This window comes from Protopterus annectens, chromosome 5.part0 (genome assembly GCF_019279795.1).
Source record: "Protopterus annectens isolate FY-2018-M chromosome 5.part0, PAN1.0, whole genome shotgun sequence".
NCBI classification, from domain to species: Eukaryota; Metazoa; Chordata; order Ceratodontiformes; family Protopteridae; genus Protopterus; species Protopterus annectens.
In genome coordinates this window covers 423688181-423832359 of record NC_056735.1, presented here as the reverse complement: position 1 = coordinate 423832359, position 144179 = coordinate 423688181, and positions in this window count along the sequence as shown.

The window sequence follows — 144179 nt, the reverse complement described above, 5'->3', positions numbered from 1 at the left end:
AATTACAGGACGCACTACAGAGATTAGAGGGTTACAACCTTTCCAGAGGTGTATTTCTAGGTGGTTGATATCAACAGCTTTGCCAAAGCTGAGTATATGAATTGCAAGGAGTGTGAGTACCCTAAGAAGCATTGCTTTCTACACAGACAGGGTCAGACAGACAGACACACACACACACACACACACACACACACACACACACACACACACACACACACACACACACACACTTACCATATCTGGGATTAGAACACCTACTTAACTACTTTATCACAAAACACAGTACGCAGTCACAGGATGTGCTACAGAGATTACTGGGCTACAACCTTCCCATAGGTGTATTTCTAGGTGGGTGACACAAGCAGCCTTGCCACAGTTAAGTATATGAATTGTAGGGAGGGTGAGTACCCTAAAAAGAATTGCTCTCTACGCAGTCAGACACACACATAAACACACACAGTTGCCAAGTCTGTGGTTAGAACTCCTACCTAATTAGTTTATCACACTACAGCAGTATGCAGTTATGGGATACACCATGGATATTACTAGGCTACAATTCTCCCAAAGGTGTATTCCACATTGGATGACCTCAGTAGGCTTGTCATAGTAGGGCTATGGGGAGGGCAGTGTGTGTGCATGGGCCAAACCCATTCATCTAGGGGTTGACACGCCACATGCGGGCACACACGGGGGTCATATTTCACAGGTACATCTATACAGCTGCTAGATGACTACTTCCTTATACAGTCATGTTGCACAGCTGGCATGTGCGCCCCATAGTCTGTAATGCTGACAGATACTGGTGGCTAGTATCTACAGTGAGTGACATTTGCACCTCATGTGTTTGGGGCCCTTTGGTTGTGTGCTGAGTGGGACAGGCTTGGATGGCTCCATGTCATAGTATCCCTCATCCACACATCTATGTATGCATACCTTTGGCTTATTATAGTGTGTTGTCCTAAAATATATGTCTGTATTCCTATCTACTGTGTGTGAAAGGCATGAGTGGTGCATACTGATTAGTGTCTGCACTAACAACTGCAACTGACAGATATGTCTGGTCCACTGGTGTTTGCAGACATGGCCTTGTGTGAGCATGCCCAGCATGACTTTTCAGTATGTTGTTGATTGACATTGCCTTCATTTCTCTAAGTGTGTGAGCATGCCTAGTATGGCCGTCTGTATCGAATGTGTGGATCGTATCCAGGTAGTTTGTGCTGCAGTGCTTACCTTTGTGTTGTGCACCGACAGGTAGCAAGCTAACTCTGCAGGGTATTCATCGATCATTTGGCTTTGACTGTTACAACATTTCTGCATAGCAGGGGGGCACACCTGACTGTTCCTATATTTCTACATAGGAGTGGGGAGGCACACCTGACTGTTATTTCATTACTATGCAGGATGGGGGGCACACCTGACTATTACTACATTTCTACACAGGATTGGGGGGGCACACCAGACTGTTATTACATTACTATGTAGGATGGGGGGCACACCTATCTATTTCTACATTTCTACACACTTGTACACATTTGCTATGACTGTACTGGTATGTCAGGTACTACATTTCATTCTGCATTGCAAACTATCATGCTGACTAAAGGCATACCAGTGTACTACAGATAATGGCTTTGGTTGCCCTACAGATTATTGTCTAACTTCCTACCCTTCAGAACTAACATCCCACTGCCTGCCCTGCTGTGGTCTTTCTGTGTAGGCCTGGGGAGAGAGGTTAACCATAGCCATCATTCAGGGGCCATTGCACAAGCTCTGTTTGGGTTTGTCTACACCTGTCCTGCTGGCTGAGACTATTGTTGGTTATGTGAACCATCCTGACTGGCATGTGTGGGTCATATGGACACACACATGTCACTCAGCACATTTCCTGTAGTGGGTTTTGTCACCCTGTGTAGTACTGGCTACTATGGTGACTCCAGTATGTGTTACAGATGTCATGGTGCCACTATATGTGTCTACTGTCTGCTGCCATAACATTCAGCTACCCAATTCCCTTACATGCTCACAAGCATACCATAGCTACAGGTAACGACACATTCTACTCCATTTGGCAATTGGTAGGTTGATTGACTAACCTTGAGGGTGTGCCAGACTTGCAGATGTTGCTGGAGGGCTGCCTATGTTGGATGCACATAGTAAACTCCCTATACATGGTTGAGCTCAGGTACTGTCATGTTTGGCATCCCTTTTACTGTATGTGCGATTCAGAGAGAGGTGTCATTCCCTGGGTTCCTACTGTGTCAGTGCATGTGCTATGAAGTGCCTCTTTGCTAAGGCCAGGGCATACTGGGCATGCCTCCTTCTGCCTACTGTGGCAGGATCAGGTTGTTCCACCTCTAGGTCACTCTGTGCCTGTGCAGGCCTTGGCATTGGTGGGGGGCTGTGTGGCCCTGCCCCATGCTGTTCCTGCTGCAGCTGTTTCTCCAGGATCATATTGTGTAGCATAGCACATACGATAAGAATTTGGGTATATGTAGCTGGTGAATACTGCAAGGCTCCACCGGATGTGTCCAGACACCTAAACCATGACCTGAGCATCCCAAACACATGCTCTATTAGATGTCTGGCCTGTGAGTCTGCCTCATTATGGCATTGCTGTTCAGGTGTGTGTGCATTTCTGATGGGTGTCATCAGGCATGGCTCCAGTGTGTACCCAGCCTCCCCCACTAGGTGACCGTAGGGGATGTCCCCATTGGCAAATCTCTCATACAGCTGTGTCAGATGCCATATATGGGAATCATCATAACTTTCAGGGCAGCCAGCACACACATTCATTATAATGCCCTGGGCATCACATACGACCTGGCAGTTAATGGAGGGGATGCCCCTGTTGTTGATGTAGACCCTACTCTGCTCACCAGGTGGTGCTTTGATGCATATGTGTGTGCAGTCTATAGCACCCACTACCCCAGGGTATTCTGCTATTTGGTGGAAGAGATGCATATTGCTGGTCAACACCTCATGGGTGTTGAAAAAATATACGTGCTCACTGGCATGTGCTGACATGGCATCCAGGAACTAGTGAAAAACTCTGGTCGCTGATGCCTGTGAGATCCCCATGATATCCCCAGTTGTGCTTTGGGAGGGACCTGTGGCTAGTATACCTAGGCCTACACATACCTTGGTATCCACTGGGATGGGTTCCCCTCGGTCAGTTTGGTGTGTCAGGTGTGACTGGCACATCTCAACAATTTGTTGTAGGAGGTCTTTGTCCACCCTATAGCACTCCACTATCTCCAGATCATGTAGCCCCTGGTAGGTTACCCTGGGTCTGTACACTCTTCTCCGTCTCCTCACTGTGGGTTATTCGGCAGCATTCACATCCTCACCACCCTCAGCCTCTTGCACATGTTGTTCTATGTTGCCTGCTCTAGCCCTTCTCATTTTGTAGGTTTGTTTGTTAAAATTTCCCCGCTTGTATATACCGGTGGTGTAGAATGTTTGAAAAAACAGAGGGGAAGGTGTTTGCATAGTTTAGAGTAGTGTTCTGGGCTGGGCTGGTCTGCTGCTTGTGTAATTGGCTGATTCTGATACATTTCACCTGCCAGCTAAGCTAGTTATCCTTGATTACCTTCCTACTGCTGTTTTCCCTTCCCATTGCTTCCTCGTTTAAGCCCTTGTGTGCGCCACACTAACTGAGTGCTCAGATGTGCATACTGCTGCTATTTCCTGGTTTAACTTCTTTTTTTCTTCCTGTAAAACCCAGTGTGCGGTGCGTACACCTGCTTAGGCTTTGTAAAGAGTGCTAGGCACGCTTAGACACACCCATTAGCTTAGCTCTACTAAGCTAGGAGTAAACCCAAGCCACAGGGCTCCAATCTGCTTACAGAATGCCTGACACCCCCCATAATGTCACCTACCTCCTAGGCTTGCACCAAGCTATTCCTGCTATTACACTGTTGGGACCTGACTCACATGCTGGGAAAAACTGGGATTCACTATCCTTCCCCTCATTTGCATAGGATTGCCTGCTAATGCATAGTTACATGTCTCACAGTGAGCCTCCCCCCTTAGCAACCACTACTCACTGGCTAATTTGTCTTCTGCCTGCCATTGACTTGCATGGCAGAATACTGATTTTAGTTAGAATGCTTATTTTAGGTTTATTTTATTATTTTCCCCCTGATCCCGTTTGCACGCCGCTGCCCTATGCTTAAACAGCCAAGTTCGGCTAAAAAAACATTAGTTTTTTTTTTTTTTTTTTTTTTTGTTTGCAATGCCAATGGCCTTATACTTGGCCATTGGCATGCTTACTACTTGATATGCAGCTTTTACTCGGAGCTGTCATAGCTCCATTTTGGATTTTGCAGAAATGTACTCTGTTACTAACCGAGTACATTTCTGTAGATAGCACTAGTCTTGCACGGACTATTGCAAGCTTCCTGGATTGCAAAATCACCACATTTGCATGGATTTCACCTTAGTCCATGCAAAATTAGTGCAGGAGTGCTCGTGCACACCCCTGCAGGCTGTTCCTGAATCGCACGGCAGACATACTGCCTGCTTGAGCTCCTGCACTGATCTTGCACTCCATGCAAGCTTTTGAGAATCCGGGGGTTTATTTCAATCTCTATGGCCATTACTTCATCCCATTTCATATCCTGTCCATTCTTATTCTTTCTTTTACATCTTCTATCCATTTAGAATCGTTATCATGTTCTACAGGACCTTCATAGATATTTCTGTAAAATGTATCTATTTCTTCTTTTTTTGGTGTTTCAGTTCCTTTTGTCTTGCTTCCCAATTCTCTATAAAACTTTTTTGGGCCATCAATAAATTGCTTATTTTGTACTTTTCCTTTATTATTTACCTACAGACAATGCTGCCCCCACATGTCTCTGTCCCACCCATTCTCTCCCAAACAGAACTAGCACTGGCCAATGCCACTATTCCTGCTCAGGAAGGTGTTTGCAATAACACCCTGGTGAAAACCGTGACAGTGCAGCTGACAAGTATGTGACTCGACATCAGCTGGAGGAGATACTGGAGGGTATTATTATTGAGGAGTGGCTAGATGCCCAAATCAGCCAGCCTGACACACTTCTCGGGTGACTTGTGGAGTAGTATCCTTGCCCTATACTGGCATTAACATCAGTGCCAAGGCCCAGTAGTAAGGAAGCCCAGGATTGGAAATAATCCCCAAATGGGTTATGGCTGGCAGGGAGTACAGCTGCACAACCCATTATATCCTCCATCCCAGTGTTGCCATCCCTTTTCTTTCTAGGCATGCCCCTGTTTGTTATTCAGCCCTCCAAATCATCATTGTCTATCTTTGTGTCCAATGCCTCCTTCTCCATTGTGGTCCCCATCCTTGATTGTGTCAACACCTCCCATTTCAGTCTTGTCTGTCTTTTATGTTTGTTCACATGTCCGTCCAACTATATATAGCTATATATATATATATATATATATATATATATATATATATATATATATATATATATATATAGGTCTAGGACATTTCACTGAAACTCAAATGACTGAACACAAATCACTGAAAGCACAATTCACTGAAAACACAATTCACTGAAACACATTTCACTGAAAGTTATATAAGGGCCTTTTCCCCACTGTAGTGCGACCCTGGAGTTAGTATATATAGTAAGGGGGGTTTGGGGGCACCACCCCCTACATGGGGGGGCATATTTTAAGTATATATTATGTTCGGAAAAGAGTAATATATTGGAATTGCAAGTATCCATGTATATAGTTGAAAATATTTAAAATATGTGGGGGGCTATGCCTACCACCCCCCCCCCTTACTATATATACTAACTCCAGGATCAGACTACAGTGGGGAAAAGGCCATATATAACTTTCAGTGAAATGTGTTTCAGTGAATTGAGTTTTCAGTGAATTGAGCTTTCAGTGAAAAGTGCACACTAATTTGACTTTCAGTGAAATGTGCATTCATATATATATATATATATATATATATATATATATATATATATATATATATATATATATATATATATATATATATATAGATAGATAGATATAGATATATATATAAAATAGGCACCTAAATAAAGTCCCTCTTTCACCACCACAATCATTCCTGCTCATTTGTTAATTCTTTGCTTTATGTTCTACCCTCTGCTTGCTTCTCCATTTTCATCACTTTCCTATCTTCCCATTTCCAATATTTAATTTGGTCAAGAAATATATCAGCACAGAAGCTTCATGGCCTTTAAGTCTGCCATATAACTTTTCCTTATTGCCTGTGTGTGGGAGAACAGTTTTGTAATGTATCCACTTTAAGACCTGTAGTCTTTCAAAACTGGGTATTATACAATTCTGTATCAGTGACACTGAACAGGGACCCTGTGAGCAAGCTGTATTGATCTGATCTAGTTCTAACTGCCCATTCGTATATGTTTGTATTTATACTTGCTCACTTTGTCCCCACACACACACTTCTGATCCACTTAATGACAGTACCTTGGGCAGTGACACATCTTGGAGGGTCACAGCTGCCTTTGATATGCTCACAGCAGTACCTTGCATTATACTTTGTTATATATGTTACGGCAATATCAATAGCATTCATATACTGCCATAGTATGCCAAACTGACATAACACAAGTCATTGTGTTGGACTATATGCCAGTACAGTTCACATGTGTAGATCCATGCCTTTCCATATCAACCCACTCCATTTTGTTGTCATTTCCATCAGCATATCACATGTAAAACAGAAACAGGCTGTCTATATCCTATCCTGGTCCACATCTAAAAAATTTTGGTGGTCACATATTATTAGACAGAATATATGAAGAGTATGGCATAAGACTATATTCTGAGGATGAAGATTCACAGATGATGCAATGTTGCTGCACATAACAGGTACCCAAAACTGTTGGTGTATGCATGAATGATAATGTGATTGCCTGCTCTGTCTACAGCACTGTGATGTCCACAGATCTCTGTGAGTACCATCCCTGCTATCCACTTATACAGTTCTATGCTATGCGTACAGTTTTATATATATATATATATATATATATATATATATATATATATATATATATATATATATATATATATATATATATATATATATATATATATATATATATATAATGTATATATATATATATATATATATATATATATATATATATACATATATATATATATATATATATATATATATATATACATACATACATATATATGAAACAGATAGTTACATGATTAGAGGGCACATATACAATCAAGCAATTACAAGTCATAGTAATTACTCAATAGTCATCAAAGGCATACCACCAATAGGTTTTATACATAAAATAAATTTGCAACAATCATGCAAAATGTTTAGGCAATACATTTCTTATAATACTCGACACTCTGCTTTAAAACAGAAATCCCATGTATGTGGTATTTACCATCTGGCTGTGGTTGCAGTATGGTCACATTTCAAAGGAATTATATACATGTTCTGTATTCCAGACATATCAGTAGTTTATTCACACAGTTGTTTCCACTTTCAGTACTTTTTCACATTGATAAAATAACATGTATCATCCAAGAAAAATGAGACATTAAAACTGATAGATTGGCATATCTGTACACAAAATTTACAAAACTCTTTAAAAATAAAACAAAAGTGCTAATTTTGTAGTCTAAAAATAAAGGCTAATGACTGAAAAAGATTTAAGTCATAGCCACAATAAGCATTTTAATTTGTTACTCTTTTAAGTTTCAGCAATGTACCTTAGTGCTCTTTAAAGCAGCAATCATCCCTTTAACTTAAACATCAGTCTGAATGAATGATTATTGCCTTCCTTCATTGCATTTGCTAAAGCCTTTTAAACCTTGCTTCTCTGAATGTTGAAAACATGCTCCCAGATTCTTTCTTTTAAAGGGTGAATTCATTCTGACTGAATCTTTTTATGTTACCTTACTGCATTTAATCTTACTATATTTTGAATTTTGCTATGTACACATTTTGTATATAATATTGTTGATTGAACAAACGTGATGTATTTATTGCTATTTGTACTTGGATCATGGCTGTAAAGGGTCAATAGGCCTGTCTACTTAACTAATGAATCAATAGTAAATAAATAAATAATTGAACCTATAAGAAAATTGTGGGTAAGTGATAACTTGGGTGAGTGACACATCACCTTCTAAACTATATGAATGGTTTCTAACAACATTCTGAGTGTACCTACAAATGGGTTATATGTTATTGCTATTCTTGTAGAATTAATAGGCTGGAGAACTTTGTGGTCAAAAGATTTCAAAATATTTTGCATGTTGATGACAGCTGTGCTACTGATGCAAGTTATTAAATCTGCCATATCTTAGCTTTTGCAACAAGCACATCCTTTCAGTTTTACGGTAGCATTCGAGAAGCATGTCTGTCACAAATCATTCTGCTTTCACCTGAAGAATCACTCTAGTGAATGTCTCTAAAATATGTCTTAGATGAAAAACTAAAACATTATCTTGAAAAAGGTATAATGTTAATATGCTAATTTTCACTAATGTTCACATATATACAGTATATATATAAGGTTTCTTCTGAATTAGCTGCTGACCTGCCTGTGAGACATTTTCTCATGTTGTAATCGTATCAGACTCACCTTTGCAAAAAGTACCTGACAGACCAGCAGGGTATCATCTGTGACAAGTGTGCTCACCACACTCTTACTATACTTATTGCTAATATTAAAAGTATCTGTCACAATCCTAAAGTAAATTTGCAATGAGTTTGCATTGGTGTGTGAGCTGTGGGAAAACATGAAAGTCACAAAACTGAAGATAGATGAAAGGAAGTGTTGTAAATATTTTTTGTAGTAAAAAACACAATGCAAACAACCTGTAGCAGAAAATAGCACTGTGAATACTTTCAGATGCAGCAACCACAACATTATTTAGGAAATTAATGTGAGAAGCAAGTTATTGGCAGGTGATAGCACATACCCGCAAAACAATAAAGTTGTACACACACAATATTCACAAAGTACATATATAGCAGAAGGAGGGAAATGCAAACATAGAGCAATAAAGTACTGCAAATGATTGATTTCTACTGTGTGTGAGGTACATTTTTTCTAGAAACCATTGGAAATTGGGAGAGCAGTAGAAATTAAATAAAATGCAGTGGTGCAGATACAAACATGGTCACCTATGCAAAGATGGCAATGCTAATGAAACTATTCTAATGCAGAGAAGACAACAGCTGGTCATAGATGGTTTCCTATACCATCAAGAATGTGTGAGCCACAATAAATGATACTATTCTTGGATCCACATGCTGACTGAAGGCTAGAAAGAAACCGCCACTACATCCTATCACTGTTAGCAGCTGCATGCATGCACTTTCACATGTGCACATCATTACTCAGAGTTCATATGACACAAAGACATTCCAGTTCCATGGCTGTTGTGTACACACATACCTCACATGCATTAAAGATTACAGGACACATCTTATACTTAATGCAGTTCTACATAGCCTGTGCTGCAACATAAGCACGTTTAATAAAGCATGACCCACATATTGTGTCATCTAATTGAACGTTTACACCATAAAATGTTTTCACTGCAGGACATAGAAACAGCAGACGCTGTGATGCATTACAAGAAACTTAGGCTCTGTACACACCTGGTACACGTGTATAACCATTTAGCATTTGTGAATGTGCATTTGATAACAGCAATCAATTCGGTAGATAAAGCAAACATGTACTGAAATGGTGGTGGTAACTGACAGTCAGATAAGCAGCAATAAGTTGAAATGAGGCTATTTGCTGATATGCAAATAATCCAGAAAAGCATTAAGTTAAAGTTAAAGTCTATTTGTGTGCTTATAAATATAATTAAAACATGCAAATATCAAATATAAAATGCTCATCAAAGAACTCACTAAATAATATAAATGTTATCAATGAGCTCAGATAAAATGTAACAGCTTAGTTAAATATAATCAGGGCTAGTTGAAGACCTACCAAAATAAATGTGTTTTGAGGGATATCTCTAAACTACCAAATCAGGTGGAGTCATTCGACCATGGCTTGAGTTTGCATTCTTTAGATGGTGCATGATAATTTAACTTTGGCTGGCACCTGGTCGTTTAGGACAACATAAAGATTTTTCACTTTGCTTACAACATCCAGCCTCTTACCTTTATCTAAAGGAATTGAGGATAAATTCTGGAAAGCTGAAGCTCATTAAGGTGGTGTCTATTGCCAAGACCACAGTCTTTAGAGTTGTTAAGCTTCAAGTAATCATTCCTTATCTAGTTTTGGACTTTTTACAAATCACCATCAAGAGAATTCACAAAAGGCATATGTTCCTAAGGAAAGGGGATGTATAGTTTTATGCTGTCTACATAGTAATGGCATTCAGTGTCTCTTGTAGAATGATCTCTCCCCAGGGAAGCATGTACATGTTAAAGAGCAACCAAGCAAGAAGGGAGCCTTATGGAACACTACAGGTCACAGGAGAAGAAATGGAGAATTAATCCTGATATTATGCATCTGGAGCGTTTCTCCCCGAGCCTCCACTGAAAAATGTATTTCTTCCAAGTCGGACTTTCACAGTCAACAAATGTTGAATGAATAAATAAATAAATAAATTACTGCAGTGCATGTCTTAAAAGGTAGGAGGCAAACCAGTTCAGAACAGTATCAGAAATCCAAAAGTAAGGTAAAGGGCAATCTAAAATGAAGTGGTCACTAGCAGTGTTAGATTTCATTAAAAGGCGAAATAGGACAGGACTTGAATAGCAGCACTAACCTTTTGACATCAGGAGGTCAATTATTTTCTTTGTTAAGGACAATCTCAGTACTATGGCTGGCATAAAACCTTCAATGGAAAGTATTAACTATTATTCCTTTAACATGGAATCAAGTTGTCAGAATACAAGCTAGTCCACAACCCATCCAGTAAATGGAAGGTTACAGATAAGGCAACTAAATTATTGGGCTCTGATGTTAACATTTCAAAACTGGTGTTATTAAGCCCTCCTTTAATATAAAAATAAAAAAGACCTGGTCTTGAGCTATTTTAACCTATTTCACCTAGTGAGACCCACCCCCCCCATCCACAGATTGGCCAGCATAAGAATGTTTATCATATATATAAAGGTTTTCCAGCCTCTGCTCCCCTCCTCAATATGTTCTAAAAGGTGAAATTAAATGATTTTCATTTACACTTTGTTAAAATCTAACTGTTTCTTTGTTTTAGGCAATTCAGCTATACATTGCTGTAAAATAAAACCAGTAAATCCTTTATCTGAAATGCCACTTGAGAATGAAAAGCCAATTATAGCTGTATTGGCTGTTTCTTTCATTCTGAAACAGCAGCAATGCTATCAATAGCTCCTTTGTGAAGATGTGCAGTTGTCCGTTTTGTGCTTCTGTAACAAAAAACACAAGTAAGAGTCATTAATGTTGCCATTTAAGTAAATAAATATATTTAAGCTTTAGGTCCTGTCATTTTGATCTTTAAAAGACATAATAATAATAATAATAATAATAATAATAATAATAATAATTATTATTATTATTATTATTATTATTATGACAAATAACTGGAGTTATATCGACATCCAGTGCAGAAGCCATCTGCAATTTCTAATCAATTTAAATATAAAAGTGAGCTTGCAATAAAACAAGGTAGGCCAAAATCATAAAAGCTACCACAAGTTATTCATATATACCCCACAATAATGTTTGTGAATACATAGACATGCCTACTACAGTGGATTTGCATTAAGATGTCAAGCACCATGCTGAACATTCTCCCTGTTTGTGCTGCATGCTAATGAAGCAGTCTGTGTGAGATGTGTGTTTTAATTAGCTCTCCCCATTACTCCAGTAATGCATTCACATGTCCAAGTGATTCAGAGAATTGTTCAGCTGCATACAGTAGCATGCCCAGTCCTGTTTGATTGTGGTAATTCCATGTAAATCCATCTCAGAAGAGGTAAATGCTGAGGAGTTTAGTGGTGAGGGGGTGTATGCATAATTGTATGTGAGGGTCTGCATGTGTGAGTATATGTGTGAGAGAATGTATGTGTGTGAATGATATGTGTGCCTGTGAGGGTAACTGAGTGGGGAGATGGCTGTTTGTGTGTGTGTGTGTGTGTGTGTGTGTGTGTGTGTGTGTGTGTGTGTGTGTGTGTGTGTGTGTGTGTGTGTGTGTGTGTGTGTGTGTGTGTGTGTCTGATAGCGTGGTTATGGTTATCATAGTTTGACAGCTCAAGCCTAATGAATAGAGCCTGTGACACTGAGTCAGAGGAGTCAGGGGGAATCATTAGCCACAGGGATGTCCTTAGCTACATGCCTTAATGCACACAGGGTCAGGGAAACACTACACAGTTGGGATTACTCTGCAAAATGAAGTCTTTTACATCCTATACCTTACCAGCAAGTAAACATATCAGGGATGGACGTAACCACTAGACATCAGGCAAAACTCCAAAGACATGGTTCAGGAAACAGTAGACATAGGGGATAGATACTCTATTGCATGCCTTAAAGGCATATATAAAAAAAGGTGTGTGCATCGAAGCAGTAGACACCAAGGATAGGTAGCATGCCTTAAAAGGTCTTAAAATGGATTTCAGTCCCGTAAGCTCCCACTTCCCACAAAGGATATGAGTACTTTGTACCACATCAGGTTTATTATATTAAAAATAAATAAGTGATGAAAAAAAAACATCAAATTCAAAGTTGGGAAGGGATTTGAACCCTTCAACCTTGGCCCATGAAACCAAGCATTAACCATCTATGCAGGTGTTTTTTTAAACATTATTTATTCATTCATTCACTCACTCATGCATTTATTTATCTATCGTTGTTGACTGGGAAAGTCTGTGTGGGAATGAACCCTTTTTCAGTAATGTTAGATAAGTTGGATAATGTAGTGGAGATTGCATTATAGAATATATTTAAGAATAACTTTGATTTTGTAGGCGTGATTATACAGAGAAGTAAAAATGCCCAATGTAAGCACAAGTGGCAAATTTACAATATATCATGATATACAAAAACACAGTATAAAAACAAATAGATGCAGTTATTAAGTTGGGGAGTCAGAGATTGCATCCTCTACTGAGAGAGTTTCCTTGTTTGGAATGCCAACTGTATACCAGATGGCCTGGCCCAGCATTTTCAGGGCTATAGGCATTTTGTCCAAAAGTTGGAATACAACATCAGGAGTGTTTATGGGAATCTCAGCTGTTGCTACTCACATGGCATTCTTGTATTATATTAACATTCATGACTGGAAAAGCTCACCAGATTTCGCCACAACTTGCTGTGAGTGAAATGTTAGTTTGCTTTTGTTTCATTAAATTTTGTATTGTTTCATTGCCTCCTTTTATTTTGTTTATTTTGATTTAATTTTGTTACACTGTGTTTCACTTGTATTCTGCTTTTAACTGCATATTTAAACTAGGAAACAGGCCACAGCTGTATCTCTTGAGAGTCACATAGAAATTAGAATAGGTCTTTTAAGGTTAATTGCCAGTGAACTGGGGGTGAAGCCTGGAACAAAACATTCTACTTAAGGGGTAAAACAACACATTTCAAGGCTTTACTGCCAAAGCTCACACAGACTTTGCTACAACTTGCTTTGAGGGAAAGGTTAGTTTGTTTTTCCTTTCTTGAATTTTGTATTGTATCATTGCCTTCTTCTGTTTTGTATAATACTTGTATTCAACTTTTAACTGCATATTTCAACTAGAAAAGAGACCACAGCTTTGTCTCTTGTGAATCACACAGAAATTGTGTTTCTCCACCATCCTACCCTGATGGTGTTTTGTTTTAAAACTTGACTGTCTTTCTAGTTGCTTGCTCCTTGTGTTAATTGGAACACACATCTCCCTCCCTCTCATCTTTCATTGGTAATTGTGAGTAAGCACAAAATTATCAGTTTGTGAAATCACTCCTCTTCAAGTACTTAAATTTATTGGCCAGTTCACTGTATTCCATAGAGCCAGAATACAAAATGCCCACTGCTCCAATAAGGACCGGCCTTAGGTCAACTAGTGCCCTAGGCAAAAGTGCTCCACAGTGCTCCCACCACACTACCCAGTGCTCCCATCCTGGTCTACCTACATCAAATAAATACTGGAAAAGCATCCTTCATAGATAGGCACGATTGGCGGCCGCCTAGTTGGCCTATGCCTAAGGCCGGCTATGGCTCCAATCTATCTTGCTGTTTTAAAATTAGTGTCTCTCCACTTAGACAGCTAAAGTTTAAGTTACAACCTGTTTCATATGTAACTGTTTGATGCACACTGCAGCTGTTAGGATATTAAACCATTTTTTCCATCTTACCTTTAAAATTTGCAACACCTAGTCCAAGATCACCAATTTTTGGAGAGCCCACATTCTGGCTCTCAGCAGTCATCTTGGGATTAGTGCTTCTGTTTTGCTCCTTGTGAAAGAAGTAGCATAGGGACATTTCCTCTGACATACATGACTGTTAAGGGAGGCCCGGCAGCAGTACATCTGGCAAGTATCTGCACATGACATCTCACTGGGTATGTACACTAAGCTGCTAGGCATGTAACAATGCATTGTGCAGGCTAAAGGCAGACTGGCTCAACACTGGCCTACATCTCCTATGGGGAATGCACATGTACCTGCATAAATAGCAAGTTCTACAGGCATGTCACAGCAGAGGGTAAGATACACCTGTGTGAAAGTGCATACCTACAACCAATGTGAACACAGTCACAGATACATATGTTAAGCTAGCATAATATTACAGTATATGGACTATCTGTTCTACACCATCCCCATAAGTGCCACTCACAGACTGACCCTACATATACTGGGCTGCTACACAGTTTGGTCTGATGGCTGTCTGTGGTATGGGACATGTGGGTGTATGGCTCTACAAACATGTACGCCAATACAGTACCATATAGTGGAGCAGCAAGTAACATCAGATAGGATGGGACCTAGAACAATGACATCTATCACAGTCTGTACACAAGCTAAAGTACATATTAACAATACACACACTGTGGACATTCAGCATAAGGACAAAGACCTTAGTACTGTACAAACATCCACAGAATGTCCAGGTTATGTCATCAAATATAACCCCTACTGTACATAACATGTGTAGCAGTCTGATATCTCACTGGCTTGTTATCAGATATGATGACACTAATTATGGTGTACAGCACATATGCACCACTTCACGCACGACATATGCACACAAGTTGACAGAGTTGCAGCTGGAAGCACATACACAGGGCCAATAATGACATGTTGCTGTGATAACCTTATACATTTACTGTTGTAACAGGGTTTGTTGCAGCATATGTCCTATGAGGGATATGAAGCCAGTAACTGTCACGGCTTTCACCATCTACAGACTGCAATCCTCACACTACCTTCTGCAGTCCACAGATAGATGTTCTGTGGGTAACACATGAAACCAAAGGCACAACACACTGCCCTGTCTGCAGATGGGGATTCCTCATAAACGTGGAACTGACATGGCATGTATTGAGACATGTAGGACAGTCATATCCATGCACACACTGTTAAACCAACAGTACTCCAAATGCAGTATAGCAGCACTTACAGTCTTTAGTCAGGTCAAGCACATCCCCCTCCTGTGTGTTGCCCTGTTTCCAGAGTGTATGTTGTTAGAGGTAAATCCCCAGTCTATCTGAGATGCTGTTTGCCAAACAACAGATCTAGATCTTGCTCACAGTGAATGAAAAGGGCCAACACCAACATGATGTCCCTAGATATTGAAGTGTGTTTCCATGCAATTGGCTATGGGAATGTTACCACAGCTGTTCCACATGCAATCAGCTACGGAAAGACTGCAATTTGTGCAGAGGCCATCAGCTGATCATCAGCATCACTTAACATACACATGCTGCTGCCAAACAAAGCAGGTGTAGGTCACCACATCCACCAGAGTGGGAGTGGGAGAGGCAGACAGAGGCAAAGACAAGTCAGGGAGGGGTGGGAGAGTAAAACCTAAGCATGTTTGAGTCACACACCTGCCAGCACAGGGCATCAAACTCTGATGACTTTGTAGTGCTATCACAGTTCTATGCAATAACTGGATGTGCCACATAGGTTATTGGTTTTGGAGCCCTCAGAACATATATGTGATGGTGACTGACATCTGCAACAGGGATACGGTTGCTATACAGTAGGTGACATACACATGCCTGTCCACATGAACAGGTGCCAGAATCAACACAGCCACACTCTCACAGGAATGCACACACATTGACACACTTGGCAGGGCCAGGATTACAACTAATCAATAGTGGGATTGCCACAACACATCACTGTGCAGGTATTACATGCACCACACGGGTCATATGGTGGTTGTATGGGCAAAGGGTATGGGGAGGTGTCTGTCATCAGACAGCATGCTTCAGTATGCACATGGGGGTTGTAGGGAGTGTGTATGTGAACATACACACCATACAACACACACACAAACACACAGGATGCCAGTACTGATATGCATGAGTGCATGTCTGCACGGGTGTGTGGTGGTCAACTGTGCCAGACAGCTGTACAAGGCTAGGCAATGGGTATACCTTGGCATCAGGCCACATGACAATGGTCTGCATTGTAGTTCAGGGCTGTAGTGTCTGCATTTGCCCACACAGGTGGGTATTGTATCCCCCATCCAGTCACCTGGGTGACTATTGTGTGTGGCCAATGCTGTGCATCGCTTGCCATGTACGTGTTCCTTAGACCATGACATGGATGGTGTCTGGGATGTGCACACCTCCCACATGCATGTAAACTGACATGTGGAACTGTACCTGGGGTGTCTGGCCCATGTTGTGAACACACATTATCATCAGATGTGCCAGTCTTGCCCACATGTGGCATTAACTGGTAATGGGCAGCAGGTTTACCCTGCACATACATTGATAGCATGCTAATGGCATTCCCTGGTGTCAGTGGCATTTGTCAATACAGGGCATGTTGTCGGGCATGGTATGTCCTTTGTGGGTCACATGTAATGGCACCACAGGTGTTTTAGGTGTCCATTGGGGAACATGGGGATGGTGCACTGTCTGCATGTACATGGGTATTGGACAGATGGACAGGGTGCCATGCCCTCTGTAGCCCACTGCTATCACCCCATAGTTACTATCAGTGGCCAATATGCAGTGTACTACCCGCATATTGGCTGTTGACTAGGCAAGTGTGTGTGCATATGAGACATGGGTTGAGAGTGTGCTCTGGGTAATACTGGTGTTGCTAACTGTGATTGCCTGACCTTGATGTCACATGTATGGGTATGGCTTTGCACCCCAGCCTCTCAGCTATTTCACATCTATTATCCCTGTATGGTGGACATTGTGATATATAGTAGGGCCACCATATAAGAAATATGCAAAACCTGCTACACATTGGCCACAGGTGTTACACACTCACACCAACCTCCACACAGGATACGAGTTACAAAAATACACATGCACACACACCTGTCATGTCTGGGAGTAGAATACCTACCTAACTAGTTTATTACACTACAGCACTATGCAGTTATAGTACACACCACAGACATTACTGGAGTACTCTTTCCCCAAAGGTGTATATCACATTGCATGACATCAGCAGGATCGCCAAAGTAGGCCATTTGAATTGTAGTGAGTGTAACTAGCCTAAAATGCATTGCTCCCTACACAGACAGTGACACACACACAAAACATCCACAACCGACATGTGGGGCTATAGAACTCCTAACAGAGGTCTATATCACACTATAACATGGAGCTGGTATAGCATGCAGTACTGGGATTATTGGAAAACTCCTTCCCCAAAGGTGTATACACAATGAATGACATCAGCTGTATTGCCAAAGTAGGCCATTTGAAATGTACTGCGTGTGACTAGCCTAAATTCCACTGTTCCCTACACAGAGAGTGACACACACACAAAACATTCACAACCGACATGGGTGGGTACAGAACCCCTAACAGAGGTCTACATCACAGAGCTGATATGGGACGCACCACGTGGATTACTGGAAAACTCCTTCCCCAAAGGTGTATACACAATGAATGACATCGGCAGGATTGCCAAAGTAGGCCATTTGAAATGTACTGCATGTGACTAGCCTAAAATGCATTGGTCCCTACATAGACAGTGACACACACACAAAACATTCACAACCAACATGGGTGGGTACAGAACCCCTCACAGAGGTCTATATCACACTACAGCATGGAGCTATTATAGGATGCACTGTGGGGATTACTAGAGAACTTTTTCCCCAAAGGTGTATTTCACAATGAATGACATCAGCAGGATTGCCAAAGTAGGCCATTTGAAATGTACTGAGTGTGACTAGCATATAATGCATTGCTCTATACACAAAGCATCCAGAAATGCCATGGGTGGGGATGGAACCCTTCCACAATTCTAAATCACACTGCAGCAGTATGTAGTTATGGCACAGGTTACAGAGATTACTGCGCTACAATCTTCCCAGAGGTGTATTTCTAGGTGGATGTCATAATCAGCCTTGCCAAAGTTGAGTATATGAATTGTAAGGAATGTGAGTACCCTAAAAAGCATTGTTCTCTACACATATAGACACACACACTCTTGCCATGTCTGGGATTAAAACACCTACCTAACTACTTTATCACGCTACAGCAGTATGCAGTCACAGGACTTGCTACAGAGATTACTGGGCTACAACCTTCCCAGAGGTGAATTTCTAGGTGGGTGACATCAGCAGCCTCGCCACAGCTAAGTATATGAATTGTAGGGAGGGTGAGCACCCTAAAAAGAATTGCTCTCTATGCAGTCAGACACACATGCAAACACACAGAGTCGCCAAGTCTGAGGTTAGAACTCCTACCTAATTAGTTTATCACACTACAGCAGTACGCAGTTATGGAATGCACCATAGAGATTACTAGGCTACAATTCTCCCAAAGGTATATTCCACATTGGATGACCTCAGCAAGCTTGTCATATAAGGCTATGGGGAGGGCAGTGTGTGTGCATGGGCCATAACCCATTCATCTAGGGGTTGACACGCCACCTGCAGGCACACACGGGGTAATATTTCACAGGTACATGTATACAGCTGCTAGATGACTACTTCCTTGTACAGTCATGTTGCACAGCTGGCACGTGCACCACATAGTCTGTAATGCTGACAGATACTGGTGGCTAGTATCTGCTAGTATCTGCAGTGAGTGACATCTGCACCTCATGTGTTTGGGGCCCTTTGGTTTTGTGCTGGGTAGGACAGGCCTGGATGGATCTTTGTCACTGTCACCCTCTTCCACACATCTATGTACGTCTACCTCTGGCTTATTATAGTGTGTTGTCCTGAAATATATGTCTGTATTCCTATCCACTGTGTGTGCAAGGCATGAGTGGTGCATACTGATGAGTGTCTGCACTAACAACTGCAACTGCCAGATATGTCTGGTCCACTGGTGTTTGCAGACATGGCCTTCATGTGTTTAAGTGTGTGAGCATGCCCAGTATGACCTTTCAGTATGTTGTTGATTGACATTGCCTTCATTTCTCTAAGTGTGTGCATGCCCAGCATGGCCGTTTGTACTGAATGTGTGGATCGTATCCAGGTAGTTTGTGCTGCAGTGCCGACCTTTGTGTTGTACACCGACAGGTAGCAAGCTGTCTCTGCAGGGTATCCATCGATCATTTGGCTTTGACTGTTACTACATTTCTGCATAGCAGGGGGTGCACAGCTGACTGTTCCTACATTTCTACATAGGAGTGGGGGAGCATACCTGACTTTTATTACATTACTATGTAGGATGGGGAGCCCACCAGACTATTACAACATTCCTGCACAGGATTGGGGGGCACACCGGACTGTTATTACATTACTATGTAGGATGGGGGGGGCACACATGACCATTTCTACATTTCTACACAGGATTGGGGGGGTGCACACCTGACTGTTATTACATTACTATGTAGGATGGGGGGCACACCTATCTATTTCTACATTTCTACACAGGGTTGGGGGGCACACCTGACTGTTATTACATTACTATGTAGGATGTGGGGGGCACACGTGACACTTGTACACATTTGTTATGACTGTACTGGTATGTCAGCTACTCCATTTCATTCTGCATTGCTAACTATCATGCTGACTAGAGGCATACCAGTGTACTACAGATCATGGCTTTGGTTGCCCTACATATTATTGTCTGAGTTCCTACCCTTCAGAACTAACATCCCACTGTCTGCCCTGCTGTGGTCTGTCTGTGTAGGCCTGGGGGGAGAGGTTTACCATAGCCATCAATCAGGGGCCATTGCACAGGCTCTGTTTGGGTTTGTCTACACCTGTCCTGCTGGCTGAGACTATTGTTGGGTATGTGAACCATTCTGACTGGCATGTGTGGGTCATATGGACACACATGTCACTCAGCACATTTCCTGTAGTGAGTTTTGTCACCCTGTGTAGTACTAGCTAATATGGTGACTCCATTATGTGTTACAGATGTCATGGTGCCACTATACGTGTCTACTGTCTGCTTCCATAACATTCAGCCACCCAATTCCCTTGCATGCTCACAAGCATACCATAGCTACAGGTAATGACACATTCTACTCCATTTGGCAATTGGTAGGTTGAATGACTTACCTTGAGGGTGTGCTAGACTTGCAGATGGTGTTGGAGGGCTGCCTATGTTGGATGCACATAGTACACTCCCTATTTTTTTTATTTATTTTACATTTGTTAACCGGGGGTGTCTGACTGAGCCGTAAAGGCCCTTTTTCAGCAGAGGCCCGGGGAGAAAAGCTCCACAAAGAAAAATTACAGACACATTTAGTTATTTAGACATGATCAGTATACACACAAATTACAAGAGACATGTTTTTACAGTGGTATGCGGCACAAACAGTTACAGTGGAAAGAACAATCAAAAAAATATTAATTTTAAAAATAAAGGTAAGTAATAGATTTGTGGTGTACGGCTGAACTTTGGAACGTAGGTAGAATACATACATAGTACACAGGTACAGTACATACATTGTAGATTAGCCAGTGTTTGTGAGTAAGATTGAAAAACTATTATCAATTGCTCTAGATTTAGTATGTATATGTTATTCGCTTTCACTAGCCTGGGGAGCAATCATGGCACTGCCAACTTTGCTTGAGATGTTGCCTGATGAGGTCTTTAAAGGAGACTTTGGATGATGTGTTTTGAATGCTAGTAGGGACAGAGTTCCATTTTTTAGCCACCAAACTACTATATAGTGCATCTACAAAGCTATTGTAGCTGTTGGTGACTTCTAGTAGTAGTTTGATTGATGATCTAAGAGGCCTTTTGGCTGAGTGATGTTGTACTAGGTTTTTGAGGGCAGGACACTTATTGGGGAGGTAATAGATAGAATGACAGAGGCAGAGCTGATTGTAGGTTAGGAGGTTGGGCAGTTCAAGCCAGTGGAGCTGTCTCAAAGCAGTACAGTGATGAGTTCTATATGAGCAATTTGCAGCAAAGCGGGCAATTCTGTTATAGCAAGCTTTCATTTTGCTTAGTTCAGTTTTGTTGAGATTAGTCAGAATGGGAGATGCATAGAGTAGGGTGGATAGAAGTTGGGAGTGAGCAATGGTTGATCTTGTGTTGTTGGTAAGAAATGGTTTGATACGGTAGAGTGACCCCAGTTTGGCATGTACTTTTTTAATAGTTAAGTTCAGATGACTATCAAATTTTAGGTGGGAGTCTATGGTTATTCCCAATAGCTTAGCCTGTGCCACTGGAGCAATTGGAGTAGCATTTGTGGAGTAGATAGTGAATTGACTGTTAGTGTTTTTGATAGAACTGGTTATAATCATAAGCTGAGTTTTCTTTGGATTGAGGATAAGTTGGGCTTTGGTAAGGTAGTTTTCAACATCAGAGAATTCTAGTTGAGTTGTTTGCAGGAGGGTGGGAATGTTTTGTGCAGCACAGATTAAGGCAGCGTCATCTGCATACTGAATTATAGATGCATGCTGTGTGGAGGTGTGGAGGTCATTTGTGAAGACTGTGAATAGTAGTGGTCCTAAGACAGAACCCTGTGGGACTCCTATAGTTATGGGCAGCTGAGGAGAGAGATAATTTTCCCATTTCACAGCTTGGTACCTGTCAGTTAAGTAGCTTTGGAACCAGGTAAGAGTGGAATTAGATAGATTATATTGGTTTAGTTTGTTTAGCAGGATTTGGTGTGAGACGGCGTCAAATGCTTTGGACATATCCAAAAAAAGAGTTGACACTTGCAGGCCTTCATTTTTGAGACGGTTTACTGTGTCTGTGAAGCAGAGGAGAGCTGTAGTGGTACTATGGGCAGGTCTGAAACCATGCTGAGTAGGTGACAGGATGTTGCAGTCTAGGAGATAGTTTAGCATCTGGGTATGGATGCATTTTTCAAGGATTTTGGCCAGGGGGGAGAGTAAAGCAATCGGTCTGTAGTTATTAGGTTCAGTGGAGGTCCCACCTTTATGTATGGGTGTAACATAGGATATTTTCCAGAGTTTGGGCACATAGTTTTCAACAATTGATCTGTTTATGAGAGTGGAGACTGGGATAGCAATAGCATCTACTGTGAGTTTCAAGAAATAGCTGGGGAGTAGGTTGGCTGCTGTTGATGAGGTTTTTAGTTTGGAGAGCATGCTTTTGATTGAAGTGGTGGAAACTGTTTTGAGGGTAAAGCTTGTATTAGTGTTATTTGAGTTGGGGAGGATAGTGAGGAAGGAACTGTCCTGTGATACTAAGGATAGAATTGAGTTCACAAAGTGGGAGTTGAATTGTGTTTCGATGGGAACTTTAGTGTCAGGGGTAGTTGGTTTGGGGGTAGCCTTTTGGGTGGATTTTAGTAGCTGGTTTACATTTTTCCAAAATTTTTGCGGGTTGTGTTGGTATTTAGTTTGTAATGTTGTGTAGTAGGATTTTTTGTCTAGCCTAATGCATTTTTTTGCACGGTTGCGCAGTTCATGGTACTTAGTTAGGCTTTGTGTTTCTTTGGTTTTTTATAGTAACGCCAGGCAGTGTCTCGGGACTTGAGGATTTGTTTGGTTTCTTCACTGAGCCAGGGGTTTGTAGAGGTTCTAACCTTGATTTTGCGCAATGGCGTGACAGTGTCTAGGTGTTGTAGAAATGTTTTGTTGAAATATGCTACAGCCTGGTCAAGTGGGAGGGTTTTTAGGGGGGGTCCAGTCACAGTTACACAGTAAAGTGTTGAGGACCTCAGGAGAGAATTTTTTTGTGTTTCTAGTGGATATATAGTTAGTGGTTTTGCATATGCTTGTTCTACTACGTATAAAGTATATTATGTTGTGGTCACTTAAGGTGTCTGGGAGACTGCCTGTGTGAGGGTACAATGTGGGGTTGCTAGTTAGGACCCAGTCAAGGATGGATTCCTTTTTAGATTTTTTATCACACCTAGTTGGAATTTGGACTAGCTGCTGGTAGCCATGGAGATTTATTAGATTACTTGGTGGTTCTGATATACAGGTGACCCAATCTAGGTTGAAGTCCCCCAGAATAAGGGTTTCTTGTGAGTATGTGGAAGAACACCAGGATAAGAAGTCTTCAAGGCTAGCAGGTGTATTACCAGGTGGAATATAGATCACAATTGTGGTGATGACCTTTTAGGGTGAAGTTGAAGTTGTGAGATAAGTATGTCCCAATTATTGGGGAGGGTAGGAGTTTGGTAATTGATGGACAGTTAAGTTGGACTTGTAGATTAAGGCAGTTCCACCCCTTTACGAAGTGGTCTGTCTTGTCTAATGATATTGTAGCCGGTAGGGAGAACTTCTGAGTTAGCTATGTTTTTATTTAGCCAGGTTTCTGTTAAAGCAACTATGTCTGGGGAGTAGTGTGCTATTGTGGCCTGGAGTTCAGGTATTTTATTTTTGATACTTCTAATATTAATATTTAGCATTAAAAGATGGTTGGTTTTGCTGCTGTTGTTGATTTGCCCAGGGATGAAGAAAGTGGGGGTGTTATGTTCTGACATTTGTGTTGGAGCAGTTTGTGTTGGACAGGATGGATTTGGGCCTGGGTTGTGGTGGATATCCCCACTTATGGTGAGCCTGGAGTTAAAATGGTTATACAGATGTTGGAGTTTGGTGAGGAGTGTGAGAAAGTATTGTGTTTTTGGAGTAGGAATGAGAGCATATGTGTTTAGTTCTGAATTGGTCTGTTATGTAGTTCTTGAATAAGTGTGGGCAGATATTATTATAATGTGTGGTGTCTGTGTATGAGAGTGCATAATGCAGTGTTGTGCTACTAAGTTTAGGGATATTGCTAGAGTGATAACTTGTGGTGTTGTAAAAAAATATTAGAAGACAGCCTAGATTTAGTTGTGTGATAGTCATGGTTATAAAGTTTATGTTGTTTCTAGGTGGGGGGTCTGAATAGGAATTATAGGGTTGCACTATATGTGGATGGGGAAGTAGTGTGGGTGATTCAAAAAATGCCTAGTGGGAATGAGAGTGATTGGGAGTATTTTGTGTGGAGCAATTTGGTGTGGTTTAATGTGATATGACTTGAGGAGCTGTGATTGGTGGAGGTGATGTGAGGGTGAGCTGTGGGTGTGGCTATGATTACTATAAATGTAGAGGTAGTAGGGGCGGGAGAAAATAGGGGGCAGGGCAGGGGAGTGGAGAGAGGCCGAGTGTTAGCGAGGGCGAAACGAGCGGGGCAGAGCCAGAGCCAACCAAGGCAAGAGAAAAAAGTAAGTATTACTTTACAAATCTGAACACTTTTAAAACAAATTCCTGAGGTCTAATGGCTTACCGGCTAGCAGAATGTAATTGCTGAAGAGCACTTGTGTCCTGGTGGGAGACTAGAAATTTAAAGATGGCTCTATACATTGTTGAGCTCAGGTAGTGTCATGTTTGGCATTCCTTTTACTGTATGTGCGAGTCAGAGAGAGGCGTCATTCCCTGGGTCCCTACCGTGTCAGAGCATGTGCTATGCATTGCCTCTTTGCCAAGGCCAGGGCATACTGGGCATGCCTCCTTCTGCCTACTGGGGTAGGCTGAGGTTGTTCCACCTCTGGTTCACTCTGTGCCTGTGCAGGCCTTGGCATTGGTGGGGGGGGGCTATGTGGCCCTGTCCCATGCTGTTCCTGCTGCATCTGTTCCTCCAGGATCATATTGTATAGCATAGCACATACCATAACAATTTGGGTGCATGTAGCTGGTGAATACTGCAAGGCTCCACCAGATGTGTCCAGACATCTAAACCATGACCTGAGCATCCCAAACACATGCTCTATTAGATGTCTGGCCTGTGCGTGTGTCTCATTATGGCATAGTTGTTCAGGTGTGTGTGCATTTCTGATGGGTGTCATCAGCCATGGCTCCAGTGTGTACCCAGCCTCCCCCATTATGTGACCATAGTGGATGTCCCCATTGGCAAATCTCTGGTACAGCTGCGTCAGATGCCATATGTGGGAATCATCATAGCTTCCAGGGCAGCCAGCACACACATTCATTATAATGTCTTGGGCATCACATACGACCTGGCAGTTAATGGAGGGGATGTCCCTGCTGTTGATGTAGGCCCTTCCCTGCTCACCGGGTGGTGCTTTGATGCATATGTGTGTGCAGTCCATAGCAACCACTACCCCAGGGTATTCTGCTATTTGGTGGAAGAGATGCATATTGCTGGTCAACACCTCACGGGTGTTGAGGAAATATACATGTTCACTGGCATGTGCTGACATGGCTTCCAGGAACTGGTGGAAATTTCTGGATGCTGATGCCTGTGAGATCCCCATGATATCCCCAGTTGTGCTCTGGGAGGGGCCTGTGGCTAATATACCTAGGCCTACACATACCTTGGTATCCACTGGGATGGGTTCCCCTTGGTCAGTTTGGTGTGTCTGGTGTGGCCTTCACAGCTAAACAATTTGCTGTAGTAGGTCTTTGTCACCCCTATAGCAATCCACTATCTCCAGCTCATGTAGCCCCTGGTAGGTTACACTGGGTCTGAACACTCTTCTCCGTCTCCTCACTATGGGTTGTTCGGCAGCATTCACATCCTCACCACCCTCAGCCTCTTGCACATGTTGTTCTATGTTGCCTGCTGTAGCCCTTCTCATTTTGTAGGTTTGTTTGTTAAAATGTCCCCGCTTGTATACACCATTGGTGTAGAGTGTTTGAAAAAACAGAGGGGAAGGTGTTTGCATAGTTTAGAGTAGTGTTCTGTGCTGGGCTGGTCTGCTGCCTGTGCAATTGGCTGATTCTGATACATTTCACCTGTCAGCTAAACTAGTTCTCCTTGATTACCTTCCTACTGCTGTTTTCCCTTCCCATTGCCTCCCTGTTTAAGCCCATGTGTGCGCTGCACTAACTGAGTGCTCAGATGTGCACACTGCTGCTATTTCCTGGTTTAACTTCTTTTTTCTTCCTGTAAAACCTGATGCGCAGCACACACACCTGCTTAGGCTTTGTAAAGAGTGTTAGGCAGGTTTAGACACACCCACTAGCTTAGCTGTGCTAAGCTAGGAGCAAACCCAAGCCACGGGGCTCCAATCTGCTTACAGTATGCCTGACACCCCCCCATGATGTCACCTACCTCTTAAGCTTGCACCAAGCTATTCCTACTCTTACACTGTTGGGACCTGACTCACATGCTGGGGAAAACTGGGATTCACTATCCTTCTCCTCATTTGCATAGGATTGTCTGCTAATGCATAGTTACATGTCTCACACTGATCCTCCCTGGCTCAGTTGTCTTCCTGTCATTAACTTGCATTGCAGAATATTGATTTTAGTTAGAATGCTTATTATAGGTTTATTTTATTATTTTCCCACCGATCCCATTTGCACGCTGCTGCCCTATGCTTAAACAGCCAAGGTCGGCTAAAAAAATAAAAATAAAAGTTTTTTTTTTTGCAATGCCAATGGCCTTATACTTGGCCATTGGCATGCTTACTACTTGATATGCAGCCTTTATTCGGAGCTGTCATAGCTCCATTTTGGATTTTGCAGAAATGTACTCAGTTACTAACAGAGTACATTTCTGTAGATAGCACGAGTCTTGGACGGACTGTTGCAAGCTTCCTGGATTGCAAAATCACATCATTTGCATGGATTTCACCTGCAAATGGGGTGATTAGCATACCAGGGCTTAGTCCGTGCAAGATTAGTGCAGGAGTGCTCATGCATGCCCCTGCAGGCTGTTCCTGGATCGCATGGCAGACATATTGCCTGCTTGAGCTTCTGCACTGATCTTGTACTCTGTGCAAGCTTTTGAGAATCTGGGGGTTTGTTTCAATCTCTCTGGCCATTTCTTCATCCCATTTCATATCTTGTCCATTTTAACTTCTTATTCTTTCTTTTACATCTTCTATCCATTTAGCATCCTTGTCATGTTCTACAGGACCTTCATAGATATTTCTGTAAAATGTATCTATTTCTTCTTTTTTTGGTGTTTCAGTTCCTTTTGTCTTGCTTCCCAATTCTCTATAAAACTTTTTTGGGCCATCAATAAATTGCATATTTTGTACTTTTCCTTTATTTTTATCTGCATATCTTCTAAATTTTTTTGATTGTGCTTTTATTTTTAGTTTAGTATTTATGATAGCGCACAATAGATCCTGATCTGTTCTGATATTGCACATTACTTTTATCATGTCAATCTTTCTTAGTATTTTTGTTGATATGTTCCCTCTTCTATATTCTTCTAACAATGACACTTCTGGTCTTAATTGTTTTATAATTTTCACTATTTTGTTATTTCCATGGTGGCAATCAATTTCTTTCCTTCCTTTCCCTTATTTCCCTGTGTTTTTGTGGTATAACTTCATCTGCTATTAATTTAGCTGCAAAGTAATATATCAGATTTACTTCTATTATATCACATGAATCTCTATGGGCAGTCCTAATTACTGTGTTCATTTTTTTATCAAACTTTTAACTTTTTGGGTTTTATTAACTTTTTGTAGTCTATTTCTTTCATGAAGATACTTTGGAACCTTTCTCAGGAAACTAGTGCAAGCATTCAGTTGAAGTTGCGCAACATTTCTATTAAACCAAGCAACTTTTCTCTTAGATCATAGGTTCATAGGTAAGTACTAGGCTATCTGCCTGAGGGCGTCTATAAACCTAGCCAGAATGTGCTGGCTTTCGCCGCCCCCTTAGATTAGTTCCCTTTGCCTCGGTCCAGCAGAGCCATTAGTTCTCTGGGCCTCTGTCCAGCACAGCCACTGCAGTGATCCCCGGGGTAAATTTTCTGTTTCCTATACACTCTCAAAGTTTCTCTTGAAGAGTGTTATGAGGGGCTCTGCCTAATGCAGATTGGAATCCTGTTCCAATGCATGGGGAGTCTCTGGGACAGGGATCTATCCCTCCAGCACGTCCTATTTATCATTGTGGTGAGGTGTAGATCCCTAGAACATGTGGCTCTTGGGGATTTGTTTTTTTTTAGGTCGAGCATGTCCATCAATTCTGGGTTGGACATGGCCGTGTATGTCAGGCAGAGATCACCTCTGAGTAAGCGGTATGCAACCAAGTACAGCTGGAGTTTCTTCAGTCAGGCTGTATAGGGCATATGTTTGAGGCCAGTAATCCTCTTGGTGAGGTACTTCTGTGGTCTTTCCAGCTGTTGCAGGTGTCTTGTAAGGTACATCCCAAATGAGGCATTGTACTCTATGATGGGTCTGATGAGTGATGAGTAGAGGGGCACAATAGCCTCTTTTCTTCTAGATGTGAACCCTTTTGTGATTAGGTGGGCCACATAGAAGGATTTTCTAACCACGTTTATTCTAAACTCAGGGCACAGTCATTACTCTCCATTTCCTTTGGGCATTCTATAGAAAGTTCCAGAGAATCTTTCTTTGCCACAGTCTCTTCAGTTTCATTCTGTCATCCATTGCTCTTTTATGTGGGAGGTTACTGACCTATCACAGAACAACATTGACTGCATCAGTGTTGCCGCAGTTTCCTGTTCGTTGTCTTGTTGTGCAACTTCAACTGAATGCTTGTACTAGTTTCCTGAGAAAGGTTCCAGAGTATCTTCATATGGCAGCTGAGCAGATGTTTCCTGCTCCATTGGTTTCAACTTAATTTGAGGATCCATTCCTCTAGCCTGCTGTAATGTTATCTGAGTTAGATTTTCTACATTAAATCCTTCACTTCACAGATTATCCATAATCTCAGTTTCTATTTCTTTAATTTCACTTTTACTAATCCTTTTTTCTCCTTTCCCACTTTGTTTTCTTATTTTTTATATTGTAAAATTCTCCATGTCCGGATGCCTTTGCCTGAACTTCTCTTCAAATATCTCCTTTGCATAAATATTGCATCATATTAAAACTCTTTTTCTTTCACTTGTCCATATTTCTTCTTCAGATGTCTCCTGCTCCTCCTGTTTCTCATTAGTCTGGGGACTCACCATTTCATCATGTTGTGATGTCACCTGCGTTAGACTTTCTGCACTAAATCCTTCACTTCGCAAGTATGGCATAACTTCATCTGCTATTTTTGAACTTCTACTTTTCTATTCTCTGTTTTCTCTTTGTGATCTTATTTTTTATTTTGAATATTTCCATATCTGGATGTCTTTGCTTGTATTTCTCTTCAAATATCTTTGGGACTGCTTTTTTGTGTTGATTAATTTACCTTTCTCCTTTGCATAAATATTGCACTATATCGGATCTCTATTTCTTTTCCATGTCCATATTTCTTTTTTATACCTTTCAAAAGTATCTAGATTTTTTCTTAATATTTTCACATTTCCTGAGTCTCTTCTTTTTCCAAATGGCCCAAGGTTTCTTGATCTATATAATGTTTTTCATAAATCAGTTGCATTAATGAACACACATTTTTGTTTGAAGCTTCTTGTGGAAGTATTTTTCTTTCCTCTAATTTCTATGTTAATCTTAATTCTGGGCTTCTTGCATAATAGTAACTGTGATGATGTGAGGTATTGCCAGCTATGCCAGGGAGAAGTAGAGTAGTGGATGTGCAACATATGCCATCATAGCAAGCTGGAGTTTTGTAATGAATCATATGTCATTTATATAGCAAACTGATTTGTACAGATGCTTGTGTTGAAAATGTATTTGTAAAGTTGCTTGTGTCAAAAATGTACCAACACTGGGTCCTGCTGGACAGAAAGAAAAATGCAGCTGTTTGCCAGACTGTATGGTAACTGTTGAAATTAATATTGTAACAGAACATACTGGAAGAGAAGAGGATAATCTCAGTCCAGCTAACTTTGAAAAATAGTTTGAAATTAAATTGCCTGGTAGGCCGTAAAGACTGTATCTTATAGTTCTGATTGTAGCCAGGAGAAAAAAAAAGAACTAGGAATTCTTGTTGTATTCTCCATAGCAATGGCAGGGTGGAAGCATTGAAAATGTTTTGTGACTTCCAAACTCTGCAATAGATGTTAGCAAAGCTCTAGGTGTGTAAGATCACACATTTGTGTTAAATTCTGGTAACCTCTAGTGAAGGGGGTAGTATGAGAACCAGAAGTCACCTGACCAGATGTATGTGATGTCATTCTGTAATCCATCACTGAAATTATGTTTTAATACTAGATAAGGCTGAAGTCTCATGGCAGTCTGGTTTTGAAACCTGACAAAGAAGGACACCTCACCTACTTCATCTCTTTGCTCTAGTAGGTGATAGTAATTCTTTAGATCAGTCAGGAAAATATAGTGAGATTAGTTAAGTACTGTTTTTCTGTATCTGTATGAATCTATTCATCTATGTTATTTTAATATATCCTGTGATTGAAACTCTGGTCTTTATTGTAAATAGATATTCTATATGTTGTGTTCTTTTATTCTTTGTTATTAAATATATTTAAACTTTTCATTGCAGTTGGTCATTTACAGAATATTTTAATCTTTGAGAGTACTTATTACTACTTGGTGAATTTTTGGCCACTCCTGAAAGCCTTACTGCATTGGTCAAATACTATCACTTGTATTGATATTAATTTCACTCAGTATAATTGGGTACCCTTGTAAGAGCCTTAGAGTAGCTGGCTTTGAAGTGTCTGGTGGCAGTGTAACTACCTTATAGTCTAGGCAGAAGGAGGAATAGCTAGTAAATAAGTGCCACCCTTTCTTTCCCAGGTGTGTGTGTGTGTGTGTGTGTGTGTGTGTGTGTGTGTGTGTGTGTGTGTGTGTGTGTGTGTGTGTGTGTGTGTGTGTGTGTGTGTGTGTGTGTGTGTGTGTGTGTGTGTGTGTGTGTGTGTGTGTGTGCGCGCGCGTGTCTGTACATGTGTGTGTTAAAATGAAATGTCAAAGAGTGTGTGTGTCAGCTGCTTGCAGCAGGGACACAAAGCACTGCTTTCACAGAGAGGGTGCTTGAGGACTTGGCCTGGACTCTCAGATGAGGATTTAGCTCTACAGCTGTGCCAGTGGGGAGTCTTATCGGGGGCCTGAAGAAAGAGAGAGAGAAGACCCAGCTCCCAAAATGAATGTTTTCCCTTTGTACTCTTAAGGTAAATTGTGCTTGTAGAGAGCTGCATCTGGAAATACTGTGTGCATCCATTTTTGTTCCAAGTGAATGTCCCTCTCCAGTGTCAGTGGTGAGGATTCAGGCTTTTGATTATTGGTGCAGAGAGGTGACGTCACAGAAAGAATACATAATTTCTTTCTTATCCTTGACACTCTGTTGTTTTTATGGCTCTTTTTGGCATATCAGTTTTGTGATGTTTGTTAACTGCTGAATGTTTCCATGTCTTGAGGATTCTACACTGTCATTTTTTTCCAGTGCTGACACCATTGCACCTACCAGTATTGGACACTTTTTTATCCTGGGTCATGTACGTCCAGCTATCTTTTTTTAACCTACTTCTGTACATGATATATGCTGTATAAAATACAAGTCTATATATCACTGTTCTCTTGGTGAGATTTTGTGAAAAACTGGGTCTACCTTGAGAAGGAACTCACCAAGACTTGAGGATGAATTCAGTTCCAGCAATACTACCCTGCTTTGCTTGCTGACTTATCATCTCTCCATTTGGTCCTGATGTGCATTGATGACCAATGTGCATCCTACCATGGAGGAAGAGGTTGTATTGTGAGCTAGTGTGCCAGACATAGGAATAATGTACACTACCAGGATACTGGGCACAGACATCAATGATACATCTCTATGCATCACACTACCTTGCAATTGATGGAATGAAAACCTTTCCTATTGTGATACCACTCACCCCATGGATCAGAAGGGGCCCTAATTGCAACATAGATGCAATCTATTGCACCGAGTACCTCAGGGATATATGACACCCCATGAAAGTCACACACAGTCCTGGCTCAATCCTCTGGCATGGGAAAAATAGATGTACTGATCCACATGTGGCAAGAGTGCATCTAGGAACTGCTGCAGTATCCTCATGGTGGAAACCTGTGAGATCCCCAGCATGTCCCTAGTCTGTCTCTGAAAGGTCCCTGGGGCAAGTAGAGTGAGGGCTATATATGCCTTAGTATTCACAGGGATAGGTAGTCCACCCATTCCTCCATTATGCCTATAGGGGTCATACATATTCACTAAAACTCTTATAATACCCCTGTCCACTGTGAGCCTATCAGGTATTTCCTGATTATCAAAGTTATAGTGAATTATCCTCCACTTATATTTCTGCCTTCTTGTTCAGTGAGCCGTGCTGCATGCAAGTGGTTTGAGCTTAGCCAAGGCAAGTAGCTCCCACCTGGAAAAAGCAAGACTCACACAAGTCTTTGCATTTTTGTGGATTGCAAAATAAATAGGACTGGTGAGACTCTTCTTTAAATATCATACCTCTGGATAGCAGAGAAAAGTGGCAAAAATTCACTATGAATTGCAAATAGGTGTGAAAGAGAGAATGCTTCATTAGCATACACCAAGTTACACCTTTCCTCAGCTCATTATCTGTTCATTTGTTTAGACTTAGTACACTAGAGTAAGTGGGCTCTTTGAACTGTGACTTCGATGGGCTCATTTGCAGACAGTGTGGGTAGTCTTAATGTGTTACTGTATTGAATACAAATACTACCCATAATTCATAAAATGGTTTCTTGGAAAGCAGAACGAATTATGGCTCATTGAAGCTATAATGACCTATTGCTTATACTTTTAAATGCACTCTCATTGAGATAATACATGAAACAGATTGTAGAAACTCTGAGATGAGTTGTGGAGGCTATGAATAGATGAAAACTCCATTGCCAACTTTGGGGCTATTGAATTAACTACTGTACTATAAGAGACTAGGGTACTTTAACTATAGGAAGGTTTATGTTAATAATCTAGAAGTTAAGTCATGTACACTGTTATAATAAATATTGTAAAGGACACAGTAAATGCCATTTATCCCCTTTCAGTAAACCTGTTTACTAGCTGTCTTGACGACAAAAGCATGGAATGAAGAAATGTCTCAGTATCACTCTGCCTCATCCGGTGTTGATGAAGGATCAGTTCTAGCTAGGTTCACTGGCATAAAGGGATAAAACCCTGACTGTGACCCAGATGGCCTAAGTTTGTCTAGTGGCTCAAGCACTGGGCTATTTGGCTAAGGATGGAGAGAGGAGTTTTGTGGGAGGGGGTGGAGGGTTGTGGAGGACATATCTACAGTGCAAACTCTGGGAAAAGTGCCTTTTGAAGACTGGAGATCATCAGAGGTGTTTGCTTTTCAAGTGGACATGGCCATTGGTGGGGTAAGCTTTCACAAACATTAGAGACACACTCAACACATGCACCCATTGCACATCAGCTCTTGGGGATATTACAGGCATATGAAGTGAAAATGCTTACGGCTTTAGTCGAATAATCATGGCACCCTACTGTGGATGGCAGCACCACTCCTATGACTTGATCTTCACTCCCAGTGAGGAACAATTAAGGTATACAACTATTGTCTCCAGATGAATTGCTGGAAATGTCAGGTGAAGTAGGAGGGAGGATTTACAGCCAACAGCAATCAGATATCAAATCAGAAAATCAGATAAACAAGCTAAAAAGGTTCACTAATTATTCCCATTGCAGTTGTATCATTTGTATACATAAAATGCCTTTTCATTTTGGATCAGCTAAGCTTGTTAGAAATGTTAACTACATCACCCTAAGTTTGCTACTAAAATATTGCTAATGATCACAGGAATATTTAAAAAAATTGCCCCTCATTTCATGCTGATAATACCACACAAATCTCACTGCTAAAACATTACCAGCAATCAGAGGAGAGCTTCAAACATCTACACCTCAGTTTAAAACTCAAGGAAGGAACCTTGTCCTGAATTTCTCCAAACCAAAACTTACAAAACTCAGACTGAATAATTCCAGTGCAAGCAATGATTCTACCTTTCAGATATTGCCAAAAAGCAAGAAATCCTTAGAATACACAGGTGAGCATTTAATAGTAACAATAGACAATGGCTTAAAGTATATCCATGATATAAACAAAATAGTGTGAAGAACAAATCAAAAATGATAAACAAAATAGTGTTAAGGACAAATAAAAAATAGTCAATGCCCTCTAGACCAATGCTCTTTCAGACAGACAATATCTCCTTAACCATTGTGAGTACTATATCTTTCCTAATCCTGTTTAGGCAGTCAATGCTGTTATAAGCTAATGTCCTCCAAACATAGGCAAGCACATGACCTAACTGCTAAATTTAATTCTAAACATCCTGCCTAAACCAATTAATGCATTTACAAAACTGAAATAAACTTGATACAATATGAAAGCCGCCTATGTTCTTCCAAATTACGTATCTCCTATACCATTCTGTATATACAAGAAAAATGTTGAGCCGCTAATTTGTTTTTTAGCAGGATTTCCCAGTTTCTGCATCTTAACCGGTAACAATAAAAATAAAAATTAAAAAAAAAATTAAAAACTAACAATTCTGGTAAAATTAGCCTTTTCTAAAGTGGTGTATCATCATCATCATCATCATCATCATCATCTTCTTTCGGCTGTTCCCATTAGGGGTCATCACAGAGTATCACCTGTTTCCATTTCTACCTGTCCTCTGCATCTTGCTCTGTCACACCAACCACCTGCATGTCCTGTCTCACCACATCCATAAACCTTATCTTAGGCCTTCCTCTTTTCCTGTTACCTGGTAGCTTCATCCTTAGCATCTTTTTCCCAATATACTCAGCATCCCTCCTCAGCACATGTCCAAACCAACGTAGTCGTGCCTCTCTGGCTTTGTCTCCAAACCTTCCAACCTGGGCTGACCCTCTAATATACTTATTCCTAATCCTGTCCACCCTCATCACACCCAGTGCAAATCTTAACATCTTTAATTCTGCCACATCCAGCTCAAACTCATGCCTTTTTGTCAATGCCACTGTCTCCAACTCATATAACATAGCTGGTCTCACTACCCTCTTGTAGACCTTCCCTTTCACTCTTACAGGTACTTGTCTGTCACAAATCACTCCTGACACTCTTCTACACCCACTCCATCCTGCCGGTTCTCTCTTCTTCACCTCTCTTCTGCATTCACTATTACTCTGAACTATTGACCCCAAGTATTTAAACTAATCCACCTTCACCACCTCTACTCCTTGCATCCTTACCATTCCTCTATCCTCCCTTTCATTCACACACATATATTTTGTCTTAGTCCTGCTGACCTTCATTCCTCTTCTCTCTAGAGCATATCTCCATCTCTCCAGGGTCTCCTCCACCTGTTCCCTACTCTCACTACAGATCACAATGTCATCTGCAAACATCATAGTCCATGGGGACTCCTGCTTATGTTTATGCTTATGCTTATACTCCTGTTTATGGTGCATAAACCATGTAAAAATTGCTCTTTAAAATTAGAGACCAGATTCAGAAAACTTTCCCACATTGTACTGAGTAAATTTCCCTGTCAGATGGCCTCACAGAAGGTGTATACAATTCAGAACCACATGTACCACTAGAAGGGATTGCTAAAAAGCAGTATTGGGCATGGTATATGCTAGTGGTCATTAAATGACATGGTAATGAGCAACATTATTAAAATGAGTGGCTCAGGGTATGCAAATAAGGCAAAACAAGATGGCAGAGTGATTCATAAATGTATAAAAGCTGCACAGTGAAGCTGCATCTACAGTATAATTGAACATGGGTGAATGTATATGTTAATGCAAAAAATAATTACTAAATAATGGTTGCCACTGCATTAGTAAATGTGTATCTACCAGGGTCTATATTATATTTTCGAAAGTTTCAAACATCGAACACCATATGGTCGACACCATATGAGCGATGTTTGAAATTTCGAAAATATAATAAAAAAATAAAAATAAAAAGCTATACTTACCTAAACAGTGTAGACAGGGGGCAAGCACTGCACCCCCACTACCTAAATATTCCTACTCCAAGATTGCACTGCATTGAAGTAAAGGGAAAGTATTCCCTACAGTGATTTCCGTGTTATGCGTGTGACATTTCAACGTTTCGACCAATCGGGTTTGCTCAATACGCGTTTGCCATTTATAATTTTTGATCATGCAATAGGAACCCTATCTACCAGAGGCCATCATAGCCACTGCCAAGCATGGTGGTGCACACCATCCCCCTAGAGGTGCTGCATCATCTGGTTACACTTAACATTTCAAGGACTTCATGTCATGGACATTCTGGACCACTACTGAGTGGATATGGGCACTATGCTCATCTCCAGCCCTGTGGGACTCATGGAATACCTATCCTAGCTGGTTTTATATACATTAGCAACAGGGACCTTTCAGTGACCTACTGGGGATACATTGGTGGTATGACAGGTATCTGTCCTGAGAATATCTCATTAGTTTCTCAATACCATTCTTCAGCATCTGGCAACCATATGTGGTTCTCACATACCAAAGATGGGAAGTGGAACACCATGCAGGATTTCTGTGATATAACAGATTTTCCTGAATAACTGAGGGACATGGACTGTACCCACATTGAAATAAAGGTCCCCACCTTGTGAACTGAGAAGAAGGTATGTGAACTATAAAGGGTATTACTCAATTAACTGCCAGGTAATCTGCAATGCACAGGGTATAATCTACAATGTCTGCAGGCAGTCCGGTCAGTAATCATGACTCCCACATATGACACACCTGTGACCTATACCAGCGTTTTTGAGGGGAGACTTCTCCCTTCTGGCATCTTGTTGGTGATGCTGGATATGTCCTGGAACCTGGGATGACGACACTCATCAGAAACCCACAAATTTAAATAGACTTACAACCCTGCCCAGTCACAAACAAAAAAAATTACTGAGCACATTTCTGCTGAATGCATGCTTTTGCTATCTTTATTCATCCAGTGGTGCCCTGCAACATGACCCTGGTATGTGTACAAATGTATTTTCACAGTGTACATTGCTACATAATATCATATTTGGAGGCAGTTACAGCAGTTTGTGCACTTACAGGAGCAGTGGTCCCTAACACACTAGCCAGTAGAAGCTGAAACAAAGAGTCTATTGAGCCAATAGCAAGGTATGATCATGCTTGATGGAGACAGGCACACTATACCATGGCACTGGCAAAGAGCCATTAACTTGGACATAATTTCAGGACATAGTAGACCAGAGTAAAGCCGATAAACTAAAGTAAAAGTGATGCATGCAAAATCAAGACCAGGCTGTGCTCAGCCATGCATGCATGGGCTGGTCATGCTGCCCATTCAGATATAGGCAGCCGAGGTAACAATGCAGAAAGGGCAAGGCAGAGTTTTCTTCATTTGCACAGGTGAAGAAGAATAGATCACATGTGTGGTTGTCTTTCAGAAGAAAATCTGTGAGTGCTGAGGATTATTAAAGTAAAATATTCTGTTGTGTATGGCCTTTCAGAGTGTGGAGGTGGTGCTTAACATATAAAGTGCCAGTGGCAGTGTGTGTGTGTGTGTGGGGGGGGGGGGGTAGGAGCATATGGTTGGTGGGACTCAGTCTCAGCAGTAGTTGTTTAATATAATGGACAATACCAGGGCATGCATTGTAAAGGTCTGAGCATCCCATGCCTCCACCTTCCCATGCGTGTTGGTTCTACCAAGAATTACAATGGTTAAGCCATGCTGCATGACTGTGAGCAATGTCTGCTATGAGATGTACCACTACTGTAATTGCCATAACCACTGGGACATCTTCTCCTGATTGCAGACACCTCTACAGTAGATATAGTTGCGGAAGAGCTAGCACTACAGGAGCATAATCTAGGTCATCCATGACCTGAAGGCTACCACCTGTGGAATTAGCAGCAGAATGGCTTTGTTGATGGTGCCTCACCGTTGGCGGGTGAACTTGAGAGGACATGGTATATTCAAGTATGTGATTAAGTCTATCAAGATTATATCAAAGATATAAAACATGCATTTACATAGGTCGCCTCACATACTCTGAGTTGGCTGTGTTGGTACCAGCCTGCACCTCCATGATGGCTTTGCACTTACACTTGGTTGTGGACACTGACACATCATCCTCAGAGGAAGAGCAGTAACCATTTCTCCAGTGAGCACTGTTGCACACCACTTGGGTGTACCTTTCTGCCCATGGTTGCTAGGGATAGATTCTGACATATGTCTACTAGAGGAGAACTGTAATTCCCTACTAAGTGGTACTACAATTCTCCAATAACTTGTCCGTTCAGGCCAATATGTGTATGATAACTGCCCCAGAGACTGTGTCCATAGTGTGTGTAAGGTGATGCAGTGCTCACATTCTCTGTGTCCATAACACACACTGTTCTCCCTGACTGTGTCTGCTCATCCCTGACGTCATCCAAGTGGTGGTGCCAGATAGAGAGTCACCTGTGATTACATCAACAATATCCTGTCTAAGTATGACCATGCCAAAGAAGTAGACATGAAACTGAGATGGCAAATAGTTACATTAAAAAGAATAATAATTTAATTTCATACCCAGTGCAGATGGCCATGCAGGGAGAATCCCAGATGCTTGTGTATACCATAATTCAGATAACATTAAGAGGTTGAGCAGTGATTAAGGGGCCCATAGGACTTACACATAGTCTTACACAGAAGAAAGTCTGCATACCTGGGCCATAGTTAGTTGGCTGCTCAAGTTCTGCCCCAATGTCCAGCATCACACTGTGGGACTATGTGAAGGTGTCACTGTCTGTGACAGAGGCTACATATTCCTCTTTCTCATTGTGAAATGGGTCACCCAGTAGCATAGCTAGGGTGGGGAGAAGGGGAAACTGCCTTGGGTGCAAAGAGTTATGGGGTGCAATTGGCTGATCCCAATCACTCATTAGTGCATACCAGCTTTTAAAAGCCAGTGTTGTATTTGTGGTCAAACTTGAGCCCTTTAGCACTCCTTGTGTGGTCTAAAATGTAGCAACACCTTGCTACATTTGTAGCAAGCAGTTTGCTACAGTTGAAAAGAAAAAAAAAAGATCTTTTTTTTGTTTGTTTTGTTTAATTAGAATTTGAGCACTCTATCATGTGGTTTACCACATTAAAAGAAAATATTTGTGTATTTCTTCTTTTTTATGTTTTACTAAGTAAAACTTAAGTGCTATAGCACTCTGTGTAGGGTATAAACTTTAGCAACTGCTTCTTACAGTTGTAGCAAGCAGTTTGCTCCAGTTTATAAGTAAAAAAAATACTTGTTTCCTTCATTTTTTCCTAGTAAATTCTAAGGAATGAGGGTTGGGGTCAAGGTGCACAAACAAGACCTGATTCGGTCTTGCCTTTCAGGACCCTAAGGTACCTGACCGAGAATTTTATGTTTTTGTTACTCTACCATTAAAGAGCTGGGGCATGGGGGAGGGACCTGTATCTGGCTAACTGGTGCCAGTACAGGGAGTGAAGGAGCGGATGTTTTTTTTTTTTTTTTTGTTGCTCTTCAAATGAAGAGCTGGATAGCTGATGCACAGGTGCAATGATCATCCCCAGGTCCTAAATAATCCAGCTGGGGTCACTTATGGTCCATCACCCATCGACCTGCCTTCCTGTGCCAGGTGGACAGTACTTAGTTCAGCAGCACATGTTATGTCAGTGGTTCTGTTGCACACCATTTCAAATCTATAGCCCTGTCCACTAACTGCATTAATGTCCATCACCAGATCTTACCAAGTTCAGTCCCAGTAGGCCCTGTCAGCAGCATCCATGCCAAAAGACCCATTGGTCATGTAGACAAAGGGCCAGAAGTAGCACACCAAGAAAATATTAATCTGAGACATGAATGTGATATAAAAGAACTTGAGCAGTAGAGAAGGAATATAAATATTTGGAAATATATGAAGGATTGGGAATAAAACATGAATAAATAAAAATAAAACTCAGTAAAGGATACGTCAGAAGACAAAAACTAAAACTGGGTATTGCATTATCTAGGAATAAAGTCCAAGCTATAAATCAGTCTACTCTTCCTGTTCTAACTTACAGTTTTGGGGGAATGACTGGCTACAAAAAGTATTGGATCAGTTGGACAGGATAAGAACACAAATGCTATGTGCTTATCAAATAATATATAAAAATCAATGTATACCAAATGATGTAATTCTCATTCTACAGGCGGTATGGGGCTCTTAAAATTGATTACATGTATAAATGTGCAATCATGGGTCTGCATACACAGATGCTGACCTCACCAAATCCAAACATAGTGAAAGTTTTAAAATATGGAAAAAAAAAACAAAAGCATATTCATGAGCAACTTTAATTACCCCACTGTTAACTGGGAATATATGACAGTAAGCATACAAGCACAGAGATTCCTGTATTTTGTAAACACAAACTCCCTGGACCAGATTGTCAATACACCAACCAGGGGTGCATCCATATCGGATCTGGTCCTCACTGATATGGGAGAGAACTGCACAACCCCTTGTGAAATGCCATCAAATATAATTCCCCCTGCTATCACTAGAGAAGAGGCCAAGAACATTTCATCAATTGGCCCAAACAACATCCCAGGATGCCTTCTAAATAGCATGAACCATGGCTTATCTCTTCTTCCGTTACTACTAGTACACCCTCCCTTTTATCTTAAGTACTATCTCTACTGCTTCATATCTTTCTTATGACTACCCCAATAAATTATGCCATGACTAGCATAGTCTCTAAATGTAAAATACTATGTAACTATCCTATGCATATCCACAAAACAAACAGCATTAGAATTACTCTTTCTAAAGACTTAAACCTTGCCTGTGATAGAAATGGTACCTGCTGGAAAAACAGGTATGTATACCAGAGACTACTACTTCTTTGGAACAGACTCTCCATCCATGTGAAGTTGAGTTCCTCCCTAATCAAATTCAACTATAAGTTGGACAGTCAGATGGGGAACAGGAAATTCATCCTTGGTTTGGCACCTATGCCTCTAATGGACAGAGGCAGCCTATAAATAGCTCATCTCTCAGGGCCCTGGTTATAATTATTTCACATCCCAATCCCCTGCTTACACTTATCAAGGGTACCAGAACTTGCCAGATTTGGGATGCATTGTTAGGCTTAAAAAGACCCTTGTGGTCATTAGCCTGGTAGACACATGAGCCTGTGAATCTTTGCTTAATTTAGCAGAAGCATTTTGATATAGTGTGAATACAAATCCAACCAGAAGAAGGCAAAAATCAGACAGCAACTCAGCAACTAAATGTGCAAAAAAAAAAGAAAAGAAATAATATAAAAAATGTATCAAATGAGAAGGAAATAAAACTGGAAAATCAATAAATGTAGTGGCAAGTACAGAGATTTTCTGGAACAACCTCATGTTGACCAAGATTTGATGCAGGAATGCTTAAGGAGAGAAGAAATGAAGCCAAAAGATAAAAGGCTAACAATGGCAGCTAAGGGTCGTTGACTCATACATGTTGGTTTACAAAGTCCATTGAGCATGTGGGAGAAACAGTCAAATGCATTGTCTGTAAAAAGGAACTGAAAACAGTGACACATCTTGTTACTGGCTGTGATACACTTATGGCAGAGAGCCTGTATACTGAAAGGTACAATAATGTGACAAGATTGTTGCACTGGCAATTGTGCAAAGACTACAATATAGAAGCAGTCGAGAAGTATTGGAAACATCAACCACAAAACATTATGGGGAATGATGAAGTGTATATCACATGGGATCACCCATTGCCAACAGTTCAAAAAACACATATAGCAGTCTATGAAAAAGACAAAAGTAGCATTGATTATTGAAATTGCTACACCCATTGATCACAGTGTCTTGTATACAGAGAGACACAAAGTCATAAAATATCAGAATTTGCAAGCAGAAATGAGAGCAATGTGGAAGAAAGATATTCAGACAGTTCAATAGTAGTAGGAGGAATGAATCTAACAAAAAAGAATTTACAGTTGCACTTAGTTATGATACCAATACATGTAACCCTAAATGAATTACAGAAGAAGGCAATTCTGGGCACATCACAGGTTTGGCAAAGAGTACTTTTGGCTAACATTAAAGACTGAAATGTTAGTATTTTATGAACTCTAATCATACTCTGAATTAGGAATGGAGTTCATTCCCATAAAGGTATTAGAAACAAAAAAGATTTGAAGAAATTAAACCAAGAGATGTCTAGTTTTCATGTTTCCATGTTGTCTTTTCAGCAGAATCTAGTTTGTCTCTGTTTTTTTTTTTTTGTTCAGGCATTGCTCTATAGTTATTGAAAACAGTGATATTAACATCTCATTTGTGAGTAACCCTGAAAAATCTTTATATGGCCAGTTTCTTCCTTGCCCATGTACCATGTTGTTGTGTGCCTGGCAGTTATAACTGTCTATCCACACTGTTTGACTACTGTCATGCACATAGGTGATCACCTGATGAAGCTATATGCGAAAGCGCTTGTGTGTTTTATTAAAGCTGAGCTGCTTAAGGAAATTTGGATTCAGTGGATTATTAACACATTTTTAGAATCTGGAGCCTTACCTTTGCAGTATTTTTGTTTTTATCTTTGGAAGTCTTGTTTCTTTCTGTGAAGGTATTTGGTGTATATTAGGTGTTTATCTTTTTCTTGAAGCTAAATACATTAAGGTGTTTCTGTTCTACTATAATGCTGACAATGGGTTCAGTTCCACTTTTGACAGAGTTTTCTTTTCCCAAGTGTGTGACATGCACCATTAGTGTTTCATTGCAGGGTTGTCGTTCAATACTGAAATAGCTCAGCAAGCAAATACTCCATCTTTGAGCTTGCAGGTAATGAAGGTTGTGGGTTCAAGTCTTAGAGATTGAATAGTGACATGTCATAATTCTGCTGGTGTGATTATTTCATAAACTTTGCATTATTGTAGAGGTAAAGTAGTCAGACTCATTTTTTCACTGCATTGATTTTTTTCCCTCCACTACCCTCTTTTTCACTATGCTTTCCATTATATACATTTATTTATTTATTGTTTTGTTTCCCTCCATTTATTTTACATTTCTAAACATCAACATCCATATCAGCAACCCTGAAACTATATAGAGCTATTGCCCTGTCCCCAGTGTTTACTACAGCACTGTCATCAATACCACATGCACTCACTCGAAGCACTCCTTAAAATGGAGAACACTGACATTTGAGGCTGTAACAGAGATCTGGTTCAAGGCAACAGAAAGCATCCCTGCACTACCAGGCTAAAACTCATTTCACACCTTTCAGCCCCAGAACTTCGACCAAAGCTCCAATGGTGGTGGTGTTTCCATATTCATAATGGATGTGCACACCTCCAGACTGGTAGCCCAATATAACGCATCTGAGATACTTCAGGTGTAGCTAACATTGGGTAAGACAGCGATTCAGGTCATAGCCTGCTATAGATCCCCAATTATATCCCAAGACTCACTCTCCACAATCCTAAGCACCCTGGAGAATATTAGGGTCCATCCTAACACTCTCATGCTGAGAGACTTCAACTACCCCTCCATTAACTGTGAAAACTACTCATGTACTAATACACTTGCCCAACATTTCCTGGAATTCATTAATTCCATTGCCCTAGACCAGCTTATTCTTACCCCCATTAGATGTAACAACATCCTTGACCTGGTCATTACTAACATGAGCGACCATTGCTCTTCACCAATAGTCAACTCATCCCTGGTTAGATCCGACCACAAACTAATCACCTTGGAAATCCACATCCCCCCCCCCCCCACACACACACAAAGATAACCACCATGAAAAACTTCTCCAAAGCTAATTTGGGCTCCTAAAAAACAGAGGTGGCTAATTTCATGGCACCCATGCAAATGGAGATCAGTTGCATTACTGCTGAATCATATACCAATGCACTGTACAAACACTTACAGAAATGCATGGAGCTCGACATACCCAACAGAACCAAGACGCTCTCCTCCAAAAAAAGGAAGCAATGTAGTGGTCCCCTGCCATAAACAAATTCTATAACAGAAGGAGGAAACTGATGCAGAGTAAGATGAAGTCCCAAGACTGGAAAAACTCCCTTATCAGCCTCAACAAAAAGTTGAGATCCCTCATCAAATCCTCTAAAGCTAGCTATGAAAACAGAATTGCAGCAGATAGTAAAGACAACCACAAGGCCTCCTATAGTTATGAAAAGAATATCCATGGCAATACCCAGATTTGCTCAAAGCTACTCCACAATGGTACCTCCTATACGGAGCCAACAGATATTGCCAATATACTGGCCGACAGCATCAGTGCCAGTTTTACCTCTCTCTCCCCACCCAAGGGACTTGTCACAATACCAGTAGATTTCCAGACACCCAGTATTACCGCTGCACAGGTTAAAACAGCACTGTCCAAGGCCAAGAATACAGCTTTTATGGGACCTGACAATATCCCTGGCTGTGTTCTACATGAACTATAGATCAAACTGGCACCTCACCTGTGTGCCCTGTTCAATCACAGCCTTCCCTCAGGCTTTGTCCCTACCAAATGGTGCACTGCTACAGTCATCCCTCTCCACAAAGGAGGAGTGACTACAGATCCTGGGAACTATTGCCCCATTAGCCTGAAGAGTCTGATATGCAAATCTATGGAATGCGTCATCATGGACCTAATAAACAAAGATATAGGGAGTCTCCATATTCTGGATCCCATACAGTTTGGTAGGGTAGATCATGCCTGCTCAAATTGGTCAACTTCTTTGAGTCAGTCACCAGAGCTGTGGATGAAGGCAAGGTGGTTTATAGAGCCTACCTTGATCTGGCCAAAGCCTTTAATACAATTCCCCACTCAGGAATCATAGAAAAACTCACTAAGCTAGGCATCAACCCCTATATCACTAGGTGGGTTGCAAACTCGCTCACTGGTAGAACCCACAGTGTGAAAGACGCTGACTCCAAGTCAGACTGCTGACAAGTCATGAGTGGAGTCTCATAGGGTTCGGTCCTGGGTCCTCTCCTGTTTTGCATCTACTTCTCTGAAGTCCAGGCCAACACAAAGGGACTCTGGCTGACAAAGTTCACAGACTATTGTAAGTTGGGAGCTATTATTAACTCCCCGAGTGATGCTGACATCCTACAGAAAGGCCTCAATCAGACCAATGACTGGTGTCAGAACCATGGCCTTAAGCTCAATGCCAAAAAATGTGTTATCAGCCCCTTTGGGAAAAACCTGTTTCCCATGAATTACCACATCGATGGTAGTCCACTGAACACAGAAGGTGTTATAAGAGATCTGGGAACACAGGTTGACAGCAATCTCTCTTTTGACCACCACATTGCCACTGTGGTCAGAAAGGTCTTCTATCTGGCACATCTCATTACTAAAGGTTTTACATCCAGGATGAAAGAGGTCATTGTCTCCCTCTACTTTTCCCTCATTAGTTCAATCATTAAGTACAATGCCCCATTTGGCATGCACCTCACTAAACACCTGCAACAACTGGAGAGGCCGCAAAAGTACCTCACAAAGAGGACCCTAGTCCTTAAAAATTTGTCGTATATGGACAGACTAAAAAAACTCCAACTATTCTCTGTCTCATATCGCCTACCTAGAGGTGATCTCTGCTTGACTTAGAAAGCCATGTCTGACCCAGCTCTGTTAGAAATGCTACATCTAAAGAAATCCCAAATGCCTCTGCACCACATGCTCCAGAGACCACAACCTCATTACCCCAATCAACAGAACATGCTGGAGGGACAGGTTCATAATCCAGAGACTGCCCATGCTGTGGAATAGACTTTCCATACATGCCAAGCAGAGGATCTCACTGGCCCTCAAGAGAAATCTTGATGAGTGGATGGGAAAGAGAAAATTCACCCAGGGGATAACTCCAGTGGCTTTACTCGACAGAGGCACTGGGAACTAAGGTTGGGTGGCACGATGCCAGGGTAATCAAATGGGTTAGGCTTGTAAAGGCTCCAGGGCCATTAGCCTAGTACACACCTATGAACCTATGAACCTGTGAACCTACAGCCAGTGCTGCCCCCACAGATCTCTGTCACCCCCATTCTCTCCCCAACAGAACTAGCACTGGCCAATGCCACTAATCCTGCTCAGGAAGGTGTTTGCAATAATACCTGGTGAAAACAGTGACAGTGCAGCTAAAAAGTATGTGACTTGACATCAACTGGAGGAGATACTGGAGGGCATTATTGAGGAGTGGCTAGATGCCCAAATCAGCCAGCCTGACACACTCCTCGGGTGACTTGTGGAGTAGTATCCTTGCCCTATACTGGCATTAACATCAATACCAAGGCCCAGTAGTAAGGAAGCCCAGGATGGGAAATAATCCCCAATTGGGTTATGGCTGGCAGGGAGTACAGCTGCACAACCCATTATATCCTCCATCCCAGTGTTGCCATCCCTTTTCTTTCTAGGCATGCCCCTGTTTGTTGTTCAGCCCTCCAAATCATCATTTTCTTTCTTTGTGTCCAATGCCTCCTTCTTTATTGTCTTCCCCATCCTTGATTGTGTCAACACCTCCCCTTTCAGTCTTGTCTGCCTTCTATGTTTATTCACATATCCCTCCAACCCTAACCTTCTTACCTTTCTCTTACTTCCCTTACTACCTTCCCCGACTTACCTTCTCTTCAGATATATATATATATATATATATATTCAACAGGTGTGTGTCTTTAGCAACAAAACAACGCTTGCTAATGCAGAGGGTGTGTAGAACTTCCTTATATATGCATACAAATTTCAGTGAAAAGTATATTAGAACACTGTTAAATGAATGCATTCATCATTTTATTACAATTCATCATTTTATTATAATTCTTCATTATATCACAGCATAATATTAGGGAATATTACATAGTTTAAATGCAGCTTATATGAAAATGGGCACCTAAATAAAGTCCCTCTTTTGCCACCACAATCATTCCTGCTCATTTGTTAATTCTTTGCTTTATGTTCTACCCTCTGCTGCTTCTCCATTTTCTTCACTATCCTATCTCCCCATTTCCAATATTTAATTTGGTCAAGAAACAGATCAGCACAGAAGCTTCATGGCCTTTAGGTCTGCCATATAACTTTTCCTTATTGCCTGTGTGTGGGAGATCAGTTTAGTAATGTATCCACTTTAAGACCTGTAGTCTTTCAAAACTGGGTATTATACAATTCTGTATCAGTGACACTGAACAGGGACCCTGTGAGCAAGCTGTATTGATCTGATCTAGTTCTAACTGCCCATTCGTATAAGTTTGTATTTATATTTGCTCACTTTGTCCCCACACACAACTACTGCTCCACTTAATGACAGTACTTTGGGCAGTGACACATATTGGAAGGTCACAGCTGCCCTTGATATGCTCACAGCAGTACCTTGCATTATACTTTGTTATTTATGTTACAGCAATATCAGTAGCATTCATATACTGCCATAGTAAGCCAAACTGACATAACACAAGTCATTGTGTTGGACTGTATGCCAGTACAGTTCACATATATAGATCCATGCCTTTCCACACCAACCCACTCCATTTTGTTGTGATTTCCATCAGCATATCACATATAAAACAGACACAGGCTATCAACATCCTATCCTGGTCCACATCTAAAAATCTCTGGTGGTCACATATTATTAGACAGAACATATGAAGAGTATGGCATAAGACTATATTCTGAAGATGAAAGTTCACTGATGATGCAATGTTGCTGCACATAACAGGTGCCCAAAACATATGAAACAGATAGTTACTAGATTAGAGGGCACATATACAATCAAGCAATTACAAGTCATATCAATTACTCAACAGTCATCAAAGGCATACCACCAATAGGCTTTATACATACAACATATTTGTAACAATCATGCAAAATGTTTAGTAATACATTTCTTACAATACTTGACACTCGGCTTACAAACAGACATCCCATGTATGTGGTATTTACCATCTGGCTGTGATTGCAGTATGGTTACATTCCAAAGGAATGATATACACGTTCTGTATTCCAGACATATCAGTAGTTTATTCACACAGTTGTTTCCACTTTCAGTACTTTTTCACATAAATAAAATAACATGTGTCATCCATGAAAAATGAGACATTAAAACTGATAGATTGGCATACCTGTACACAAATTTTTACTAAACACCTTAAAAATAAAACAAAACTGCTAATTTTATAGTCTAAAAATAAAGGCTGATGACTGAAAAAGACAAGCCATAGCCACAATAAGCATTTTAATTTGTTACTCTCTTTTAAGTTTCAGCAATGTGCCTTAGTGCTCTTTAAAGCAGCAATCATCCCTTTAACTTAAACATCAAGTCTGAACGAATGATTATTGCCTTCCTTCATTGCATTTGCTAAAGCCTTTTAAACTTTGCTTCTCTGAATGTTGAAAACATGCTCCCAGATTCTTTCTTTTAAAGGGTGAATTCATTCTGACTGAATCTTTTTGTTACCTTACTGCATTTAATCTTACTATATTTTGAATTTTGCTATGTACTCATTTTATATATAATATTGTTGATTGAACAAACATGATGTATTTATTGCTATTTGTACTTGTGTCACGGCTGTAAAGGGTCAATAGGCCTGTCCACTTAACTGATGAATAAATAGTGAATAAATAAATAATTGAACCTATAAGAAAATTGTGGGTAAGTGGTATTAACTTGGGTGAGTGCCATATCACCTTCTAAACTATATGAATGGCTTCTAACAACATTCTGAGTGTTCCTACAAATGGGTTATATGTTATTGCTATTCTTGTAGAATTAATAGGCTGGAGAACTTTGTGGTCAAAAGATTTCAAAATATTTTGCATGTTGATGACAGCTGTGCTACTGATGCAAGCTATTAAATCTGCCATATCTTAGCTTTTGCAACAAGCACGTCCTTTCAGTTTTATGGTAGCATTCGAGAAGCATGTCTGTCACAAATCATTCTGCTTTAACCTGAAGAATCACTCTGGTGAATGGCTCTAAAATATGTCTTAGATGAAAAACTAAAACATTCTCTTGATAAGGTATAATGTTAATATGCTAATTTTAACTAATGTTCACATATATGCAGTATATATGTAAGGTTTCTTCTGAATTAGCTGCTGACCTGCCTGTGAGACATTTTCTCATGTTGTAATCGTATCAGACTCACCTTTGCAAAAAGTACCTGACAGACCAGCAGGGTATCATCTGTGAAAAGTGTGCTCACCACACTCTTACCATACTTATTGCTAATATTAAAAGTATCTGTCACAATCCTAAAGTAGATTTGCAATGAGTTTGCATTGATGTGTGAGCTGAGGGAAAACATGAAAGTCACAAAACTGAAGATAGATGAAAGGCTGTGTTATAAATATTTTTTGTAGTAAAAAACACAATGCAAACAACCTGTAGCAGAAAATAGCACTGTGAATACTTTCTGATGCAGCAACCACAACATTATTTAGGAAATTAATGTGAGAAGCAAGTTACTGATAGGTGATAGCACATACCCACAAAACAATAAAGTTGTACACACACAATATTCACAAAGTACATATATAGCAGAAGGAAGGAAATGCAAACATAGTGCAATAAAGTACTGCAAATGATTGATTTCTACTGTGTGTGAGGTACATTTTTTCTAGAAACCATTGAAAAGTGGGAGAGCAGTAGAAATTAAATAAAATGCAGTGGTGCAGATACAAACATGGTCACCTATGCAAAGATGGCAATGCTAATGAAACTACTCTAATGTGGAGAAGACAACAGCTGGTCATAGATGGTTTCCTATACCATCAAGAATATGTGAGCCACAATAAATGATACTATTCTTGCATCCACATGCTGACTGAAGGTTAGAAAGGAACCGCCACTACATCCAATCACTGTTAGCAGCTGCAAGCATGCACTTTCACATGTGCACATCATTACTCAGAGTTCATATGACATAAAGACATTCCAGTTCCATGGCTGTTGTGTACACACACAGCTCACATGCATTAAAGATTACAGGACACATCTTATACTTAATGCAGTTCTACATGGCCTGTGCTGCAACATAAGCACGTTTAAGAAAGCATGACCCACATACTGTGTCATCTAATTGAACGTTTACACCATAAAATGTTTTCACTGCAGGACATAGAAACAGCAGACCCTGTGATGTATTACAAGCCACTTAGGCTCTGTATACACCTGGTACACGTGCATAACCATTTAGCATTTGTGAATGTGCATTTGATAACAGCAATCAATTCGGTAGATAAAGAAAACGTACTGAAATGGTGGTGGTAATTGACAGTCAGATAAGCAGCAATAAGTTGAAATGAGGCTATTTGCTGATATGCAAATAATCCAGAAAAGCATTAAGTTCAAGTTAAAGTCTTATTTGTGTGCTTATAAATATAATTAAAACATGCAAATATCAAATATAAAATGCTCATCAAAGAACTCACTAAATAATATAAATGTTATCAAAGAGCTCAGATAAAATGTAACAGCTTAGTTAAATATAATCAGGGCTAGTTGAAGACCCACCAAAATAAATGTGTTTTGAGGAATATCTCTAAACTACCAAATCTGGTGGAGTCATTCAACCACCGCTTGAGTTTGCATTCTTTAGATGGTGCATGATAATTTAACTATGGCTGGCACCTGGTCGTTTAGGACAACATAAAGATTTTTCACTTTGCTCACAACATCCAGCCTCTTACCCTTATCTAAAGGTATTGAGGATAAATTCTGGAAAGCTGAAGCTCATTAAGGTGCTGTCTATTGCCAAGACCACAGTCTTTAGAGTTGTTCAGCTTCAAGTAATTGCTCCTTGTCTAGTTTTGGACTTTTTACAAATCACCATCAAGAGAATTCACAAAACGCATATGTTCCTAAGGAAAGTGGATGTATAGTTTTATGCTGTCTACAATATTAATGGCATTCAGTGTCTCTTGTAGAATGATCTTGTAGCAATTATTGTAGTACACAAAAGTGCTACAAGCACTAAACAGTCTACAAGGAAACAGCTCCAGTACTTATTCATGCCCACCCCTCCAGGCATGTCTAAAGTTCAGTTCCCTGTGCTTTCTCCTAGTAACCTGGTGAACTTGGGCATCCTGAGGCAATGAGGAAACTGCCTCATACACACTGACAGCCCTCTCCTCTTACCCCCAACACTCAGACTTGTGAGAGATGCACTTATTTATCCAAATTGGAAGCCACACACTCTCCAGCTAAGACCGGAATAGCTGGTCAAGAGGAGAAGGTCACCACTTGCACCACACCGCATGGAACACACAGCCCTCCAGAACATACACCAGCATTGCCTTTACATAAAAACACAAACCACACACCCACCTTTGTGGAGGCTCTCAATAAAAATCTAACCAAACAGCAGAGACCTCCAAGGCAGAAACGCACTTGACCACCACAACACAACACTAATCACGAGACACATAACTCTCCTAAACAGTGTGCCACTCAAACAAAGCCCCTAAGGCAAAACAGTATGCCTAACACACTAGTCATAGGTGACTCGATAGTGACACACACTGATTGTTCCACTCACTAGGTTGAATAAGGAGAAAGTAACAGTCAGCTGCCTGTCAGGTGCCAGGATCTGCAACATAATGCATGCACTCAGGTTCCTCAACAACAGGTATAAATATGACTCTGTCATTGTACATGTGGGTGTGAATGACCTGAGATGCACCTTCCTGGACTACATGAAAAGAGACATGGAGGAGCTCTTGGATTATGTAGCCCAGGTGGGTATGACCCTAGCCCTGAGCAGCATCCTACTGTCAACCAGAATGATACCACAGTACAAGCAGAAAATTATTGATTTCAACAATTGGCTAAGTTTCTGGTGTCATTCTAAGGAGATCCAGTATCTATCTGCCTGGGATGACATGACTGAGAGACCTCGATGCTTTGCCAGAGATGGCCTGCATATGTCATCCTTGGGCTTCCAGATACTGGCCAAGGCTCTTGCCACCGCTATAGTGCCTTTTTTAGGCAGTGTTCCAAAGAACAAATTACCAACATAACAGCTATAAACAAATTCAATTTAAGGGTCATGCTGCTCAATGCTAGAAGGTTAAATCTCAAAATGCACTCACTCGAAGTACTCCTTAAAATGGAGAACATCGACATTTGTGCTGTATCAGAGACCTGGTTCAAGGCAGCAGAAAGCACCTCTGCATTACCAGGCTACAACTCATTCCACACCTTTTGGTCCCAGAACTTGGACCAAAGCTCCAAAGGCAGTGGTGTTTCCATATTCATAAAGGATGCGCACACCTCCAGACTGGTAGCCCAACATAATGCATCTGAGATACTTCAGGTGCAGCCAACATTGGGTAAGACAGTGATTCAGGTCATAGCCTGCTATAGGTCCCCAACCATGTCCCAAGATTCACACTCCACATTCCTAAGCACCCTGGAGAATATTAGGGTCTAACCTAACACTCTCATACTGGGCGACTTCAACTACCCTTCCATTAGCTGGGAAAACTACTCATGTACCAATACACCAATACCCTTGCTCAATGCTTTCTGGAATTCATTAGCTCCAATGCCCTGGACCAGCTCATTCTTACCCTCACTAGAGGTAGCAACATCCTTGACCTGGTCATTAATAACATGGGCATCCGTTGCCCTACACCAATAGTCAACTCCTCCCTGGTTAGATCCGATCACAAGCTAATCATCTTGGAAATCCACAACCCTCCCACTCCCCCAACAAAGGAAACCACCATGAAAAACTTCTCCAAAGCTAACTTTGGGCTTCTAAAAACAGAAGTGGCTAACTTCACGGCACCCATGCAAATGGAGAATAGTTGCATGACCACCAAATCACACACCAATGCACTGTATGAACACATACACAAATGCATGGATCTCGCCATAGAACCAAGATGCTCTCCTCCAAAAAAAGGAAGCCAGTCTGATGGTCTCCTGCCATAAACAAACTCTACAACAGAAGGAGGAAACTGATGTGGAATAAGGTGAAGTCCCAAGACTGGAAAAACTCCCTTATCAGCCATAACAAAAGGTTGAGATTCCTCATCAAATTCTCTAAAGCTAGCTATGAAAACAGAATTGCAGCAGATAGTAAAGACAACCACAAGCCCTTTTATAGTTATGTAAAGAATCTCCATGGCAATACCCAGATTTTCTCTGAGCTACTGCACAATGGTACCTCCTATACCGAGACAACAGATATTGCAAATATACTTGCGGACAGATTCAGTGCTAACTTTACCCCCCCCCCAAAGGACCAATCACTATATCAGTAGATTGTCAGGCATCCAGTATTACTGCTGCACAGGTTAAAACAGCACTGTCCAAGGCCAAGAATACAGCTTCTATGGGACCTGACAGTATCCCTGGCTGTGTTCTACATGAACTACAGAGTGAACTGGCACCTCACCTGTGTGCCCTGTTCAATCACAGCCTCACCTCAGGCTTTGTCCCTATTGAATGATGCACTGTTACAGTCATCCCTCCCCACAAAGGAGGAGTGACTGCAGACCATGGGAACTATCGCCCCATTAGCCTGATGAGTCTGATATGCAAAGATATGGAACATATCATCATGGACATAATAAACAAGGATAAAGGGAATCTCCAAACTCTGGATCCTACACAGTTTGGTTTGGTGAATGGTAAATCATGCCTGCTCAAATTGGTCTACTTCTTTGAGTCAGTCACCAGAGCTGTGGATGAAGGTAAGGTGGATCATACAGCCTACCTTGATCTGGCCAAGGCCTTTGATACCATTCCCCACTCAGGAATCATAGAAAAACTTACTAAGCTAGGCATAAACCCCTATAGCACTAGGTGGATTGCAAACTGGCTTATAGATAGAACCCACATTGTGAAAGTAATTGACTCCAAGTCAGACTGCCGACCAGTCATGAGTGAAGTCCCACAGGGTTCAGTCCTGGGTCCTCTCCTGTTTGGTATCTACTTCTCTGAAGTCCAGGCCAACACGAAGGGGCTCTGGCTGACAACGTTCACAGATAATTGCAAGTTGGGAGCTGTTATTAACTCCCCAAGTGATGTTGACATCCTATAGAAAGGCCTCAATGAGACCAACGACTGGTGTCAGAACCATGGCCTTAAGCTCAATGCCAAAAAATGTGTCTTCATCTCCTTTGGGAAAAACCCAGTTCCCTTGAATTACCACATTGGTGGTAGTCCACTGAACACAGAAGATGTTATAAGAGATCTGGGAACACAGGTTGACAGCAACCTCTCTTTTGACCACCACATTGCCACTGTGGTCAGAAAGTCCTTCTATGTGGTACATCTCATTACTAAAAGTTTTGCATCCAGGAAGAAAGAGGTCATTGTCTCCCTCTACTCTTCCCTCATTAGGCCAGTCATCAAGTACAATGCTCCATTTGGCATTGTACCTCACTAGACACCTGCAACAACTGGAGAGGTTGCAAAAGTACCTCACAAAGAGGATCCTATGCCTTAAACACTTGTCCTATATGGACAGTCTCAAAAAACTCCAACTATTCTCTGTCTCATATCGCCTACTTAAAGGTGATCTCTGCTTGACTTAAAAAGCCATGTTTGACCCAGCTCTGTTAGAAATGCTACATCTAAAGAAATCCCAATCCCTCCACACCACATGCTCCACAGACCTCAACCTCATTACCACAATCAACAGAACATGCTGGAGTGATTGGGTTCATAACCCAGAGACTGCCCATGCTATGGAATAGATTTCCCATACATGTCAAGCAGAGCACCTCACTGGCCCTCTTCAAGAGAAATCTTGATGAGTGGATGGGAAATAGAAAATTCACCCCAGGGATCACTCCAGTGGCTCTACTCGACAGAGGCACTAGGAACTAAGGTCGGGTGGCACAATGCCAGGGTAATCCTATGGGCTAGGCTTGTAAAGGTTCCAGGGCCATTACCCTAGTACACACCTATGAGCCTATGAACCTATGGACATGCTTGAGAGACAGGTATGTATCCCAGAGACTGCCCTGTCTCTGGAACAGGCCCCCCCATCCATTTGATGCAGAGTTCCTCCCTAACTCAATTCAAGAGTAATTTGGACAATTGGATGGGGAGCAGGAAAGTCATCTCTGGTTTGATACCTATCTCTAATGGACACAGGAAGCCTATAATTGGTTCATCTTCCAGGCCCCTAATTGTAAATATGTTGTCTCCCAAGCCCCTACTTACAGTTATCAAGGGCACTAGAACTTGTCAGAGATTTGGGATGCATGGCTAGGCTTAAAAAGGCCCTTGTGGTCATTAGCCTAGTAAACACCTATGAACCTGTGAACCTACAAACAGGTATGGGTAGGTGTTGCTTCCTTTAGGGCTATAGGGAGTATAATAGCTTTGAGCGTGAGTTCTTGACTGGTTTCCCTATGGGGCGTGTCCAAAATGGAACTAAAAGAGTGTCAACCATATCAGTGCAAGAAGTCAAGCCCAGGGGTGGAAACAACCATAGATATTGTGAACAGTGAAGCATTTTCTGGAATGGTGTCTTCCTTCTCTATAAGCCTGACAAGTGATTAGCATGATCACACTTGCCAATTGCCCACATTTTCATGGATGCCCCAGTAAGTGCCACCTGGGATGTCAGTGTTCTTACGCAGAGTGTCTGCTGTAGATCCCTTTTAACTTGTAACTCTTCATATATTGCAGAATGTCATATGACCCATGTAGATGTAGCAGTTTCTCATGTTGGCTAGGCAACACACTCGACTTCTCCGTAATAGTGATTCATATCTATCTGTGTAGATCAATAACTGGAATATCTGCTGATTGATGCCAAGATTAACATCCAGATGTGGGCATGTCCTTGAGACAATGTAGTTATGCCACCTGCTTGACTCTCTTCTGTGCTTAGTGCATGCCACTCAGAAATAGTGCCTGCACTTGAGAAATGGTACAGCCCATTGATATGATCTGTGGTGGTGATGTTTGTGTAACAGGGTTGGATCTGACATGAATGGGATGGCCTTTGTTGAACACGTGATGCCAGAGGTTCAATCTGTCCCTTGACCATCACCTCAGCTGTATTAAAATGTGTATGCCCTCTGCTATTATCATTACTAACAGTGTAAGTGTGTCATCTGAAGGTGCCATGTACATGGTGTCATCATTATCAGCCACCACTAACCCACTGACATCACCCTTGTTCTGACCTGTTGAGCTCATTCATCTCCCACTGGAATCTGTGAATGCATACAGATTACATAACTGTAGCAATGCTGCATCATATTTGCAACTCTCATCACCATGTTACACAAAGACTGCAGTGCTGCATATTAATTGTGTACAAACACTATGAACATGTATGCATTTTATGGTATGGGTTGTTGTTGCCATAGCCCCAATGTCCCTGTAAGATATGCATATGCATTTGTCTGATTAAACCATTTGCAGTTTCAACTCACTGTCCAGCAGGTATTACATGTATTACTACATATCTGGTGCATCCACTATGGACACTTGGGTAATTATCACTAGCCAGGTTCACACATTCATGCCACCAGCAAGTATGAAGGCTCACTCACTTTTTCAAGTGAAGGATACCAGGAAATACTTAATTTTAATGAGATGTCGCTGCATTACTGATTCACATCCAGTGGTCAGCCTATCTCTGACAGTTTTGTGTGCCTTGGTCTTGTCATGCAGTAACATGAAATGAACCTGCAGTTCACATCTACTTTTGTTCTATTATGGTCACTAACTAAATTGATGGCCTGCACCAATCCCTGCAACACATGGTTATATAAAGGGTGTGTCTGCTTTGCCCTTCTCAAGGATATGCATGCCATGTGTGCATGGGGTCTGAAGTAGGACCCTTCATCTCTTGTGTGATCAACTTTTCCAGCCCTACCATTATCCATATGCCAAGAGGGTGTGTGTGTGTGTGTGTGTGTGTGTGTGTGTGTGTGTGTGTGTGTGTGTGTGTGTGTGTGTGTGTGTGTGTGTATGTAAGAATGTTCATGCCAGCTGGAAAGTGACTCAGTACTGTCCCATACCTCATATAATGACCACAGCACTTTGCATACTATAGTGTAACCATTCCAATAATATGCCATTGGGTGGCACAGTGGAGCACAGTGCGGAACTTGTGAACATGTTAGCCATATTTTTTTTCCCATTAGACCTAGACAAATCATGCAGGTTGTGTCTGCTGTACTGGAATCCTCATATTCCCTCTAGCATGTCATGCTATATACTTGTACTATATGATCTCAGAAAACATGTGATGCAGGAAGAATGCTTTACATCACTGGAATACTGATATTTTAGTCACATCTGACATGTACACAATCATCCATTGACATTGTATTAACAAAATTCCAGAATCTGTCACTAAATGTATGATAGTCCCTAACATAAATAAATTTGACCATATGGGTGTAGAATGACAATCTATATGGAACGCAGATGCAGCTAAAGGGTAAATTAGTAAACACAACACGAAACCAAACTAGTGAAAAAGTAAAAAGTGGCAATAATAGAGTAAAATGCAACAAATTTACACAAAATGAAATAAAAAAAAAATAAAATGAAATAATGTAATATAATATATTGTTAACCAACGGGATCACCTTGCGGCCGGTTAGTATTAGAGATGGATCTCGTCTGACGCTGACTGCCGTTGTCAGCTTGAAATAGTCGCCTGCGTGTCAAGCTCTTCGTTAATGAACCTGGAACTTAAATTCTGCACAAAAACTTCAAAAAACCCGATGGATAGATAAGCGCTTTCGGTGAAAATCTCTCCCCACCTTCATCAGATCACAGGAAGTGTAGCATCGATCAGTTGATAGCCTTTTAATATACATATATTTATTACATAATAGCATGCTGTTCCAATGTATAGACTGTTCATTGATTTTTGTTCATTGTATTTTTAGACTTTTACAGATGTTATAGTATACATGTTATACATGATGATTTCTAACATCTCTGTTCTTACTTCTTTGCAATTTGAGAATCAAGTGGTTCATTTTAGTTGGGTTTATTTATTTTAATTATCTATCTAGTTAACTTTTTAAACTATTACATTATTTCATTTTTTTTGGTTTTATTTCATTATTGTATTAAATTTGTTAAACTTGTTAATTATATATATATATATGTATATATGGGCGTGATGCTATACACTTGATCTGATGATGAAGGGAGGAGGTTGCTCTCTAAAAGCGCTTTATCCACAATAAATCGTTTTTAAAGGGTAAATTAGTCAGCGTCATATCTCTCAACTGTCCATATTTTGTAGAATTTCCAGAGTTTTGTTTCATATTTTTGGTCTGTTTCCTCATAAAAGTGTGATTTTCTGGCAAATCACTAAGGACTGAAGTCAGAAAATAATGAAAGACATTTGAGTTTCAGACTCCATACCCTTCAGAACATTCATGCTATTGAAAAACCTGTTATTCTATCAACTTTCTAAGTTTATAATAGCAATATTAAAAAATTGTCCTAATTTTTGGAACTCCTCCCTTCCACACACACACACACACACACACACACACACACACACACACACACACACACACACACACATTGTTTATGGTTTTGTCCAGATTTCTTGCTCTGAGGCTTAGAAGTATGGTCAGCATACAATAAATTTCTGTCAGGTAGATTACAACGGCTGGTGCAGTGGTGCAGTGGTAGTGATGTCACCTCACAGCAAGAGGTTGTCCAGATCGATTCTTGGCTGAGGTGCCTTCTGTGTGGAGTCTGCATGTCTTCTTTGTGTTTGTGTGGGTTTTCTCTGGCTGCTCTAGTTTCCTCCCATGTTACAAAGAAATGTGGCTGGAGTGCTTCTCACTGGGTCTCTGCTGAAAATTGGCTTCATTCTTAGTTGGACTTTCCTGGTAAACAAATGTTAAATAAATAAGGATATAACTAACTGGAGCTGGGCAGCATTAATAAATGGAAAAGGAATATCTGAAAAATAGAATATAATTTATAAATATTTGGACTGCTTAGCTGCTAGGTTTATCCTTCTCAATGTAGCGAATACAAAAATAAATATTATCGCTCTCAAGGTATTGAATGCAAATACACCTTTTCTCTGCCTTGCTGGTCTTATTCATTTCAAAGGCACCTTCAGTAAGAGAATACATTTAGAAAAATTTAAGAGTGCACCCACGCAGTTTATCAAATAAAAGATGAAGAAGGTAACAAGAGAGTTAAGAAAAATAGTTAATATGTAAAGGGCTCACTATGCAGACACTTGCAGTTCACTCTTTTTCAAGGTCTTCTGCAAACACAGACATCAGAAAGGGAAATCAGTTGAGATATACAAATCTCTATGACTAATTCTGAAACAACAGGTTCTACTTTAAAAGCATTGTTTTTTATATGTATAGTCTGTTCTTTGACTGCGCACATATACCAGGTACTTGTGTAGCAATGGAAAACAAAGATATTTTCCCTGTCCTACTATTTCAGCAGAGGGAGTTGATGTGGCAGTGAAGGCAATAAAACACACTCCTTCAGCATGTCCAGGAGGACTAAGCAGATATTTTCATTCATGAATATTATTTAAAATGATACAGGGTATAGCTAATCTCTTTCAGGCAACATTACGTAGTGGACTCACACCTGAAATATATGCAAGAAGGCATCTGTCATTTCTACATCCAAGGGTAACAATTTGAACTTTGCTGCAAGTTTTCATCTAATAGGCCTAACTAGTATTATTGGCAAAGTGGATATAAGAACTATTCTTTCACTATTCTCCACTATAGCCAGACTATTTTTAATCTAATGCAACATGGGTTAAGATCTGCTAGATCATATTTAAGTAATCAAATTGAGTTATCTTCCAGTACAAAACTTGTTATAATATAATCTTACCAATATACATTATTTACTTAGGTTTTTTCTTAAGGTTTTTGTGTCCTGCCATGCTAAAAGATTCTAGAAGTGATTGACATCTCTGAACTTCAAAAAACAAATTATTAATAGGATGATGGTTAATGTACAATATTCTGAGGAACATGTGTTGAATGTTGGATGCTAGAGGGTTCATGTTTGACCCCTTTTTCAGTCTGTTAATGTCTACCTCTTCATAATCCAATAATATGTAGATAGCAAAATATTCAGATGATAATAAGCTTGGGTCTATGATAAGGAACTTGGATGATTGCATTAATTCACAGAAATATGTAGACAATTTATATAGGTGGTTAGCTAACAAGTTTGTGTTTAATCCCAAGAAATGTGTAGTAAAATTCATTTTGGCAAGCCCAACTCTAGGTAACCTTGTGTTATAGACTATAAGATTATTAATGCAGTATCTTCTGTTAGGGATCTAGATATTGTGTGGATAACAAGTTCTGGTCACCTCTGCTAAAGAATCATGAAAGATATTCTGGGAACAATCAATCAATCTCAGAGATGAGGTATTGATTTCTCTGTCTGTTGCTTTTATTATATCCCAAATTGAATACTGGGCTCCTGTATGTACAGCAAGACTACTAAGCAAAAGGTGTTGAGAATTCAGTGGATTTTCACAAGGCAGATTTCTGGACTTTGTGGGTTTTAACTACAAAGAGAGATTAAGGATCATGAAGTTTTTCTCTGTAATGCATATACTATTATAGTATTTAAATGCTGAAATGATGATAACTTTCATCAGTTTAATGGATTACATTCACGGAACACAATGTAAACATAAGGAATGCAAATCTTGTGGTTATGTAGCCCATAGCATCTTCTTCATTCATACCAAGGAAAATGAACTGTGGAATTCACTGCCATTAAATATAAGGCTTTCAAAATTGTTGCTTACCATTAAGATGGAATTAGATAGTTAGGTAAGTAAACTGGTCTTTGAGATTACACATGGCAAACTTCTTGTGATCAGATTTTATAGTTTTTGAGTTACTGTAACTACAATATTGAACAGTGAAATGCATGGCTATAATTGTTGGGTGGGGGTTGGTTGTATGTCTGTCAATCAGTATACCATATAATTTTGACAGCTGCTTATTTCTGACAACCTTTAACTTGACTTTTCAGTACTAATGTGGATTTGTGTGACATAAAGTTGAACTATATTACTGTGGCTACATTGTTTAGTGTGTGTTTACAGTGAGAGCTCTACAACATGCCATGACGCTGCTCCATGCTGTTCCTGAAACAAGGAACAGACTGTAGTACAGTAAAAAAATATACCAGCACCACAGACTGAGGAATAAGTATTAATTTATTAACAGATGGTCATATGCTGCTTATGACCATCAATGACTCAGGATGCCCACTCCATCTATTTAGACGTACTTGAATCCATATAGATTCAACCCTCTACCCTGATCCAGGGTGACTTTAACTACCCAACCATACAGTGGAAGACCTATTCTACCCAAACATAAACACCTATAGATTCCTCAACTTCGTCAATGCCAAAGCATTGGATCAGCTGGTTGGCACCCTCATGAGAGGTGAAAATATCCTGGACCTAGCACTAACCAACATGAGCAGCCACTGTAGCACCCCTACAGTGTCATCCTTCTTGGTATGATCCGACCATAAAGCAATCACTTTCAAAGTCACCATCTCCCCGACACCCTCCCCTTTTCAGGGTCAAACAAAAAAACTTTTCCAAAGCTGACTACAATCTTCTGAGGGCAGGTATAACCAACTTGACAGCCACTTTCTTTCAGTTGGAATTAGTACTAGTGTCCAAGCTTATACCAAAAAACTCTATGAGCACCTACATAGCTGCATGAATTTAGCAGTACCTGACAAGACCAAATCATCTTCCTCAAGGAAGAGTAAACCTGCTTGGTGGACAGCAGCAATAAACAAACTCTATAATAAAAGGAAAAAATTGCTGTCAAGGACCAAGAAGGAGTGGGTGCCAAGTTGGAAGTAATCGCTCCTTTATCTGAACAAGCAAATAAGGTCACTGGCAAAATCCTCTAAGGCTAACTTTGAGTCCAAATAGGCCACATCTACTAAGGACAATCACAAAGTCTTCTTCACATACATCTGCAATCCCAAAGGTAACACCCAAATCTGCTCTGAACTGGTGGTCAAGAACACCACATACACAAATGCATACACAGATGCCATAGATATAGCCAACCTGCTGGCAGATAGATTCAGTGAAAACTTCACCCCCCTGTCCCCCATTAGTAAACCAGAACATTCCCCGCACCTGCCCACCTTCCCTCAACACCAGGGATCAGGTCCTTAATGTCCTCTCAAATGCAAAAAAATGCAGTCTCCATGGGACTTGACAACATCCCTGGCTGCATCCTACATGAACTCAGCTCTCAGCACCATTAGGCACCCTATTCAACCAAAGTTTGAGCACCGGCTTTGTCCCAGCCGAATGGAGAACAACCACTCTCATCCCTCTACACAAAAGTGAAGCATTCACTGACCCAGGCAGTTGTACACCCATCAGCCTAACTAGCCTGATCTGCAATGTCATGGAATGCATTATCATGGACCTTATAAACAAGGACATTGGCAACCTCCAAACGCTTGACCCTACACAGTTTGGTTTTGTCAAAGGGAGATAATGCCTGTTAAACATGGTCAACTTTTTGACCTACCCAAAGCCTTTGACACTATTCCCCACTTGGGCATAATAGATAAACTCTCCCAGCTAGGCATCAACCTGAATGATACCAGATGGGTAGCTAACAGGCTCACTGGTAGAACCCACTCAATCAAAATAGGGGAAGCCACCACTAGTTGCATACTCATAATGAGCAGCATACCTCAAGGAGAGGGGCCTCTACTGTTTGTGATATACTTTTCTGAGGTGCAAGCCAAAACCAGTGGTCTGTGGCTGACCAAGTTTGGAGATGACTACAAGCTGGGTGCTGTCTTAAATTCCCCTAGTGATGTGAACATCCTCCAAGAAGGCTTACCCAAAATAATGACTGGTGCCAGAAGCATGGCCTGAAACTGCATGCCCAAAAATGCATAATTATTCCCTTTGTGGAAAATGGCATCCCCATTAATTATCACATTAATAACAATGTACTAAGCATGCAATCAGTTAACAGGGAGTTGGGAACCCAGGTTGATAGCAACCTGACTTTTGACCACCACATTCCATCCATTGTACATAAGGCTTTCTTCATGGCCCACCTCATAAGTAAAGGTATTTCATCTAGGAACAAAGCGGTCATAACATCTCTGTACTCCTTCCTTATTAGACCCATTACTGAGTACAATGTCTTCTTTGGCATGTACCTTGCCAAGCACATGGAGCAACTGGAGAGACCACAGAGGTTCCTAACCAGGAAAATCCAGGGTCTCAAACACCTTTCCTGTACAGATAGGCTAAAAGCCCTGTCCATCTACTTAGTCTCATACAGACTGCTCACAGGTGACCTTTGTCTGGCATACAAGGCCATCTCAGACCCGGCCTTGATGGAGTTGCTGCATATTCATAAGTCAAACTCTGCTCACGCAACCCACACACAAGGTCTCAACTTGGTCTGTGACATTAATAGAACTTGTTGGTGGGATAGATTTGGTCCCAAAGACTCCCCCATCTGTGGAATAGACTCCCTCTCCATGTCAAGCAGAGTACCATTCTAGCCATCTTTAAGAGGAACTTGGATGACTGGATGGAAAACAGAAAATACACCCCTGGAATCCCACCTGTTCTCCTGCTGGACCAGGAAAACAGGTGTTGACTTTATGGGAACATGGGCAAAATTCTTGGCTAGGCTTATAAGGGCCTCCGGGCCAACAGCCTAGTATCATCCTATGGACCTATCAATTAATAAAGTAACACTTCTTTAACTCAATCCATGATGCTGGTATAATTGTTTGCTGAAATACATTACTGTGGCTATTATTTTTTATCACATATAACTGATGTACTTAGCTAACAAATTGGCTATGACTGGTAGGTTTTTTGCAGAGGCTGTCCATAGATAAAAGCAATATATCCTCTTGTCATCTGCTCATTTTAAACCTGCTTTAATCTGGCTTTGGGGGGCTAGTCTGCATTTGTGTGAAGCAAAATGGCATACTTTACTATGGCTGCTGTGTGTTTATGTGAAACAAACATGAATTACATTACTGTTCCCATTATTTATTACCACAGTCTTCTGAGGTACACACTGTCAGCAATGTGGCTTTGATTTCTCAGTATTATAGATATCTTTGGAAGAAATGACTCACACTGAGTTTTATCATAATAGCTGTTCACATTTTTACTGATTTTCTAATAATCTAGCTAGAAGTTCCTTTGGCTTATACTATAGTGATAGGGGATAACTAATTTAGCCATTTTTAGGACTCTGACTAATGTAGAACCTTGAAGATTATCATTTTACTATTGGCCAGTGGGCTTGTATGAATAGTTTTTAGCTTTTTTTTCTTGTTATAAATTGCCTGAATTTGTGTAGCCATGCTTATCGTGTAGCCAGTTTGAACCATGCAATATATAGACAGAGGTATTCCGAGCCATATTTTTCACTATGCTACCTAGCCTTTCCAAATTACTATTGTTTAGTGTGATTAATAATTTGGTGTAACAAGCTGTGATGTGCACAAGTCTGCATAGTAGCATCCAACAGCCCATAGCTGCCCTACTTTAGAAAAATGAGTACGATCCTCATTCCACTTAGTAATTAACAGTTGCTCTTCATAGTGCATTTTCAATAGCTACTTAGCACAACTAGTTGTTTCATCCACAGTAAAGTCCAACAATAACCTCATTTAACTTAATATAGTATTATGTACTTCAAAAACATTTTTCAAATCCCCTGGACTAATATGGAATGTCAGCCTGCTTGTCTTTCTTTTTTTGCCATTCTCATAGCACTCAGTTTCGTTACACAGTATAACAACTGCCTGATATTCATAGACAATGAACATTTTCTTAGTACAAAACATTCAATTTTTGAGAGATACAAGTATTTAACAAATATGGAGGCCTCACTCTCATGAAAAAAAAACACAGAGACTGCGAGCATCACTTACTTTCACAGTTATCTACATCAGTCCATTCTAAAGCATCTTACAATGAGGTAGTAAAAATGTCCATGCCAAGGCTGACTAGATCCATGAAGACTAGGACCCAGTGAACCACATTATCTCTGGCATGTGACCAAAAAAGAGTCACCAGGAGTTAGTTAATCTCAGATCCAGTACAATAGACTACTCTACAAACAAAAATGTTTTAGCGATTGATGACTAGGCTGAACAAACACAGGGCAGCAGTGAGTTGTCTTTCAGGGGCCAGGATCTCTGGTATTTCAAACACCCTCAAGGTCTTTTCACCTGTCAAACATGACTATAACATGGTGTTGATCTATGTGGGGGTGAATGACGTGACATAACACCTTGATGGATATGCCTATGTCAAAACTGTCCATATATGTTACAAATGCAGACAAGACTCTGGTTCTGAGCAGAATCCTTCCTTCCTTTTTTCTCGAAGAATAATGCATAGCTAAAATAAAAAAAATAATTGGTTTTAACAAATTGATGAATAACATCTTTCCAGGAGGATCCAGTATGTGTCAACATGCAACGAGATGCTCAACAGTCTTACTTGCTTTTTAAGGATGGTCTGCACTTCCTGTTCCAAGACTTTCACACACTGGCTATTGCCTTTGCTGCTTTCATAGTCCCTTTTGTATAAAGGGTCTAGCTGATGGACATCCCAACATAACTAACATATCAAATTTAAATCAAGATTGCATTAAGGTGGGTCTGCTCAATGTTAGAAGTCTCAACACCAAAATGCTCAAATGTTGTTAGATTTTTACCAACAAAAACTCTCTGGAACAGTTAATAAACCCAGTAGAGGGTATACTATTTTTACACATAATCCTTATGAATATGTCTTTTTATTGTACTGTTCCACTGGTATATCCTTCCCCTGTTAATTCAGATCATAAACTAGTGACCTTAGAACATCTAAACATGAAAATACCAATAACTGAAGTTAATGATTTCAAATTTAGAAATGTCATCAAATTCTATGATGAAAATTCAGGATTCACTTATTTCAACCATCTCACATACTGCCTCAGCAGGGAGCTACACAAAAGACTGCTGTGCCCACATAGCTAAATGAATGATATGGACAGTAACTATCAGATCTAAAAATAATAGACGTTTAAAAGCAAACCACCCAGGTGGTCCACCAGCATAAATAAACACTTCAATAAAAGAAAAACATCCTTAACACATACAGCAGGTCTAAAATCCCCCAAGTCAGAGATAACATTATAATGTTGAACAAAAAATGTAAAAAAAGTTATTAGAACAGTGATGTCCCCACTCTAGGCCAGTAATCAAGGAGCCTGAATCCTTACCACTGACACTGGAGAGGGACATTCACTTGGCATACAAATGGATACACTCAGTATTTCCAAATGCAGACCTTTCTGCATCAAGCACAATTTTCTTTAAGAGCACGCAGGGAACACACTCAGCCCAGGGTCTGGGTTTCTCTACCTGATTCCCTCCAGGTTACCAGTAAGACTCCCCACTGGCATAGATGTACAATTTGGTCCTCAACCAAATGTCCAAGTCAAGTCCTCCAGCACCCTCTCTGTGAAACCAGTGCTACGTGTCCCTAGTCCAAGTAACTAACACACACATTCTTTGATATTTAATTTTCACAAACAAACACACCTGGGGAAGACTGGCACAGATTACCTGCTCTACCAACTTTGCCCAGACTATTAGGTAGATTCACTGCCACCAGTCAGTTACTATAAGTCTCTTAAAAGGGTATCCAATTCTACTGATTGAAATTAATATTAATACAAATGGTAATGTTGACCAAACTGCAAGGCTTTCAGGAGTGGCCGGAGTTATCACCAAATAAATATATGCAAATGCTCTCAAAGCTTAAACATTTTCTAAAAGGATCAGCCACAATATACCTATGTGCTACAATGCACACTAGACCTTTAGCTAAGTTTTATTAAAGCATCTGGAAGCCATAAAACAATAAAAGCATTCCACTCTTGCTATAGGAGCTACAAACTATTTCTTGTAGTCATAGTATTGTTTAGGTTCTGGGTCTCAAACAGGATTTTATAAGTCAAAGTAAATACAGTAACCATTAAGTTTGTAATATTTTGCATACAGCTTATGCTATCTCAGCAACCCCTCAAGTTACACACATACTGTCAGTAGCATTTTGTTCATCCATCTGAGAGCTTCATATCAGGCTAAGCAGTTCAATCTGTATTACTTGCTTGTCAAGATATTTGCAAAGACATGAAATCTGTGACAATATAAATAAATATTATATGAACAACAATATTTCTGTACCTGCACTAGACAGAGGTCAAATGTCAGTATAATTATGTTTGTCATTTTGCAAGCTTTAAGATAAAATCTTGAAATGCCTTCTATGTTGCATGGTTTTGGAACTATTAATGCAAATATGAACAAGCAATATTTGATGACTAAAAGTGTCAAAATATAACTGCAGAACCACCCGAAAATGTCACTCAGCTGTAATGAGTTAAAGCAGAGCATTTAGAGGGTCTATATTATATCCTCAAACGCTTAAAAAAGTGAACACTGATTGATCTAAATTATTTTTGCGAAACTGCAAAATATCTAAGCAGCAGAAACTCGAATTTTTTCCTAGGGAAAGAATTTGGCTGTCCATTTCTGTTGCTTCAGTATTTTCAGTGTTATGGTGGAAAGTTACCGGTCGGATTCAGGTAAGTGTGCGATTGTGTGGATGTGAGTGTTAGGGTGATTTAGGTGAGTTAGGGTTAGGGCTCAGGTTAGGTGTGTGTGCGATTGAGTGGACACGAGGGTTAGGGCAGATTTAAGTGAGTTAGGGTTAGGGAGCAGGTGAGGTGAGTGTGCGATAGTGACGGACCTTAGGGTTAGGGTTTGGGTTAAGGTAAGTGGGTAGGTAGTTAGTGGTGTGTGCATAGTTTAGTGTAGGGTTAGGTATCAGATTTTAGGTGTATGTGTGTGGATTTCTGTTTGTTTGGTGTGCTTGTGTTGTGTGTATGTGTTTTGGATCAGCGGTTTCGAGATTGTAAGCTTTTGCTTAAATTAGGTCGATCAATCAGCGTTCACTTTTTTAAGTATTCAATGATATAATATAGACCCCATTTAGATGGCAGAGTTATGCCACTATATTTTATCATTGAGTAAGAACATCCTAAATCATTCAAAAAGAATCCCTTGAAGGTCTTTCCTGTTGTTCTAAAATCTCTCCGCAAATCCGGAAAAGTGGAATTCACGGTTATGGTGTTCCGGTATTTGTCGCAAGATGTAGTGTGCAGCATGTATGGTTTAGTGTGTGGATTTGGCTGGTATGTAAGGTAAGTGAGTATTTTGTTAAGGTTTTAGGTATTTGAGTGTATGTGAGTGTGTTTTGAAGTTTTATGTGTTTAAGTGCTGAAAAAGGTGGTGTTTGTATATTTGTGATGTGTGTGCGAGGTTACTGTAGAGTAACTACTGGTGAGTTTGCTGTCTTTTTCTGTTTGGTGCGATCTCGGAGTTATTTCACATATAAGTAGGGGGGGATGCAGGGGGGCTTGCCCTCCTGCTTATATGTAGTGTAGATTTGTTGATATGTGTTTTTGTGTTTGTGTATGTTTTGTTTGTTTATTTGTTGTAGTGTGGGTAGGATGGTATATGTGTTGTGTGATGTATAGTGTGTTTATGTTTGTAATTTTGTGTTTCGCGGTTTTGGAGTTTCGGGAATTCAAGCGTTTAACTTTATGCTCTCGAGATATGCAAAATTCGAGATTTCAGTATTTCGAGATTATAAAGTGGAACTATATATATATATATATATATATATATATATGGGTATACACACACACACACACACACACACACACACACACACACGCAAGCACACACACACACACACACACACACACACACACACACACACACACACACACACACACACACACACACACACACACACACACACACACACACACACACATATATATATATATATATATATATATATATATATATATGTATATAGGTTTATTATCAAACTGATGAACGGGGATGTTCAATTTTCTGTGTTGCTGAACATCTCCGTGTTCAAAAGTTCATTTTGCTGATATGAACTCGAAGTACTACACAGAGGTCGCGGTATATTGTGGTTTGGAACATTCATCCCTTTTCTCACTGCAGTGTGATCCCGGAGTTGGAATATATAGTTAGCAGGGTATGTGGGAGGGGATGCAAGGGGTTTGCCCCCCCTGCAAAAATGTGATGTGAGGTGTAGGAGTTTCATTTACCTGAGCTCCAGTACGGACATCACATGATCTGTTCAGCGATAATGTTGACTCTGCTTAATTCGTTCAACAGATTCGACACTGTAACCTGATCTATATTTTTACTTTCTACTTTCACTTTTTTTTGTTGGTCTTATGAATGGGATTTTTTTTACTGGCAACATTTTGATATTAAACTATATATATATATATATATATATATATATATATATATATATATATATATATATCTATATAAAAAAAAAATGAGGGCCAGTCTGAAGGAGAGTGGAGACTGTAAAGTGGTGACAGGGGAAAGTGTAGTTAAACAGCATAGAATGGTGGTCTGTAGGATGACGTTGGTGATCATGAAGAGGAGGAGGAGTGTGAAAGCAGTGCCAAGGATTAAATGGTGGAAGTTAAAAAAGGGTGATTGTGAGGTGGAGTTCAGGGAAGAGTTAAGACAGGCACTAGGAGGCAGTGAAGAGTTACCGAATAGCTGGGTAACTACAGCAGAGCTAATAAGGGAGACTGCTAGAAAGGTGCTTGGTGTGACATCTGGACAGAGGAAGGAGGACAAGGAAACCTGGTGGTGGAATGAAGAAGTACAGGAGAGTATACAGAGGAAGAGGCTGGTGAAGAAGTGGGATTGTCAAAGAGATGAAGAAAGTAGACATGAGTATAAGGAGTATAAGGAGATGAGGCGCATGGCAAAGAGAGAGGTGGCGAAGGATAAGGATAAGGCATATGGAGAGTTGTTTGAGAGATTGGACACTAAAGAGGGAGAAAAGGACCTGTACCGATTGGCTAGACAGAGGGACAGAGGGACAGAGGGAAAGATGTGCAGCAGGTAAGGGTGATAAAGGATAGTGAGGGAAACATACTCACAAGTGAGGAGAGTGTGTTGAGTAGATGGAAAGAGTACTTTGAAGGGCTAATGAATGAAGAGAATGAGAGAGAGAGAAGGTTGGATGGTGTGGGGATAGTGAATCAGAAAGTGAAACAAATTAGCAAGGAGGAAGTAAGGACAGCTATGAAGAGGATGAAGAATGGAAAGGCTGTTGGCCCAGATGACATACCAGTGGAAGCATGGAGGTGCTTAGGAGAAATGGCAGTGGAATTTTTAGCCAGATTGTTTAATGAAATTTTGGAAAGTCAGAGGATGCCTGAGGAGTGGAGAAAAAGTGTTTTGGTACCTATCTTTAAGAATAAGGGTGATGTGCAGAGCTGCAGTAACTACAGAGGGATAAAACTGATCAGTCACAGCTTGAAGTTATGGGAAAGAGTAGCGGAAGCTAGGTTAAGAAGGGAGGTGATGATTAGTGATCAGCAGTATGGTTTCATGCCAGGAAAGAGCACTACATATGCAATATTTGCTCTGAGAGTGTTGTTGGAGAAATACAGAGAAGGTCAGAAGGAGTTGTATTGTGTCTTTGTGGACTTAGAGAAAGCATATGACAGGTTGCCTAGAGAGGAGTTATGGTATTGTATGAGGAAGTTGGGAGTGGCAGAGAAGTATGTAAGAGTGGTACAGGATATGTACGAGGGTAGTGTGACATTGGTGAGGACTGCGGTGGGAGTGACAGATAAGTTTAAGGTGGAGGTGGGATTATATCAAGGATCAGCTCTTAGCCCTTTCTTATTTGCAGTGGTGATGGACAGGTTGACAGATGAGATCAGACAGGTGGCCCCATGGACTATGATGTTTGCAGATGACATTGTGATAGGTAGTGAGAGTAGAGACCAGGTTGAGGAGACCATGGATAGGTGGAGATATGCTTTAGAAAGGAGAGGAATGAAGGCCAGCAGGGCTAAAACAGAATATATGTGTGTAAATGAGAGGGAGGGTAGAGGAATGGTGAGGATGCAGGGAGCAGAGTTGGTAAAGGTGGATGAGTTTAAGTACTTGGGATCAACAGTTCAGAGTAATGGTGAGTGTAGAAGAGAGATAAAGAAGAGAGTACAAACAGGGTGAAATGGGTGGAAAAGAGTGTCAAGAGTGATTTGTGACAGACGGGTACCAGTAAGAGTGAAAGGGAAGGTCTACAAGAGGGTAGTGAGACCAGCTATGTTATATGGGTTGGAGACGGTGGCATTGACGAAAAGGCAGGAGTCAGAGCTGGATGTGGCAGAGTTAAAGATGTTAAGATTTGCACTGGGTGTGACTAGGATGGACAGGATTAGGAATTACTTGCAACACAGAAACAGATAGACACACAGTTGCTTCGCCACAAAATGAAAACCACAACCGCCACTGGAAAAAGTTTATTTCTCTAGCGCCTTGGCCACAATCAAGGAGTAACTTATCAAATTTAAAAAACAGTATATATAACCCCAGCTCCAATTCAATTAACAATTAAACAGTTAAACAATTAAACAATCATAAAATTAATAAAAAAATTTTTTAAAGTAACACACATCACTTCATATAATACTTTTCCAACAACATTCTGTATTCAAACCCTTAGGCACTAATGTACCATATTTTAAAATAAAAACAGTTTCCTTTCTTAAAAGCATAATCTTATATCTTTCTTTCTCATAATTTTCCATTTTAATTTGTTCCAAAATAGTAGCTTTTAAACCCAAAGAATTTCCACCATGACATTCATTAAAATGCTGCGCCAAAGGGCTCTCCATCTTGTTTATCCTAATGTCCCTCAGGTGTTCTAACAATCTTATTTTAAACATTCTTTTAGTTTGTCCGATGTAGAACATATTACAATTACATTTAATAGCTTAAATAACCCTCTCTGTCCTACAATCATAGGCTCCATTAACTATAAAACGAATGTTATTAATATATAAGAAAGAATTTACTATATAAGAACATCCACTACATATGCCACAGGGTTTCGTTCCTTTAACATAAATTTGTTGGTTTAATCTAATCTCAGGTCTCTGAAATCTAGTGTGTACTATCATATCTTTGATATTTCTCCCCCTCTTATATGAGAACATTAATCTTCTATTTACTAAACCACCAGGTTCAGCAAAACTCTTAAGAAATTCCCAAAAGTGTAGTATATGTTGTTTAATACTGTCACTCAGAACATTATATATGGACACTACAAATAAACTATCTACATTTATATCATTATTAATTTTACTTTTAAAAGTATTTACTTTTTGACTGATATTATATCTAATATTTAATACCTTTTGAATATCTTTATCAATTAATTTAACATCAAATTTTCTATTCTTGAACATCATCCTTGTTTGTTCCAATTCTTTCATAAACACCTGTTCTTCATTACAGAGCCTAGAGAATCTCAAAAATTCACCAAAAGGCAAATATTCCATAGTATGTTTTGGATGGCAACTGGTGCCCATGAAAAACTTATTTATTACTTCAAACTTTCTATGAATACTAGTACTAATATACTTTCCTACTTTTCCACATAAATTAATATCCAAAAAGGAAACCTGATGTCCAACTTGTAGACCATCAAAAGATATTTGAAATCTATTTGACTGAATTTCTTCTGCAAAGTTTGATACCAAATTACTACCACCCTCACATAAAAAAATTAAATCATCTATGTACCTAAAATAAAATTTCACATATTTCTTAAAAAAAAGATTTATTACAAATACACTGTCTTTCTACCAAACCCATGAAAATATTGGCATACCTGGGTGCAAACGGAGCACCCATGGCAGTACCCTGTATTTGATGATAAACTTGATTATCAAAATAAAAAAAAATTATTCTCTAAACAAAATTGTACTAAATCCAAAATATAAAGTGTAAATGGGTTGTTTCCAATCTGACAAAGTAATGCTTCTAATCCAAAAACATGTTTGATATTTGTGTAAAGACTCCTTACATCTAATGTTATACATGTTATTTTTCCACATAACATTCTTGATCTTGCTTAAAAAAATCAAAGGAATCTTTAAAGTATGAAGGGAGTTGCTTAGCTTCTTTCAGTAACACTCCATGTAAAATAACACCCAAGTTATGTAAGAAGTCTTTGCTGGCTGAAACTATGGGACAGCCCGGTGGGTTAATACTATCCTTATGAATTTTAGGTAAGCAATAAAAGTAAGCTGGACCTGTTTCTTCACCCATTAATTTTTTCTTAACATCATTCTCGGACCAATAGCCCAGTCTCAAACCCATCTGAATTAGTAATGCATAATTTTTCTTAGTTTGTTCAATAACAATTTTATTCACTACTTGATACACTGTCTTGTCCTCTAATAATTCAAGACACATTCTTAAATATTGTGTATAATGCATTATTAGTATTTTATTACCTTTGTCCGAAGGTTTAATAATGAGTTATTTTTGTTTAGAAAAATCAGACAAAGCTAACCATTCTTGGTTAGACAAATTGTACTCAATTTGCTTTAAACTAAAACTTTTAAATAACAATTCAAGTTCAAATTCAATCATAGAATGAAACTTCTTAATTCCTTCATGCATAAAAGATGGCATAAATTTACTGTTAATAACCACGGCAGAAGTGTCTATTGGACAATAAGCATTTAGATCACTATTGCAAGATATATAAGAATCGAATGAATCCCTATCCGACATATAATCATCAGTACTATAGGTATCATCATGACCCATATCATCCAAAACACTACAAGGAGAATGTTGTTCAAAATAATACCATAAATGCAATTTCCTCACTAGTTTATACACTTCCATCTTACATTCATACAGCTGTGGTCTAACAGTTGGTACATACTTCAACCCATGGTTAAAACATTAATGAAACAGTCATTAATAGAAAAGCCAGAAAAATTGACTATATTACTACTAGGAATTAGTATATTAGAGGGTCAGCTCAGGTTGGACAGTTTGGAGACAAAGCAAGAGAGGCAAGATTGCATTGGTTTGAACATGTGCTGATGAGGGATGCTGGGTATATTGGGAAAACGATGCTAAGGATGGAGCTGCCAGGTAAGAGGAAAAGAGGAAGGCGTAAGATACGGTTTATGGATGTAGTGAGAGAGGACATGCAGGCAGTTGGTGTGAAAGAGCATGATGCAGAGGACAGGAAGAAATGAAAACAGATGAGCCGCTGTGGCGACCCCTAACGGGAACAGCTGAAAGAAGATGATGATTTTATATATATATATATATATATATATATATATATATATATATATATATATATATATATATATATATATATATATATATATATATATATATATATATATATATATATATATATATATATATATATATAATTCCCCTTCACAAGATCGAATGGATGGAAGCTCGAAATTCATAATCTCGAGATCAGAATCTTTAACTTCCATTCAATAAAAATTGTGAATGGGAGCCTTAGATTTAAAAAAATAAAAAGTTAAATTACCTTATTGCAGGGGGCCAGGTCCCCTGTACCCTAGCAGTTTAAATGTGAATGTTCCGTGACCGCACTATAGTGGAGGAATGGAAAATCTTCCATTTTGCGCTTACGCGTATAGCGCGGAATGGGAGATTTCCCTTTCCTTCACTATAGTGTGATCTCAGAGTAGGTATATTTAAGTAGGGGGGGTCTGAGCCCCCCATGTGGTGTATGCAGGGGGGCAAAGCCCCCCCTGCAAAAACATTTGAAAGGCGTTAATTTTTTTTTTTGTCCCTTTCATATGTTCGAGTTTCTCTAAATTCGAGATTCTGGTTTCGAGTTTATGACTTTCAAGTTTAGAGCAATTTGATCATATGAAGGGGAGCCAGATATATATATATATATATATATATATATGTATATATATATATATATATATATATATATATATATATATATATATATATATATATATATATATATATATATATATATATATATGTATATATATATATATAGTTTGCTATCAAAATTCTGAAATGCATTCAGTCAAGTAATGACTTACTCGAAAAATAACAATGAAAATAAAAACATCATCTATGCAAAATAATGAATATGCAAATTTGGTACTAGCCTATTGGGAATCCATGTACATTTTGGCACATGATGTATGCTCTGAACATATTAAGTTTAAGAAAAGGTTTGTAGATGACCTTTTGTTTAGTTTGGAGAGGGAACCCCAAAACTTTAGATGAGTTTCTGGTTTATATTAATAGCACTACCACATTCTTGAGACTATCAGGAGAGAGATCATGTGATAAGATTCACTTTCTAGATGTTACATTAAAGAAACATGATGGGATACTGGATACTGATATTTATAGGAAACCATGTAGGAAGAATGCTTTCCTACACTGTGACAGCATGCACCTACCCCATGTGCATAAGAACATAGTAAAAAATCAAGCTACACGTTGCTCTCGTTTAGTGAGCGATGACTTGATTTTTCATGCGACTATAGCTGATTTACATAAGGATTTGAGTTCTAGAGGGTACAAGGGAATAGATCTCTCAGCCCTGCAACAAGTCGAACGCAGTGATGTGGCTCTTCCTTATATCAAGAGGAATAGAGAGGAGTGCTTTAAACAAGAGAGGTCAATGGACAATTGTAAGAGGATGGTTATGACCTATACTAATAGGAACAGAACCATTACAGATGTTATTAGGAAGAATTGGAGTATTTTACAGATAGATGATAGACTTAAGGCATTAGTGGGTCCCAACCCTAGATTCAGTTATAAGAACACCAAATCTCTAAAGAGAATGCTCTGTTATGAGAGACGGGCAAAAGAAGGGACCTTATCCATCAGGAGAGGTACCTTTCCCTGTCGTAGTTGCAATCAATGTCCATTTATTTCAAGTAAGGACAGCTTTAAACATCCTGACACTAGTGTGATTACTAATTTTAACCACTCTGCAGACTGCAGAACACGTAATCTGGTATATATTGCAGTCTGCCATAAATGTAATAGATTCTACGTAGGTAAGACCAACAGGACACTTAGGGAAAGAATAAGAGAACACCTATATGCCATAAATAGCGAAAATGACACTAATGCCTTAGCTAAGCATGTACTATTGTATGATACTACACATACTTTTGAATTTTCAGCCTTGGAACTCATCCATACTACAATGAGGCTAGGTAACATTGGTAATTTTACAGAGAAGGAAGAAAGTAAATGGATTATTAGATTGCAAGCTGACACAGGTCACGGTCTAAATGACAGGGTTAGTATTAGACCCTTTCTATTAGACCGAGCTCTGAAGCACTAACTTGATTTTTTTAAATTTTTTTAAAAATGTTTAATTTTTCTTTATACTAATATGTTTCTTATATGTTATTGAATTGTATATGACTTTAAATACTTTAATTAAGAATGTGTTTTTATTGGCTGATGAAATCATTAGTTTGAGTATTTAAGTGACCTGAAGTTTTTATGTTTTAGTTAAGTCTGAAGGAGTGTCCTGTGTAGACGTGAAAGTGCTTACTACTTTCTTTACTGAATAAAGATGTTCATTTTATTCTGAGACTGGTTGGCTTCGATTGTTGTGGGGTACCTGCACCTATTGTTCAGCAGTTGAAACTTTCTTTGGGTCTTTGCAGGTACTTTATCCCTAGAGAACTCTTTTTTGGATAATGAAAGTGGTAATGTCCACACATCCATATTCAACATTGTCGACATTACCCAGTGTACCTTCCCTTCTAGTCATTTCCATCTACTGTTTTGCAAGGGGCTGCACATCCCTGCACCCCCTTCTAATTATATATACAAATTCCAAAATCACACTACAGTGAGGAAATGGGTACATTTCCTGATCCCAACTGTACTGTGATCTCGAAGCAGAACATCAACCTCACAACAGCGAATGCACACTAGCATTCACTGTTGTGAGGTCCACCATTTTTGGTTCGGCTTTCCATGAACTGGAAAATAGCCTTTTGACCATCCGAGTTTGCATGAATGCCATCTGAAATTTTGATAGTACACACACACACACACACACGTATAAATATATATATATATATATATATATATATACATATATATATATATATATATGTGTGTGTGTGTGTGTGTGTGTGTGTGTGTGTGTTGTGTATGTGTGTGCTTATGTCACCTTTTCAGTGTCAATTATCCCCATAATAGTTAACCTTAAGGGTTTTCTATATTATTTCTTTCTGAACATAGGAATAAATAATGGCTTTCAATTATCAGCTATTATTTCATTACATTTATTTTTCTGGTGATATATAAAGTTCTTTGTAGGTGTACTTCAAGTTATGTCTATTCGTTTTGCATAAAATATGAATGTAGGTTTCATGTAGAACTAGTAGAACTGTGGTTTATTTCAATGGCATGAGTAGATATTATAACTTGAAAATGACACATCATTTATTTGAAATTAAAGTTAAGAAAATATTTGATTATATCTCAGTTAAGTTGAATCATGACATATAGTGCAGTGTTATTTCATCCACAAAATCTTCATAAATATGTTTCTAAAGCAATACCTGGGTACATTTTATGAAAATATTTAGTAATATAAGAAAGAATATAATTTTACATAGTATCATAATACATTTCATTGATCATCATGAAAAAGTATTTTAAAGGTTTCTTACAAAAAGAATATAAGGCATAGCAAACCTGCTTTATGCAGATTACCTTAAAGCCTTTTCCCTCTGTAACGATCCCTACTCTGGGCCAGCAGTGAAGGAGACCCAATCCTCACCAATGACACTGGTGATGGATGGCCACTAGGAGCAAAGATGGATACACACAGTATTTTCAGATGTAGCTCTCTGTACAAAGCACAATTTCCCTTAAGAACATACAGGGAGCACACTCCAGACTTGAGGTTGGACTCTCTTGTCTATCTCCAGGCCCTAGACAAGACTCCACACTGACCACTTTAGAGCTCTGTGTCCCTGTTCCAAGTAGCTGACACACACACACATCGATATTTGATTTCTACACAAACATACACACACATGCGCACACGTGTGCACACACACGCATACACACACACACACACACACACACACACACACACACACATGGGAAAGGCTGGCATAGATTTACCAGCTGTGGCCCCTCTGCCCAGACTATAATGTAATTTCGCTGCCACCAGTCAGCTACCTTAAGGCTCTTACAAGGGTACCTAATTACACTGAGTAAAATTAATACTACTACAAATGGTAGAGTTTGACCAATGCTGCAAGGCTTTCAGGAGTGGCCACAGCATCACTAAAATAAGCATAAGTACTCTCAAGATGTTAAAAGTATTCTCTTAAAAAGCAGCCACAATGAAAGGTATAAAATATTTAATAATAATTAATAAAATAGAAAACATGACAATACTGAATATCTAGTTACAATAAACAACAGTTTCAATCACAGAAGATATAAAAAAATAACACAGATACACAAAGATGCAAAAAAAAAAAACACTTAACGAATCTCACTGTAATTTCCTGACTGACTAAAGAATTACTGTTCCCTAGTTAAGTTACTTACTACAACAAGGCAAGACGAGGTGTGTGGTTGTGTAAGATATCTGTGAGAGATCTTTCCTGTCAGGTTCCAAAAAATAAAGTGCTGCTGTGAGAGTTCTGAAATATCTGTCACTAATATCTAGAAAACCATTTCAGTGCTGGTTATAGAATGGCATCGCCTCTGGTCACCTGATTCTGGTACAATACACAGATAGAGCTTTGCTTAGATCTGTTCCAGCATCTGAAAGCTATAAAACAATTTTAAAAACCTTTTCCCTTTCAAGGTAGTAATTAGTTCACCCTTAAGGACAATGCAGTAAGACTCCTAATCCTGGTTTTCCCAGACAGTTTTGTCTCTGGCTGCAATCAAACCTGTAAGATGAAATCTTTATGGCATAAAAAACGACCCATTTAATTTTCAATCTATTTTTTCAAAATTAGCTGGACTGGTTAACCTCTTCCCTTCCATAATTCTGCGTTAAAACATGCATTTAATTAGTTATCACAATACTGACTGACATACATGTATATCTCTTTTCTGTCCAGCAGGACCCACTGTTGATGCATTTTTTACCACAACCAACTTTACAAATACATTTTAACACAAGCATCTGTACAAATCAGTGTGATAGACAAATGACATAAAATTCTTTACAAAACTCCAGCTAGCTATGCTGGCATATGTTACACATGCACTGCCCTACTGTCCCTGGCACAGATGGCACTACCTCATATCATCACACCTTCTACTTAGCCTCCTATAGTGTGCTGAAGGGTGATATATGCCTTGCTTACAAGGCATCCACAAACCCCACACTTATGAAATTCCTACATATTTGTAAGTCAAAAACACCAGAAATACAATATCTAGGGACATGAATTTTGTCTGTGACTTAAACAGAACATGATGGAGAGACAGATATGTGTCCCAGAGATTATCCCAACTATGGAACAGGCTTCCCATTAATGTGAAGCTGAGTTCATCTATTACCCAGTTTAAATGCAACATAGACCAGTAGATAGGGAATAGGAAATTTACACAGGGCATGGCACCCATGTCCTTTATAGACAGCAGTAGCTTATAAATATCTGGCTTTCAATGTCCTGTTCTGATATAGGACATCATTATTCTTTCTGGAAAAATTGGCTAGTCTTAGAAAGGCCCTCGGGTTGCTAGCCCATAACAATCCATATAACAATCCATAAATCTATGGATCTATAAAATACTCTCTATATTTAGTAGTAAAGTATAAAGCACTTTATAGAAGCGTTTTTAAAATGAGATATGGCATGATCAGCTAGAAAACTGCACACTTTGGCATAAGTAAAGGTTCCTTGGGGTGGAAAGAAAAGTCTGTTTGCTCAGCTGGGGAAATGTTGATTTGTTGAAAATATGATTAGTTAAAATTGCATTTGAAAGTGTTTAAGTTTTTGATTAGCTGTGGTTGTTAGGAGTAGAGCCTGTCCTAGATGTTATCATTTATGCCACTGAGACTGAGTGATATTATGAAGATTTCATTAAAAGATAGGCAATCTAATAAGAAAAATATAAGCAAATTGAAGAACATTCCATTAGAAGTAGATGATAAGGGAAATGGAATAAGCAATGAAAATAAGATGGAAAACAATGAATGATAAGAAAGATATGAAGGTCAAAATGACAGGGAAAGTCCTAAGTAAACAGAATGATAATAAATTGAGGGATGAAGTGAACAATGTTTATATGAAAGAGTGGCACCAGATTGTGCAACAGCTGACTGGTTAAATTTTTCCAGTGATGAAGATAATAGGATTTAAGGGTAACATTGAATAGTTGTATTAGAAGAATGCAAAGAGAATTCCATATCTTATAATATCACCATTAGACAACTTTTCCATGCACAGAACATTTTCTCAAAAAGATATTTTCCATGAAATATGTGAGATATATATATATATATTTGTGTGTTTGTGTGTGTGTGTGTGTGTGTGTGTGTGTGTGTGTGTGTGTGTGTGTGTGTGTGAGTGTGTGTGTTTTTTTCCTCTTATTTTAACAACAATCACTTTGCTAGTTTACTTTAATGTGTGATAGCAGTTTATTATGTATTATTTATTTATTTTTTTACATTTGTTGACAGGGAAAATCCATCTGGACACAGGTCCTTTTTCAACGGAGACCTGGGGAGAAAAGCTCCACAATAAAAACAACAATTAAAAACAACAATTAATTACAAGTTACAAGAAGTATACGTAGGTTTTGTTTAACAATAGTAGTAAACAGTTATAGTTCAAAATGAAATTAAGTATTTAGTTAAATTGTACAACACTTATATCATTGGTGCAATAAAGACTAGCAAATATTTTAATAGCTGAGCTAGCAGCTATTACCCTTGAATAACAGTTGCTAAGATTACAGCTGAGATATAGGTTTACAAGCAATGTATTTGGCTGCAATCTGAGGTAGTTAGAGGGGTGGAAGAAAAGGATTAGAGAGGCTGGGGTAGAGATGTTAGAGAGGTTTGTCACAGGGGCATGCCTAGTGCTCTTTTAGATGAGATTTTAGAGCAGCCTTGAAGTTAGTGCATGATGACACAGAAGTTATAGTGTAAGGAAGGGTATTCCATAATTTTGCTATGTAGTAGGAGAAGAGAGCTTCTCCAACAGAGTTCCTGGTTCTAGTTACTTGTAATGTATTTTTGTTGCTGGAGCATAGTGGTCTGATGGTATGATAGGGTTGGAGTAGATTTTGGAGGGAGGGGACTTCTAGAGGATGATTTAGTAGTTTCTGGGCGAGTGACAGTTGGTACCACTGAAGGAGGTGAGGGAGTTCTAGCCAGCCTAGTTCAGTAAGTGAGGTGCAGTGGTGGCTACTGTAGTTTGTGCCAGTAGCAAACTTTCTATTTTGTTGTAGCAAGCTTCGAGTTTACCTAACTCACTTTGCCTTAGGTTGGTAAATATTAGAGAGGTGTAGAGTAGCGTGTTGATAAGGTGGCTATTTGCAACTGAAATCTTGGCTGTTTTGGTGAGGAATTGCTTATTTCTGTATAAAGCTCCTAGTTTTTTGTGTATATTTTTTTATGGTTAACGAGATGTGGATGTCAAACTTGAGGTTATTGTCAATTTCAACTCCAAGTAGTTTGGTGTGGTCTGTTGGAGGGATAATGGTGTTGTCATTGGCTTTACTATTAAATTGGTGGGTGTTTAGATTGTGTTTGGTGGGTTGGAAGATGAGGAGTTTTGTTTTGTTTGGGTTGAATATTAATTGTGCATCTGAAATCCAAGTTTTAACTGAGGAAAAGGCTTCTTGTGTGGTCTTTTGAAGTTCAGGTAGGGAGTGGGCTGAGCAGATGAAGGTGGAATCATCTGTGTACTGTATGAGAGTGGCCTGTTTGGTAGCAGAGGCTAGATTATTAGTGAATATGGAGAAGAGTAAGGGTCCAAGGATGGATCCATTATGCCAAACAACGGATTGATGACGGTCAGACAGGTAGCTCTGGAACCAGTTTGTGACAGATTGAGAGAAGGATAGAGTATAAGGACAGTGATGAGTTGTTTATGAGAGACCATGTCGAATGCATTAGATAGGTCTAGGAAAGTTGCAGAGGTGAAATAACCATTGTTTTTATGTTGAAGTATTGTATTAGTGAAAGCAAGTAAGGCAGTGGTCGTGCTGTGGTATGATCGGAAACCATGTTGTGTGTTAGACAGAAGGTTGTTAGTAAGGAGGTAGTTTAGAACTTGAGAGTGAATGCATCTCTCAACTATTTTTGATAGAGGAGACAGAATTGCTATAGGCCGGTAGTTGGTGAATTCTGTGGAGGGCCCACCTTTGTGGAGGGGGATAATGTGGGATATTTTTCATTGTGAAGGAACATAGCTTTCAGATAAAGATTGGTTAATCAGAATTGCAAATGGGTAGGCTAGGGCTTCAGCTGCAATTTTAATGTACTCAACTGGGAGGTTGTCAGCTGCTAGTTTTGTGGGCTTTAGTTTCGATAAGACACTATTTGTTGTACATATCAGCTGGAACCAATCAATAGGCTAATACAACTCAGCACTAGTAGAAAGTCTGTAAGGTAACCCCATATTGCTAGACTTGCTTCAGTAAACCATAATTCTTTGCCTTTTAAATAAAATACCTTTTTACTTTGAGTAGAGGGATGGATAGTATACAAGGAAATGGAAAAAAAACAATGAAGGAAGGCTATGCAGCTGTCATTCTTGGAGAAACGCGTCACAATTATAGTAAAGGCTTAGGCAGATAAATGTATAAAAATGACCTGTGTCTTTAGTATTAAACTGCTGGGTTAGAGTACACTAGCAATGGGACGCAGGCTATAAAGGAAAGGGGAAAGAGAGGATGAGTGAACAGAAATAATCTCTGGAAACCTTGAGGCGTTTGCCAGACCACAGTAGAAACAATCAGTTAAAGTGTGCCTCAAGATAGTGGAGCAGTTAAGAGTAGCAATTCCTAGAGGTAAGAAACTTATGCATGTAATAGCCACCTAACACATGCTGCTTTATTCTGTCTGTATAGTTTTACAGCTCTTGATATTAGCAGTTGCTAAAAAGAGAGACAAATGGAGGGATACAGTTCAGGGGAAAGGGTAGGGGAGTCCAACACGTGCCACTTGACAAATAAGCACTAAAGGGTTTTACTATAGAAACTTGCCTAGTACAGCAGGAAGATTAATGAAACCAATAGTTCCCCTGCAGGTGAGATGAATGCTTGTATTTCTTGCCACGAGGAAGCTGCAAAGGGGTGAGAGATCCAGTTAAGCAGGGTTAGTCGGGTGTACTCACTGGGAAAAATGTGAACAGCAGCTATAAGAGGAAAAATAAATAAATAAATGTTAAGCCAGGGGTATTAGGAGGGATGTAGAACAAAAGATATATAATCACTAAGAAAGTGTCTCAGCACAGAAATAGCAGAACTAGACAGGGAGGATAGAAGGCCGGGTTGTTAATAAAAAGGGCTTTGAGGGAGTGAAGCAACAACAAAGATGGGGGGGGTGAGAAAGGAAAGTAGGAGGCCCTAAGAGAAGGCAAATAGATTAGAACAGCATAAGTATCAAAAATGAGGCAGAAGTAGAACACAGTATATACAGTAAACCATTTTACAAAATGCCATCAATAGACATTGGTTACTGTAAGCCCTTTAAGGGAGTGTATACAAGAAAAAAAAACACACCACCACAGTACATATCAGTTAACCTGGGAAAAATTAGCCCTACAAGCAAAGCAGCTTAAGTAGACATAAGGCAGTAAGCAGAACACTGTATAGCAAGTAAAAACACTTTACAAAATTCACTCTGTAGTAACTGCACTCTTCTCTTCAGTTAACATCTCTTCAGTACATTTGCTGTAACTATCAAAGTAGAGACCAGCCCCAGAAATACTTGCATAGAAAAGCAGTGTATCAGTTACAGTAGTGCCCAGAAAAAAACATACAGGTAATGATTTAAACAGTGGCTGTGAAAATTGGAACTCAGGTTACTAAAACCTTATGGATACAGTTGGATTTTAAAGAATCTCACAACTGCAACTGAAACGGGCAGATCACAATGCACAGGGTTAGGACACAGTAAAACCCAGTATAACAAAAGCAGTATACAGGCAATAAAAAGTACAGAATGATCTAACAATACTTGTGAGTTTAAAATAAATAGCAAAAGACATTGAAAAAGGTCTAGAGGTGCAGCAGGAGAAATTTCTTTACAATAAATGCATGGCACAGGAAATTTAACTTACCTCATTTGTGTTTATTACCTGCTTTTTTATGTTACAATGTTTTGCATTCATACTCAGGACCATACAGTGAAGTGTACATGGCTGTGTATACATCATGGCACATTTCTGTTTTCAATGAGAACCTTTTCACTATGCTACATAGTCCTCCAGCAAGAAGACATGCAGAACTGCAAAAGGCTGGCCTCATGACCATGCTGAATGCTTATGAGGTATTCTGGATGAGAGACCTATGCTAATTAACAATGTGCTCTCTCCCTGGATCCACCCTCGGGAAGCTATCTACATGGCTGAGCAATTCGAGAAGCTGCTAAGGCCATGTAAATCAGAATGGAAACCCCCACCAAATTGCAGTAGTGAACACAGCCAAAAGGCTGTGCTGTACCATGAAGAAAAATAATGGCTAGAGGAATTACTAGATACCAGGACTTTACTGTAAATGTGCCATAATGGCACCAGCATCAAAACAGGGATGGAGGGTGGAAGAACCATTTGACACCAGGGAGAAAGTTTAAAAGTGCCCTACTGGCACCACCATTATGAAGGGGACCAGGGGTGGGGGAATACCCCTCTACAGTGCCATACCAACATCATTATAGCAATGAGGATGGGGGTTATACTATACACCAAGGAATACTGCCCTAAGGCACAGAGCAGCATGAAAAGAATGGTGGAGACACCAGACATACTTTTAAGTGCCTTATCGGCACCAACTGCACTACAGGGATCAAGGATGGGGGGAAAAGTAGAACAGTATGGAATACAGTGTCATGATGCAACCAATGTTATTACAATATTAGGGGGTGGAGGTAACCACTACATCCCTGGGATGTGTCTCTAAAGTGTCAAAATGGCACCAACATTACTACAGGGGCAAGTGTATGTGGGGATACAATGGACACCAGAGAATAGCCCTTAAAGTGCCTTAAGCCACATTACAGCATGATGGGAATCAGGGTAAACCACTAGATACCAGGTCTTATATACTTAAGTGCCATAATATCACCAACAGTGGTACATGGGGGCACCACTGGACCACCAGGGCTGACTCATTAAAGAGCTATAATGGTATTCCATTTTAACAGGGATCACAGTGTGGGGGCATACACTTGACCACCGGAACCTATGTCATATGTACTATAATGAAACTAAAGTATTAAGGGGGTGGTGGGGTCCAAAGAAGGCTAAAGACAGGACTGTTGTGTGTATATGTGTGTTTGTGAGTGTGTGAGTATGTGTGTGTGTGTGTGTGTTTTTTGTATATGTTTACATGACTTTGCCCGTGTTTGTGGGACAGTGAATGGAGGGTGGATTCTACTGCCTACATGAGCACCAGGGTACTACCACTAGCTTGAAAAAGTTTAATAGCTATTAGTGTAGTAGAGCTACTCAAAAGTTACCGAAATGAAATATTACTACTGGACAACTTTTAATAATTTTTTCATCAAGTAAAAGTAGTGAAAGAGTTAGCCGCTATTTTGTTCAAAATATAGAAAGGCAAAATTAAATTAGGATGGAAATATTAACATTCATTGCTGGGATAAGTTAGAGATGATGCTTACAGAATATAAAAAAGTGATGTTTATGACTTCTTTATGATAATTAATGTTTGTGAAAAATATTACTGTTTTTGAAATATTTTGTTTCCCATCTTTGTAAATATTTTATGTAAGTTAAACTCAATAAACAATTCTTTAAAATACTAAATGATACAGTAAAGTGAAACATCAGTTTAGTAGTCTGATATGTTAAGGTATGATAAAATAAGAAATATAGTTAGCTCATTACAATAAACCTATAAATCTTGCCCTAGCTTACATATACCTCTTAAAATAACCTCCAAGAGACATAAACCTTTGGGATACAATTGAGATGTCTGGTTAGGCTTATAAAGGCCCCAGTGGTTGTTTGCCTAGTACATACCTATCAACCTATAAACCTATAAGATTCTAAAAAGCCACTCTTTAGACATGTTAGAGCTGATATGAATCAGGGCACATAAAAAGAATAACATTAAAGGTTAGAAACGTTGTCCCTAACACAAAAAATATTGCTGGATTGTTAACTGATAGCTTCTTTCTTAGAGCAATGATTTTGAAATCTGTTTTTTCTATGCAAACCAAGGCTGATACTGTGTTATGACCTCTGATTACTAAAGAAATAGTTTAATTTGCATTGCATACAATAAGGCCTGACACAGTGGTGATGTCAGATGAGATAAATGTTTATTTTTCTTCAAGTTTAAAAATACTGTTATCATCTGTTTAACACAACTGTTTCAGAATTCTTTAGGGTCTGTTATGTCCTGGGGTCATTGTGGTATGCAATACTTTTTTCAATTCTCAAGGCATTAGTCCAGGTGATGTGAACAGTTTTAGGCCTACAAGCCTTTTGAGTATTCAAGGAAATTGCTTTGAAAGAACTCTATTAACCATAATCTCTTCAGATATGTGACTTAGTATTGATATTAGTCAATATATTCACATGTGAGCATTCTTGCATAACTAACTTATTCAGATTCTATAATGGTTTGGTTGATGCATTACATGACAAACAAAGGTGCACTTGGATCTCACAGAAGGCTTTGATTCCATTCCATACTCTGCTTTACTCAAGTTTCTGGGAGACTTAAATATTAACTCATATGTATATAACTAGATTATGAACTGGCTGGGGCCCATTGAGTGCAGTGTTAGTATACAGAATATATTTTCCAAAAGTAAGAAGTGCAAAGGGGTGCACCCCAAGGTTTTGTATTGGGCCAGTTTTTATTTAATATAGTCTTGTCACCTGCACCATCCTCTAGACAAGATTGGATGAGTAAATATGCATATGACACTAAAATAGTATTGATAGTAACTACACTGGAAGATCAGAAGTTATTATATGATTTCTCAGATTAATCATTTTGAGAGGGCAGTATTGAACAATATTGCATTTAATGCCAAAAAGTATGGTTATACACTTTGGGCAGAATAATATGAACTATCCATACTCTATTAATACGGAGATTTTTCATTGAGTTGAAGTTTTAAAAATCTTTGTCCTTGTGGATATGTCAGCAATGTTTGAACTATATGTTAATGCAATAATAAAGAAGTACCATCTGGTGATATATCACATTTTTTGTACAATGTTGTCCGTGTCTCCATGTAGAGTATGGGACATCATTCTGTCCTACTATAAGAGATCTGGGGACACAGGTTGACAGCAACCTCTCCTTCGACCACCACATTGCCACTATGGTCAGAAAGTCCTTCTATGTGGCACACGTCATTACCAAGGGCTTTGCATCCAGGGAGAAAGAGGTCATCATCTCTCTCTACTCTTCCCTCATTAGGCCAATCATCAAATATAATGCCCATTTGGTATGTACCTCACTAGACACATGCAACAGCTGGAAAGGCCAGAAAAGTACCTCACAAAGAGGATCCTAGGCCTTAAACACTTGGCCTATATGGACAGACTTCAAAAACTCCAGCTATTCTCTCTCTCATATCGTCTACTAAGAGGCGATCTCTGCTTGACTTACAAAGCCATGTCTGACCTAGGTCTGTTAGAAATGCTACATCTAAAGAAATCCCAATCCCTCCACACTACATGCTCCAGAGACCTCAACCTCATTGCCACATTCAACAGAACATGCTGGAGGGACAGGTTCATAACCCAGAGACTGCCCATACTCTAGAATAGACTTCCCATACATGTCAAGCAGAGCACCTCGCTGTCCCTTTTCAAGAGAAATCTTGATGAGTGGATGGGAAATAGAAAGTTCACCCTGGGTATCACTCCAGTGGCTCTACTTGATAGAGGCACTGGGAACTAACATCGGGCAGTACGATGCCATGGCACTTCTATGAGCTAGGCTTGTAAAGGCTCCAGGGCCATTAGCCTAGTACACACCTATGAACCTATGAACCTATGGTGAGAAAGGAATCCAGAAATCATTTAGCCCAGTGGTGTTTTACTAAGAGAATAAGTGACATAAGAAGAGTTAGCTACACAGAAATCACTTGTACAGCTGAACTTATGTACCATGAGATATAGACTTTTCAGAGTTAACATATTTTTAACATATAAGTGTTCAGTTAAAAATGTGCTAGCTAGTACATTACGTATAATTTTAGGAAGTACCACATATGACATTATGAGCATCAGTTTAATTATGCAAATAGATACATTTAACAAAAACATGAAAAAGATACTTTGGTATTCAAGATATCATCTTGTAGAATCAGTAACATTTATTCATTTGACAGACTTCCAATAAAGGAGACATTAAGATAAGTTTAAGACTTCTCTTTACTTCCAGTCTAGAAGCAGGGTATATGAACTTACCTTCTCACTGATGCACCCTCTTTGATAACTGTTAAAAGTTGTGAGAGTGCTAATATAATACATTGTAATACTGAAGTCAGATTAATTGTTTCATATGCATGTAGATATGGTGCTTTGATGCCATTACTAGGTGGCATCATGTCAAACATGTGACAGTTATCTTGCTTTATAGCTATGCGTTTACATTCTTGGATTCTGGCAATATTTGTGATTATTGGAAATAATACAGGACTTATAAAAACTATGGGAAAATCCAGTATGTCCTGTTAACAGTTCATATGTGTCCATGTTTGCATCTACTTAATCAGTTTCTTCTGTGCTATTATATTATGCTTCTCAAAGTTTTTGTGACATGAAGTTACATATGAGAAATAGTCCACATGTATAAAATGCACACACGCACGCTCACATACAGACACATGCACACATGCATACTACATAACATGGAGACACTATGTGTGGGCATGCATGGGTAGCCTTGTATACATTCAACACATATTCACAAACATGTCACTGTAAAAAAAGTGCAGGAGTTACTTTTTCATTACACAGTACAGTTTAATTTATCTACATTGCATAAAAGATGTACTGTAATAAAATGTGCACCAGCTGATCACCTGCATAGAAAGAGAAACATACAGGATTATAATGGAATCCAATAAAAACTTCTTATACCAGGCAAAATAAATAAAGCAGAACCTGTGTTGAGCGGTTTCATTCTTTATTCATACCAAGAACTTCTTCACAAAAAAGAAATAATGAGAAAAACAGCAGTGTAGGTTTCAATAAGTGGGTCTGATCATAACCAGCTTATACGTGTTCAAGGCATAGATGCCAAGAAATTCACCTTGAGATCAAAGTTCAAGAAGTGAATCTCGGCATCCAGTTGAAGGACACACAACAGAAGGTGGTAAAGCATGTAGTTAGTGCTGTCAGAAAGCAGCATATTTTAACTTATTTGCTTAAGAATTCCGGACAAATCTAAAACTTAATATGGAGAAAAGGGATAAAAAAAAAATGATAGTTTTAAATATTCCTCTAATTCACTTAATAAATTAATAGAACAACAGATTCTGCATCTATATTTATGAAGTATGAAACTCTAATGTCTGACACTATTGGCTGACCATAATTTCAAGTGATTTACCAAAAAAATTCAAAAATGCTATGATGGACAGGGCAAAAATATGAGGCAAAATCATGGTTGTTATTGTTTGTCTTTCAGCTTTTTCCCGGTAAGGGGTCGCCACAGTGGAACTCCGGTCCGCTAATGATTGGCAGTAGATTTTTATGAAATGCTGAGGTGCCAGCTCGATGCCCAACCTTCAACAAAGACATGCCCATTTACGCACGCATGTCTTTCGAATGCTACCCAACCGCGGGGAGGACATGCAGACTCCACACAGAAGGCACTCCCAAGCCAAGCCAAGAATCGAATGGGAGAACATCTTGCTGTGAGGTAACAACGCTACCGCCGTACCACCGTGGCAGTTGAGGCAAAATTATGGTAATTTTGCATAATCAAGGGCAGTTGAGAGGCACAATAGGCAGAAATGAAGTGCTCCTCTGGCAGAAGGTAAAACAACTTTTAAAAGCTGTTAGGTACTTCATTCTTCCACACTTTTTGTTTTACAGTCTGCCACTGTTGTTTGCCAGCTGGACTGTCCATTGTTAGTCCCAGTGCAAGAATGGATCTTATCAGCACTTAGGGTGTCCTTAAGAAGGCTTTGCTATATACCTTAATCACTTTTAAGATCAGGTCTCACCTTAAGGATGCACTTAACAAGTTTAACTTTTTCCTGATTTTAGAGTGTACTTGTGGTATTTATGCTCTACAAATTAGTTTAGTTGCATTTTTAAGCCATTGAATATACAGGACAACATGACAAATAATGTGTAAGTTATAACATGTAAACACGTAATACCAATGTATTAAAAAGTCAGTTATTTCAGCTGTCCTTTTGTACAGAGCAATATTACTGTCATGCTATAGGCTACTTAAGGATACAGAATATACATACTTATGAGAATATCAGTATGGTGGCCTTATAGCTCCATGCTATAAATATTGGTAGACAGTGCAGTTTAATATTTTTCTTTATACATTCATGTGATTTGCCCAGGTATAATAATGTGATGTGTTCATTTATAGCATGCTTGTACCCCTTACTTTTTGTATGGCTTAGGAGATTTGTATGCTGGCTTGACCCATGTGCTTTGCCTCACATCACTCACTGTATAGTCTGTTGGCCTTTGAATTTGTCAAATATATCTTATCACACGTAACACCCCTGAACAGAATATTATGTGAGCGAATTTGCAGTACTTCTCATAGCATTGATTTATATACCCTCTGAGCTGCTGTTCATTTTGCTGTAGATGAGAGTATAAGTTTATTATAGGTTCATAGGTTCATAGGTCTATACTAGGCTATCTGCCCTAAGGCATTTATAAGCCTAGCCCAAATTTTTGTGGCTTACGCCACCCCTTATATGAAAAAATACTGTGCCCATTAGTTTGTTGTGCCTCTGTCCAGCAGTGACACAGAGATGATTCACGATCTCCCATCCACAGGTCTAGATTTCTCTTGAACAGAGTCAGCGAGGTGCTCTGCCTCACATGGACCGGGATTTTATTCCACAGCATAGGGAGTCTCTGAGTGATAAATCTATCCCTCCAGCACGTCCTATTTATATCCGTGCTAAGGTTTAAGTCGCTTGCTCTAGTGGTTTTGGTGGATTTGGATTTTTTGAGGTGGAGCATGTCCATTAATTCCGGGTTGGACATGGCCTTGTATGTCAGGCACATGTCACCTCTGAGCAGACGGTATGCGACTGAATAGAGCTGGAGTTTCTTCAATCTGGCAGCATATGACAGATTTTGGAGTCCCTTTATCCTTTTGGTGAGGAACTTTTGGGGTCTCTCCAATTGCTGCAGATGTCGGGTGAGATACATCCCGAATGGGGCATACTGTGCACTTTCTTACTGGCTTGGGTACCTCATTCTGCATATGTGAAAATGATGGATAGATACACTACAGATAAACAAATGACTCTGAGGTATTTATTTCAAAAATAGTTTCATAACCTTGGTAATGTTATAACTGATAAAATACAACTATTTCCTAGACCCACATTCTAAATGTTACTACTGATACCTTCAATATTCAGATTAAATTAATTAGAAAATAATCAGAGCCATTTATTTTTAAGTACAATGTTTCTCAAATATCATCATAATGTGACATTTTTTTCACAGCATAGGCTACAAACAATATTTTAATGTCAGTTTCCCCAGTGTTAACATGCAGCAAAGTTATATCCCACTATTTCTTTTGCTGCCACATAATTCAACAGTTCATCACCATGAATAAAAAATAGCTCTCAAAATGCATATGATAAATAAATCATAAAAATAACATGTCCTGCATAGAGTATTTCTGTAGCACTAGCAGTGTTCTATTGTGTGTAACACAGAAGCTTTTTAAAGAAATGTATTGTACACTAATATCTCTCTTACCCTTAATAATAAATACCCCCTATCCTGATGGAACATATAACCGGATATATAAAACACCATAAGATTTGAACAGATGTTGCATTCATTGCTGCTTTTGTTTGAAATAAATGCAACAACAATGCAAGCAAGTGCAATTTTGGGGGGCAAAACTTCACACCACAAATTAAGGGGTGACATCACTTGTACCCTCCTAAATGCTCTAATCAGAGTTTACTGCAATGCTTGTCATCTGTCCTGATTTTGACAGAATATCCAGATTTTGTGTCACATTTCTGGTTTGTTTCTTATAAAATTTGATGTTTTCTGTCAAATTACTAAGTATTTAAGTCAGTTAATAAAGACATACATTTGAGTTTCAGATATCATATTCTCCAGAAAATGCATGCTAATGCAAATCATGTTATTCTAGCAACTTTCTAAGTGTATAAGAGCAATATTTAACAATCTGTTCTTATTTTGGGCGTTTGTCCACCCATTTATTTTACATTTTGTCCAGACTGAGAGTTATGGATGACATTTTCCTGTGTACCAACTAGTATAGCAATCACAGAACACACTCCCCACAACATTTTCCCATAATTTTCACATCTTTCTACTTAACTCCCTGTGCTAACCACTGCACATATGCTATCATTATCAAAAAATTAAAACTCCATCAATAATGATAAAACACAGTTACATTTAAAAGATATCCTAGTTGCAGACTGTAATGGCCAAACCATAGAACTGGTAAATTTGCTCTTTGGGATGCTTGATGACAGCACGTATACAAATAGTCTATTGCACACTGCGATTTTGAAAAGGTGACACATAAGAAAATGTCTGATTATACAATTCCATTATTCCTATTGTCAAAATAAATCTTAGGGCTCATTATGCTTTTCCAAAACTGCAGTTATCTCAGACTTAAAATATGATCTTTTGTTTTGGCACATGTGACTTCTTCCTTCTCTCACCCTTCAACCAATCCATTCTTCATATACTTGGCCAAAATACTACGATGTCTCTTTGTTATAACCCTGCCCTGTCTCTTCTCATAACTTGGATATGCCTGTCAAGGACCCAGTCATTTAGTAGCACTGTGTATGGGTTACTCGTGGTTGGTGTGGTTTGATATGATGGTGAAACAAAAACATGGGTAAATCCAGCATTACCCAGAAATAGGAGTCTATTATTGCTACTATGCAATGACATTATTTAAGAAAAAAATGCTTACCTGTTTAAAATAATGTCACTGTGTGATGGGGCTTTTGTTTCCATCTGTTTTTTTTTTTTTTTTTGAGTTAGTCATTGGAAAGTTCACTGATATACAGTACATGGCATGTACATTCCCACTGTGAAATGCAGGAGTAAAGATACTAGTCAGTCACTCCTTAAAAAGCCTGTCATATGCATCTCTTCCTGTTTTTGATCTATCAGTACTAAACACTAATAATACTAACAGAACAACAGGAAAAGACACTGAAGTATTATAGGAAAGCTTTCAAGAAGTGAGTGACTTGTCCTTTTCTTATGCAGCCATGGAGGCCACACTTATTCCATTTGGTAATGTTGGTCTAACAGCCTCATCTCTTTTTTTATATGACCATGAAAAGTGGGCACACAGTTCCATATCTGAAATAATCAGATACAGTGGAAGGATGACTTCTGCATCTCCTTCTTACATAGTTCCTAGTCATTTTCATTCCAAGATCCTGCTGGCCTTAGCTCTTGCATTTTTGTTTATTGTTCTGCATAACTTACCTTTGTGGTAACTATCTATTCTCAATTCTGTTCTCACAAGGTCCTTACCCTCTCCACTATGTATGCTTTCTATGGATGCCCTCCAAAAGTTCATTATCTCGTTTATTTTTGCATTAAATCTCAAATGATACTTCTCTGTTTTTTTTTTTTTTGTATGCAAGGCTCTGAAAGCCTCACCAATTGCTGTATCTAGTAATAAATACCATCAAGCTATTTTAGTATTACTTGCCAACAGGCTGATTTTACTGCTCAGTTCCTGGGTGATAGATGAAACAAGTCTGCTGAAAAAGGGCATTTTTTCCAGTCGGACTTTTCCGGTAAATAAATAAGTCCTAGCAATAAAGCTTGTGCAACTTCTGGTAACTGTCTGCACACTCTGAAGAAATGGAATAAACTCTTGTATAAGAATGTCACTCAATATGCAAGCTAGGCTGTCAGATTTTCAGATGGTGAATAAAATACAATGGAAAAGCCCAACTGAAAAGCAAGATAGCAAGAACCTCATTTATCTAGAATAGTGTATTACAATCATGATTACTAGATAAACTGAGTTCCTATTTTTCTTAACTGTTTTAATAGCAAAGTAAAAAAAATTAAAACCAATTAAAAAAATAATATACTATAAATTACTGCATGAAACATGAATGCAGAGAAGACACATTATATTTGTAGATTAACTCATGCAGATGTAAATTTATTGAAAAAACTTAGCAGCTGGTATGCATAGCTAACGGCATCAGGACTTTTGTGACCTCACCTCATAACTTTCAGTTACTGAGAAGCAGTGGTCCATTTATTTCCACCATGTTTTTTTTCTTATCAGTACGAAACAGATTCCCTCACCACTGCTAATACAGTCCCATTATTAAAAGAACCTGCCTTTAAACCTTTTGGATTTGGACATGCTAAACCATTTACTTGAAGCATACAGCTATTAAATCTCTCCTTGCTTCCCTGGGCCTACTGCCACTTCTCATTTAGCTATCTGTAACCATGCTCCAACAACAGATTATTGCATGCTTGCATTTCTGAATTTCCTGTTCTACAACCTGTATCTTATCACATAAGCAAAATAGTACTCACTTTATGTAGTAGTTTGCAGCTTTCAGATCATATGATCCTAGCTTAGAAAAGATCCCTTTCTTCAGATCCTCTACAAATTTTAATTTTCTGTTTTAGTATACTTGACTTTTTTCTTAATTTCATTATTATTATTGGCATGATCCCGGTATAACATTTAAGATCAGTCACATTTAACTCTGACACTTTTGTCATGCAAAACTGTGAAGTACTGAACCATCTGATTTTTAAACTTGTCATATATTCATTTGCCTTTTTTGTTCCAAGTATGTTTTATTAAGAAACTTAAGATGAATGCTGTGTAGATTAGTGACTGATGTCAATGACAGTGCTACAGTTCAATGTTTCGTCAACAAACTCAGAAAACCACAGTTAATCATTGTAGTCTGTGTCTGCTACAATGCATCTTAAACACAACTTCACTGACAAGTACTTGTAGTGTAAATTCAAAAATAAATGCAGTGTCACTTACACAAAAATATGGGAATATCCCCCCAAGGAAGTTTCAGAGCAGAAAATGATATAAGTGGGCACCATATATTATACTTGTATTCAATATAGTGATATTTTTACAGTGTAAAATGAATACTAGGAAGGTTAGAAGATTCACTGTCTGTTACAGAAATATATTCACCCACATTCCATTATAAGTATGTAACAATTAAGTATACGAAATGCAGTACAGAAAACATTACTTTTTTTTTTTAAATAGAAATTTTATTGATTTTGTTAAAGGCATAACTCAAAACAAAACATTTTCAGTTATAACATCACATTACCACATCAGAGATCATTCAAATAAAGAATAACAATAGTAACTATCTACAGTATGTACAATAGTGCTGCCTTAGGATAAATCTGACCCTGGGGGGTAAACAAATTAACAGAAAAGAGAGCATTTATGCAGGTGGGGGGTACAAAAGCTACTCAAAGAGCAAAGCCTCCACTTGGTATATATACCAACCATAACCACTAATCTTGATCTTCAAATATAAGAGGAAGTTGGGAGTCATAATGATGATATGCCAGTGATACTTATTTATCTGCCAGAAGTTCAAATATGACGTTCCACAGTTTTTGAAAATATGTGCGTTTATGCTCATTTGTGATTATGAGCTTATGAGAAGTAATGTACTTAGTCATATTTCTGAACCCTCTCCAAGACATTTTAGACCGATCTAACCAGTGTTTGGAGATATAAAATTTTAATAGTAGGCAAAGTGTTATTAGGATATGAAATCTTAATTTTGTAAGCTTAAGATTAGTAATGTGTGATAGAGCCATCTCCCATGAGAGGGGTGATTTGTGATAGCCCATCTTTTCAAGTCAAATACTGTGAGAGTAGCGGCAGAACCATAATAGATGTAAGATATCTGCATGAGGGAAGGAACAGCAAGGGCACGCACGAGATATGTTAGGGTTGAAATTGTTTAGATGTGTAGGAGTGTAGTACAGGTTATTGTTAATCATAAATTGTATATAGGTGAGTTTTTTATAGGGGGAGAATGAAATAGTAGATTTAATGGCTGCTAATTTTTGCTCATCTAGAAAGGTGACCCCTTGTTGGTCCCAGTATTTCGTGAAGACCATCCTGTCTTGATACTGGAGTGTACTTATGAAATTACAAGAGCGTGATAACATATTCCTATTGCTTGTTAGAATCTGCATCAAGTTAGATACCTGAAGGAATTCATATTCTGGAATCATAAGGTTTTGAGATATAGATGTAATAATTTCTCTGATTTGCCGTAAAATTATTATTTATTTCTTGGATCATTTTAAGGTGTCTCGTAGTTCTCTTGGTGAGAGGGTTTTGTGCTTGTGTATATCCCAAAGTGAGAAGTCTTTTATTAATGGAAAATCATCAAGCTTGATCATGTTATTTAACTTGATGATAGGATTAAAATGGATGGGCTGAAATAGAAGGAGGGTTTTGTCTATTTTCAGTGATTTAAAAATCTATTGGAAGGATTTGATTTTACATTTCAGTATATGGTATATTTTTAACTTCTTGAGAGTTAATGGGTCCAAGAAAGGGAGAGTTGGGATTGATATTCTTTTCCAAAACATAATTATACCACATTTTTACCCAAGGGGGGTCCATGTATGATTGTTCGGATGGTAATTGACTATAGTAATTAATCTATTAGCTTGTAGAATTCTATAGTAAAGCTGAAGGTCTGGCATACCAAGACCACCTTTAGACTTTGGGACAACAGGTCTCTGTTATGACACCCTAACAGATTTTGGATGCCAGATGAATTTTGCAAAGGTTTTATGAATTCTAGTAAAGAATGAGTTTGGGATGAGTGAGAGAGAAGCGTAAAGTGGTAAATAATCTTTGGGATGATGCTCATTTTAATGATGGAAGTTTTAGATGGGAAGAGTAATTTCATCTGTTGCCATTTGTTTAGGTCTTGGGAAATAATGGACCATAGATAGGAAATGTTAGGCTGTACTGTGGAAGATACCAAGTGATCATAATTAACTCCTAAGTATTTGCAAGAATATGAAATGTTGAAGGGAAAGTCTGTGAGGAGGTTTTCTTTGTGGGTTGCTGGGTTAATCGGGAAAATATAGGATTTATTTAAGTTAATTTTATAGTCTGAAATGTGGGCAAATGTGTTTATAGTCTCCATAATTTTTTTGGTATCAGTCAAAGGAAGTTCAAAATAAATGTTGAGGTCATCCGCAAACGCGGTCAAACTTATTTTCATGTGCAATATTTTGGGGATAGAGTGGTATGTTAACTGTCTAATGGAGAGAAATAGAGGTTCTAAATATAAGTTGAAAAGGAGAGGGGATAGAGGGCACCCTTGTCTGGTACCATTTGAGATTTTTATTGGCTTTGATAAATTCTTGTTTATGTATAGCTGTGTAAATGAGCTGTTATATAGAATTTTGATCAGATTGATGAAACTAGAGGGGATGTCAAAATACGATAATACAACAAACAGAAAACTCCAACTGACCCTGCCAAATGCCTAAGAAGTGTCTAGAATCATCTTATCATTCTTAGTAAGACCAGTCATAGATTATAGTGTCAGCGTATTGTCCCATGTATGTCTTTGGGACATGAAACCTGCTTGCTCTTTAGAGACCAAGGAAGTAATTACTTTTTTAATTCTTTCGGCTAGCAAGGAGGATGAAATTTTAATGCCCATGTTCATTAATGAGATTTGTCGGTAGTTATTCACATTAGAATTGTCTAGGTTATTTTTGGGGAGAAGTATGGTCTTAGAATGGTTAAGGTATATGTCCGAGATACCATTAAGAGAGATACAATTAAATAATTTAAGTAATTTAGGGGCTAAAGTGTCTGAAGATTTTATAGAAGTTTCGGGAGAAAATGTCTGGACCTGGGGCTTTCCCTATCTTAAGTTTGTTAATGATATTGAGGACTTCTTGTAGACTAAAGGAGGCAAGTAGAAGCTTTTTCTGATATTCATTGAATTTTGGGAAAGTGATGTTATTGAGATAGTCTTTTATCTCAGGGATAGAGATTTGTTGGTTGTTCTTTGCATACAAATTAGAATATAGTTGGTGAAATAGCTGTATAATTTGTGGGTCAGACTTAAAGAGAGTGTCTTGATACCGGATAAGGTTAATCTTAGGTGCTCTTTGTTTGTTCTCGATTAGTCTGGCTAATGCTTTGCTGGGGGTTTGTATCTATTCAGAGTATTTTGTTATAAATCTTAGTTCCTGCATGGAGTAGTTGGAGTGATGTAATTCAAATAATTCCTTTTGCTTATCTACCATATCTTTTTCCAAATCTGGGGAGTAATTAGTTTGAAGCCGGTCATCTAAAATTCTAATCTCAGAAATCAAATGGCTTTCTTTTTCTTTCCTTACCTTTTTTAAGTAAGTCAATTTTTGAATAAGTATACCTCTAATCACCATTTTACATGCAGCCCATTGGGTGTCATAGGGAATATCAGCTTTGCGAGGATCAGAATTAAACTTGGTTAAAATTAGTGCAATTTCATCAGTAACTGATGGATTATATAACAAGTTGTTGTTAATAGACCAGAAAGCAAACTTATGTATAATGTAGGGGGGCTGGATGCAAAATTTAAAATTAGAGTGATCTTTGAATGATCTGAGAAAAATCTTGGATCGGTAAAATATTTAATTTGCCAATTTGTTAGAATATCGGAGATCAGAAAGAAGACTATACATGACTAGGAGTTGTAGCAGCTAGAGAAATATGTAAAGTTATTTTTAACATGAGTGTTCTCTTCAAGGGAAACAGGGTCAACCAGATATTGTACCAACACAGTAAAACAACAAAAAGTACACACATAATGTGTTGGTGTCCATAGTAGTAGAAATTTTCCCTAAGGGTCCACAAGGTGGATGTCAGTAAACCTGTGGCCCCTTATAAATCTCAGACCTGTCCACATTTGCTCATACTGCTTAACAATATACAGTGCACATATATGACAGGTGTGAGCCTGATTGCTCACTTTGTGGCTGGAATGCATTGCACTAAATGCGTGATTCAAATACATTTCCCCTAAATTGCACCACTAGAATAATTGTTAAAAGTCCTGAAATAGCAAGATATAAACAACTGCCACCACTGAACTGATCATTGCACTATTTTTCTTGGGAATAGCAAGTGGATCATGTACAATGCATTTATGGTGGTCTGCAGTATGAAGAACTGCTCTACATCTGCTGTGGTAAGGGTAAACAAGTTATTAGCTTGTGGGGAGAGTGACTGGATAACTGCATGAGGCTTTTATTGTTGGGACAGGTAGCTACTTCACAACAACCTGCTGACAAGAGCATGGGGCACAAAGGGTAGGTTGTTGTGAATCTCCCTATTTAATATGTACTGTGATTAACAAATCAAAGACATGTTGATCATCTGCTATAGTAAAGGTACACAGACCATTGACAGGTGGGGACAGCAAATGGATAACAGTAGGACCCTTTTATTGTCAAGTTGAGTTGCTTCACAACAAACTGCTAACAGGAAAATGGACAACACAAGGAGGTTTGGAGTGATGAATGCAAGAAGACGTGGCAGATTTGCAGGTAGAAGTAGACCTCCAGACATATGGCTGGTGTGAGGTGGACTTTGCTTCATTCTAGGCAGCTCAGATGGAGAGGAATGTGCTACAATGCACCAGCTCTTTAGCCATTAATTAAATGTGGTACACAGTGGATAGGTAGGGTGGGAGAGGCACACCAAATAACCAATACAGTGTGGAGATAAATATGTGCAGGCACACAATGACTGTTCTTCTTTCGGGTTGAGTACGTGCAAGCTGATGGCAGGGTTGACACCACATGCAATCCATTACCACATTGTGACACTTTGAGAAGTGTCCTGTGATAAGGTTGTATGGTAGGTATGGCACCTTATGGAGGCACAGCTTTCATATGACTGCATAACCAATACAGTTGGCATTGCACATATTTTTTGTCTCCTCGCTGACTAGTTGTATGCCTACATTTGCTGTTAGATATGTGATGAATAAGGAGAGAAATCATCATAAGGAATTTTTCCCAGAGAGAGAGAGAGAGAGAGACTGCAGGCCCACCAAGAGCATGGACAGTGGGCACTTAAGGACAAGACTGATCTGGCCTTCTGTGAGCATGTGCAGTGTTATCTGGTGTCAGATGTTAAGGTAGTTTGTGGACTCAGCAAGGTAACCTCTCAGGTCAGTCACAGGTCCATGATATTATCCTGGGTGGGGATCCACAATCACAGACCACTGTCTGTGACCATGGAGGAGTATCAGGTATCCCTGTCTGGGATAAGTAAAAGGACCCTGATACTTGTCAGAGTTATGGATGTGGGATCTGAAACTTATCACAGTCCTATGCCTCTGTTGGGGATGCACCTGGATGGTATTTCTTTATGTCATGCAGAAAAAAAAAAATCAGCACACTTAGCAGCCAATGGGTAAAAACAAAAGAGTAAAATAAAAGCATTTTTCAAAACTTACAGGACAGATCGTAAATTATTAAAAACATAACATTAATACGGTAATTTACTTTCAGACCATTTCTTTGCAAAATACTTTTAAAGCGCTAAAATCATTTTAATAGTTTTTCTATTTTGTCATATGATTGGTTATGTCATGGTTTTGATGATTATTTAAAGTATTTGGTAAATGTTAACATCAGTCTGATGAAGTCTCATTTAGACACAAAAGAGCTTATTGGTGTTTTTCATGTTTTATGTATATATAAATATAAGCATTTCCTTCTAAAAGTTTGGAAATCATGGCTTACTATTGCCATGAGCTCAGAGATGTTCAAAATCACCACAACTTCTTAACAAGCATTTATGGCATACGGGATTGATGGCATACTACACAAGGTGTATATGTATATATTATGTGGATAACTGAAGTGTGCATTGTTACTACAGCACTGAGAAGTGGGATTTTCACAGTGGTGCTGCGGTAGCATTGTCGCCTCACATGGATGTTGTCCTGTTCGATTCTCAGCTAGAGTGTCTTCTTTGTGTAGAAATGTGTGAATGGGCATACCTTCGTTGAAGGTTGTGCGTCAGGGCTGGCAACTCGGCACGTAAAAATCTACTGCCAATCATTAGCGGACCGGAATTCCGCTGTGGCGACCCATATCCGGAAAAAGCCGAAAGACACAAACAAAGCAGTGTTACACACTGCTGCTTATCTGTAAGCTTTCACACATGTTATGGTCACGGGGCCCTCTACTATATAACAGAGCATGCCTGATATTGGTGCTACATCATACACTGATATTTGTGTTAAATGTACATTAGCATAGTCTGAGGGCAAAGTGTCAACAACTGTAACTATACAAGGCACAGTAGCACTCAGTTCAACTGACACAGCTTTGTTGCCTGTAGAGCCTGTCCCCGTGTCCTAGATCATATGGAAGGACAAGTCACACCCAGCACCCCTACATGAGGACTACCCTAGTCTCCTACTCACAAGCCAGCAGTGGGTAGTGACACTACCGCATAGCATGGGATAGAGGTCAGTAGCAGTAGACTGGTGGTCATCAATGCTGGTTCTCCATCATTACCCAAACATGTGTCACAATGGGCATTAAAAAATAAATATGAGGCATTCATCCAAGCATTTTTGGATACCACCCCTGTCATAGCAGAGGTTGTAGTATACTGTACAGTGTGCATTAAAAAGTGTGTGAGGGCTTCACCCAAATAATTGTCATGTTGGACGGGAACATGAGTTCCTCCACTACCTTCATATAACTATTTGCTTGTACACATCAGAGCCAATGTCATTATCTAGTTGCCACTCATTTATTCTCCTTGCGGACACACTCCATAGGATAGGTGGGTAAAGATCACATACTGCTACATTCTCCCCACCACCCACCAGTGGTAAGCTTGTTATGACATGGCTGCCCAATCCAACATAACCCACATGGTAGTCAAGCATATAGCATGACCAGGTATTCATGGTCTTGTGGTTTAGATTTATCCTTGCCCGCCTGTTTTGGCACCATTGCCATTCTCTGGAGGTGAGGCACTCCAATGGGAGACATTCATGGTGTGTGTCATTCCCAACTGGGATCCCACAGTACCTGTAAAATCAGAAAACATCTAGTACAACAACTTTCGTACCCTCCTGTGTCCCCCTGGAACCCATGCCAAGAATGCATCTACTACATGTGGACTCTTACCCCTTAGAAAAAACTAACTCATTGCACTGTATACCCTGGTCTCCAAAATCTCTTGTCTGTGTCACACACTTCTTTCTACATCTATAGTCTCTGTTCTGCCATTGGTCTAGTTGATGATACCGACCATTCCTCACCTGTGAATATGATGACATCTATGGCCTGCCCTCACTGCTGTGTTATATACATAGGTGTTATCTCATACACAGTGTGACCAATTAATGCAATGTACAGCATACTGTTAGTATAGTATTGGATACATCAGTTTTAATCTTTGTTGTGCATTATTTGGCACATAGGTGTAGAACAGATTCTGCCTCCTTACAGTGCCCGAGCATATTGCACCCACCTCTGCTTTGCATGATTTTTCCATGCAGTGCATTCATCTGAGGGCTCTTCAGTCAGCACATCTCCTGCCTCTGGCACTGATCTGTCTGGTCCTCATATGGTAATCTCCTACCTTAGCTGTCTGTGTGCCACAATGCAACCATATCTTGCTGTATGTTAACAGATAATGCCGTGCATCATCACAAGAATCTAGGAAGTAGAAAAGGGCTTTCATCTTTCTAAGCACATACTCACTTATATTGTGGACCTACAGCCTGCTGGTGTTGTATTGCATGTCAGTCATGCTCTGCGGGTTGCATATAAGTGTTGTGACCTATGACTCCTGAGCATATCTGACATCAACAATAAGATGCTCCTGTGAGAAGTCACTCTGCAGAAATTACTGACATATGCAGAAGTGGGAATTGTGGGAACTGGCTGGGTGGCCCACAGACACATTATAGTTCATACCCTGTGCATTGCATATTATCTGGCAGTTGATAGTGAAGAAGCACTTCCACTTGATGTACCATTGTCTAAATGGGCCAGGTACAGCCTTAATGGGAATGTGGGTACAATCAATGGCTGCAAGAACCTCAAGGAAATTAGCTATTTCATGGACTACCCACATAGGAGTGTTTCCATATAGAGTGGTCCTTGAGAATCACATATGTTCCTGTACCTATGCAGCATAGCATTAAGGAACTTGGATAGTAATCTTGAGGTGAATGCTTGTGATACTTTCACAGTGCCCCTTGATGGCTGCTGAAAGCTCCCTGTAGCAAAGATAGTTATAACCACACATACCTTAGTGTTCACAGCAATTAGTATCCTATGGGATCCACATGGGATGGCACATGTCTACAAGCCTTTGCACAGTGTCTTTCTCTATGCTATAGTAGTCAACTATGTTTCTGTTGTGGGGCTAAATCCATCTATGACATGAAGGGTGATGATGTGCGCTGTCATAGACACTCATTGCAAAAGTGGCTTCGAAGATGTGCTTTGTTGGGTAACAAAGGTGCTAATCCTAACACCTTAACACAGCCTTTGTTTACCAAGAAATCACAGTCTACAAGCTCATTGTTTGCCATGACTGAACAAACAACTTTTGTGTTTCTGAATCACTTTACCGTGTTGCCTATCATCATTTACATTCACAATTTATCTCATTACCATAGTACTGTCCATTTCCATATTATTATACAGCCATTAGCATACCATGATGTTTGTGTAATTTTGTCAGGTTGTGTGATGGCAATACCTGGATCTAGGAATTCACCCCGCACTGTGTATTTCCCCTTAAAGTACAATTTTGCCTTACTGGTAAGAGTATGTGGTTTCCAATTCTTCATAACTATGATCTTTAGAGAGATCTTGGAATTTGATTACACATGGTGTGTGACTAGTTTTTATCTTACGTCCCTTGAAGGGGTTAACTTTATCACTTGCATTTAAGAAAGTTTTCCATGTAATTCAAAGTGAACAGAGGACTGAGAATTGTGGGTCAGCTTAGAGCTGGCAAAAAAGAGTCAGCATTCAGTGATCTCTGCCTCTCTGGAGTAGTCAATCAATGGCATAATTAATCATTAGATTGATCATTGAGTAAAATATACCCATTTTGGTGTGTACCTGTCCAAACACTTATCACAGCTTAAACAACCACAGTGCTTTCACATTTAAAAATAAAATCAATGGCCTTAATCAGAAAAATTATGCAGACCATGCCAAAGCCTTGACCTTCTTCTCAGTGTCATACAGGCTACTATGAGGTGAACTCTGTCTTTCATAAAGAGCTTCAACAGATCTTATTCTGTCAGACCTAGTACACATTAACAAGTTCATTAGTATCATAAACACCCATTCAAGGGATATCAATCTCTTTTCAAAATAAATAGAACATGTTGGATGGATAGGTTTGTATCACAGAGAATCCTCCTTCTATGGAACCATGTTCTACTCCACATAAAGCAAAGTACTTCTCTTATTCTAGTCAAATGTAATTTGGACAAGTGGCTGGATAACTGCAAATTCACTTCCAGTTTAGCACCATTGCCCCTCATGGATAGGAAAACATGTAAATGTCCAAACAAATCCTTATTCAGCCCATCTTTTGGTTATATGTAATCAACATATATGGGATTAACAACTACCATAAAAATACAAAACTATGCTTCTTAAGATCCTTGCAGATCCATAGCCTAGTATGCACCTAAGAACTTATTGTAAGGACACTTTTCATTAGGGGTAGGTGCCCCATTGTCTAAGGAATACATTGAAGGATCTTTAGGGCAGGAGTATCAGATGTCTTCTTCATTACACCTGTAGAGTCTTTCTAGGACACACTGAGCATGAAAAGAGATTTCAAGAATCTTTGATAATCAAACTGCTTTCACACAATACCTACAAGCGCACATACCCTTCTCCTGGTTGTGCCCTTGAAACATTTGATCATTTAACTATTGCCCCCTGCAAAAATCTCAGCACCTACTATACCTACTAATGCCAGCTTACCACGTCCCTTTATACACTCTAAACTATAATCTCCCCTTCTATTCTCATTTGTTAACCTCTATTCATCTTTTCACAACCACTAATTTGGCTAGTACTACTTGTAGACTCCTATTTCAATTGTAGACTATTGTGCACTTTCCTTGGCTTCAGCACTGATCCACCTTAGTAATGCATGCTAGCCTATCACACGCTTTAGTCAAATTCATTTTTCAGTATTTGGGAACTTATGTAGACAGCGACCTAACTTTTGATCTGGATGTGTTTATTGTATTAAGAAAGTCTCTATATGTTGCTCAGTTTAGAAACAAAGGGATTGTGTCTAGATGTAGAAATGCCATTGTCCCCCTTTGCACAGCCCTCCTTAGGCCAATCATTGAATATAATGCCTCTTTTTACATGTATCTGTACAGACACATGCAACAACTGGAATGCCCATAGAGATAAGGTCTAAACAACATGTCTTACATGGACTGACTCAAAGCTTTGTCACTATAAGTCCCACAGACTGCTAAGAGGTGACCTGTGTCTGGCATACAAGGCATCCTCCAGCAAGTCAAGTAGCAAAAGAAATATTCAGTCTAGGGATCTAAACCCCTTTTGCAACATAAACAGAATGGTTTGGAGGGATAGGTATATCTTGCATAGAATTCTGCTGCTGTGGTACAGACTCCCAAGCCACATAAAACAAATTTCATCCATATTTATTTTCAACTGCAACTTAGATCTTTGCATGGGAGACAGAAACTTCCACCAGGACTGCCCCTTGTGCAACTAATGGATAGAGGCAGCTCTTAAAAGCTTTATCCCATGCATGGGTCCCTTCAAATTGTCTATAGTATGATCCTAGTATTCTTATTAAAGGTAATATATAATTACTGACCATGGGATGGGTAAGGCCACTTTATAAACAAATGGGATAGATTAAACTGAGCACAAAACAGGATATTGGCTAGCCTTATGCCTGCAAAGGTAGCTAGCCTAGCACTTACCTATGAACCTATGAATCTATATAGCCAAACTAAGGACCATTAGCTTTTTTGTCAGAAAATGTATACGCACCCATCTGATAAGGGCCAGGGGGTAGTATTCAATTCCCTCCTTTCCTCTTGAATCAGCTTACCCCCCCCAGTGGAAAAGATTTACATGAAAATGAAGTCATAAATTATGTCTATATACAAGAAATACTAAAACTATTTCTTATTGCACAACCCGAGTGCTTGGAGCATTGGGCAACATAAACTAGAAGCATGATATCACTTATTATGTTAATACTTTGGTCTGAAATCCTTTGGCAAGCTATAGAAGCAATAGGAGATAGAAGCAGATTAATGTTAGGAACCACAGCTAGTACTTCTTATTGTTGGTTTGCCTGTAATTTCTTGAAAAAAAGCACAAGTGATAACATTGAGTTTAACCTTTCTTCTAACAGCAACCATGGCTGTCCAAAAAGTGATCACATACAGATGGAGGACCTCAGTTACTCCAAATATCATTTATAAAGCTGAAGTGAAAGCGGCAGCCTGATGGTGAACCTGATCTAAGAAAATGTTGAAGATGGCCCAATCTGTCAGTTTTAGGGACCCCATATTAGGATAACTTCCCCTCATTAGAGTTGCCCTGCAAATAAAGATATTATCCAATAATAACATACATTATGCCACCTACTTGATTTGCCATTGCACATTGTAACATGAATGAAAATGTATTTCATTATGGACTTTGCATTTACTCTTTGAAGCAGATTAAATATTTATAGTACCTCTTTCTTCTTCTGTTGCTGTATTTTATATTGTTAATGCATTTGCAATTGTTAATGATACTATATTTACTGGTTAATTAGTTTCAAGATATTTACCTCAGGTATCATGCTTAGAGGGTTAGTAAAGTCACTTAATTGGATCAGGGTGTTCTTCTCTTACTTACAAAGTTAAGTGACTCAAGGAAACCCATCGCGGTTCAAGTTTAAAAGGTAATGAATATGAGTGAAATATATCAAAATACTCTGAAATGATTAAATTCTGACTTTTCCATCCTTCAGATTGCATTTGCCTCCAAAGAACACAGAACTTAAATTTGCTTACTAAAAGTTAGATTTAGTAAATTGCTGTGACTAGATCAAATATGTTTTAGTTGAATGAGAGCAGCTTAATGAGATGTAGTGTTTAAAACTGTAAGTTATTTTAATGTATTTAAAATTACAGATGAAAGCTTCAACATTTTTGCTATATAGTTACATCTATGAAGCTTGCATTTGTGACATGAAACTAGTCTACTCTTATATGCTGGGTGTTTTATGATTTTGCTGACCTGAAAATTGTATATATTAAACACACATGCACACACACACACACACACACACACACACACACACACACACACACACACACACACACACACACACACACACACACACACACACACACACACACACACACACATGCACATGCATGCGCGCGCACACACACACACACACACACACACACACACACACACACACACACACACACACACACACACACACACAAATTAATTGGGTGTTGTAAGCATCACATGACATTTTGTATTTAATCATCTCTAAAAGTGGTTGTAGGGTTGAAGTCCTGTGCAAAGAAGGACAAAAGCATTTAACCTTATATTTGTTTTTAATAAATTTTTAAGTCTTAGTCCAGTGTTGATTTGAATTGATTTCCTGTCCTATACTGTATTTGGTAGAGTTTTACTGGATTTAAACTACAAACATACATATTTATACTGTCTCCACAATAAAATATTAAATTAAAACTATATAACCCATTAAAAATAATTTGCACAAGAAACTATCAAAACTATAAAAATACTCACCTAATTCCTCAGAAAGACAGAAAGTAATCAGGAATTACTGTAACATGAAAAAGGATTCCTCTATGAAAAGGGAGAGTTACAAGTCAGACAGGAACTAAGTCACCAAACTGAAATCCCTGGATAGCTATCAAGAAGAAAAAAATCACTGCAATGCACCCGTATGAAAACCACACCATCAGTAATTTACTATAGAAAAAATATCAGTGTTTTGGACAGTAGAGGCTTGAGGCTCAGAATCCTGAAGCTTATAGAATTTGGTATCAAGAGAAGTATGACTACAACATAAAAAAATAAATACAACCCATAAACTGAAAGAACTAATCCACCAACATACAATACCATATAAATATAAATGCAGCCAGGAAAAACTGAAGATAATAGGAAAACATGGAAAACAACATTATATATTTAATAGAAAATAACTAATCAACTTTATTGCAATCTGCAAAATTAAACATATTCACAAAAATACCTATAAAACTCCAAGAAACATACATAAAACATTTCATGGATGTCAGTTGATGTAAATATTGCAAATGCAATTCCTGTAATAATATTTGTTCAATAGTAAATGCATGAAAATGTATGCAAAGTAAGATGTTACAGTATCCTGGTCTATTGCAAACTCAGATTTGTGGCATATAGGATGCAATAGAATGGAGCCTCCACAAACATACACACAGTTGGTTTTGTAATGTTATTTGTTCATTGGTGAAAAATAAATGCATTTATGTGCTTTCCTAATGATAGGCCATATTTCACATATAACACAGTAAGATATGACAAATTATACATAACTATTCATTCTCCAACAAGTCCTATAAAATATCTATTGTCAGGGTCAAATACATTACAATAAAATAAAAATAAAAATGAAAAAGGCCAAATCAGCATCACATCATACAAAACACGATGGCAGCTATTATCTTTACTTAAATTATCTGTTCTATGCAAAGTACCTGCCATAAGTGCTTACCTGCACCATAACTGCAAAACATTTGGGAGGATGGCCTAATGGTTAAGGTATTTGCCTTACAAACACAAGGTGCAGGGTTTGAGTCTCACAAGGGATAATTGGCTAGGCTTAAAATGGCTCACAAGGGCAGTTAGCCTAGTACTAATCTATGAACCTATGAATCTATAAATGCAAATATATGACACTACAAGACCCCAAAATAAAATTGCACCTGCAAATGAAAACACAGATAGTCTAATTCTAAGCACCCTGAGTCATGACGCAAAAAGCATACCATTTTTTTTAAATCTCTTAATATAAGTAATACTATTTCCCAACTAAAAAAAGAATAATAAGAATGAAAAAGTTATGCATCTTTCTATCTCCATACTTCCTAGTAATTCCCATCCAGAAAACGAAAGAACAATTAAAAAAATATATAGAAACACAATCTCCCCTTCCCCAGATGACACTGTACAGTCTATTTCATACTATTGTTAACATTATTCTAAAAGGAAATATTGCATAAGCACAGTCCATTTATATAAATGGGGGAAAACACAGAGAAAAATGGTTAAGTGGAATATGCAAGGGTCATAGTTAGATTAAAGAAATATCTTATACTGCAAGCCTGGGAACTACATTTAATGAATTGTCATTTTAGCACATATAACAAACTTGCTCCCATATCTGATAGAGCAAGTTATTTAATTTCATTAGCACACATATCTACGTACATACATACACACACACACACACACACACACACACACACACACACACACACACACACATATGTATATATATATATATATATATATATATATATATATATATATATATATATATTTAGACAGATATATACATAGAGAGAGAGATGGATGGCTATGGATATATGCCATAATATCTTATGTTGACAATATCTAAACCCATAATATTGAATAATAAAATCTTTTTCATATACAGAGCACCCCTCCGACACTGCATTCCTCAGACCCTCTGCAACTTATATATAACAACTCTGGAATTGCACAACAGTGGGGAAAAGGCAATTTCCCATTGCCAGATATTTTTAATATTCTAAGTTTTAGATATTAATATCTAAGTTTTAGATATGTTGAGGTAGCTTTTAGATATTTTGAGATTTGATCAAATGTATGTAACCCACAAATCTCTCTCTCTCTCTATATATATATATATATATATATATAGATACATATACATACATATTATATATATATATATATATATATATATATATATATATATATATATATACATACACACACACACACACACACACACACACACACACACACACACACACACACACACGCATATATGTGTATATATATATATATATATATATATATATATATATATATATATATATATACAGATATAAATATATATATATATAGTATGGATAAAAAATAAGTCTGTGCATGTTGCAGGTATTTCTGCATTCCCTGGGTTGTAATGAGGCAGGAAGCCAAAGGGTGAATTGAATGTCTTATAACCTTTTACCCCTGGATTCAGCAAGCCCTGTACAGTGTGCAGGATTAGTGCAGGAGCTCCAGCAGGCAATATGTCTGCCGTGCGATCTAGGAATTAGCTATAGGGATGTGCATGAGCTCTCCTGCTCTAGTCCTGCACGGACTCAGCCCCTGTATGCATATCACCCCATTTTCAGGTGAAATCCATGCAAATGAGGTGAAATTGTGATCCAGAAAGCTGGAAGCCAGCCGTGCAGGACTTGTGTAATCTGCAGAAATGTATTCTGACAGTAACCGAGAACATTACTGCAAGCTACAAAACTGAGCCATGACAGCTCCAAATAAAGGGTGGATATTATGTAGAAAGCATGCCAATGGCCAAATATAAGGCCACTGGCATGGAAAACAGTTGCAAAAATAACAAAATCAACTTTAATTTTTTTTTTTGATCTTGGCTGTTTAAGCGTAGGGCAGCGGTGCAGAAATAAGATCGGGTGAAAATAAGAAAAAACTAAAATAAGCATTCTAACCAAAATTACTTTTTGCCATTATATTCAATGGTAGGCAGAAGACAACATGGCCAGTGAATAGTGGTTGCTAAGGGGTGGCTCAGTGTGGGACCTGTTGCTATGCATCAGCAAGCAATTCTATGCAAATGAGGGAATGATACTGAATCCCAGATATCCCTGCATGCTAGTCAGCACCCAACAGTGTAAGAGCAGGAATAGCTTGGTGCAAGCCTAGAGTTAGCTGACATCATAGGGGTTGTGTGTCAGGCATACTGTAAGTGGATTGGAGCCCTGTGGCTCAGGTTTGCCCTTGGCTTAGCAGAGCTAAGCAAGGGGGTGTGTCTGAGGCTGCCAGCACTCTTTACATTGCCTAAGTGGGTGTGCACACCGCACACTGGGTTTAAAGGGGAAAAAAGTAAACCAGGAAATAACAGCTCTGTTCACATTTGAGCACTGTGTTTGTGTGGTGTGCCCAGGGCTTAAACAGGATGGCAATGGGAAGGAAAACAGCAGGAGAATGATAATCAGGGAGAATTAGCATAGCTGGCAGGTGAAATGTATCACAATCAGCCAATTACACAGACAGCAGCCCAGCCCAGCACTGAACACTACTATAAACTATGCAAACACCTTTCCTTCTGGTTTTCACACATACTCTACACCACCGATGTATACAAGTGAGGGAATTTTAACAAACAAAAACAGCAAAATGATAGGGGCTGCAATAGCTAGCAGACAACAACATGCGGAAGAGGAGGCTGAGGGTGGTGAGGATGAAAATACTGTCAACCAACCCACAGTGAGGAGATAGAGAAGAGTGTACAGACCCAGCGTAACCTACCAGGAGCTACATGAACTGGAGATAGTGGAGCGCTATAGGGTGATCAGGGACCTCCTACAGCAAATTGTTTAGCTGTGCCGGCCACGCCTCACACACAGAACTAACAGAGGGGAACACATCCCAGTGGATACCAAGGTATGTGTAGGTCTAAGAATACTAGCTACAGGTACCTTCCAAAGGCCAACTGGGGATATCATGGGGATCTCCCAGACATCAGCATCCAGGGTACTCCACCATTTCCTGGATGCCATGTCAGCACATGCCGGTGAGCATGTATATTTCCCCAACACCTGTGTGGCATTGGCCAGCAATATGCATCTTTTCCACCAAATAGCAGAATACCCTGAGATAGTGGGTGCTATAGAATGCACGCACATATGCATCAAAGCATCACCCGGTGAATGGGGTAGGGTCTACATCAACCGCAAGGGCTTCCCCTCCATCAACTCCCACGTGCGATGCCCAGGGCATAATAATGAATGTGTGTGCTGGCTGCCCTATAAGCTATCACGATACCCACATCTGGCATCTGACACAGCTGTACCAGAGATTTGCCAATGGGGACATCTCTTATGGTCAGCTAGTCGGGGATGCTGGTTAGGCACTGGAGCCATGGCTGATGACACCCATCACAAATGCACACACACCCGAACAACAACTCCATAATGAGGCACATGAACAGACCAGAATTATAACAAATTGTGTGTTTAAGATGCTCAAGTCACGGTTCCAGTGCCTGGACACATCTGGTGGAGCCTTGCAGTACTCACCAGCTACATGTACTCAAACTGTCATTGTATGTGCCATGCTACACAATATGATCCTGTGGAAACAGCTGCAGCAGGAACAGCACAGGACAGGGCCACACAGCGCCCCACCATTGCCAAGGCCTGCACAGGCACAGAGTGACTCAGAAGAGGAACAACCTGAGCCTGCCCCAGCAGGCAGAAGGAGGTGTGCCCAGTATGCCCTGGCCTTGGCAAAGAGGCAACACATAGCACATACACTGACACAGGAGGGACCCGGGGAAAGACACTACTCTCTGACTTGCACATACAGTAAAAGGGATGCCAAACATGACACTACCTGTGCTCAACCATGTGTAGGAAGTGTACTATGTGCATCCAACACAGGCAGCCCTCCAGCACCATCCTCAATACTGGCACACCCAAAAGGTAAGTCACTCTCCTTACCAATCACCAAATGCAGTAGTATGTGCTGTTACCAGCATCTATGGTATGGATGTGAGCATGCAAGGGAATCGGGTGTCTGAATGGGATGCCAGCAGATAGTAGACACCTATAGTGGCAGCATGAGATCTGTAACAAATACTGGTGTTATCATAGTAGCCAGTACTACACACAGTGACAAACCCACTGCAGGAAATGTGCTGGGCCACATGTGTGTCCATATGACACACACATGCCAGTCAGGGAGGTTCACATACCCAACAACAGTCTCAGCCAGCAGGACAGGTGTAGACAAGCACAAAAAACGATGGTACATAGCATGCTTTCCTATAGACTTTAGTAGAAAACGACTCACCAACTTTGATGATGGTTGTGTCCAAGTAGTTTATAGACTCATTGGAACATTCCATAGTAAATTTCAGAAAGCCAGGTAGGCTATTGAGGTGATCGTGGAACGTGGTCAATGATTGGACCGTGCCTCACCATATAATAAAAAGGTCGTCCACGAACCTTCTATAGAAGACAATGTTGTTATTACTCATCAGTTTGTCCTTTTCCCAAGCTGCCATCACCAAATTGGCATAAGAATTCGCGCAGCTGGTACCCATGGCAACACCAGTAGCCTGTCTGTATATGCCATTGCTGAACGTGAATAAATTGTTTTCAAGTATTATTTCCATCAATAAACAAATAAAGTCACATTCAATCATAGGCATATGTTCTGCCAATAGATTTTTCACCATCTGTATACCTTCAAAATTGGGTATACACGTGAAGAGTGAAACCACATCAAAAGTTGTCATGACTAGATCTGATCTGTTCTCAATAGTATTGATGCATTCAAACAAATCACTCAGGAACTGACCTGTGTCCCTAAGGATATACGGAAACTTAGATAATACTACTTTAAGCCTATAATCCAAATATATGGAAATAGGCTCTGTGAGCCAACCGGCTCCCGCTACAATAGGCCTCAACGGAGGTTTATACAAGTTCTTGTGTACCACCTACATTTTCTTACATTTTTTCTTACATTTTTTATGTATAACATTTGTATCAGCATATACTACGTTCACAATTAATATTTTTATAACATCAACAGTTTTAGGTATTGTTATGTGTTTATTGATGCCTTAAATTTATACTATTTGTATGGTTGGTATACATTTTATTTATTGAGTATGCTACTCCGCCTAATATATTATGTTACTTTTAATGGTACTGGTTAGCTGATTTTAAGCGCAGTCAGGAGACTTCCTGAGATGGAATGACGAAATCTATTATATTAATTCATTATAATTTATTACAACTTCTGTTGTCGGCAGGTTCTGCTATATACTGCATGATGCGTTTTGTGATATGGCACAACTATTTTTTATACCTTAATCACAGGTATCGTGAAGATAGGCACACGTCCACTTAAAGAAATTTATTCGCAACATTGTTCATTATTAGACCTAGGATTGATCTTGGAATTATCTTATGTGACTGATCAGTGATTGCATTTGGTAAATGGGCTAGCTTCATTGGGTAAATATATATGTTTTAAGATAGTTGTACACGTAAAGTTGATAGGTTTACTGTTGTCTATTCTAACTGCATTATGTTAACATCAACGGAAGTGTATACATTTTTTATATGTATTACATAATTTTTATATATGTATATGCCATGAGCGTATTTAATGTTTGGTTTGTTTTTGATAAGATCTCTGCATACATTTTTTGATTAGTTAATCCCATGCGGAAGAGTGATAGGTTAAGTTATTGTTATTTGATAGCAATACATCAACAGAGAGAGACATGGATTATTTACATCTTTTTTATATGTTTTATAGTATATTTGATAGTACATGTTTACAGGAAATGACGTGTACTTGTGTTAGTGAAGGATGTGAGGTTTTCCTTTATATACGCTGTTTAGAGATTTGAAATGTTAACGTCTGAGGAAGCTATTTATATAGTGAAAGCGCTTACGTCTCAATAAACTAGTTATTTTTATTACTCTACTGTTCATTATTTTGCATTTGCTAGCGTGACTTGATTTTTGCCAGCGTGATTTGACTTTTGCGAGTATCCGTCTACAAGCTTTGGGACTGGAACATTGTATATATATATATATATATATATATATATATATATATATATATATAAATAGATACATATACATACATTATATATATATATATATATATATATATATATATATATATATACATACATACACACACACACACACACACACACACACACACACACACACACATATATGTGTATATATATATATATATATATATATATATATATATATATATATATATATATATCTATCTATATATATATATATATATATATATATATATATATATATATATATATGTATATATATATATATATATATATATATATATATATATACACACACACACACACACACACACACACATATATATATATATATATAGATATATATATATATATAATATATATATATATATATATATATATATATATATATATATATATATATATAGTATGGATAAAAAATAAGTCTGTGCATGTTGCAGGTGTTTCTGCATTCCCTGGGTTGTAATGAGGCAGGAAGCCAAAGGGTGAATTGAATGTCTTATAACCTTTTACCCCTGGATTCAGCAAGCCCTGCACAGTGTGCAGGATTAGTGCAGGAGCTCCAGCAGGCAATATGTCTGCCGTGCGATCTAGGAATTAGCTATAGGGATGTGCATGAGCGCTCCTGCTCTAGACCTGCACGGACTCAGCCCCTGTATACATATCACCCCATTTTCAGGTGAAATCCATGCAAATGAGGTGAAATTGTGATCCAGAAAGCTGGAAGCCAGCCGTGCAGGACTTGTGTAATCTGCAGAAATGTACTCTGACAGTAACCGAGAACATTACTGCAAGCTACAAAACGGAGCCATGACAGCTCCAAATAAAGGGTGGATATTATGTAGAAAGCATGCCAATGGCCAAATATAAGGCCACTGGCATGGAAAACAGTTGCAAAAATAACAAAATCAACTTTAATTTTTTTTTTTAGCCGATCTTGGCTGTTTAAGCGTAGGGCAGCGGTGCAGAAATAAGATCGGGCGAAAAATAAGAAAAAAAACTAAAATAAGCATTCTAACCAAAATTACATTTTTGCCATTATATTCAATGGTAGGCAGAAGACAACATGGCCAGTGAATAGTGGTTGCTAAGGGGGGTGGCTCAGTGTGGGACCTGTTGCTATGCATCAGCAAGCAATTCTATGCAAATGAGGGGAATGATACTGAATCCCAGATATCCCCTGCATGCTAGTCAGCACCCAACAGTGTAAGAGCAGGAATAGCTTGGTGCAAGCCTAGGAGTTAGCTGACATCATAGGGGTTGTGTGTCAGGCATACTGTAAGTGGATTGGAGCCCTGTGGCTCAGGTTTGCCCTTGGCTTAGCAGAGCTAAGCAAGGGGGTGTGTCTGAGGCTGCCAGCACTCTTTACATTGCCTAAGTGGGTGTGCACACCGCACACTGGGTTTAAAGGGGAAAAAAAAGTAAACCAGGAAATAACAGCTCTGTTCACATTTGAGCACTGTGTTTGTGTGGTGTGCCCCGGGCTTAAACAGGATGGCAATGGGAAGGGAAAACAGCAGGAGAATGATAATCAGGGAGAATTAGCATAGCTGGCAGGTGAAATGTATCACAATCAGCCAATTACACAGACAGCAGCCCAGCCCAGCACTGAACACTACTATAAACTATGCAAACACCTTTCCTTCTGGTTTTCACACATACTCTACACCACCGATGTATACAAGTGAGGGAATTTTAACAAACAAAAACAGCAAAATGATAGGGGCTGCAATAGCTAGCAGACAACAACATGCGGAAGAGGAGGCTGAGGGTGGTGAGGATGAAAATACTGTCAACCAACCCACAGTGAGGAGATAGAGAAGAGTGTACAGACCTAGCGTAACCTACCAGGAGCTACATGAACTGGAGATAGTGGAGCGCTATAGGGTGATCAGGGACCTCCTACAGCAAATTGTTTAGCTGTGCCGGCCACGCCTCACACACAGAACTAACAGAGGGGAACACATCCCAGTGGATACCAAGGTATGTGTAGGTCTAAGAATACTAGCTACAGGTACCTTCCAAAAGCCAACTGGGGATATCATTGGGATCTCCCAGGCATCAGCATCCAGGGTACTCCACCATTTCCTGGATGCCATGTCAGCACATGCTGGTGAGCATGTATATTTCCCCAACACCTGTGTGGCATTGGCCAGCAATATGCATCTTTTCCACCAAATAGCAGAATACCCTGAGATAGTGGGTGCTATAGAATGCATGCACATATGCATCAAAGCATCACCCGGTGAATGGGGTAGGGTCTACATCAACCGCAAGGGCTTCCCCTCCATCAACTCCCACGTGCGATGCCCAGGGCATAATAATGAATGTGTGTGCTGGCTGCCCTATAAGCTATCACGATACCCACATCTGGCATCTGACACAGCTGTACCAGAGATTTGCCAATGGGGACATCTCTTATGGTCAGCTAGTCGGGGATGCTGGTTAGACACTGGAGCCATGGCTGATGACACCCATCACAAATGCACACACACCCGAACAACAACTCCATAATGAGGCACATGAACAGACCAGAATTATAACAGATTGTGTGTTTAAGATGCTCAAGTCACGGTTCCAGTGCCTGGACACATCTGGTGGTGCCTTGCAGTACTCACCAGCTACATGTACTCAAACTGTCATTGTATGTGCCATGCTACACAATATGATCCTGTGGAAACAGCTGCAGCAGGAACAGCACAGGACAGGGCCACACAGCGCCCCACCATTGCCAAGGCCTGCACAGGCACAGAGTGACTCAGAAGAGGAACAACCTGAGCCTGCCCCAGCAGGCAGAAGGAGGTGTGCCCAGTATGCCCTGGCCTTGGCAAAGAGGCAACACATAGCACATACACTGACACAGGAGGGACCCGGGGAAAGACACCACTCTCTGACTTGCACATACAGTAAAAGGGATGCCAAACATGACACTACCTGTGCTCAACCATGTGTAGGAAGTGTACTATGTGCATCCAACACAGGCAGCCCTCCAGCACCATCCTCAATACTGGCACACCCACAAGGTAAGTCACTCTCCTTACCAATCACCAAATGCAGTAGTATGTGCTGTTACCAGCATCTATGGTATGGATGTGAGCATGCAAGGGAATTGGGTGTCTGAATGGGATGCCAGCAGATAGTAGACACCTATAGTGGCAGCATGAGATCTGTAACAAATACTGGTGTTATCATAGTAGCCAGTACTACACACAGTGACAAACCCACTGCAGGAAATGTGCTGGGCCACATGTGTGTCCATATGACACACACATGCCAGTCAGGGAGGTTCACATACCCAACAACAGTCTCAGCCAGCAGGACAGGTGTAGACAAACACAAACAAAGGCTGTGCTAAGGCCTCTGAATGATGGCTATGGGTAACCTCCCCCCCCAGGCCTACACAGACACACTACATCAGGTCAGGCAGTGGGATATTAGTTCTGAAGGGTAGGAAGTCAGAAACTAATATGTAAGTCAATCAAACCTAAGAACTGTAGTACACTGATATGCCTCTAGTCAGCATGATAGGTTAGAAAACAGAATGAAATGGAGTATCAGACATACCAGTACAGTCATAGCAAATGTGTACAAGTGTCAGGTGTGCCCCCCAGCCTACGTAGAAATGTAATAACAGTCAAGTTTTTCCCCCCAGTCCTGTGTAGAAATTTAGAAAGAGTCAGGTGTGCACACCCAATCCTGGGTAGAAATGTAGTAACAGACAGGTGTGCCCCCCAATCCTGTGTAGCAATGTAGAAACAGTCAGGTGTGCCCTCCCCAAATCCTATGTAGACATGTAGTAACAGTCAGGTCTGACCCCCCAATCCTATGTAGAAATGTAGTAATAGTCAGGTGTGCCCCCCAATCCTTTGTAGCAATGTAGAAACAGTTAGGTGTGCCCCCCAAACCTATGTAGACATGTAGTAACAGTCAGGTGTGCCCCCCAATCCTATGTAGAAAAGTATAAATGATCTGGTGTGCCCCCTCATCCGATGTACACATGTGGTAGTAACAGGCATGTGTGCCCCCCCAATCCTATGTAGACATGTAGCAACAGGCCGGTGTGCCCCCTCAATCCTATGTAGACATGGAGTAAAAGTCAAGCATGCCACCCCAATCCTATGTAGAAATGTAGTAACATGTATGTGTAGGTATAATACCAGTGGAGCACAGATGCCCAGAGGTGGCCAAGGTGGCAGGATAGATTGCAGCATTTGTACAATATGCAGGTATGTATGTGTTAGATTGTTGTGTTTCATATTGTGTGAGAGTGGTCAGTATGTATGCATGTTCAGGTTTGACCTGTGGCCATTGCCCAATACTGCTGATGACAGGACCAAGTCCTCACAACTACAATACTAAAGACAATTCCCACCAGTATAACACATGCTAGCAGTAAGCCATTGTAAATGTATGGTGGTAATATGTGTCCCCATCTGAAAGATGGACATGCCATGGCTGTTGGCCTAGATATATAAGCAGTACACAGGGAAAAGTACCCCAGACATACAGTATACAATGTGTAACTGTGAAATGGACACACCCTTGGAACTGTACATGCAGGTATGCATCACATTATCTGGGCCTGCAGTAGGGAATACCGGTGTCATCTGGCCGAACACTTGCAGATCACAAAGGTGATAGGATTGATGTATTGGGGAACAGCTGATGTACCTGCACATGCCAGCATAACTGAAATGCCCCATGCATATTTGTGAGTCAGATGCAAGTAGTGTCCATATCACACATTCACCCAGATCACCCAAACACCACCCACAGGTATCCCTGCTGTTGGGAATGGGTACAATATGACCCCATCTGTGTATGGCAATAGCAAAAGTATGCAGCATGCAGTGCAGGTGTCCCTTGCAGGTGTGTCCCTAGCTGTAGGTAGCACCCTGCCACGTTCTTAAAACCGCCATTGGATTTACAAAAACAAAATTTGGTAAGCGCTTTTGTCTGTCCAAATGCAGACTTTATCAAAACCAATAGTGCTTACTGTTAAACCATTTAAATAATTTTCTCAATTAAATCATCATTAAAAATGAAAGTGATGGCAACCTATAAATAAAAATACCAATGCATTTTATGAAACTGAGACCTTTTCTATTAAAACTGATTTTATAGAAATATAATCATTCATGCCAGGGGGTTGGTAAGCGTTCAAACGAAGTTGCCATTGGAACTCACTCTTTTCTATTTTGTTAGACTAATTACCCCCTCTGGCTTCCTTTAAAATGATTTCTAAAATTCCATATTGAAATCCTGAGTAATCAGAATGCACTGTTAGTGTTTTGTGTATTGATGCCATATGTGTGTTCATAAATTCTTTTTCTAAGGGCTCTCTCTGTCTTCCCTATGTAAAATCCATTACACCCTCTACACACACACAAATATACTAACCCACTACTGTAACAACTACCTGTTGCTAGTTGAATTTTCCTTGCAGATTCCCCTACCCAAATTACGTTACCACCCATAACGTAGGCACAATAGTGACATGCACCACAAGGTTTTGTACCTCTATCAATGTTTTTTCTAAAAGGATGCTCCAAGAGATATTTAATTTTCTTGACCATCTTGTACATAAAATTAGGACCCTTCCCTAACTTATCTGTAATTTATTTTTTAGTTTCCAAAATAACCCAGTTCTTCTTCATAATTTCTCTCACTTTTTGTCCAAAGAACCCATATGGGGTAACCATGTTGTGCAATTCTTTATGGTTGCCTGAAGTAATGTTGTTCTTATTTGGGTTTGTATCACCTTGCCAAAGGTTGATCGCACTTTGTCCTAACAAGGTATATATTTTGTCCCCCATCCTCCTAGGATCTCCTCTCTAATTTACGTAAGCAAGTTGAATGGGTAACCTCTGGCCATAAACATCTGGGTATGTTTGTCCAGCTCTATCTTAAACTTGAGCAGTGTGGAGTACATCCTATCCCCTCTAATCATCTGTCCTTTAACGATGTTCCTCTTAACAAAGTGAGGATGTTGGCTGTTATAACTCAAATAACAATTAGCTTGTGATCTACTGCTGATGTGAACTTTTCAAGATCACGATCCTTGGTAATTTTCATATCTAAATAATCTATGGTATCATAGTCAAAAACATGTGTGAATTGAAAATACAAACTAACTGCATTGATGTACTCCACAAAGTCATCTACCTTATAAACTTGCAGTGTTATAAGATAGTACTGAATTTTATTTTTTCTGTTCATTATTTGACTGAATATTATGTTAAAATAGTACTGCATTTATCTGCTTATTTATTTGTTTACTGAAAATTGTGAGCTGTCTCTCTGTTCTCTCCCTGGCTGTAGTTAGTTTTCCCCACCAACCCTCCCTGTTCTTTTTGTGGTATTAATCTTGGTGGCTTTGGAATTGACCACCCCTCCTGTAAATTTGTGTTTGAACACTTCTCCTGGGCCCATCTCATTTGCTCACTCAACCAAGTACAGTGAGATCATATTTTGATTTCAGACACTCCTACCATTCCCATCTGTTCAGCTCTATCCCAGCTCTATCCTAGTCTAGTCTCATTAGCTCATCTTGCCTAATACAGAGAAAACATCTGAGTAGGCATACCCACTTAGGCCTTGAACTTGTCTGATTGAAGACTGCTGGAACAGGGCTCAGTTCTAAGTTTTTTTACCGGTTAATTGGGCAATTTGTTCAAATCAGTTTGCTTGTTTTCTATTGTTATATATAAAAAACAAACAAACAAAAAAAAAACTATTTGCACTTTATTTGCTTTTACTGTATTTGTGTTACTTCTTACTTTATTACCTTATTTTGCTTTTGCCCCTTCTTAAAAGTACTCAGTTGTGTTTATTCTGCTGCATTTATTACTGCTCGGTAGTAGCCTGATTAAATTGTAACTGCTATTCTAAGTCTTTTGGTTATTGCACTTGGACTTCAGACCAATGTTTTACATTAAGAAGGTTTGTGGTCTGCACTGTTGTGACAGGACAGGTAGCTTACATCCTTCTAAGTTGGAAATTGCTGATTGAAGGCTCAGTGTCTGTTATTCTAAAAGTGTATTAGTTTTGGTTTAAGCACTTGGGCTCCAGGCTAGTTATTTTACATTAAGAAGGTTTGTGGTCTGCACTCTTGTGGGAGGAGAGGCTAGATTCTACCCTTCTGAGCTGGGAATTTCTAATTAAAGGCTTACTGCGCCTGCTCATTTGAACTGTTTTTCCTGATATTGGTGCGCCTTGTCTGCTGTAGCATAGACTAGATTCAGGCCTGCTGAATCTAGCTTTGATTGTATAACTTGAGCACTAATCCAGGCCATCTTTTTTGGAGAAAGTTCCCCTGCACCCTAGTGGCAGGAGTGTGCAGTTAGAACTTATCAGATTGAAGACTGCTGGAACAGGGCTCAGTTTTGAGTTGTTTTACTGGTTAACTGGGTAATTTTTTTTAAATCAGTTTGCTCATTTTCTATTGTTATATATATAAAACAATGCACTTTATTCATCTGCTTTTAATGTAATTGTGTTTCTTCCCATTTTATTACCTTATTCTGCTTGTGCTTCTTCTTAAAAGTACTCAATTGTATTATTCTGCTGCAGTTATAACTGCTTGGTAGTAGCCTGATTAAATTGTAACTGTTATTCTAAGCCTTTTGGTTTAAACACTTGGGCTTCAAACCAGATGTTTTAAATTAAGAAGGTCTGTGGACTGCATTGTTGTGGCAGGACAGGTAGCTTGCATCCTTCTAAGTTGGGAATTGCTGACTGAAGGCTTGGTGTCTGTTATTCTAAAAGCACATTAGTTTTAGTTTAAGCATTTGAGCTTCAGGTGAGTTATTTTACATTAAGAAGGTTTGTAGTCTGCAGTCTTGTGGGAGGAGAGGCTAGATTCTGCCCTTTTGAGCTGGGAATTTCTGGTTAAAGGCTTATTGTGCCTGCTTATCTGATCTGTTTCTTTTGTTTGCTGTAGCCCAGAAGTTAGTAGTTTATTGGTCATTTTGGGCTAATTTCTATCTCTTTCATTTCCCTGCTATAAAAAATGCATTTGCACGGCTTTGCGCACCAGGCAGTGCCGGTTAGCTAGGGTTAAACTATTCCTGGCTCCACGAAGTCTGCACTTCAATTTTTTCCCTTGGAACTAGACAAACTTTCAACTTAAGCACTCAAACCATTCATTTCACAGCCCAGCACTTGCTCAAAACTCATAGCAAGCACTAATTAACCCTAGCACTAGAACCCCTATACAGTCCAGAAGGACAAGACTCTCTATTTGTCCCTACCAGCTAATCAGTAAAACAGCTCACTTTACCTATTCAGGCATGTCCAAAGGGCAGTTTCAGGTGTACTCTCCAGTCTGACTGTTGAATCTGGGCATTTTGAGGCAATGTTACAACTACCTCATGTACACAGACAACAATGGAGAAGGTTACAGTTAGCTGCCTGTCGGATGCCAGGATCCACCACATAAAACAAGCAGTCAGGTCATTCCAGAACAAGTACAAATACAGCTCTGTCATTGCCCATGTTGGTGTGAATGACCTGAGACGTACCTCTCTGGACTACATGAAAAGAGACATGGAAGAGCTCTGATCACGTAGCCCAGGCCGGTATGACCCTGACCCTGAGTACCATCCTGCCCTCACCAAGAATGATGCCACAGTATAAAGAAAAAATTATCAATTTCAAAAATTGGATAAGTTTCTGGTGTCATTCAAAGGGGATTCCAGTATCTGCCCATCTGGGATGACATGCTCGATAAGCCACGTTGCTTGGCAAGATATGGCTTGCACCTGTCACCCTTAGCCTTTTGAATACTGGCCAAGGCTTTTGCTGCTCCCATAGTGCCTTTTTTTTGGCAAGGCTCAAAAGACAGACCCACCACCGTAAATAGCACAAGTAACCAAAAACTGAGGTTAATGATACTCAACGCCAGAAGTCTAAACCTCAAAATGCATGCACTCAAGGCACTCCTTAGTAGGGAGAACATTGATATCTGTGCAGTAACAGAAACCTGGTTTAAGGCTCCAGAGAGCACCCCAGCACTACCAGACTATAACTCATACCATACTTTTCGGCCACAGAACCCGGACTGAAACACAAAAGGTGGTGGTGTATCCATATTCATCAAGGATACCCACACCTCCAGGTTAGCGGCACAGCACAATGCCTCAGAGATCATCCATGTGCAACTAAAAATGGGCAAAAATGCAATTCAAATTGTAGCTTGCTACAGATCACCCATCATGACCCAGGACCCCCATTCCGCATTTCTGGAGACACTGGAAAATATGAAGGTCCTACCAAACACCCTAATGTTGGGTGATTTCAATTACCCAAACATTAACTGGGAAAACTACTCAAGTACTAACTCCCTTGCCCAACGCTTCCTAGAATTTATAAACTCGAACGCCTTGGATCAACTGGTCAACACCCCACCAGAGGTGACAACATATTGGACCTGGTCATCACCAACATGGGCAACTGGTGCTCTACACCAGAGGTCAAACCCTTGCTGGTTAAATCAGACCATAGGCTAATCACTCTGGATATCCACATTCCGCCCCACCCCCAATCAAGGAAACCACTGTGAAAAACTTTTCAAAAGCAAATTTCACGTTACTTAAGACCGAGGTGGAAAAGTTCACAGCCCTCATGCTAAATTTAGGACAACACTGTCCAAGCTGCTGAATCCCTTGCAAAGGCACTCTACGAGCACCTGCAAGAATGCATGGGTCATGTTATCCCAAACAAAACCAAGACTCACTCCTCCAAGAAAAGGAAACAAGTCTGGAGGACCCCTGCCATAAACAAGCTATACAATAGAAGGAGGAAGCTAGTGCAGAAAAGAGTAAAATCCCAAGAAGGAAAGACATCCCTGATTAGTATCAGAAAAGAAACTATGATTCCTCATATAATCATCCAAGGCTATCTTCGAAAGGAAAATTGCCAAGGACTCCAAAGATAACCACAAAGCGTTCTTTAGCTATGTCAAGATCCTAAGTAGAAACTCTCAGATCTGCTCTGAGTTAGTGCAGAATGGCACAAAATACACTGAAGCGACTGATATTGCCAACATTCTGGCAGACAGGTTTAGTGCAGACTTCACCCCCCCTCTCACCCCTTAAAGGGCCCATAACCATACCAGAAGAATGTAGTGCCCCGGCAATCACTGACACACAGGTTAAAACAGCCCTAGCCAAAGCCAAAAATATAGCTTCAATGGGAACAGATGGTGTCCCAGGATGTGTCTTACATGAGCTCCAAAATGAACTAACCCCTCACCTAAACACACTGTTCAAACTCAGCCTCTCTACAGGCTATGTACCCATAGAGTAGCACACAGCAACAGTTATCCCACTCCACAAAGGTGGAGCCACAATGGACCCCGGGAACTATAAGCCTGACTAGCCTGGTCTGCAAGGCTATGGAGTGCATCATCATGGAATTTATTAACAGAGACATTGGGAACCTTTAAACATTGGACCCTACCCAGTTTGGCTTTGTTAAGGGCAGATCATGCCTCCTAAACCTGGTGGATGTCTTTGAGACAGTTACCAAGGCTTTAGATGAGGGGAAGGAGGTCCACACAGCCTACCTAGACCTTGTAAAGGCTTTCAACACCATTCCCCATTCTGGTATTATAGACAAGCTCACCAGCCTGAACATAAACCCCTATGTCATGAGATGGGTTGCCAATTGGCTCGAGGATAAAACCCACACAGTGAGAGTTGCAAGCACTAGGTCCCATTCTAAACCAGTTACAAGTGGCATCCCCCAGAGCTCAGTCCTGGGACCCCTCCTGTTCAGTATATACTTCTCAGAAGTACAAACAAGCACAGGAGGACTATGGATGACCAAGTTCACAGATGACTGCAAACTGGGGGCCATAACTGACTCTCCAGCTGATAAAGACATCCTCCAGAAGGGTCTCACTGAGATGGATAACTAGTGTCAAAAGCATGGCCTCAAGTTAAATGCCAAAAAGTGCATTGTCATCCCCTTTGGAAAAAAACAAAGTATCCATGAACTACCACATACATGGTATCCCCTAAATATAGAAAATGTAATAAAGGATCTGGGGACCCAAATAGATAGTAATCTCTCCTTTGATAATCATATTGCCAAGGTGGTTAGAAAATCCTTCTATGTGGCCCACCTAATCACAAAAGGGTTCACATCAAGAACAAAAGAGGTTATTGTGCCCCTCTGCTCATCACTCATCAGATCCATCATAGAGTACAATGCCCCATTTGGAATGTACCTTACAAGACACCTGCAACAGCTAGAAAGATCACAGAAGTACCTCACCAAGAGGATTACTGGCCTCAGACATATGCCCTATGCAGCCCCACTGAAGAAACTCCAGCTGTACTCAGTTACTCAGAGGTGATCTCTGCCTGACATACAAGGCCATGTTCAACCCAGAATTGATGGACATGCTACACCTAAAAAAAAAATCCCCAAGAGCCACACGGTCTAGGGATCTAAACCTCACCACAATGATAAATAGGACATGCTGGAGGGATAGATTCCTGTCCCAGGGACTCCCCATGCTTTGGAACAGGATTCCAATCTACATTAGACAGAGCCCCTCACTAACACTCTTCAAGAGAAACCTTGATGAGTGGATGGGAAACAGAAAATTCACCTCGGGGATCACTGCAGTGGCTCTGCTGGACAGAGGCGCAGGGAACAAATGGATCTGCTGGATCGAAGCACAGGGAACTAATCTAAGGGGACGGTGAAAGCCAACACATTCTGGCTAGACTTATAGATGCCCTAAGGCAGATAGCCTAGTACTTACCTATGAACCTATGAACCTATGTCTATTACTTTTCCATAGAATAAAATATCATCCAAATATCAGACGTACATTAACCAATCCTTTGTATAGCGAGAACTGAATATAAACTTCTCTTCCCATCTTGACATAACTAAATTTGCATATATGGGGGCACAACTTGCCCCCATTGCTACCCCTTTCACCTGTTTGTAAAATTCATTCTCAAAAGTGATGAAGTTGTTGTACAAAATTTGTTCCATCACTTCCTTTACAAAATTAACCATGTTGTTACTCAAGTGGTGTACTGAGTGAAAGCCTAGTGAAAAAATTCGAGGCCAACCTCATAAGGAATGGAACCAAATAAATCTACTATGTCTATAGTAGAAAAACATGTGGATTCATTATAGTAGTCAGCCTTGATCTTAGTTAAAAAGTCCCATGAATCCTTGACAACATGTTTAACTGATTTAATAGCATCCTTAACTAATATGTTTACAAATAAGTAGTAGTAAGGATATTTAAGCACTAGTAAGTGGGTTTAAGTCTGTTTGCATGGGGGTAAGCAATGACTACACTGGTTAAGCAATTTAGAAGTTAACTGAGTATAAGAAACTGTAACCAGAAGTTAGCAGTGCTTACTTTCACGCAAACACGTGCAAACCTGCTTACAACTGCTTTAAAGTGCCTTGATCACTCTGTATCCAATGGACCATGTTCTGCCCAGCAACAAAATAAACAGCCTCTGCAAAACTCAAACCCAGGACCCTGCACACCATAGACAAAGTGATTTGCCTCTAAGCCATGGCAGATATACATAAATTTGATGTTTTCAGAAACATAACAGCCAGCCCAGTCATGCAACAGTACAGAGAATGTATACCAACATCTAGATGCATGTGTGTGTGCAAATATATTGATATCTAAATAGATACAACATATCTATATATGTGTGTATATATATATATATATATATATATATATCTTTAGAAATATATACATATATATAAATATATATGAACATATATACATGCAAATGCCTACATCAACATATATGTCTACACCTATATGTCTACATATACACAGCAAGTTACATATATGTACACATGTATATATCTATGTAGGTATATACGGACATAGTTATATATATGTAAGCAGATATATATATATATATATATATATATATATATATATATATATATATATATATATATATAAGTATATATGGCCACACATCTGTAGATAGCAATGGTATATTATCAAAAGCAAATATGTCCACATGCAGTTAATGGGGTTGAGAGGCCCTAAACAATATACGTCTTGTACGAATAGGCATACCCCCCCCCCAGTCAAACACATCCACCCTGCAATACACTACGAAGTGTTACAGATCCCATAACCAGGACCTGACATGGCAAAAGATGTTAACAGTACTACAACCCACCTGTATGATGTCAGGCTGGTATTGGTAACATATCATGCAGTACAGTCTGGCTCCCATAGGAAATGTAAAATGTGGAAGCTATCAAAATCCCCAGGATACATATACACAGACACATATATGCAGATGCAGATATACATATATATATATATATATATATATATATATATATATATATATATACATACATACATACAGACGGGTCTATAGCATAAGAGCGAAAGTTCAAAAGAACACAAGCTTTCATGATCGAAAATGACGGACATTGAAATACTTTTTCTGGGGTCGCAGTACAGTGAGGATAGGAATATTTGCCCTTTTCTCACTGTAGTGCGACCACGGAGTTGGAATATATATTTAGTGGGGGGTGCAGCCCCCCACAATATAACATTCAATGTTTGTGCCTTTTTGATGTTTGAGCTTTCATTCTTGTGAACTTTCGCTCCTATGATATTGACCTATATATATATATATATATATATATATATATATATATATATATATATATATATATACATGTGACAACACATACACACGCAGAGATATATACAGTAAGATACATATGTATAAGGTGCACACAATATGGAACAGCCACTATGCCTACAGTTCACACCTGAACAACTGGACAATGCATGGGCCACCCATACAAATGGCAATCGTTGCCTGCAACATATACCCACAGAGAGGTCATAGGAAAAAAACACCACACACAGGTTTGCAGAAATGGAAAACCTTAATTTGTGTGCTATTACTGTTCTATATGCCATGTCATATAGCTGTTGAGACACTGACATCCATATAAACAGAGTAATGCAACTGTGAAACAGTTATACTAATACAGTAGTCTGAAAAGGTTCACAGCAGTTGCTGTCCAGGTCAAGGCCTTCGAATTGTACAATAGTAAAGACAGGCTGGACCACAGGATAATAAACAATCAGCAGTATGTAATGCAGGTGTATAGTGCAGCAGCCTCTATCTACACTCTGTATATAATCACAATGTGGTAAAGACTTCAGTTGACCAAATGGGATGTAACTTGTACATAACAAGGCATAACTGACACCATCACAAGCACACTGACAAACAGAACAGTCTGTATGACAGGAGGCAGTAGGCCTGCATTAGCCCAATTTATGTGAGTAATGTAAATATAGGTGAAGTATACGGTACTGTACATCCAGATACCTTAAGGCAGCTCACCCCTGATACCCCCACATTTTGTAACAGCCTACATCATTTATAGTGCATCCCCCCCTAGACTCAATAATACAGGGCCATATACCACTGTTACATACACTGGCCGCTGGAGTGCATAAGGGCACACATGTATTGTGTAGGTGAAGCCCACACATATATGGCCCCAGCCCCAATGTATGTGTGGGGGATACAACAGCAGTGGACTGATGGCAGCAATGTCAGTGTGATATACACACAGTCCACTACAGAACAACCCCTAACAGCATGTCAGATGTACAAAGCTTGGTATATAGGTGGAGGACAGAGGCTGGAACACAAGTCCATATGTGGAAAACTATTGCCATATACTAAGCATGTAATTGGTGTTACAGGATAGTTTGCAACATACCCTTAGCCAGGGAATTGAGGTTAGAAACATAAATGGATGTAGCCATGTACTGACAGCACACAACATATGCACTGCCAGTGAAATATCTAACACAGGACCTGTGTGGTGGACAGAAAAACATGATAGGCACACCTCTGACCACCAATAGACTAGGCCCACAGTTGAGAGCTATGCAGACAGACTGGATTCCAAGTCAAACTAATATGTACACACACACCCTGTAACACTAGTACTATACAAAGCTAAACACATCTCTACTCACACTATGTTTGTAGTTCTGGAACCTCCTACAAATATGTAGCTGGCCTGGATGTGCTGGTTCCCCTGGAAGAGGTTTTGCTACCTGCTGTCTGTAACACTGATGCCCACACACAAGAAGGATGTCCATCACACAGGAAAGGTAAAGGGACCACACCCGCATGATGTAGGGATTTATAGTAGGTGGTTGCCATGACAGTGGTAATTGGAAGTACTGCACAGCAAGTTGCATGCAGTTAGCAAGTGCAGGACACTGATTGGTGCAGAGAGAAAGCAAAAGTGGAAAAAAATACAGCTCAGCAAACTAACACCTCAAAACACAGGTATTTAGGCAGCTGCCATTCATAAACACATCATTCCCACAACAGATATGTGAAGTATATGTACATGTATTAGAATGTAGTACCTGGTCTATCATAATGGGATAGCTGATGAGGAATGAGTTATATGTGCCATCAGATGTTGTTGTGATGATGTTCAACTGAACATCATCACAACAACACCTGATGTTGTTGTGATGATGTTCACCTGAACAACTGCTATGGACAATAGTGTTTGCCCTGCGGGTAGTGGGCCATAGCTGTTAACTGTGCAGTTTAGCACTGACAGACAAGATTTAAGCCATCATAGTGTGTGTTGTGTAATGGGAAGTATGTATATGATGTGGCCAATAGCTGGTGGTGGAAGTAATGCCATTATGATCGACATGTGAGAGCCATGGCCCACCACTGGCAGGATACTCAGGTGAATCTGTAATGTAGCATGCCGAATAGCCATAGGTGTGTAATTGGGTTACCTGCAAAAAGGTCTCACATATACACCACTAATGTCAGGCCATGTCCATATGTGGCACCTGTCTACGTTGTAGCAAAGCTGAACAATGCAGCTGTGCAGGAAAGTGTTGTGAGATTGTGTAGCTGATGTCTGAATGTACCCCACATATAGGTATGCACATGTGTACAAATGTCACATATATAATATAGAAGGATACATTTATATCATCATGTGTGCCCAGAAATATACATACACCCATGTGTAGGCATATATATGTGCACATATATATGACATCACATATATCTACACATATATAGATATATACCTATATGCACATGTCTACATATGTACAAACACACACACAAACATATACGTATGTAAATACATGTCCCCTATAGCACTACAACAGTGATGTGTGCTCAGCCCAAGGCAGCAGCACACATACCAATACACACGGATATCTACAGCTGGCAGTGTGTGTACCATGGATGGGTATGTCACATGTCATTCCCTTCTTAGCACCACATTGCCCCGTCTGTGAAGCATGCAATGGGAACATGGGGAAGTATGGCAGATACACATGTGGAGGTGGTCAGGATTGGTAGATGTAGAGGACAGATTACAGGGGTGGTATGTGACACATGTAGTGGGTAAACACCATGGATGGTGTTTGTGGTCTGTGATGTCAATGCCCCATGGTCCCCAATATGGGCACAATGGGAACAAGCCTCCCACCAAGTGCCACTCACAACAGCAGTCCACGTGCTGAAGGTGCCTGTTCTGGAGGCTGAGCAGGAGGAGCATGTTGGCGATGTGAATGTGTACTGGGTGCTTCAGACTGATGTAGCACTTCTCTCATGTGTCTGTGGAGCCCGGTATGGAACAGACCCTGGACCTGAGCTAAGGGAAGAGGAACATGTTGGTGTGTGCCCTGAGGGGGGGGGTCCAACATCCCCCGGGTGGTTCCACCTGATGGTATTGCTGTAACAGTACATCAGGAGGCCCCAGGTTGGCAGACACATGTGATGTGGCCAGGTATCTTGGTCAGATGGGTGTGGGGAGGCGGATCAGCTGGCCAATATAACATATACATTTTATTGCATCACTGTTATAGAACATTTGTTGGTAGTAATAGTCTACACAATCCCGGTACATGTCCAACAGCATGCATAGATCTCCCCAAAAACACAGACTCTCAGATGTGCAGCAATATCAGAGCAGCCATACCACTGGCATATATGTAACCATAGTGGCCCTGACAATGGCATGCAAGTGAATAGTCTGTAACAGGCCAGCAATGATAGTGTCCAGACAGGGCACATGGCTACAATCACATAGCAGAATGTGAGGTACAATACACAATCTGTCCAAACGGTAGTTAATCTGTAGCCATACCTAATGAGCTGTGTGCAATATCAGTTGAAGCTGATATGTTTGGGGGGTGACAGAGATGTGTATTACAAACTGTGGTAACCTTGTCATATGATTTGCTCAGGCCTGTTTCCATCTTTATGTCTTTCAGGCAAGATATCACACAGCAGGTTACCTGTATATTCAGCAGATGAAAATGAGGTCATCATCAACCACCAGGTACATCACTACCTGGTTCTCTATGGCAGGAAAACCCATGACCAGCAGGAGCAGTACGCCCTGTGGAATGATCTAGTCCACAGGGTCAATTATGTTGGTCTGCATAACAGCAGTTATGAGCAGGTCTGTCATTGTTGCAGAAACCTGCTTTGCAATGCCCGTCAGTGTGCTGCTGCAGTCTGAGGGGATCACCTCACCACAGGGGGGGCATGCCAGCCATCCTCCCCGACACGTGTGGAAGAGTTCCTGGCCAGCCTCGTGGCACCTGCCCGTCTGGAACACCAACAACCACTGGACCCCTTTGTGGAGGTGGGTGTCACCCACACACCAGCCAAGGAGCATGCAGGTAAGGACACAGGACACATCAGTAGACCACTGTTTTGTAAATATCTGCAGTGGTACAAGTAGATCATGCATATTTGACATGTCATAGATATATTGTGTTACTGCATTGTAGTGATAAACAGATGTCCAGATGTGGTAGTACTGTGGGAATTTACCATTGATGTATGGTAGTACTGCACCCAGCGTGTAGCACTGCCACAGGTGTGGCCACTGACGATGCATCTCTCACTCTCTTATGTAGGTCCCTCCAGGGTAACAACAGGGCAGCAGCCTGTAGCTGGTGAGTATGTCTTATTTAGCTGCATGCCAACACACTGGACATGTAATGGTGATGGTATATTACATGCACACATCTAACACACCTACCCTGAATGCATGCTGTACATGTGCATGTATTGTTGCTGTGAAATGTACAGTCTAACAGGGGAGACCATGATGGGGTATTGAAAGGGTATGTCACACACCTGCATGACAACTAACATCCTGTCATTGCGGAATGTGTCCACAGGGAGTAACATACTGTTGGTAGACATGGCCTACAGTAGTGACATGTTCTGAGCAACACCCATATACAGTGCAACACCATTGTATATATATGTAGGACAATGCCAACTGCTGCAGAGATACACTATGGCATAAGGCATTACAGTAGTCCACATTATCACCTGGGTCTATGCTGCAACATGTGGTGTTCAGTGTATGGGACACTGCAAGGTGACACAAGTGTGTAGGGCTTACCTGTCATGCATCTGCATAAAAGCTGAGGGAGTGGGGAGTCTCAGCATGACACACCAGTGCGCTGCAGCAGGAATCCTAAGGATGGTAGGAATGGCTTTATCTGCCTATAGTCAGGTTCAGGACCTGTGGCAGCCATAACCCTACCCACACTGCAATAGTGATGACATTGTGTGAACACCATGGGATGTGCACATGAGTAGACCTTGCAATTATGCAGAATAGGGGGACATGTGTAGGGTAGACTGAACATACACTGGCAATTGCAGAAGGCCCACACTGATATACCACTACCATGAGCAGTGACTGCTGTTGTACACACAACACGAGATGTGATAAACCATCATGATAAGGGTGTGCACATATATACCAACATGGTGTGTCTGCATTGAGGTCAGCAGCCACACACCTAACACAATCTGCAGACACTACATGTAAAAGTACAGGACATATGCTACATACTAGGCTTGTGTACTGCTACGATATGCAGTGCTGTGGTCCCATGGCAGATCAAGGATGTGTGTATAAAATCAATAAAGGTGTGTACACCCCCCATAGCCATGGTATACTCTGTTGGTTGTCAGTGTAAGCATTTCTGCAGTGGTCATACATGGTTTGTTGATGTTGACAGCTGTAAATCAGGCATCAGGCATTCACCAATGACAATAGTCCACATATCATCCCAGGTATGTGCTGCTGAAACACATAGGGGTTGTGAGAAGTAAAGCTGACATAAATGACACAGTACTGCACATTCCACAATGGGTTGTACACCTGTGTGTTGTGGTGCACAGTACATGGCAGGGTGCAGAACAGGTGCACAGCAATACCGTCTACATGGGTGCAGTGGTATCCAGGGAATGGGCATCACCTAGTCATAGCACATGCATCACACACATGCATACGGTTGTTAGCATGGGTTGACTATAGCTGAAACACATGCTGTTCTATACCATATGTTCTGCATGTTGGCAGATGGGTAATAGGAGGACTGTGTGTACGATCAGTGTGCAACCTCACCTGTATGTGTGTGTGTGTGTGTGTGTGTGTGTGTGTGTGTGTGTGTGTGTGTGCACAGTTTGCCTGCAGGGTCACTCTGATGAAGTGGTGAGAGGTAGATGCATGTATGATGTGTGTGTGCATGTGTGTGCTTGTGTGTGTGGCCATGTATGCACATGTGTGATTGTGCAGTGTTCATATGGCTGTACCCCTCTTTGGGACCATGCAGTACATGGACATGGACTGCCACAATGCACACCTGGAATACCTGTCATGTAATCACAGGACAGCAAATAGTATAATATGGTCTGTAGCATGAAACAGGCATCCAGAGGGAAGGTAGACTCCAGGTGCACACTTAATATTGTAGCCAACAGAGAGGTCCCCTACAACCCACATATGCAGCTCTACAGATGCATTGGGGAAGGAATAGTCAACATCAGGGAGTGTATCTACATATTACAGTTGGCACATGATGGGCTGATGGAGCAGCATATCTGGCATGTACTGAGCATTACATACGCATGACACACCAGTGGAAGCTATTATGGATACATCATAGTAGCCCACACATATAGGGGCCATGCACATCATTCTGGCCATACAGAGGGTGCATACCGAATGACAGCTGTGAGGCCATGTAAATCCACTACACACAGGTCAGGCAGGTAAAGTAGCAACAGGCTTTGTGTTGTGGCCTCTTGAGTGGGCATTTAGAGGACTGTGATGTTAATGAGTGGTATCAATGCGTGTATGTTAACAAGTGTGATGCGGGATGGGGTAACACATGGATATATACGTGGAACTGTCTGTAAAGCCATGGACAGGTAGGTATTATGGAGATGTGTGTGTGTGTGTGTGTGTGTGTGTGTGTGTGTGTGTGTGTGTGTGTGTGTGTGTGTGTGTGTGTGTGTGTGTGTGCGTGTGTGTGTACTGTTAGGCAATGCTGTACTGGTTTTAAAGTGTATTTATTGTTTTCCCCCACAGGTGGCGAGGTGGGTCAGGGTCCCTCCTGCATGCAATCTGATGTAGGTGCCCATACAGACACCAATGATGATGATGATAATAATGTTGAGGCAAAGGTGATTGTCAGGGGCCGACACTGCATCAACATTTGACATCCCCCTTTTAGTCACCCCACCTCCACACACAGTTACAGTGCCTATACACACCTCATCACTAGTGGCCATAGCAGAGGGACAGCTGGTGTTCAGTGGCAGTGCACAGAAAAGTGTGGTAACCATGCCTACTGTGTCCAATCACAGCAGGCATAGCCAGATGTCCGGCAGGCTGCTACATAGACAGATGTCCCAGGGTGCTCATGGTAGGGCCGCTGGACATCCTGCCCCTGGAAGAGGCGACATAGCTGCAACCAACAGAAACATGTTTGAGGCTGTAATGGCAGTGCAGGCACGTATTGAGCATTACACCAGTCAGGGCCTTAGGCTGCAGAGGGCTGCTCACGCATCTGTAAGTGACAACCTCCGTGAACTGTTGGGTGCCATCCGTGCTTCTACCGAGCAAGTGGAGAGACAGCATGATGAGATGATGGCCCTCATCAGCCATGGTGTGTCTGTGCTTCAAAGTGTGGTGGGGATGCGGAGATGCCCACATGGATGTGAGCCAGCAACACCAACAGCTGGCAGTCAACGTGGGCGTGCTAGGACACCAGGAGGCTCCTGTAGTGGCAGTAGCAGACCCGGCAGTGCAGGGGGTGTGCTGTCCACACCCCACTACAGCAAGCCACGTGCACATGGTCCTGGCCAGTCCCAGGAGGGACCTGGTACCAGCGGACAAATGTCATCAGCAGGTGAGAGTAGCACATCAACACCTGTACCTGGCCATGCCCATGGAACCTCTGGTAGGCACAGTCCACATGTCTGTGGACAGAGGCAGTGAACTGCACACCCTGCCAGGTATGGTCTGCAGCTGTCTGTAAAATCCTGTGTAGGGCAGCCACATGGCAGAACTGTGTGCATGCATACCCACACACTATGCAAATACACCTAGGGCAACCTCATACCTACACACACCACATCACCTCAGTCAGCTCAGTACACCCCTCACCCACACACATGGTGTCAAATGTATGGCCCACCCTCAGCCTCTGGCAAACCAATACCACACCCTGTGCATATGATGATACCTGTGCCCCATCCCTTTCATCCATACCATTGATGCAGGGACAGGCTGATATGGTTCTGATGCACACGGTGACAGCACAACAGTGTACCACAGTCCTGCAGTGTAACATGTTGTAGGGAGTAGAGTGTGAAGCATTTTGGCAGGTAGTGTAGCCATCCAGCAATGATGCCTTCTAGCTGTTAGTAACACTGCTTGGTTGTGGTCTTTAAAATGTTATCCATGTATGTTGTAAGTGTACATGTTACAGCATGAGGATGGTCTGCAGTCATATTGCACAACGGGGTATGTCACTGTGCTGACCCCATGGCAGTGACATATCTGGGGTACAGTCAAGCACATTTCACAGGTTACTATACCGGGTATTGCCTGTGTCACATGGACAGGTGGCCCACTGAGCCATGTATACTCTGCAACCTGATGTAGACCCATCTACATACACGCACACTTTTATTTGTCAACACTCGGACTAGACCCCTACCTAACAATGTCATGATACTGATGTGTGTGGCTTACATAGCACACACTGCACAGCATTTAGGATGGGTGCGTCCCAGGTTACATGGTACATGTAGAACATCCAATAGCATGTACAATATGCTGATGGGGGATGTAATGGGTGTATTTGGACGATTCGTAATGTGGCATACTGTCACATACACATTTAGAGAAACATAAGAGCCAGACACACATCTGAGATACCAGGGCCTATTGCTGCTAACTACCTTGACTGTGTCTCCAATGTGTTACAGGTAGGCTGCACATATCACATGCATAACTGGCTTGGATTGTGGTAACAGTTACCTGTATGATTGATGGTGACAAGTGTAATCATAACATGGTACATGGCACATATACCTGGTGTACCTTGGTGTAATGACAGTGTACACAGAACCCACATACCCCACCAGATATTGTACTCCCTGAAACCCATGATGTTACTCTGCCATAGCAACCATCACACATTGGCCACAACTGCAATACAACCCATAGTATACTGCAACATTGCACTACAGGGATATGTATCTCATGCACATGCCACATGTGTAGTAGGGCATCAGTCAAGTGTAGGTTGCCTGTACATATCCCAGATGGATACCTGCCATCTGCACATCTGAACAGGGACTGACAGTCATCAGCTTGGCAGGTAGCTATGCAGTAGCATGAGTGCATTGACAGACCAGTAAGGGGTATATACTGTGACACAGCTCACAAACCAAGGATGCAACAGGGGGTCATCTGTGTCCAGCCATGCTTACAGGTGTGCCTGTTGTCAGTACTACATTAAGCACTCTGCTTTTGCCTGGGTTAGCACTGTCAACAGTAGTACTGCCATGATACACTACATGCCAGTGTGACAGCACATACCCTGGGCTACTACACCTGTATGTCACACATTCACATGGATAACAGTGCTGTACAGGCCTCATAAATATCTGTGTCCCACACATGACACTCAAACCCCTTGCTACTGTAATGACAGCACATAGGTGCATGTATTGTACATGGCATGACATACACTTATTACAGGTTATCAGACTGGGTTGTGTGTCCTGGTTACCAGGGCTAAGCTATATTTAGCAAGTATCAACATTGCTGCAATATAACAAGCTGATTTTGCTGTCTACACTGTGTAAGTGCTTGTATGTTTACCCATAGCTTAGCATTGCTTAGCTTTGCGCAAACCCGCACAAGTACGCTTAAAGCTGTTCAAAACTGCCTTAACCACTCTGTATCTGACAGCCCTTGTTCTGCCCAGCAACAAAATGAACAGCCCTTGTAGGTCTTGAATTCAGGACCCTTTACACTGAAGTCACAACACTTAACCACTATGCCATGCCCACTGCAGAAACAGCTGTTGTTCTACCAATATAGCTGTCAATACACATATTAAGTGGTAATGAACAATTGCCTTTCCTTCCTAGATTGTGTAGTCCTTGTTATTAATATGACTATTGCATCACATATGTTGTTTTATCATAATATACACATAGCAGATACATACGGTGAGATACATGTCGGAGGGTATACACAACCGTGATGTTTACAAATGACAGGAATATGGTTGTATACATATAGGTGTATATATGTCTACATGTACATACACGTGTATACTCATACATATGTCTGTATACACATCTGTATATTGCTACATATATATGGCCATGTGTACATCTCTTCTTATGTACATATGTATACATATATATATATATATATATATATATATATATATATATATATATATACACACATATATTTATATACATATGTGTATATATAGGTATAGGTATATATAGGTATATATATATATATATATATATATATATATATATATAAATATATATATATATATATATATATATATATATATATATATATATACATATGTGTATATATAGGTATACGTATATGTTCATATAGATATATGTGTATACAGCTATATAGGTATGCACATCCTATGTGTACAGATATGCCTAGTTATGTTGGCCTATAGATATATATATATATATATATATATAGATATATATATAGATATATATATATATATGTATATATATATATATATATATATATATATATATATATATATATATAGGGTCTATATCAGAATCTCAAAGTCTGACAATATCGAACACGATATTGTCGACATGAGATTACCAAAAGTGCACACCATCGAACGTTTAAACGGAAATCTCAGTAATGGGAGATTTCCTTTTACTTCAATTTTGGGCAATCTTGGAGTAGGTATATTTAAGTGCGGTGCAGTGGGGGCTTTCCCCCTGTGTAAACCCTTTAGTTAAATTTTTTTTGTTTTAGTTTTCTTTTATAACCGTTCGATGGTTTAAGACTTTGATGCTTAAAGTTCGATCTTTATGCATTCGAAGTATTAAACCTTCGATGTTATAAACCCATACATATATATATATATATATATATATATATATATATATATATATATATATATATATAGGGAGAGAGAGAGAGATAGATAGCTATAACTATATGTGCGTGCATATCTATTCTGATATTTCTACTACTGTCAATATATCTGTAGATATCCATACGTATATCTGCATATGTATCACTATCTGCTTATGTGTAGACATATATTGCTCTGTATATGTATATATCTGGGTGTGTATATGCATATCTTATGTACATATACATACCCATCTATATATGTCAATATGTATATGTGTAATTTATATATAGATATCTGGATTATTATATGTACATATATTTGCACCATATGTCCCGGACATGGAGTGTAGCCGTACCCCAGCCCCTATATTCCCAACTTCATAGTGCAAGGGGACGCCATGTGTGTATAGCAGGTATATTAGTAGACTATTGCTACTGTAATTGGGATTGTTATCACAGAAATGGTGTGTAGGAGGTCACATCTGCTTTCCGCATGTGTGCCATTGACTACTGACAGGCATCCTAAGGACATCATAGTGAAGTACTGCTGCTAGCACGTAATGCCATTGTGGTCTGCAACAAGAGATATTGGCCAATATATGTGGACATTCTGAAACACTCTGTACAGTCCAATGGTATACACAGAACCCCTTAGTGCAAAACATGTACACCATGCCTGACAATATAGATGTTAACAGCCATGTAGATGGGTAAAACACATAATGACTGGTAATACTGGGGTTGCTAACTGTGATTGCATGTCCTTGATGTCATGTATGGGTATGGATTTGCACCCCAGTCTCTCAGCTATTTCGCATCTGTTATCTCTGTATGGTGGACATTGTGGCCACCATATAAGAAATTTGCAAAATCCGCATCACATTGGCCCTAGGTATCACACACACACCTGGGAGTAGAACCCCTACCTAACTAGTTTATTATATTACAGCACTACACAGTTATAGTACATACCATGGAAATTACTAGAGTATTTCTTCCCCAAAGGTGTATATCACATTGGATGACATCAGCAGGATTGGCAAAGTAGGACATTCAAATTGTAGTGAGTGTGGGTAGACTGAAATACATTGCTATCTACACAGACAGTGACACACAAACACACCTTGGAGTAGAACTCCTACCTCACTAGTTTATTACACTACAGAACTATGCAGTTATAGTACGCGCCACAGAAATTACTGGAGTACTTTTTCCCCAAAGGTGTATATCACATTGGATGACATCAGCAGGATTGGTAATGTAGGACATTCGAATTGTAGTGAGTGTGAGTAGGCTAAAATGCACCGCTCCCTACACAGACAGTGACACACACACAAAACATCCACAACTGACATGTGTGGGTATAAAACCTCTAACAGAGGTCTATATCACACTACAGCATGGAACTGTTATAAGACGCACCACGTGGATTACGGGAGAGCTCCTTCCCCAAAGGTGTATTTCACAATGAATGACATAAGCAGGATTGCCAAAGTAGGGCCTTTGAAATATACTGAGTGTGACTAGCCTAAAATGCATTGCTCACTGCACACACATAAAACATCCAAAACCAACACGTGTGGGTATACAACCCTTAACAGAGGTCTATATCTCACTACAGCATGGGGCTGTTATAGGACACACTATGGGGATTATTGAAGAACTCCTTCCCCAAAGGTGTATTTCACACTGAATGACAACAGCAATATTGCCAAGTAGGGCATTTGAAATGTACTGAGTGTGACTTGCCTGAAATGCATTGCTCCTTATACAGACGCTGAAACACACACAAAACATCCAAAATTGCCATGGGTAGGAATAGAACCCTACCAAAGTTCAATAGCACATTACAGCAATATGTAGTTACAGGACATGCTATGGAGATTACTGGGCTACATTTTTCCCAGAGGTGTATTTCTAGGTGGATGACATCAGCAGCCTTGCCAAAGATGAGCATTTGAATTATAGGGAGTGTGACTATCCTAAACAGCATTGCTCTCTACACAGACAGACAAACACACTTGCTGGCATTAGAATAGCTACCTAACTAGTTTATCACACTATAACAGTATGCAGTTACAGGACGCGCTACAGATATTACTGGGCTACAGCTTCCCAGAGGTGTATTTCTAGGTGGTTGACATCAGCAGCCTTGCCAAAGATGAGCATTTGAATTGTAGGGAGAGTGACTACCCTAAAATACATTGCTCTCCATACAAACAGACACACACACACTTGTCAAGTCTCGGATTAGAACAGCCATCTGACTAATTTATCACACTACAGCAGTGTGAAGTTACAGGACACGCTATGGAGATTACTGGGCAACAGCCTTTGCCAGAGGTTTTTTACTAGGTGGATGACATCAGCAGCCTTGCCAAAGTTGAGCATTTGAATTGTAGGGAGTGTGACTACCCTAAAAAGCATTGCTCTCTTCACAGACACACACACACACACACACACACACACACACACACACACACACACACACACACACACACACACACACACACACACACACTTGCCATGTCTGGAATTTGAACTCCTACCTAACTATTTTATCATACTACAGCACTACAAAGTTATGTTAAGTGCCATGGAGATTACTGAGCTACAACTCACCCAGGGGTGTATTTCACAGTGTATGACATCAGCAGGCTTGTCATAAGAGGGCTACGGGGAAGGCAGTGTGTGTGCATGGGCCATAACCCATTAATCTAAAGGTTGACGTGCCACATGCGGACACACACGGGGTCATATTTCACAGGTAGGTGTATACAGCTGCTAGATGACTACTTCCTTGTCCTTGTACAGTCAAGTTTCACAGCTGACACATGCACCAATAGTCTATAATGCTGACAGATACTGGTGATTAGTATCTGCAGTGAGTGACATTTGAACCTCATGTGGTTGGGGGCCTTTGGCTGTGTGCTGGGTGGGACAGGCCTGAATAACTCCTTGTCACAGTCACCCTCTTCCACACATCTATGTATGTCTACCTTTGGCTTATTATAGTGTGTTGTCATTACATATATGTATATATTCCTATCCACTGTGTTTGCAAGGCATGTGTGGTGCATACTGATGAATGTCTGCATTAACAACTGCAACTGCCAGATATGTGTGGTCCACTGGTGTTTGCAGACATGGGCTTCATGTGTTTAATTCTGTGAGCATGCCTAGTATGACCTTTCAGTATGTTGTTGACTGACATTGCCTTCATTTCTCTGTGAGAGCATTCCCGGTATGGCCTTCTGTATTTAATGTCTGGATCAAGTCCAGGTAGTTTGTACTGCAGTGCTGACCTCAGTTTTGTACAATGACAGGTGGCATGCTGTTTATGCAGGGTATCCATCAAGCATTTGGCACTGACTGTTCCTACATTTCTGCATAGGATGGGGGGTGCTCAGCTGACTATTTCTACATTTCTGCACAGAATGGGGGGAACACCTGACTGTTATTACATTACTACATGGGGGTTCACCTGTCTATTTCTACATTTCTACACAGGATTGGGGGGGCACACCTGACTGTTATTACATTGCCACGTAGGATGAAGGGGCTCACCTGACTATTTCTACATTTCTACACAGGATGGGGGGCACACCTGACTGTTATTACATTACTACATAGGGGGGCACACCTGTCTATTTCTACAGTTCTACACAGGATTGTGGGGGACACCTAACAGTTATGACATTACTATGTGGGATGTGGGGGGCACACCTGACACTTGTACACATTTGCTATCACTGTACTGGTATGTCAGGTACTCCATTTCATTCTGTATTATTAACTATCATGCTGACTAGAGGCATACCAGTGTACTACAGATCATGGCTTTGGTTAGCCTACAAAGTATTGTCTGACTTCCTACCCTTCAAAACTAACATCCCACTTTCGGGCCTGCTGTAGTCTCTCTGTGTAGGCCTGG